General features: G+C 50.6%; 4 protein-coding genes across 6 annotated transcripts in view; 2 read left to right on the top strand and 2 right to left on the bottom strand.

Moving 5' to 3' along the window:
• Window positions 1-421: 421 nt before the first annotated feature.
• On the bottom strand, window positions 422-31,264 carry FXR2 (FMR1 autosomal homolog 2). Of its 2 annotated transcripts, XM_081167859.1 has the most exons (18): window positions 30,871-31,264; window positions 19,963-20,015; window positions 17,280-17,373; window positions 17,083-17,154; window positions 16,213-16,361; window positions 14,830-14,923; window positions 13,831-13,947; window positions 12,298-12,468; window positions 11,857-11,935; window positions 10,749-10,858; window positions 10,505-10,576; window positions 10,154-10,240; window positions 8,774-8,990; window positions 6,799-7,011; window positions 5,120-5,320; window positions 3,418-3,513; window positions 3,197-3,303; window positions 422-1,898 (listed from the first exon to the last, which is right to left on the bottom strand). In XM_081167859.1, exons 1-18 carry the CDS (start codon window positions 30,919-30,921, stop codon window positions 1,800-1,802), a joined length of 2,082 nt encoding a protein of 693 aa, XP_081023985.1. In that variant the 5' UTR covers window positions 30,922-31,264; the 3' UTR covers window positions 422-1,799. The 2 variants fall into 2 exon arrangements, with proteins under 2 accessions (XP_081023985.1, XP_081023986.1); XM_081167860.1 differs by lacking the exon at window positions 10,505-10,576 and having other exon boundaries at window positions 30,871-31,253.
• A 14,166-nt stretch (window positions 31,265-45,430) lies between these two features.
• Window positions 45,431-54,110, top strand: LOC308572273 (C-type natriuretic peptide-like). 2 transcript variants are annotated; one of them, XM_081168272.1, is made up of 3 exons: window positions 45,431-45,629; window positions 47,009-47,295; window positions 53,851-54,110. In XM_081168272.1, the coding sequence occupies exons 1-2, from the start codon at window positions 45,558-45,560 to the stop codon at window positions 47,291-47,293; spliced, it is 357 nt and encodes a 118-aa protein (XP_081024398.1). In that variant the 5' UTR covers window positions 45,431-45,557; the 3' UTR covers window positions 47,294-47,295; window positions 53,851-54,110. The 2 variants fall into 2 exon arrangements, with proteins under 2 accessions (XP_081024398.1, XP_081024397.1); XM_081168271.1 differs by lacking the exon at window positions 45,431-45,629 and adding an exon at window positions 46,192-46,780.
• Window positions 54,111-60,910: 6,800 nt separating this feature from the next.
• Window positions 60,911-114,147, bottom strand: EPHB4 (EPH receptor B4). Its single transcript, XM_081167774.1, has 16 exons — window positions 113,354-114,147; window positions 90,737-90,804; window positions 84,840-85,521; window positions 76,245-76,400; window positions 74,790-75,119; window positions 73,166-73,290; window positions 72,871-73,027; window positions 71,221-71,323; window positions 70,857-70,927; window positions 69,827-69,940; window positions 69,344-69,591; window positions 67,247-67,462; window positions 65,533-65,682; window positions 64,611-64,804; window positions 62,919-63,074; window positions 60,911-62,716 (listed from the first exon to the last, which is right to left on the bottom strand). Exons 1-16 carry the CDS (start codon window positions 113,403-113,405, stop codon window positions 62,605-62,607), a joined length of 2,934 nt encoding a protein of 977 aa, XP_081023900.1. The 5' UTR covers window positions 113,406-114,147; the 3' UTR covers window positions 60,911-62,604.
• A 19,023-nt stretch (window positions 114,148-133,170) lies between these two features.
• Window positions 133,171-140,685, top strand: part of PPP1R35 (protein phosphatase 1 regulatory subunit 35) — an 8,906-nt gene continuing 1,391 nt past the window's right edge. The window contains exons 1-4 of the mRNA XM_081168143.1: window positions 133,171-133,330; window positions 135,383-135,600; window positions 137,349-137,781; window positions 138,781-138,911. Of these exons, the coding sequence (XP_081024269.1) occupies window positions 135,397-135,600; window positions 137,349-137,781; window positions 138,781-138,911 (768 nt within the window). The 5' untranslated portion in view covers window positions 133,171-133,330; window positions 135,383-135,396. The remainder of the gene's footprint in view (window positions 133,331-135,382; window positions 135,601-137,348; window positions 137,782-138,780; window positions 138,912-140,685) is intronic.

Genomic DNA, 140,685 nt, shown 5'->3' on the forward strand with positions numbered 1-140,685 from the left:
GACCTGGGAGGTCTGGGTTCGAATTCTGACCCTCAGCCAGGAAGCTCCCAGTGGAGGACTGCCTGCCTCATGCGATTGTTGTCTATATTTCTATGATCCTTTCCAATTCTACAATTTTGAACGTCAGTCATGGGGCCCTCTTTCCCAGACAGCGCTCGTTCCAGAAACCACCAAATTTGGTCCTTCTGCAGGTAAGCTGTTAAGTTAGCCAGATTTCTTGTCCACCTAGCTTGGCGAACAGCCTGTGTCCCTCGCACAAATATCCGCTTGTAAGGAATGCCAGGAGCCGCTGGGTGTGAGCAGGATGAAGGCTGGGGCCGCGACCCCTTCGAAACACAACTCCCCCCTCCCCCCATCTCACCCCCATTTCCCCTCTCTGTGTGCAGAGGCTGCAGACGTCGGACAAAACTGCACCACCAACTTTGGCAAGACTCGTCGCATTTTATTGAAGGCCTGAGCAGCAGGAGTCACCGGCCGAGGGGGGGCTTCGTTCTCCGTAAGCCGCCCCCCACCGGGCAGAGAGAGAATAGAGACAGAGAGAACATGGCAGGCAGGACAGAAAGCAACCTTGGTATTTAGGCGTTGTGGTTTTTTTCAAGAGTTGGGTTTTTTATTCTCTTTTTAAATACTGTACAGTGAAAAATAAATAGTCTCAACCGTCACAGATCAAATCCCCCCTTTTCCCCCACACACAAACACACAAACTCAAGGCAAGCCGCGCCAGGAGCGACGTCGCCATGTCCGCTTGCGCCCTAAAAGCCTGGCGTTTTCCTCTCTTTTTGTTGTTGTCTTCCACAGTGTTTTCAGAATCAAAGGGGGGGAATTAAGAAAAGGATTACTGGTCTGGGGTGGGCCTACAAAGCAGGTGCCTCGCGTCTCCCGTTTCTCCCTAGCAGAGCACCGCCTCGCCCGTCTCCTGGTTTGCAGAAGAGGGTCCGACCTCTCCGTGGCCAAAACCCCCCCTTTGGGGTGGGGAAAGGGGCGCACAGCCCAAAACAACCTCAGGACACCCTCTCTGTGCCCTGGGCGGACGGGCCAGCCTTCCTGCTTCGCTCTCCCGGACGTGACCTCGCCTTTGATTTTTCACTAGTCAAAAGAGGAAAGGGAACCAAAAAACGGACACAAGAGCACTCTTGTGCTCTTGCGGTGTGTGTTGTGTGTGTGTCTGTGTGTGTGTGTGTGTCTGCATCGTCTTCAGAAGGCACAGGTTTCTCTCCCTCCCTCTCCTTTCTCCAGTTTTGAAAAGCCAGTTATTTTTTTATTTTCTCTCTTCACATTTTTGTTTCTAAACAGAAAAAAAACTCTTATAAGTCACCAAAAACAGATGCATGTTAAGTCATAGTAGTTTTTCCCCCCTACACTGTGTGCGCCTCTAAGAAAAGGGAGGGGGGGTTACGAGCTCAGGTAGCGTCAGAGATTCCCCCCCCCCTTTGACATAACAAGAGGGCAGAAAAGAAAAGAGGGGGGTTTCGTTTTGAATTTTTCACTGCCCTGTCTGGCTGCCGCTGCTGAAAACTTAACCAGGATGTGTTAAGAGCTGTGGTAAAGAAGAATATCCCATCTTTGGCAAGCTTTTAACGAGCGCTTAGATCATCATTACCTTGGGATTCGGGTCGATTTGTTTCGCTTTTTTTTTGTTTTTAAATAATGGTTTTGTTCTTAAACAAGAGACTGGTGTGGTGTTTATTTTGTTTTCTCTTTAAGATGTTGCAAGCAGGTGGAAAGTAGGGGTCGCTTTCGTTTCAGAGGAGGGTTCGGCCGGCTGCGACTTGGGGCAGGGGCCCCGCACGCATGCGAGCTTAGGACACGCCGTTCACCAAGGCAGCCACCTCCTCGCTGGCGGCGGCATGCTCGCCGTTCTCCGTAGGGCCGTTGACAACCTTGCTGGTGGTCTCAACCTGGAAGAGAAGCCACAAAAAGCAAACCGGTGACCCCCTTGGCAGGCCCAGCAAACTTGAGAGAGGCATGGCTGCAGCCGGCCTAAATCGGTTTATCATTTCCAGCAAGAAATATAGTGGTACCTCGGGTTACTGACGCTTCAGGTTACAGACTCCCCTAACCCAGAAATAGTACCTCGGGTTAAGAACTTTGCTTCAGGATGAGAACAGAAATCGGGCTCTGGCGGCAGCAGGAGGCCCCATTAGCTAAAGTGGTGCTTCAGGTTAAGAACAGTTTCAGGAACGAATTACCGTATTTTTCGCTCTATAACACGCACTCGACCATAACACACACATAGTTTTTAGAGGAGGACAATCCGTAGGCATGCCACCCGTAGGCATTCCCTCCATAACACGCACAGACATTTCCCCTTACTTTTTAGAAGGAAAAAAGTGAGTGTTATGGTGCAAAAAATACGGTAAGTTCTTAACCTGAGGCACCACTGTAGTATCTTTATATTTCTTTCATGGTAACAATTTTTCTTCAGCTACGGCGTTTATTTCTGGGATGGAAAAAATGTTATTTGAACAGCTGCTGAAATAAAATAATAAAAAAAAGCAAAACGACTTTGTTTTTTTAACACGTTTAAAATAAACTTCCCCCAAAATGGCTATTCTCTCACTTCTCAACCATCTTCTTCTGCACTCCGTATAAAAAGGACATTATCGCACCTGATCAGAACTTCACAAAGGCGTCACGATGGCGCGGCATCAATATGCAAAATGCAGTTTCACCATCACAGGCTTCCCAGTCTGGACTGAGCAGCAGAATCACAGCAGCCTGACCAGCCCAAGGGCAGCTGTGGCAACAAGAATCCTAGAATCCTAGAGTTGGAAGAGACCACAAGGGCCATCGAGTCCAACCCCCTGCCAAGCAGGAAACACCATCAGAGCACTCCTGACATATGGTTGTCAAGCCTCTGCTTAAAGACCTCCAAAGAAGGAGACTCCACCACACTCCTGGGCAGCAAATTCCACTGTCAAACAGCTCTTACTGTCAGGAAGTTCTTCCTAATGTAATATTATATTTAAATACAAGCCTGAATTGGTTTCTCTGGCTCCCCCCACCGCCAGCCTGCACCCCCCCCCCCAAATATTACAAAGAAAAAACTCTTGCTGCTTTTCTCAGAAGCTACCACGTTTTTGTTCCAGGTGCCCCAAATTGTGGAACACGAACGAACGAACGAACACGAACACACACACACACACACACACACACACACACACCAAAACCCTGCCCAAACTCGGCCTTCTCTAACCTTCTGCTTGGGTGTGTTGTCCTCCGAAGACTTCTCTCGGCTCTCTTTGCGCGGTGGGTGCTGACGGCTCTGAGACTCTGCTCGGGAAATGTAATCGGCTACGGTGACTGTTGGCGATGGGGAGGGAAGGGAAGGGGGAAAAGACACAAGGTCACGCACGGAAAAGCCCAAGCAGGTGACGGCGCAGAACCCTCCCCCAAAGGAAGGCCGAACGGCGATACCTTGCTGGCGGTCCCGGCTGATGGAGCCGTCCACACGGTTGCCGCGGTTGCGTCGGCGCCTGCTCCGGTTCCGTCTCTGCGGTTTAGACTCTTCCTCTGGCGGAGAGAAGAGGCAAGGCGGACTCAGGAGGGATAGGAAGGCTGCCTGTCAACCTGAGTGACTCCTCCATGGCTGGCCCTCCAAACCCCTCCCCACGCAGCCTGCCAATGGGCTCACGCTGGCTGCGCATTTGAAGTGCTCCCCATCACAACCCCAAGATCTGCCATTCCTGAACTGCAGGGGTTGGACTAGATGGGAGCCCCTTCCATCGCCACAGTTCTGCTATACTATTACAGTGGTACCTCAGGTTAAGAACTTAAATGCGTTCCAGAGGTCCGTTCTTAACCTGAAACTGTTCTTAACCTGAAGCACCACTTTAGCTAATGGGGCCTCCTGCTGCTGCCGCGCCACCAGAGCACGGTTTCTCATCCTAAAGCAAAGTTCTTAACCTGAAGCACTATTTCTGGGTCAGCGGAGTCTGTAACCTGAAGCGTCTGTAACCGGAAATGTCTATAACCCGAGGTACCACTGTAGAGTGGAACTTTGGTCATCGAGCGCTTCGGCTTTCGAACGCAGACAACCTGGAAGTGAATGCTTCCATTTTCAAACGTGCCTTGGAAGTTGAATGGTTTCCAAGGTACGTTCCTCCATTTTTTCAATGGATTTTGCGCCTTGGTTGTTTATTGTTTCGGAAGCTGAACGGTCTTCTGGAACAGATTACATTTGACAACCAAGGTTCCACTGTACAGTGGTACCTCGGGTTACAGACTCCACTAACCCGGAAATGGTACCTTGGGTTAAGAACTTTGCTTCAGGATGAGAACAGAAACAGCGTGGCGGAAGCGGGAGGCCCCATTAGCTAAAGTGGTACCTCAGGTTAAGAACCGTTTCAGGTTAAGAACGGACCTCCAGAAGGCATTAAGTTCTTAAGCCGAGGTTCCGCTGTATTCTCTTTCCTGGGTAGTCACAGTCAGCTAATGTCCCATCAGCTTACATTAATATTAATGAAATATTATTATTTCGTTAATAATAAAAATAACTCTCCCTTTGCCCTAAGGTGTGTTAGAGCATCGAAACACAGACAATATTAAAAACAGTTTACAAAAACAAGGTGAGTCTTAAAAATATACACCTCAAGTGTCAAAGGTCAGGCTAAAGAGGTGTGTTAAGGATTTATGGCCCCTTTCGTCTCAATGACAATGGCACTCAAGTGGCCAAACGTGAGCAGAATCAGACCCTCAGTTCCAGCCACCACAGGTGCAACTTTAAAAGCAAAGTCGGCACTTTGACGGGCAGCACTGGATTAATTTATTTACAAAGATATTTCTATATTGCTGTGTTGTGAAAATGTGTTTATAGCCATTTATCTCATAAAATTTGTACGCCTCTTGGTTGTAAAAAACAACCACCACCTTATAAGCGGTTTACAAAACAAGATAAAAAAATAATAATTGCAGCCATACTTCAAAACAGGAATGGGAAGGTTTTCAGCAGGTATTTAAAAGCTGGCGGGGAAGGCAGGTAGGGGCGACAAGAACCATGTTAGACTGACCCCCCTCCACCAAGAAAAAGAGCCCATGAGCCCCATCTTCCACATCTCCTAGCTCCTCCTGATCCCCACAACCTACGGCTGGGAACGGGCCTGCCCCACCCTCCACTCACCCAGGCCATTCTCGTTGACAGACATGTTGTCCGACTCCAGGCCTCCGTCCATCATGGTGGCGTCTTCGTCAGTGCGGCGCCGGCGGGACCGACGCCGGCGGTTGCTGACAGGCTGCGACTCGCTGGCGTCCGTGTCCGCGGTCTGGTCGGTTTCGGTGTTGTCCAGCAGGCTGTAAGGGTTGCTGTCGGGGTCTTTCAATACTGCAGAGAGAGGAGGCCGCCCATCAACTGTCTTTGTCGCCACAAGGTGGTGGGGAGGCCAAAAACTGATGCCCTCCGCCTCGGCTCGCCTTCCCAAGGTTAGAGAAGCAAGGCACCAGGCTTAGTGGAAGAGGCGCAAGGCTCTGGGGAAGGGTCCTAGACATAGCTGTCAAGCGTCCCTTATTTGGAGGGACAGTCCCTTATCCCAGCACCATGTCCCGCTGCTGTCCCTTATTGATTGATGTTCCTTAAATTTCCCGGGTTTCAAAGGAAGCAGCTCCTCTCCCTCCCTCCCTCCCTGCCGGCCAGGGAGGAGGGAGGCTCCAGCTGTGTTGCTTGGCTGCCTGGCCCGCCCCCCCTCCGGCCTCCTCTCACAAGCCTCGGCCCCTGGGAGCCCCTCCCCGCCGGGACTGGTGGGAGCCTCGGGCTCTTCCGCCGCCATCCTCCTCACGGCCGCCGAACTGAGCATCTCTGCCTGGGGCCTCCCCTCTGCCCATCACCGCCACTCCCGCTAGGCCGCACTGCGGCTGTGCCGCCGAAGGACCCGAATGAGATGGGCAGCCTGGCATGGTCTATGAATTGATGAGGAGCCTTGATAGGAGAGCGAGGGCAACCATAGAGAAAGCAGTTCAGAGAGAGGAGGAAGAGGAGGCAGAGGCGTGGGCCGGTGTTCCAAGGGCTACAAGGGAAGGACCGCAAACGCTTCTCCCATAGATTTGTAGTGGTAGACTAGCATAGATGGTCTGATCTGCGGGTTTACTTCAGGCGCTATTTCCCCCCCCTTCCTCCCGCCCCACCTGGTGGAATTGAGTGCTGCAGATGGAGTCCGAGAGAAAAGATGCAGAACTGCAGCAGCATCTTCGTAGCTTGGACTTCGTTTTGCGCAAAAAGTGGCTAATGCTTGTAGTTATTTAATTGCAGTGTTTCATCGGCTGGTGTCTTGAGCAGCAACCTCTGGAAACGAAGGGCTAAAACCCGGCACTGCTGGTCCCTTATTTTCAAGGCTGCTGGACCCTTATTTTCAAATCTGTAAGTTGACAGCTATGGTCCTAGAGGCCTCTCATCTCCTTCCCAAAGCTGGGAAAATGCAAAATAGGCTTTGGGCCGGAGGTGGGAGGACTCTAGGACTCTGTCAGAGGGTCCTCATGCTGCCTTCCCAAAGCCTTGCTCACCTGGCTTTGTGGGGGGCAGTGTTAGGGTGTCGGATGTTCCAAAAAAAAAGAGGCCTCGAAGGCTACCACATGTTAGACCACCCTGTCCTAGGCCTTTGTCCTAGGAAATCCAGAGCTCAACAGCCACTGATGGGAGGGGAGGTGTCTTTAGGCTGTTCCCCCACCAAGTCACAGCAACGCTTGAATCCAGCTGGCCGCCACCCAGCCCAGGAACATCCTGCTCAGGGTTTGGGACACGAGAGTGATGGAGCGCGCCCCCGCTTTCTGGCTGCGGGGAACCCAAAAAGGCTTCCGCTTCTTTCATACCTGAACTGATGGAGGAGCTGTTGTACTTGCTGACGCCTCCTCCACTGCTGCTACTTCCGCGAGGCGCCGGAGCAGGTCCCCGCCCCCGCCCCATCCCTGGCCGTCTGCGGTTGTCCTCCGGGCGGGGGTCACGGTCGCTGAGCGGCGGGCACTCGTAGTCCTCTCTCTTTTCCGACTCCGTTTCCGAAGCGTTGGACACGTCCGAGTTGGTAGCTAGGGAGACGAGGCGAGGAAAGAGGGGGAACTTAAGTGGCTGGGCTTAGAGCAGGGGCTCGTGGCAAGCTGCTCTCAGCAGACGCCCCACCCATTTTAGAGTCTGGATGCTGAAGGTGAACCTGTGCAGCGGGGGAAAAGACTGCTGGCAGCCTCAATTGGTTTACCATTTCCAGCAAGAAATACAGTGGTACCTCAGGTTACAGACGCTTCAGGAGACTGCTTGCCTCCAGGCAGGAGGTCGCACTCACCGTTTCATTATCAAAACCTCTAAGCAAGCCTCTCTCAACCTGTGGGTCCCCAGATGTTGTTGAACTACAACTCCCATCACCCCTAGCTAGCAAGGCCAGAGCTCAGGGATGATGGGAGTTGTAGTCCAACAACATCTGGGGACCCACAGGTCGAGAAAGGCTGCTTTAACTGCTTTACAAGACTCTAAAAGTATTAAATGTCAAAATATCCTAAATACCGTAAAATTTCCACAAATGGAGATCAACACGCAGCAAATTTGCCACAGCAAGCAGGATAAATGCTCCTAATCTTCAACATAGGCAAATGAGTTTTTAAAAGTAAAGGTAAAGGACCCCTGACAGTTAAGTCCAGGTGCAAACGACTCTGGGGTTGCAGCACTCATCTCGCTTTACTGGCCGAGGGAGCAGACGTTTGTCCGCAGACAGTTTTTCTGGGTCATGCGGCCAGCAGGACTAAGCCGCTTCTGACGAACCAGAGCAGCGCACGGAAACGCCGTTTACCTTCTTGCCGGAGTGGTATCTATTTATCTACTTGCACTTTGACGTGCTTTCGAACTGCTAGGTTGGCAGGAGCAGGGACTGAGCAACGGGAGCTCACCCCGTTGCGGGGATTTGAACCGCCGACCTTCCGATCGGCAAGCCTAGGCTCAGTAGTTTAGACCACAGTGCCATCCGTGTCCCAAATGAGTTTTTAAGAGATGCTTAAAACTTCCAACAGATGGAGTTTCCTGAATCTCTTACGGCCGTGAAGGTGTCCCATAATCGAATGGTTGTAACCAAAAAGGCTCGCTTCCATGAAGTTTCCAGGTGGCAAGCACACTAGCTGAGGCAATGCTTGCACAACCACGTTTCACACAGAGCAATGAACTTGGTTGTCAACAGAACCTCCCCACCCCAGGTAGAAGATATTCATTCCCAATCCAGACAGGGGCACCCCTAAACACACTCACAGGTTGTTCGCTATCCTGATCCAACAGCCAGCACTGGGCACAGGAGCCTTCTTCCCAAACTGCTAACGTTCTGCCCTCCAGTTGTTCTGGAGAGAGGAGAGTGGACCGGTTCCCACTCGCCATTCCTGCTTACAGTGCTAAACAGCTGATTTGGAGGGATGCTAAACAACTGATTGATGTTAAACGGCTGATTTGGAGGGATGCGAAGCAACTGATTGATGTTAAACGGCTGATTTGGAGGGATGCGAAGCAACTGATTTGATGTTAAACGGCTGATTTGGTGGGATGCGAAAGAACTGATTTGGTGGGATGTTAAACGGCTGATTTGGTGGGATGCTAAACAGCTAATTTGATGTTCGGCTGATTTGGTGGGATGCGAAAAAACTGATTTATGTTAAACGGCTGATTTGGAGGGATGCTAAACAACTGATTTGATGTTAAACGGCTGATTTGGGGGATGTTAGCAATGTGATACAAAGAGCTCTTCCATGTGTGCAAACTCCAGATATTCTGGGCGCAGTCCTTTGCCACCAGGAACACAGCAGGCCTCACCCAACTCACCATAACCAGAGTTGGGTCCCCTGCGCCCACGGCCGCCGCGCCCGCCGTAGCTGCCCCCATAGGTCCGCGTGCCGTGCAGGGAGGAGGAGGTGCTCTCATCCGTGGTGTAGCCGCCCCGCTCCTTATCCGACCGGTTGGAGAGGGGGCGGAAGCCCAGGCCGATCTGGCGCAGCTGCTCATCGATCTGCAGCCGCTCCAGGCGCAGCTGCTCCACCTCCTAGCAGGGCGAAGGGGGAAAGGGTTGAGAACAAGGCCCCAGGCCGCCGCCACCCCCAGTCGGGGAGGAGCCAAGGGCCTCGCGGAGAAGGAGGGAAGAGTGTCTGCTTCAAGAGCGCCGTAGAATTTACGCCGGCCGTCTCTCAGCAGCGTTTGGAAAAAAGCTGGGGGAAAGTCGGGCAGGAAGGACACAAACGGTCAAGACTCTTCCAAGGCCAGGAAAGGCCCCCCCCAAAAAAAAGAACTGTGCAAAAGCATTCGGGGGGCACCCCAGCTACATCTTCTGGACTTCACTCTGGACTTCTGGACTTCACCGCTTTCTATACCCCCCCCCAAAAAACTGCACACTCAAAGAAAACAGGAATGCAATTCAAAACCAAACAGTGCAAAATGAAATTTTATAACAATAGTAAGTATAGTAAAGGTAAAGGTAAAGGGACCCCTGACCATTAGGTCCAGTCGTGGCCGATTTTGGGGTTGCGCCGCTCATCTCGCTTTATTGGCCGAGGGAGCCGGCGTACAGCTTCCGGGTCATGTGGCCAGCATGACGAAGCCGCTTCTGGCGAACTAGAGCAGCGCACGGAAACGCCTTTTACCTTCCTATTCATCTACTTTCACTTTGACGTGCTTTCGAACTGCTAGGTTGGCAGGAGCAGGGACCGAGCAACGGGAGCTCACCCCGTCGCGGGGATTCGAACCGCTGACCTTCTGATCAGCAAGTCCTAGGCTCTGTGGTTTAACCCACAGCGCCACCCACGTCCCCAGTAAGTACAGTAACATACCCAAAAAAAAACCAACCCCAAAAATTCAGTGCTGTAAGCAATATCCAGCACCCAACAGCAAAAATAAAAAAGGAGATTGACAGTTTCCCCTTGGTCCTGGAAACACCTGCCCTGTGATCTTGCAGCAGATTCCAAGGGGAAGGAGGAAGGGTAGCTAGAAAGCTGCCCTCCCATGATGCTGATCTTTAAACATCAACGTCAGCACCTGAGAGGGGGGGCAGAGGTCCTCAGAACCGGGCGGCAGTTCCGACATTCTGCACCCGTGTCCCGAAATGGAGGGGTCTGGCGAAGATGCTCTGGCCCCATGGCGATGGAAGCAGGCTTGCCCCGTGGCCCGATCCTCCCTCGCCACAGCCCAGGAGAACCACACCAGCGGCCTTACCTGAAGGTAGGAGAGATGGTACTCCAGCAGAGCCTGCGCATTGCTGATGTTCTCCCGCGTTCCCACAAAGATGAAAGGGACCATCCCCTGGGGAAAGGAGACAGGGAGGTTGGCAAAGAGCAGGCACCGTTTACCCAGGCAGAAGACGGAGAGGTTACCAGGGCTGCCGGCTTTAAAGCCAATTAGTCAACGTTCCCCGCAGAGGCATCCCAGTTAAACCAAAGGGGTGACCTTTTGTGCTCTGGGAAAGCAGAGTTTTGACCAGAGCAGGACAGATGGCAGGCCCGTGTGAGTTTTCGAGAGGGAAAGATTATCGGGGTCCAAGAAAGCAAGAAAGAGTCAGAGACATACATTTGGTTCTTGTCCAATGTCTGTGTCTTGGACAGCTTTAGCCAGGGGACAAACTGGACCAGCCAGCAAGGACTGAAAGCAGACAAACGCAGATGTGATGATTTGATGGGGCGTGGCGCGTGGGCAAACGTGGGACACTGTGGCTTTGAGAAGAGACGGAAACCTGGGGCTTGGGAACTGGGGCAGGGGACCCACACAGGAAGAAGCTGCTGCGGTGGCTTCTCCGCTCTGCAGCCCAATTTACCTCCTCCCTGGGGTTCTTCTTGTCGTTGTCACCTTCCACCCGAACTCGGACCACGCCGGATTTGTCCACAATCTCCTGGATGACTTTGCCATTCTTGCCTATCACTTTCCCTGCAGGAGGCAAATGAAGACAGGGAGTTGGAGGGTGTGCGTAAATCAAGCGCGCACAGGCTGCCAGCACGTTGCTCTGCCGCCTTAACTCTATGTCCCCAGCGCCAAGTCACTTGCAAATTGGCACCATAGTGCCTTGGAGGGGGACAGGTCAATGGATGAGGAAACCCACTAGTAAACAACACCTCCATACAAAAAAGAACCCCTTTTTTGCACACACACACCCTTGTACATTTGCACTCGTTGCCAATGACAGGGAAGGAAAATCATTGACGCCCTTCTGTTGCTTGAGGAAAATCTATGCAACAAATCTTTGCTTGAGAAACAGCTCTGCCGACCAGGTGCCTTGGACTGAAACCTTCCCCTGCCTGTCTTGAGCAACTAAATCCTGGGTTTTCTCAAGCAGAATTGCTGCAACTCAACTCCCAAGCAAACTCGAAGGTAGCACTGGCTTCCGAATCTGGTTTCACAAACATACCGTATTTTTCGCCCCATAGGACGCACCTAGTTTTTTGGGGGGGAAATAAAGGGGGGGGAATTATTTCCCCCCCAGGTGCGGGGCTGGGGCGGGGGAAGCCCGAACTTCCACAGCCCCCAGAACAGGCTGCTATCCGCTAGCCGTGGGAGAGCCGCGCGACTAGCGGAGCGCTGCGCCAAGACCGAAGCTTGGAGCATGCTGAGCTCAGTGCGCCCCAAGTTTCTGGGTGCCGGCAAGCTCTCCGCTAGCCGTGGGAGAGCTGCATCTCCCACGGCTAGCGGATAGCTTCCTGAAGCCTGGAGAGCGAGAGGGGTCGGTGCGCACCGACCCCCTTCGCTCTCCAGGCTTCAGTGAAAGCCTGCATTCACCCCATAGGACGCACACACATTTCCCCTTCATTTTTGGAGGGGAAAAAGTGCGTCCTATAGGGCGAAAAATACGGTAGGTTTTTGTGAAGGGAGAGAAAGAAGGGGATGCTCCATCAGGTTTCGTCCTGGAGCTAGAAAACTGTCTCACTCACCGACTAGGTTCCGAGGGACTTGAACAGAGTCTTCGGAGAATTCGAGGAAGCTCCTGGCCTGCTTGCAGGCTTCCGGGGTCTGCGGAGGAGCAGAAGGGAACAGCATGCCAAGCAGCTCAACACACTGTGCTGTTGGCTTGCAAGGTTTTAGGCTACCAAGGCTGCTCAGGCCTGACATACTGCTTGCAGATCCTCCCACTGCACAGCCACACGCCGGGCCTTTCTCCCTCCAGGCCAAAAGACCCCAAAGTTCGTTCCTTCTCAGTTAAAGCCGCCTTGCTTACCAAGCCCCACAGCCAGGGTTTCCGGCCTCACTCACAGGATTCATTTATCAGGTGGGTCTTTGTTCCTTTTCTCTACACACCAGCACCAGGCAAAACGAAAGCAGCCCGGCCCACCCCTTCTCCTCCCAGAAGTCTAGAAGCAGCCCCCGGCCCCTACCTCCCCGTAGATGCGGAAGGTGCAGGTCTCCTCGTCCAGCTCAATGGCAGTGACGCCCTGCACTTTCCGGGCCTGCTGGATGTTGGCCCCGTGGGTTCCGATGGCCAGCCCCATCAGGTCCTCCCGGACCGTGAACTCCTCCTGGAATGCCGACGCCAGCTGCTTACTCGTCTGGGGGGAGAGGCAGAGGCATGATGGGAAACAGGTCTCAGAAGTCGCGTGAGCCCCACCTCTCTTTTCAAGCCTGGGCCCTCACCCCCCACAAAAGGCCCAGCATTCAGGCCAGGCAGCCACACTTGGGGACAGAGCAGGCCTTATAAGACTGGATCAACTAAGGTTGGCATGTGGGTCCTGAATGGGGCAACTGTGCCACTGAAGGACCAGGTGCGCAGCCTGGGAGTTATTTTGGACTCACAGCTGTCCATGGAGGCGCAGGTCAAATCTGTGTCCAGGGCAGCTGTCTACCAGCTCCACCTGGTACGCAGGATGAGACCCTACCTGCCCGCAGACTGTCCCACCAGAGTGGTGCATGCTCTGGTTATCTCCCATTTGTTCTACTGCCATGCGCTCTACGTGGGGCTACCTTTGAAGGTGACTCGGAAACTACAATTAATCCAGAATGCGGCAGCCAGACTGGTGACTGGGAGCGGCTGCCGAGACCACATAACACCGGTCCTGAAAGACCTACATTGGCTCCCAGGATGTTTCCGAGCACAATTCAAAGTGTTGGTGCTGACCTTGAAAGCCCTAAATGGCCTCAAAGGCCCAGGATACCCGAAGGAGCGTCTCCACCCCCATCTTTCAGCCGGACACTGAGGTCCAGCTCCGAAGGCCTTCTGGCAGTTTCCTCCCTGCAAGAAGCAAAGCTACAGGGAACCAGGCAGAGGGCCTTCTCGGTGGTGGCGCCCGCCCTGTGGAACGCCCCCCCACCAGATGTGAAGGAAATAAGCAGCTATCTTCTATTTAAAAGACATCTGAAGGCAGCCCTGTTTAGGGAAGCTTATAATATTTAATGCTGTATTGTTTTTAACACTCGACTGGGAGCCACCCAGAGCGGCTGGGGAAACACAGCCAGATGGGCAGGGTATAATATATTATTATTATATTATGTCAAGCTTGTGACTTTCACAGAACGCTGCGTCCACAGCTGGAGGCAGAAGCATGCTTTCCAAATACCAGCTGCTGGAAACCGCAGGAGGGGAGAGCTGCTCTTTTGGCGGGGGTCCTGCTTGCAGGTTTCCCATAAGAGGTACCCGGCTGACCACTGGGAGAATAGAGCGCTGGACCAGTTGGGCCTCTGGCCATCTTCTGGCATCTATATCTGGCAAGGAGTTCTCCCAAACTGAAATGCTGCATTCTCCAGCACTGCTTCGCATTTTAGAAAGGTACCCTCCGGCCTCCCCGCTTGGCACCTCTGTCCTTCGGGCCCAGGATGGCAGCTACTGTCAGCTGGTCCTGAGCCAGAGACGTTCCCCGCTCCTGCACCCAGGGGGCGCTGTGGCACTCGGAGGGTCCTCTCTCTCTCTCTCTCACCTCCAAGTGTTTGTTGGCCTCCTCATTCCGGGACATGAGCATCAGCTTCGTCCGGATGCTGCGCAAGTGCATGTCGCCCAGCAGAGACGCCCTCTTGACGGTGGACTCGTTTGTGGACTGCAGGGAGAGAGAGAGAGAGAGAAAGTTAATTAGGCTGCCGTGTGCTGGCAAACCAAGAACACCGGTGAGCCTACGAGACAGAATCGCCCCACCAGGTTTTAAGGTGTTTAGTCTAACAAGAATTCAAGCTGTCAGTTATCCTTTTCAACTCTGGCCCCGGCCTGGTGGAACTCTCTGCCTCATGAGACCAGGGCCCTGCAGGATCTGATTTCTTTCCGCAGGGCCTGTAAGACAGAGTTGTTCTGCCTGGCCTTTGGCTTGGAGCCAATTTGATTCCCTCCCTCTCTTTCTTCTTTCTTTTCCTTTCTCCTCCTGCGGTGAAGCTACATTTTAATATTTCAATATTTTAATGTTGTTCTTAAGTTGTATTCATTCCGCTTGTTTTTATTATTGCTTGTTAGCCGCTCTGAGCCCGGCCTTGGCTGGGGAGGGTGGGGTATAAATAAAAATAATAATAATAATAATAATAATAATAATAATAATAATTATTATTATTATTATTATTATTATTATTATCCACCCAGTTAAAATTAAAGGAAATTTAACACGGAAACCACAGGTCCTGGAGAGGATCATTTCCTCTGAAGCAAGAGAACTCCCCCACCCCACCCCATCCTGAGAAGACGCCCTTTATCATGTCCCAAGTGCAAAACGAGAAATCCATCACAGGTCTGGACGAGAAATATGCAAGAGCTGCACCAAGCAGATGTAGAAGTTGCAGTTGCGCATTTAGTGGTCATCTGCAGTTCCTGCCACTAGAGGGGAGTGAAGAGCCACACAGGTTCCGGCTCTGAGTACAAGTCCCAGGCATTTTCCTCCCCACTTGGTTCAGCTAAGCAGGCAGACGCCACCCCCGGAACAGAGGAGGAAGACCCTTACGAGGATGACGAGCTCACTGCTAGTGGAACTGAGGAAGATGCAGTTCGCGCTCACGGCTTTCTTGAACTCCTTGTGCACGTTTTCGTTTGAGCAGCTGCGAAGGGGAAACAGAAACGGTAAGAAGCTTCGGAAAAAGTGTGGACGCCAACCTGAGCTGCTAAAAGTTCAGGCTTCCACATGCGGTGGACCTGTGAATCTCTACATGGAGACAGGTTTTACAAGAGATCTCTGAGACTGCAGGCAGCCCAGGGAGTCTCAATGCCAGGCTACGTTTACGATCAACATTTGAGGACGACAGTGCAGAGCTAGTTTGTAAAACTCTTACTATATATTTGTGGGCTGAGACAAGAATGACTACTGCCCAAGGATGGAGAAATGCCCTTCACATTTGGTTTAAGAAGGCCTTAAAGGTAAAATATAAAGGGGACCCCTGACCATTAGGTCCAGTCGTGGCCGATTCGGGTTGCAGCACTCATCTCGCTTTACTGGCCGAGGGAGCCGGCGTACAGCTTCCGGGTCATGTGGCCAGCATGACTAAGCCACTTCTGGCGAACCAGAGCAGCGCACAGAAACGCCGTTTACCTTCCCGCCGGAGTGGTACCTATTTATCTACTTGCACTTTGACATGCTTTCGAACTGCTAGGTGGGCAGGAGCAGGGACCGAGACATGGCAGCTCACCCCGTCGCAGAGATTCGAACCGCCAACCTTCTGATCTTGGCAAGTCCTAGGCTCTGGGGTTTAACCCACAGCACCTTACATATTGCTTATTCAGAAAAGTTGACTCATTCAATAGCGCACCTCCTGAAACCGACTTCCCTTTTGTTAAGAAGCTCTTAGGCTTCTTTCCCTTCAGATGGAGCAAATGTCTGCACAGCGCAAGCAAAATCAATCCCAGGCAGACGTGGGCTGATGGAGATTTGAATCGGAAAGAATGTGGATTTAGCAGACAAGCTCCCCCTCTCCCACACAATTGTTGTTGCTGTTGTTAATACCCCACTCATATGGCTGGGTATCCCCAGCCACTCTGGCGGATTACAGAATATATAACATAATAAAGCATCAAACATTAAAAACTTCCCTAAACAGGGCTGCCTTCAGATGTCTCCTAAAAGTTGTGCAGTTCTTTATCTCCTTGACATCTGGTGGGAGGGCGTTCCACTGGGAGGGTGCCACTACAGAGAAGGCCCTCTGCCTGGTTCCCTGTAGCTTCGCTTCTCACACAGAGGGAACCGCCAGAAGGCCCTCCCTCGGAGCTGGACCTCAGTGTCTGGGCTGAGCAATGGGGGTGGAGACGCTCCTTTGGGTATACTGGGTTGGGGCCATTTAGGGCTTTAAAGGTCAGCACCAGCAATTTGAATAATTGTGTTTATGTTAACACTCACGCTTCCTTGAGATCCTCCGGTACCGCAATGGTGACTTTGAAAAAGCTGCACTTGGTGGCCACTTTGCTGGGATTGACAGGCCGCAGCCGCTCCAACGTGACGATTTCATTGTAGATGGCATCACAAGCGGCGTATTCTATGACGTAGAACTGCAAGAGGAGGATGAGATCAGAGGGAGCCACAAAGAAGAGCCCCTTCACTGACACGGCAAAGGAAGAGCCCAAAAGAGCTGCAGTTACGTTCTGCCTTTAGAGTTGTTAAGCCGAAGTAAACTCAAACAGGAGGGGGAAAGTGAATTCTAACTGCACACTGGGAAGAAAAAAACCCTGGAAAACTCTTCCATGGGGTTAGGGTCACAGTCCCACCCCCCCTCAACTGCAGGTCCCCCTCCTCTCTCTGGATGTAACAGTCTTTCTTGGAAATGCAGAACCAGTTATGTTCACACTAAGAAACCCACTGAACGCTGCTGCTTGAGGGAAGTGGAAACTTTCACGCCTGCAAATTCAGGCTGGCTTACGACCCTGGAAATTTACTTGCTTTCATTATTTTTATTTACTTGAAAAAAATTATACTCTACCTGTTCCCACTGAGTGAACTAAGGCAGATTACGACAACCTCATAACAACACGTCACAGAAGCATCGTAAGAACATCTGCATTGCGGCACCGTCACTATTCCGCATTGTGGCCCATGACGCCCAGATGTTCTGTGAGCATTTGCTGTGCACATGGAGAGCTCCTACCATGTGCCAGGGAGGCGGAAGGGGCTCAGCTCATTAAATGTGTTAGTGGTGAGAGGGACGGGCCGCACTGCCCCCTCACTGAATGCCTGGGAATATTTCAAGGGGGATACATTTTGTTCGATACTTACGTCTCCTTTCATCATTCGAACCCTGGCCAGCCACCAGCCACAAGGCTCATGCTCATTGGCTCGGGAATAAACCTGAGGGGACAGGGAAATTCAAGTTAGGGGGACACCCCCCACGCCCAGCAGCTTCCTGCTCACCCCGCTGCTCCACCCCCCACCTCCAGAAGGGTGCGGAAAGCCTCTCGGCAGCCTTCACTCACCTCCACCTCATCCCCTTCCAAAATCTCCTTGCTGTAGTCTGCAGGTGGGGGCAGCCGAACGTCGCCGAAGGGGATTTGCCTTTCGGGCTGCCAGCTGCAAAGAGACAGAGTGTTATTCCAGGTGACAGTAAGGGGAGACCAGCTACCCATCAACACACAATGTTTCTTCACAAGCTATGGGAGGTGCTTGGGGCTAAACAATGCCAAGAGCCGAATTTTGCGCAGGTGAAAGCAGCAGGGACTCTGGATCAACACTGGCACCCCCACCAATTCGGAATGGCTGCTTCGTAGAAGCACACTCCAAATATCCCCCTCCACTGCTAACAAGCTATTCTCTTCTCTAATGACTCAGCAGCATGCATCGGACAACGGCAGCCGGCCTGAACTCCCCCCACCCCTGCTACTAGCAACATGCTTTTCCAACCACAACTGCACATGCCAGAAAAAATTCCAGACCCCTGGCTGCACACGCACCTAGGAAATCAAATGTATCACCTTGTGGCTTTAATTCCACCCCCCCTTTCCACCAGAGCTATGGAATGCTGGCTCTTACATATTCAACGCTGGCTCCTAGGAACCACAACTATTTGGCGACGCCGCTGGTTAGACATAAAGGCCACAGTACCATTACCTGATGGGGGTCAAAATAGTTTAGAGGCAAGGAAGCCTGCTAAGAGCATGCAAGCGTTCTTGGGGGGGGGGACCGAGGCAAGATGAAAGAAATGAGGGGAGGAGAACGCAAGGACAAATCCCCCACTCAGGAAACATCACAAGGAGGGCTGGAGACTGGGGCCGGCAGAGAGACACTCGGTGGGTATTTATAGCCTGCCCTGCCTCTCGCAGGGAGATCGTGCTGCGGCTGTGTTCCGGCCCTGTCAGAGCACAATCCTGGGAACTGGCCGCGGTGCTGCAAGGCTGCCTCGTTAACTGCAGCGGAATTAGGCAGCATTTGCATACCGCCGCCATGCCCACACCACCCTAGGTGGGGAGACGGAGGCGGCCAGACCCAGCTGCTGGCAGGCTGCCAGCCTCCCTCTGCTCACTAGTCCCTTACTGGCTGACAACCAGAGCCGCAAACTCGGGCGGCCTGTCAGCGAGAGCCCCAGCAAACCCAGCACCTGCTCTTCGCAGAGAGCAGGGCCGGCGTTGAACCTCCGCCCACAAAGCTTTTTATTTTTTCCGGGTGGGGTGGGGGGAAGCAGACGGTTGCTTGACTGCAGCGCCTAGAGGCCAGGGTGGCTCCCCTCCTTACAGCTGTTGCGGAGACACGTGTCTCCCTGACGCTTCAGCTGCCGAGGAAGGACCTTTGCGAGAGGCTCAAACCTCCCTCCTCCGGCAGACGCTTCTGGCTTTCTGCTGAGTCAGGAATTTCAGGCACTTTCGCCTCCCCACCCCTCCAATAAGCAGCATTTAAAAGCAAACAAAATAACCCACCCCGTTGCTTGCGAGCGCCAAGGTATTTGCTGTGCAATAAGCTTCCAGAGAGGACGCAGAGATCTTTACAAGGGTGGGGGCTGGGGTACAGCCCCCCTGTTCCGTAACTGCTGGGGGATCGGGGCCACCACCAATGCTGTGCAGTGCCTACACAGGTGGGCGACAAAGTCCTCTGGGCAGGTATCCCCGCAACCTCCTGTCTCCAGAGTCTGGGAGAACAGGGTTAGGGGTGTCTGGCTCAAGGGAAACGAAGATGAAGATGGAGCCCAGATTGAGGAGGAAGGAACCACCTTCCCCACTTCCCTGAGGTGACCAAACAACTGTGTGTGCTCTGAGAGGTGGGGAGTTCCTGACGTCATCTCCTGAAGGGACCCCAAGCCAGCGTGAGAGGTTTGTTGCGCTGCTGTATTCGGTAGCCCGGGGGTGCCTAGTTTGATAGAGCAGCTGGTAGACAGGCAGTGAACTCTTGGTGGGGAGAGCAATCTAGCCACCAGCAGGAGTTGCTACAAAGCAAGAACAGAGCTCCAGGAGGAAAGGCCCTGTTTCTTCCCCTCGGCCCAGCTGCCACCAGAGTGCAAAGCAGGGATGGGAATGGCCAGCGTTTCCTGGGCGAGGTTAAATAAGTTGGAGTTCTTGTTATTCAATATACCAAGAAAAAAGCACACCGAGAAATCTGGCCAATATAAGTTTCAAAAGTGGGAGCGGTCCCTACTTGCAAATCAAGAGTCAATTGTAAGAAAAACTAACCCATTCATATACATATCCTTATGAGTTTGAGTTTGTAATCCTTGTCAGAATACATACTTCTGAATGGATTAGTTTTTGTTACAACTGACTATTGATTTGCGAATAGGGACCACTCCCACTTTTGAAACTTATATTGGCCAGAGTTCTTGGTGTGCTTGTTTCCTGGGTGAGAGCAAGGGACATGGGTTGGGGGCCAGCGACTGTCTGCCAGAATATTATTTCAATTTCCTAGGAGCCAGCATGGAGCTATAGGCACCAGCCCCACACAGCGTTCATATTACACAAGGTGCCAGCTTCGTATGTCTAGGCAAACAAGCCCAGGTCAGTGGGGTTTCATTGCCAGAGATCGCTCAGAGCTGGTATGCCAGGGTTGCACCCTCATCATACAATGGACCTCAAGAACACTGGGGCAGCCACTACTGGAAAAGGACGGGCCGATCTTGGCCTGCCGGCTCTCTGACAAAAGAGCAGAGTAGGGTGCCTGCCTCTTGCGGACACTCACTTGTTCTCGAAGGATATCGTGACCGAGTCTTCGTGGACATCTTTAACAAAACCCTGGAAGGGAAGGAAGAGACAAGAGACACCGCGTTAGCACCACGGCCGGCAAGTCCCCAAAGCTCACTGCGAAAGGGGCAGCGCTGGCTGAGCAAAAAAGGAGCCCCGCAGAAGGAGCCACCACCGCCACCAAGCCGCTGTGTCCCTCGACTAGGACCAGCGGACCCAAGATGCCAAACAGCCAACGCAAAGCAGCAGCGTGGAAAGGGAGACTTGGCAAGAGAAGACAAGCTCTGCGGAAGCAAAGGTCGCAGCTTGGCGACATCCCCCAAAGATGTGATCCTCCGTGTCACTGGCCCCTAAGGGGCAAATAAGGGGGCCTAGATGAATCTGTCTAAACCTCTTTTAAGGCATCTATGTTAGTGGCCATCGCTGCCTCCAGTGGCAGGGAGTTCCATAGTTTTAACTATGCGCTCCATGAAATACTTCCTTTTACATGTCCTGTTCAGGAAGACATGAACTTCTCTCCCCCTCTCTCTCATAGACATCCCACCCTGTCTCATTTCTTAAATACAATACAAAATCAATGCAACCCAGGTGGTTAAGAAAGCCCAACACAGACTTCATCTCCTCAGAGTATTGTGAAAGAATGATGTCAATCAACATTTGGCGATCTCCTTCTACCGGTCCACAATAGAAAGTGTCCTTTCATACTGCATCACAGTGCGGTACGCTGGTTTGACATCAACTGATAGGAAGTGCCTACAGAGGGTGGTGAATACAGCACAATATATTATGGGCTGTCCCGTGAATCTGCTGGATGAAATAGCAGAAGAACGTTGCCTGTGAGGAACATTCTCAGGGATGATTCACACCCTGGTTGGCACTTTCTTGATCTCCTGCCCTCGGGCAGAAGATATATAGAAGCATGATTAGTCGCACCAACAGGGTAAAGAACAGCTTCTATCTGTGGGCTGTTAGGCTGCTGAATGAAAAGATAACAACAGGGCAACTGACTTTCGGGTTTGGTGGGTGTGCGTCAGTAAATGAGGGGAATTAAGACTAAGAGAGCTGAGTGGCGGGTGCTCGTGTAATCTCACTGTATACAAGTTGCACAAGTGACAATAAAGTAAATGGCCTCGGTCCAGTATATCTGAAGGAGCATCTCCACCCCCATAGTTCTACTGAGGTCCAGCGCCGAGGGCCTTCTAGCGGTTCCCTCAGTGCAAGAAGCCAAGTTACAGGGAACCAGGCAGAAGGCCTTCTCGGTGGTGGCACCCGCCCTCCCACCAGATGTCAAAGAGAACAACAACTACCAGACTTTTAGAAGACATCTGAAGGCAGCCCTGTTTAGGGAAACTTGTAATGTTTGATGCATTACTGTATTTTAATATTTTGTTGAAAGCTGCCCAGAGTGGCTGGGGAAGCCCAGCCAGATGGGCGGGGTATAAATAATAAATTATTATTATTTTTTCAATTTACTCCTCCTAAAGCACATTCCCTGCCAGACTAGCCAACACCAGGCAGCTAGCTCATGACTCCTCCTTCAAAGAACACACGGCAGCTTCCTTTCAGCGCTCCGGAGCTCATATGCTGCCAGGCCTCTGGGTCAGATTGCGTTTCTGCAGAAGAGCTCCACTCTTAGCCAACCCCAACCTGCCCACCCATTTTTTAATCCCAAAGCAATGCAGGGCTGCTTAGGATCAGGGAAATGTGCTCAGTGGGACAGCCGCTTGGGAGGAAATGCCCAAGTCCCTGGGTGCAACCCTATATTCACTTACAGTGCTACCTCGGGTTAAGCACCGTATTTTTCGCTCTATAAGACGCACCAGACCACAAGACGCACCTAGTTTTTGGAGGAGGAAAACAAGAAAAAAAAACATTCTGAATCTCAGAAGCCAGAACAGCAAGAGGGATCGCTGCGCAGTGAAAGCAGCAATCCCTCTTGCTGTTCTGGCTTCTGGGATAGTGGCGCAGCCTGTATTCGCTCCATAAGACGCACACACATTTCCCCTTACTTTTTAGGAGGGAAAAAGTGAGTCTTATAGAGCAAAAAATACAGTACTTAATTCGTTCCAGAGGTCCGTTCTTAACCTGAAACTGTTCTGAACCTGAAGCACCACTTTAGCTAATGGGGCCTCCTGCTGCCGCAGGAGCACGATTTCTGTTCTCATCCTGAAGCAAAGTTCTTAACCTGAAGCACTATTTCTGAGCTAGCGGACTCTGTAACCTGGAGCGTATGTAACCAGAGGTACCACTGTACTTATTTACAAGATGCATAACCCGCTTTTCCTCAAAAACCCAAGACAGTTTCAAGATTAAAACCCGAACGGCCTGGCTTCCACCAGGATTGATGTTTGGGACATTTGGTAACACTTGTAAGTGAATGTTTTCTGGAGTTGCTAGGAAAAAAAGGGTCCAACAGGTAAATGGTTAGCCTGGTTAACGGACACAGACGGATAAACATGTGGGGGATGACATTTTTGAAGGGGAAAACCACGCTTGGATTAGTTTTCTGATTTAGGGAGGCCAACTCCACCCCTGAATACAGGCTAAAGTATTCCACAAACAACCTCTCCGCGTGGTGGCCATTCTCCGCCACAGCCTTATTCCTCCAGGCGTGTGGCTTTTAGAAGACAGGGGGCAGCCATGACCCTGCCTCTCTTCATCTCCTGCCGCCCGCAACACGGGACATCTGGCACTGCCAGGGTGGGGAAGGGCGGGCAGCCGCAGGGCCGCAATCAAGGGAGAGAGGCCTGAACATGTTCTGAGTTTGGAGCGTGATGAGGGCAGGGCGAAATGTCCTGCATGTCTACAGAGTGATGGGAGGAACAGGTGTTCCTGGGGACAGATGTCTTCTCCGCCAGCTGCTCTGCTACGAGCAAACAGCCACACGCCTCCTTCCCAGCTCCAGAGGAAGCCGGCTTTAAGCGGAGTTCATTGCCCAGTAAAGCAGTGCCACTATTCCAGCACGCACAACTCACTGGGACAGAGAAAATCTAAGTTGGGAATCTCACCACTCAGCCAGCATCTATTGGAGACAGCAGAAAGGAGTTACCTCTGGTTGGAAGAGGTGGCCTGCATATATCCTTGACTACATGGCTGCCTCCCAAGACTCCTTTCCTCAACAGCATGCTAAAAATCTCTCTCCTCCTCGTCCCAGGACCTGGTGACCTCTTTAGCAAGTCTGGATGCTACCCGCAATTTGATCGCCCAAGCAAAATACTCCTGCAGGCCCACATGGAGGGCGTGATAAAAGCCCGCTGGATCAGGCCAAAGGCCCATCTCAGCCAGCACCCTGTTCTTCCAGAGACCCACCAGTTGCCCTCTCCCTTCTTCCCAGTAACTGCGGAGGCAGAGCATAGCTTTCATGGCTAGCAGCCATCGACAACTCTCTCTCTTCTCTAGGAAAGTGTCTAATCCTCTTTGAAAGCCACCTGGCTTGACGGACATCCGTAGCTCCTGTGGGAGTGAGTTCCACAGGTCAACTATGAGTTGCATGAAGAAATACTTTCATTCATGTGTCCTGAATCTTCCAACACTCAGCTTCAGTGGATGTACACGGCAAGAGGGAGGGAGAATAACTCCCCCCCCCCCTTTGCTCCCTGTCTATCAGTCTAGTGGGTGCATCCTGAGGCCTTGGATCGGAGGCCTTAGACACAGTCAGCAGTTAGCCTGGCCATTCAGAGAGCGGCACCATCCAACAAGGAGCCGCAACCGTGATGTGGGCAGGATCAAAGATTCTGGAGTCTTTGTGAACTACTCCATGCCTGCCCTCTCCCACAGCCTGCCGAGCTCCAAGAATCCCCTTTAAAGCCCTGCTGCGCCTGAGGCTATATACGTCTCCAGGCCAGCGGAGAGAATCTCATTTATCATTCATTCAGCACAGATGGATCAGCCCTCTTCATTCCATGAGGCCAGCACACAGGAACATTTATATCTCCCACGTTCCACACCTCAAGCCTGGTCTACCTGCCCTCTGGCTTTACGCTGCTAGGGCTAAATTAAAATTGCAGTGTACAACCTTTGCAATGCTTGGGACACCAAGTCAAAGAGTTTCAAGGAAACCCCCCTTTAAAGTTTCAAGCCCTCCACGGACACAAACCGCTTCCATTCATGAGCAACTCTACAACTTGAGAACCCCTGAATTTGCAGAGGATAATTTTACTCTTTGGTGGAGCGCTGTACAGCAGCCGGACACTAAAAATTCTCGTTGCTGCTGCTGCAAGCCATATAGCCACTGTCCGCTAGGCCGTCTGTGCACAACTTATTTGACATGCAGCGATATTCCACAAGCATTCTCTCCTGCGGGGAACATGTATGCAAAGCTGCTTGCATAAAGTATTTTCGGCCCCAAATAGGGTAAAATACTTGAAATCTCAAGTACCAGCATAAAATTCCAGGCACCCCGCTCAGCCAGGACTCTCCCAGATCTAGCACAAGATATCCAATACAGCCACATCTGACTCTGAAAGAGGAAACACCTTGAAAAATATGGGATTGTTAAAAGTAAAGGAAATCAGCCCTGAGTGCTCACTGGAAGGACAGATCGTGAAGCTGAGGCCCCAAGACTTTGGCCACCTCATGAGAAGAGAAGACACCCTGGAAAAGACCCTGGTGTTGGGAAAGATGGAGGGCACAAGGAGAAGGGGACGACAGAGGACGAGATGGTGGGATGGTGTTCTTGAAGCTACCAGCATGAGTTTGACCAAAGTGCGGGTGCCAGTGGAAGACAGGAGGACCTGGTGTGCTCTGGTCCAGGGGGCCACGAAGAGGCGGACACGGCTAAACAACAACAACAAAAGCAAAGTTGAAGAGGGAAGTGAAGAGGGTCACAGCTCTCTAGAAGGCGTGGAGGTTGATCTGAGCCACACGTAAGAGAAGCTCAGCCACAATGCAGAATGTAGATCAAGAAAGGTCCCACCAGGGGCAAGAAGAAGCCAGCATGGCTAAGAAGCAGCACCGAAGACTGAAGCCTTGTCTAAGTGAACACAAACTCTGGCAAGAAATGCAAGCAGACAATAAGGGATGCTTGAAGAAGAAGAACTGAGGAGCACATCACTAAACACATTAAGACCAACAATAAACAGTTATTCAAAAACATTAGAAATACGTAGGAAACCAGCTAGGGAGATCGTGGGTCCTTTGGACGACAAGCAAGTCAAAGGAGGAAAAGGAGATCATAGAATCATAGAGTTGGAAGAGACCACAAGGGCCATCGAGTCCAACCCCCTGCCAAGCATTAGAGTCCATTCTGTCCAGGTCCCTGTGCCTAAACTAACTTTCGCAGGAAAGAAATCTGAGGAACTGAGGTGAAGAGGGGTCACAAGAGCTGAGGTTGTAGGACTTAATGACAAATTAAAAGCTGAGAAATCACCAGGTCCAGATGGCAGCCGCTCAAGAATTCTTAAAAGAACTGAAACGTGAACCTACCAACCTGCTACAAAAAAAATATGCAACTTATCCCCAAGTTCAGCCTTGACACCTGACGACAGGAAAGTGGCTGCTGTAAGACAAATTTTTTAAAAAGGGATCTAGGGAAATTACAAGCTGGATAGCTTAAGAACTGTGAAAAGCTGGTGGTAAACATGTTCTTTGAGAGTGTCAACAAGCACACGGATTTTCAAAAAGCTACCGCTAAAAGCCCCCACCCCAAACGCCTCATTAAACTCAGCAGTCATGGGATAAGAGCAGAGGGACCCTTTGGTTACAGAAGAGGAAACAGAAGAGGGACCCTAGCTGGTTACAGAAGAGGAAACTGAGAGTAGGAATAAACTGATTGCTCTCCTCATGGGATGTAGAAAGTGGGGCTCCCAAGTTTGGGACCTGTGCTTTCTTCAGTTGCTCATAAATGGTCAGGAGTTAGTGGTGAGCCGTGAGGCGGCCAAGTCTGCTGAAGACACCATTTTTTGTGGAATTGCGAGGAACTACAAATGATCCGGCAGGGCCCTTCTTTCTGTTCTTAGGCATGAGACCTTGGGGCTAGAAATGTCAATCCTGCATTCAGCAGCTGTGAAAAAGGCAAATTCCACATTAGGGGTCATTAGGAAAGGGACTGAAAATATAACTGCCAATATTGTAACAAATGATATGCAAATGAATGGTAACCGTACTTGGAATACCATGTACAGAAAAGTGCAGTATGTATGTTGTAGAGCTGGACACGGTTCAGAAAAGGACACACAAAATGATCAAGGCGATTGAGAAACTCCTCTATGACAAAATGTTATACTTGGGTTTTTCAGTTAATAAAAAAGTGAGAATTGGGGGTGGGGAGTGATGATAGAAACTTGTACAATTATGTATGGTGAGAAAGGAGGTAGAAAAATGGTTTCCTCCCTCTCATAAGACTAGAACTCGTGGACATCCGATGAATCGGATTGTTGGAAATCTCAAAACAGCAAAGGAAAGTACTTTTTCAAACAGTGCATAGTTGGAGCCAGTGTGGTGTTGTGGTTAAGAGTGGTAGTCTCGTAATCTCGGCAACCGGGTTCATGTCTCTGCTCCTCCACATGCAGCTGATGGGTGACCTTGGGCCAGTCATACTTCTTTGAAGCCTCTTAGTCTCTCACAGAGTGTTTGTTGTGGGGAGGAAGGGAAAGGAGAATGTTAGCTGCTTTGAGACTCCTTCGGGTAGTGATAAAGCGAGATATCAAATCCAAACTCTTAAAACTTTGGAATTCACTCCAACAAAGGGATGGCCATGAACTTGGGGAGGTTTTAGAAGAGAATTAGACAAAAGGCTATCAATGGCCACTAACGAGGAGGGCTACATTTTACCTCCAGTATCAGAGGCAGCAGGCCTCTTGACTACCAGTTGCTGAGAATCACAAATTCTGTTGCACTCAGCATCTGGTAGGCCACTGTGAGAACAGGACAGTGACTCAGCTGAGCTCTTATGTTCTTAGATCAACTATTACTAGCGGTAGTTAAAAGTTAACAGGATGTAGTCAACTACCAGTGGCAAGGCAATACCGCCATGTGTATTACTGCCTACAATTGATATTCTGTCAACATGCAAACTCTGTTGAAAAGGGGGAAAAAGGCCAGCCCATTAACCTTACTCTTATGCTTCAGGTAGAGTTACAACCCTGTTGTTTTACTCTAGCCCGAAACAGCAACGCTAGAGATGTTCTACAAAGGACCACCAGCAGTGACTGGCGGGCAAAAGCTCACCTTTCAAATTCTAAGAAATAAGGTCTTCCATGAAAACCTTTGGGAAGCCCAGGAACACACAAAAGAATTGATTTGTGGCTCGTGCATTTGAAAGCAAAGATGGAGTTACAGTAGCCAAGGAGCTGCAGAAATCTTTGAAGAAGAAGCTGCTGAAGTCAAAAGATGGAAAAGAATATGGGCAAATCGTATACTTCAGCTTGGAAGTTAGTTAGCATACCCTCCCTCTATGGATGCAATTCTATAAATGGGGTGTGGTGAAGAATATGCCACTGTCAGGAGGAACGTGCAGTCTTTAAAATCCTGTTCAGAAGCCCAGCACCTTTCCACAGAACGACACAACGCTTGGCTCGAGTAGAGCGTTCCCACTTTCTCCTCATTCAGCTTTCTCGCAAGTCCGCTGGGGCACAGACAGCTTCCGGCAGCAGCCCCCACTTAAGCAGTTGCAAGGAAGGGGAATGCAAACAAGCACTGCTGGAAGGAAGGATCTAGACAGCAAGGATTCCTCAATGAGAGACACGAGATGAAATGCTGCACAGATGCTCGTTGTACACTTGCTCCCCAAGCCATTTGAGCCAGTTACTTAAGAGTGGACGTTTGCAGAAACTGGCATCACCTGAGTCCCTAGGAAACACAGACTGCCTTTTACCAGGAGACACTATTTGGTTTGCAAAGCCCAGTATACTGTCTACTCTTACTGGCCCCAGGGCCTAAATGTATTTTCTGTCACCTGCGGCCTGATTCTTTTAAACGGAGGCATCAGGGATTGAGCTCAGGATCTCCTGCATACGAAAACAGGTGCACTACCAATGGAGCTACGGTTTAAGAACCCCACGTCTCCTGCAGCCCCAGTTTCTCAGGCTGAGTCTTTTGAGGACATGTAACATGATTTCCTGGTGGCAAAAATGTTATGCGATAAGGTAGGGTTATGAGTTTAAAAATAAATTACTTGATAAGGAATCTATGGAGATGCCACAGCAAAGAGCACGCAAACAGGCTAAAAATAACCCACTCCATTACGGGAGACGAGGATTAGCCCCTCAAATATTCCTATGTCTTTTATTATTCTTATTACTGTTACTGATTAAATTTGTATACCGCCCTTCATCTGAAGATCACAAGGGCGGTACACAACATGAAAATACAAAATGAGAACACAAAATACATAATAAAACAAAAACATACCAGAAACCCCCCCCTTCCACAAACACATTTAAAAGGCTATAGAATGCTAACCAGCCAAAGGCCTGGTTATAGAGAAAGGTTTTTGCCTGGTGTCTAAAGATAAGTAATGAAGGCGCCAGGCAAACCTTCACGATTCATGGCCATCTACTGGTTGTGACTCCATTCTGAAGTGGGGAGTCTAAAATTAGCAATAGACAATACAGTGAGCCCCCACCTCGCAACCTTGTGCTTCGGTTACAAAATTCCCCGAGGCCTTTCTAAACAAGCCATCGCTTCTCACTACAGAATAGGGACCAGAGATTCCGCTGAAACAAAACATCACTCCTCCGCACAGGCCCAGTAGCGCTTGGCAGAATACAGAATATCTCATACCCTAGATATCTTGGGCTTCCTCCTTATCTATGTTTGGCCCTTCATGTTGGGCAAAGCAGCATTCTTGACAACTAGGTTCAGTGACGATGAAAGCCTCAACTTCTAGAGAGACTGGCATTCCTGTTACCACGCTAAAGGGAGAAAAAGCCCTTTTCCAATATGAAAAAAAGGTGTGGATCAGGAACTGAGGAGCCCATAGGAGCCTGGGAACAGCTTGTTGGTCCTAATTTAGAGACACTGAAAGTTACTTGGGAAACTCAGGTCTTGCTACGATGAACTGCTTTTAGTCTACTAAAGGTAATTCCACTGAACATGACTGGATGCTCAAAAGCAGTAAACTGCAAAGAGCAGGCCTCGAATCTGGAAGGCAGGCTGAGATCTCAGCTGGATCCAGCCTTGTGCAAGCCGGATGGACGATTAATTTCCCATCGGAACTAATCAGGGAAATGAATATAAAGTAACTCAGCATTTTATTATAGCAAGACAGGGTGACAATAATCCCACTGATGGGAGAGACCCATCACTCCACTTGCCTCGTAACATATTTCAAAGCACAAACAAATGAAGTTGTCTCCTATTGCGCCAAACCACAGCCCTGTATGGTCCATTATGAGACGCAGCAAGGACCAGGCAGAGGTCTTTCCTTCGCTGTCCTACCTGAGGCCCTTTTAGCTGGAGATGTCAGGCATGGAACGTGGAACTTAATACTCCCACCACTGAACAGTGGTACTTTCCAAGGTGAGTTTATTTCCTCCCTATTTTAACAGCACCTGCTTCATAAAGATACATACAGAGTCATTCCCTACAAGGCAGGAAGTTACTTCAAGGAGCACCTTCCTTATAAATACATTTACTTGCAGCACCTGGGCGGAAGCAGCACTTTGGGAGAGAAGAGCGGCAAGTCAGAAGGAACATGTGTCAGTGCCAATCAAGCAGCAAACAGATACAGTTACAAGATCTCCCATCCTTATTTCCTTACACAATAAAGGAGCACTAAACTCGACTGCAGTGTGATATAAATATATTTCTGCCTGCTGGATGGCTGCTGACTAATACGCTCATGGCATTTCAAGGTACTCTCTTTTGGAGGGAGTACCTTACCAGGAAAGGCAGGCTTTAGAATGTAGGGAAGGGACTCCAAAGATGTGCCTGATAGAGGAAACTAAAATAAAAATAGCAGGTAAGTGCAACATGAGGCTCAAGTGACACAAGAGACCCCTCCTTCCCAGCCTGCCCATGAGATCAGGCCTTTGGAAGGGAGCAGAGGCCTCTGTTAAACTGATCCCCGGCATTGCAAAGCCATGACATGAGCGCTGCACTGGACTCAACCCTTCTAGGCCATAGATACTGACCTGGCGACCACTTGCAGCCAACCCCAAGCTACACTCCCAATCCACCCAGTCCCATGATCTGCAACACACGCCCAAACCATGGCCCTTCCTCTTAAGCCTGGAGGCCCACAGCTCCCCCCCCCGCCCCATAACAGGCCCTCTGACCCCTTCAACCCCACGCCCGGGGGGGGGGGGAGTCTCCTTTGCAGAACCCCGAGCAGCCCTTGCTTCCCCCTTTGTAGGGGCTTCACTTTCCAGAACCCCCAACCCCACCTTCCTCTTAAGCCCCCCAAAGATGCCCTCCTCCCCCATGCTCGCTTTTGCAAAAGCCACCAGACAGAAGAGGAGTCTCCCCCCCCCCATATTTCAGCCCCGCCCCACAACGGGCCCTCTGACCCCTTCAACCCCACGCCCGGGGGGGGGGGGAGTCTCCTTTGCAGAACCCCGAGCAGCCCTTGCTTCCCCCTTTGTAGGGGCTTCACTTCACCCCAACCCCACTTTCCTCTTAAGGGCACCCCCCCAAGATGCCCTCTTCCTCTCCCCCTTTTGCATGGCCCCTAGAAAAGCCACCCGACAGAAGAGGAGTTCCCCCATATTTCAACCCAGGGGGCCACAAAACGTACCAGATTTTTTTTGGGGGGGTTGGAGTTGAAACAGACACCCCCCTGCCTTTGCGCTCCCCACCCCTCACCCTGGGGGAAGGCCCGGGCGCCCAGCGTGGCCACCGCCCCCCCACCCGCCCGCCTCGAAGCCCCTCTCGCCCTCCCCGGGGTCTCCATGGCAACCCCTGGGGCCCCGCCCACCCCCACCCGGTCTCCACGGCAACGCCTGTCCCCGCACCCCGGCCTCCTCACCTTGTAGAAGGCCCCGTTGGAGCCCCGCACCTCCACGGGCAGGCCTTCCATGGGCCCCGCGGGGGACGAGGGGGAGGGAGGGGCGGCCGCCGCCAAGGAGGGGGAAGGGGACGGGGAAGCGCCGCCCCGGACACCGCCGCCGCCCCCCCGCGGTTGTGGTGCCGCCGCCGCCGCCGGTGGGGGGATGGGGGCGGGGCGGGGCCCGGCCTCCTCCGGCTCCGCCACCGTGACCGGCCCCCAGCCGCGGCCTGGCGCGGCCCGGACTCCGCTCTCGGCCTTCCGCCGCCGCCGCTCCTCCTCCTCCGGCCTCCTCCTCCTCCTCCGGCTTCCCCGGCGCCGCCGAGAGCGAGAGAGGGAGAGAGAAGGAAGGAGCGGGAGCGCGCGCGCGCGCCTCTGAGGGAGGGAGGGAGGGAGAGCGAGGAGACCTCCCCTCACAGAGAGAGAGCGAGCGAGGAGAAGGAGCGCGCGCGCTGCGCTCCGCCCCCTCCCTTTCGCCGTGCGTGCCTCTGCGTACGCTGCGCCGGAGGAGGAGGAGCCCTAGGACCACGCCCACCGCGCCCCAGAGGCTCCAATCCCCGGGCGCCTCCGCTGCCTTTGGCCAATCGCTGGCGAGCGCTCGCGCCGTAGGGCGGGGAAAACAGGAGGGAGGAGCCTGCTTGTGACTCTTTCTATGTCTCTCTCTCTCTGCGCCGCCGCCGCCACTCAAACAACTTCTCTTGTTTCTCCTCCCGCCCGCCTCCCCTCCCTCCTCTCTCCCAAGCAAGCAATCGAAAAGGGAAGGGCGGGGTTTGCCGAGACGCCAATCACAGCGCCAAGGCGCAGGCGCGGCAGGCTTTCCGAGCGTTGGCCAACCCCGGGGCAGAACTCGAGCGGGTCCCGCCTCTGCTGGCCAATCATATCCCCCCCGCTCCGGAATAAGCCCCGCCCCGCTTTTTAACAGTATTCTCGAACTCGCGGGCGTCTTCCCCTCGAGGGTCGCTCAGCGTCCTGCGCTGTGGGGGGCCCGCCCCTCTTCCTTGGAAGTGCCTATCACATGCAGGGTCCCGCCCACAAATCAGGCTCTCCCTTTCCTTGATTGGATTTCTCTTCATGTCAAATCGACAGGGCGGTAATGTGAGCGGAGAGGGAGCCCTTCCCCGCAACTCGGCCTTTGGCCACGCCTACATTCTTCAGCAGACCAATAAAATTAGACACCCGCCTCCTTGGTCTAAGCTTCTCGAATGTTAGTCACGAGAGGCAGGTGCTGCTATCCCGCCCCTTTCCTCAGAGCTGCGGGTTCGCGCCCCTCGCGGCGCTCATTGGAGTTGGAGGGAAATAATTATTATTACTATTAATAATAATACTAATAATAATTATTATTACTATCATTGAAGAAATAAACTTAGTATATTTTACCTAAACGCAATAAAGACTCTTAGGGTACCCCAGTATGTATTCACCCACTCAGAACTCAATATTAAATTATTGGGACTCCTTAATAGTCAGAAAGGTCTCTAAGTCAGTGTTTCCCAACCGGTGTTCCGCGGCACACTAGTGTGCCGTGAGACATCGGCTGGTGTGCCGTGGGAGGGAGGCGGGCGAGTCGGGCGGTGAGAGGCGGCGGCGGCGGCGAGGATCCGCGTCGAGCCGGGGGCGGCTCCGCGGTGGTGGTGCCGAGCGGCGGGGCAGCGCGTGCAAAAGGGAGGAGCGCGAGACAGAGGAGGAGGAGGAGGCCAGCATGTCCGGGCAGCAGCAGCAACAACAGCAACTCCCGGCGACGGCTCCTCAAGCCCCGCCGCTGCCCCCTCCTCCGCCCGCTATCGCCGCCACCACCACAACAGCCGCCGCCGCCTCAGTTGCCGCCGTCCCTCAGTCCCTCGCTCTGCTGCCTCCTCCCACCCCCAAAGCTTGGAGGTTCCCCGGCAAGGGGGAGGGAAAAAACTTTCACTTTTGTGCGTCCCTCCCGGCGTGACGCTGCGCGCTGACGTCACGGGGCTGTAATGGTGGTGTGCCGCGAGATTTTTTTCATTAAACAGGTGTGCCGTTGCCCAAAAAAGTTTGGGAAACACTGCTCTAATAAAACGAAAATAAATCCAAACAGCACTGTTGTCGACTGTGGGATAAGGCCACATCAAAATGTCTCCCGGGACCTGGGAGAAGAGACAGTGGAAGAGGACTGGAAAAAGTTCAAGGACTACTTGCAAAAGCATTGTAAATTGTATGAAGATAATGCAGGATAGGAAATAATCTGGCATTAGTAATTTAGTGGAAAGTTGCATGAAAACAAGTGAACTATAAGAACAAAATCGAAGCCTTGATTAATATTATGTCAAATTTAAATTTCTAATTATTTGATAATAAAGTTCAAAATGGGAGACATCATATTTGAAAGCTACAGAATAGGATTTGAAAGAAGGCGAAGAACTGCTGAATATAACTCCATAGATGGGAACGCAGGAAAGGGAGATGCGAGGAAGTCCCAAAGAAAAGTTATGGAAATTTGGTCTTATGGAAATTTAATTAAGTTATTTGTTTTGTGTCTATTTTTCTTTTTGTATGTTGGTGATGGTGTTTTATGTGTTTGGTGATGTATTGTTTAAAACCTTTAATAAATATTATTTTTTTTAAAAAAGGCCACATCAAAATGATGTGAAGCCAAAGGTGTTAAATTAATTTTGTATGCCACAACTCGAATTTTATTAACTAAGAATTGGAAAAGACAAGAACTACCAATAGTGGAAGATTGGCAGATAAAGATGATGGACCTGACTGGAAGAGCCCGTGACCAGAAGGAGGAGGATTACCAGGAAAAATGGACGAAATTTAAAGACTATTTAGTTAAATATGTTAAGTTAAATTAATTGGAGACGCTTGCAAATAACAGATAGCTTAGGATTTAAATAGGTGATGTGGTGAATTAATATGTTTAATACTGAACTGGAAAAGGGGGGGGGGAGATTAAGTGCTTAAGTTAATTTTATAAGAATATTGGTTTTGGAAAACCGTTAAAATGATATACACGGAAATTCAACCAGGGGGATGCGAGGAAGTCCCTTAACAATGTTACTAAGTTTGGTTTCAATACGGTTGAGATTTATGTTTGCTTGTGTGTTTGTTTGTTTGTTTAAAAAACATTTTGGAAAATCAATTTAAAAAATAGAAAAAAAAATATGATGTGAAGCCAAAACACAAATGGCCGTTTCGCAAGGCAACTTTGCCAAAAGACCACTTATTTCATAGCAAGGAAGTCCCAAATAGCCATGATGTCTCTGGTAACATTTGGGATTTACCTCACACAAAATGGCAGCCGTGGACATATATGTGCCCCCCCAAAATGGATCTCCATTATGGTTTTGATTTATGGGCTATTATTAAAACGAGGCTGCATTTTAAATTGCATTTTTAACCTGTATTTTAAATTGTTCCCCCCCCCCATTATGTTTTTATTATAATTTTACTGGTGTTAGCAGCCCTGAGCCCAGCTCTGGCCGGGGAGGGCAGGGTATAAATAAAATTTTATTTATATTATTATTATTTATGTGTGATTGCACAGGAGGGAGTGAGCCAGACCCATGCCAGACATTGCTGAAGGACGTCTTCAGGCAGGGCTTTTGTCCACAACCAAGATTTAAAAAAATGAAAAATAAACGTGCAAAATGCCACAAAACCTTCGCTACGTCGTCCATATTTTCTCTTCAGAACATCCAATTTTGGTGCTTTCATTTTTAGAAGCCTAACAGCAGAAATCTTGCTGTTTCGATGGGATTCAAAAGTCCTCCGCGCAGCGGGAGAAAAACGACAGACAGACACGGACGCAAAATGGCAGCCGCATGGAGATTTCTGGAATTTGGGCCCTTTGACGTCATTCTTCTCAGGCGGTTTGATGAATACGTTGACCATTGCCTTTCACAATATGGCGGCCACCTGCTGGCGATCCCATCACCGACAAGACGTTGCCTCACACCAAAAAGATGTGATTTACCCGTCGTAATCCTGAGAAGCTTTTGGTCAAAGTCTCTACCGAGTCAACCTGGTGAGGGGCGAAAAGTAAGGCTGAGGTGACCAGCCCTGACAGGTGAAATATACCCGGAGTCCAGTGTGGATTTCATGCTCTTTATTCAGCTCATAGGAGTGAGGAATGAAAGTTCCCCCCAAATATCTGCTTTATATACATTATTTACACAATGGGCCCCACGTGATTGGCTAATTCGGGGATTCTCCTGTAGGCCAATCAGGTTGCAGATTCACTTCCACCTGGAGCTGGATTGGGGGACTCCTGCAGACCAATCATACTGCTGCATTGTTCTAGGACCAATCAGACTGCTGCATTCTGGACCCTATTGTTCTAGGACCAATCAGACTGCTGCATTCCGGACCCTATTGTTCTAGGACCAATCAGACTGCTGCATTCTGGACCCTATTGTTCTAGGACCAATCAGACTGCTGCATTCTGGACCCTATTGTTCTAGGACCAATCAGACTGCTGCATTCTGGACCCTATTGTTCTAGGACCAATCAGACTGCTGCCTTTTGGATCCTATTCAACTCAGTACATAACAACAGGGAACGAAAGACTAGAAAACCAATCCAGTTGGGCTCCTCTCCCAAGATCCCCAGGAACTGTCGCTTTGTGCTCTTCCGCATTAGAGATCCCTTACCAAACTAGAGTTTCCTGCTTTGAAACAAAGTTTAGATAATGTTGTGTTTCGTGCACTCTAGGTTTCATCCATCCATCCAGTCCCTGTAAAGAAAGAAAGAAATAATAATAATAATAATAATAATAATAATAATAATAATAATAATCAGCGTCTGCTCCCAACTGCTTTGTTAATTAAGCGCTTTCACCAGGGTTCTCCCAAATTCTAGACCGGGGTCAGCAAACTTTTTCTGCAGGGGGCCGGTCCACTGTCCCTCAGACCTTGTGGGGGGCCGGACTATATTTTGAAGAAGAAAAAATGAACGAATTCCTATGCCCCACAAATAACCCTGAGATGCATTTTAAATAAAAGGACACTTTCTACTGCTTCCCGGACCGTCCGTGGACCGGATTGAGAAGGCGATTGGGCTGGATCCGGCCCCCCAGGCCTTAGGTTGCCTACCCATGTTCTAGAAGAAGAAGAGGAGGAGGAGAAAGAGAGAAAAAGAGAGAGAGAGAGAGGAAGGAAGGAAGGAAGGAAGGAAGGAAGGAAGGAAGGAAGGAAGGAAGGAAGGGAGAGAGAGAGAGAGAGAGAGACTGACTGACTTCAGGTCAAAACTTCTGACCCAGATGCTCGTTGTGATTAGCTGCAGCATATAAGTTGTCACTTTGCATGTACTCAGGATCCAGGCCATTGAAAACAGTCATGGGAACCACCTCTGGTCATATACAAAAACAAATCTCACTGGCCTCCTTCCCAAAGGCTAGAGCTCCATCTAGTGCCCATCGCTTCACACGGTGAGCTCTCTCTGGCTACTTTGGTGTATAAAGTTCCAGTGATGTCCAAACTTTTTTCAAAGAAGGCCAGATTTGATGAAGTGAAGGGCCGTGGGGGCTGACCATAGGGCCAGCCAAAGTTGTTGACTTTTTTAAAGGATTTTACCCCAGGAAGTAAACTGCCACAGGAGCCAGATGAGGCCCCTGGAATAGACATGCAAAACAGTGAGAGCAACCTGGGCCAGATTCAGCTAAGGACTGAAGATGTCAAGGAAATAAACAACTACAGTATCTGACTTTTAGAAGACATCTGAAGGCAGCCCTGTTTAGGGAAGTTTTTAATGTTTGATGTTTTATTGTGTTTTTAATATTCTGTTGGGAGCTGCCCAGAGTGGCTGAGGAAACCCAGTCAGACAGATGAGTGGGGTATAAATAAAATATTATTATTATTATTATTATTATTATTATTATTATTATTATACCGTAAGAAAAGCTTGCTGGATCAGGCCAATGGTCCAGAAGACCATTATGGTAAATGAAATATATTCGGAGTTGTGTAGTGCTTTCATGCTTTTTATTGCAGCTCGTAAGACAGTGAATGAATTGCCCCCCTTCCACCCGGCCAAACCTCTGGCTTTATATACATTATTTACGCAATGGGTCCCGTCTGATTGGCTGATTCTGCTTCCATCCTGGAGCCTGATTGGGCTGCTCCTGCAGGCCAATCAGTTGTTGCATTCTAGGATCCTACCTGCCTATTGTTCTAAGATCCAAGCTTGGTAGAACAAAAGGTAAAGTTAAAGGACCCCTGACAGTTAAGTCCAGTCGCGAATGACACTGGGGTTGCGGCGCTCATCTCGCTTTACTGGCCAAGGGAGCCAACATTTGTCCACAGACAGTTTTTCCGGGTCACGTGGCCAGCATGACTAAGCCGCTTCTGGCAAACCAGAGCAGCGCACGGAAACGCCGTTTACCTTCCCGCCGGAGTGGTACCTATTTATCTACTTGCACTTTGACGTGCTTTCAGACTGTTAGGTGGGCAGGAGCAGGGACCGAGCAACGGGAGCTCACCCTGTCACAGGGATTTGAACTGCTGACCACCTGATCAGCAAGCCCTAGGCTCTGTGGTTTAGACCACAGCGCCACCCGCGTCCCTGCAAGCTTAGTACATAACAGTAAACCTGCAAGCAGGACTTACGCAGGATCCTCAAGCCAAAGAGATAAGTCACTATACAACCTTTAGGAGACATCTGAAGGTGGCCCTCTATAGGGAAGTTTTTAATGTTTAGTGTTTTATATGTTGGAGACCACCCAGAGTGGCTGGGGCAACCCAGTCAAAGGGGTGGGATATAAATAATAACATTATTATTATTCCTATTATTATTATTATTACTGTTATTATTGAGTAAAGGTAAAGGGATCCCTGACCATTAGGTCCAGTTGTGGCCGATTCTGGGGTTGCGGCGCTCATCTCACTTTATGGGCCGAGGGAGCTGGTCTACAGCTTCCGGGTCATGTGGCCAGCAGGACTAAGCCGCTTCTGGCGCACCAGAGCAGCGCACGGAAACGCCGTTTACCTTCCCGCCGGAGTGGTACCTATTGATCTACTTGCACTGGTGTGCTTTCGAATTGCTAGGTTGGCAGGAGCTGGGACCGAGGAATGGGAGCTCACCCCGTCGCGGGGATTCGAACCAGCGACCTTCTGATCGGCAAGTCCCAGGCTCTGTGGTTTAACCCACAGCGCCACCCACGTCCCATATTATTGAATAGGATGTCCCTATGTTGGATGGTATGCTGTGAGTGTTGGCAGTATTTTGCTGGATAGACCAAAGGACAGCTTCTTATGTTCCTCTTCCAAACTGTTGCTTCACATGTGGCATGAATGACATTGCTGTCGCTGAGAACAGGGAGGCAATAAGACAAGTGAAGATGCGCTTTGTATCAGGTGAGTTTTGGTGACTAGAGCAAGCAAGCTTGGGGGGCAGGGAGGAGTGGGCAGCATGGAGGTGTCTGATAAAGCTTTCCACTAGGGATAGGGGCTGATATTCCGCTCTCCTAGGTTCTCCAGAAAAAAAGCTGATTTGATGAGGATGATTGCGCCACCTTACTTGCAAATTTTAACCAGACTGCGGGAGGCAGTGGAAGACAGGAGTGCCTGGCCTGCTCTGGTCCATGGCATCACGAAGAGTCGGACTGATTAATTGACTGAACAACAACAACAGCATGCAAATTGTTTTGCAAAGTACAAAGCAGCAGGTCTCTGCCCCGAGGGACTTGCAATCACAGGGGAGCCCACGTTTCTGTCCCAGCCACTTAGAGGAGGATAAGCTGTAGCTTATTCTCAACAATTGGCACAGGATGTGTTACTATGGGGTGTTAATGCCTGCCCCCAACTTGGGCAAGATATTTTCCCCAGTGGGAAAAGGATGTTGCCCCTATATCCCATTTCTCAAGCCCTTTAGGAGTTTGAGGAATTTCAGGACCCAAAATCCCAGGGGGTGCTGGGAATGGCCGTTGTCACTTTTCCCAGATTGGAAGAAGTAGTTAAAACACGCAGTGGAGATTTTGCTCATAGTATTCGTAGGCCTTGCTTTGTTGTCGCCCTCAGTGCAGCTGCAACTTGCTGAAATGCGAAGAATTAATGCCTTTCCCAAAAAAACCTACGAGCCAGTGCCACTTATGACGTCCTCCAGTCAAGAACCTCTTCGGTTCGCCCTACACTGTCCCTGCCAGTGAGATCAGAGAATGCAGTTGCAGCGAGGGAGGAAATCAGAGGTTGGGTTTCTGGGCTCAGGGCTGAGGGGAAGTGGGGCGTTCTGCAACAGATGAGGGAAGAAAGGGTCAGAACTGCAGGGATTTCTGAGAGGAGAATGGCATGCACAAGGGGTTATGGGAGCCAGGAATTCTGCCTGTCTTCAGCCTTTTGCAGGATGCAAGCTTTACTTCACGATCACGGGGCTCCCCATCTGAGCCAGACACACCCCAAAGCCCGGTGCCCTATCCTACCACCTCTCTCTACAAGGCCGGGTCTCCGAGGCAGGTTGGCAGAGAGTCACACCAGCTGGCATGTAAGCCCAGGCACCTCCCCTTGACCTTCTCTTTGGCTGATCGCTTGCGCCTTTTTTTTGTCCCTTCTTACTGTAAAAACTCTTTACGGCTTTCCCCTAAACGCTGCCCGTAAATCAGGTGGTATTTTAGGGAGCCAGGCAGAGTGCCAGGGCGGGGCAAGAAAGAGCAAGAATGTGGCATCTTCCATGTCACCCCCCTCCTTGCCCCTGGGATTTCTGGTTTTTAAGCAACCTTTATTTCCCCCCTCTTTTTTTTTAAGCCCTTTGCACTTGATTCATTGCTGCTCGTCAGAGGATTCGTCACAAACTGTGAGCTTGCCATAGGGATCGGGTTGGCCATTGTGGAAACAGGATGCTAAGCTAGTTCATAAGCCTGCGGTGTGATCTAGCAGGTCTCTTCATAGGTTCACATGTCAGAACGTAAGAAGAGCCCTGGTGGATCAGGCCCACGGCCCCTTCTAGTCCAGCATCCTGTTCTCACAGTGGCCAACCGGATGCCCGTCATGGGAAAACCTGCAAGCACATTCAAACACAAGAGCTACACTCTCCCCTCTTGCAGTTTGCAGCAGCTGCTATCCAGAAGCATGTGGAGCCTGTGGAGGCAGGCTATAGCTATTGAGAGCCCTGTCTGCCATGAATTTGTCTGATCCCATGTAATAATTTGTTGTTGTTGTTTAGTTGTTTGGTCGTGTCCGACTCTTCGTGACCCCCTGGACCAGAGCACGCCAGGCCCTCCTGTCTTCCACTGCCTCCCGCAGTTTGGTCAAACTCATGCTGGCAGCTTCGAGAACACTGTCCCACCATCTCGTCCTCCGTCGTCCCCTTCTCCTTGCGCCCTCCATCTTTCCAAATATCAGGGTCTTTTCCAGGGAGTCTTCTCTTCTCCTGAGGTGGCCAAAGTCTTGGAGCCTCAGCTTCAGGATCTGTCCTTCCAGTGAGCACTCAGGGCTGATTTCCTTCAGAATGGAGAGGTTGGATCTTCTTGCAGTCCATGCGCGGCAGCAGCAGGAGGCCCCATTAGCTAAAGTGGTGCTTCAGGTTAAGAACAGTTTCAGGTTAAGTACGGACCTCCAGAACGAATTAAGAACTTAACACGAGGTACCACTGTATTATTATTGCTTCTGCCACCTCATCGCCTTGCTGCGTCTTCCACAAACAGGAAACGATATCGCTGTGCGCAACCGTGCGGCCACAACCAGCCACACTACGTCGTGGCGTTACGTGACACCAGGCACTCGTGTCCAAATATTAAAACAAGCCTGTCGGAGTGATGGAGGTTGCTTTCCCCCCTCGGTGGGTCCCACGAACCCAGACCTCTCTGTTCTCCATCAGGCAGGAAGGGAAGAAAAATGGGGACGGGGGACAGAGCGATGGGATCAATGAGGCCTTTCACCCCCAAACTCCCATTTAGGCAGAAGCCTCCTATGACGCCAACCCAGTGAAGCCTGAATGCCTTGGTTGGCAGGGGAACCACCAGGTCTGGGCCAGGAATGCCCCCTGATGCCCCCTTCTGCAAGGATCCCCATTCACCGCCACAGAGGTTGTGAAGATGCGGGGGTCAAAGTATTTATTTTTAGCCTTCAAGCGGCCACAGAGAGCTGGGGGTGGAGGCAGGGAGATGAGTTGTGTCCTCGAGACACCCTTCTGGTGCAGACCACGTCATACGCAGCCTTTCCTTTGTCTCTCCCCCCCTCTCCCCCCCCCGGTGTGACTGGAAAGTGTTTGAAATCCCAAAGGACCCTTGTTCCCAAGCCCCTTCCATGCAAGCCCACCCCCAAGCCCTGCTTGGGATATTTTGTTTTTGTTGTTGTTGTTGTTGAGTCGTTTAGTGGTGTCCGCCTCTTCGTGATCCCTGGACCAGAGCACGCCAGGCACTCCTGTCTTCCACTGCCTCCCGCAGTTTGGTCAAACTCATGCTGGTAGCTTCGAGAACACTGTCCCACCATCTCGTCCTCCGATGTCCCCTTCTCCTTGTGCCCTCCATCAGGGTCTTTTCCAGGGAGTCTTCTCTTCTCATGAGGTGGCCAAAGTCTTGGAGCCTCAGCTTCAGGATCTGCCCTTCCAGTGAGCACTCAGGGCTGATTTCCTTCAGAATGGAGAGGTTGGATCTTCCTGCAGTCCATGGGACTCTCAAGAGTCTCCTCCAGCACCAGAATTCAAAAGCATCCATTCTTCGGCGATCAGCCTTCTTTAGGGTCCAGCTCTCACTTCCATACATCACTACTGGGAAAACCAGAGCTTGAACTATACGGACCTTTGTTGGCAAGGTGGTGTCTCTGCTTTTGAAGACGCTGTCTAGGTTTGCTATCGCCTTTCTCCCAAGGAGGAGGCATCTCTTAATTTCGTGGCTGCTGTCACCATCTGCAGTGATCATGGAGCCCAAGAAAGTAAAATCTCTCACTGCCTCCATTTCTTCCCCTTCTATTTGCCAGGAGGTGATGGGCCCAGTGGGATATTACTCTGTAAAATTCACCTGTGGAACTGGCTGCCACTAGACAAGGTCAGGGCCACGGGCTTGGCAACACCCTGGGAACAGCTCTGACCAGCCGACTGAATGGAGGGTACCTGATGGGTCGCAAAGCCTTGGGGAGCTGGGGACTTCTTCCACATGGAACATGGTGGACTCTCTTTTAAACAGAGGTTGGGCAGCCATCTGTCAGAGGATTCTTCAACTGCAATTCCTGCACTGCAGGGGATTGGACTGGATGACCTTTGGAGAGTCTCTTCCAACTCTGCAATTCCATGATCTCAGAAGGTGGCGTCCTCTCCTTCATTGGAGGTGTTGTAAAGGAAAATCTGCCTTCTTCTCTTATGGGGAACACAAGAGCCCTTCTAGAGTCCTTTGCAGGTTCTCCATTAGTCAGAGAAAAGAACAGAGGCCAAGCAGAGAATATTGAGAAGCAAAGCAGCTAGTAAGCCTGATCTTTATTGATCTGTTGCAACAGGGTGCTCCCCTCACACGCAGGAGGACGGAGGAGGACCCAGAACCAAGGTGTGCCTGCCCTTATATAGACATTTTAAATTCCCTGCCCTGGAGCTCAAGACCACTCCTCCATACATGATGCACACATCACAGAAGGGGTGTAGCCCAAGACCACCCCCCACAAACATCATACCTACATCACAGAAAAGGCGGTCTACAACAGAAATCCGAGTGCCTTGTTTTTACCCTGTCTGCTAGGTTATCTGATAATGCCTTATCTGATTGCCTTTCCTGGTAGTCAGCCCATTCCTTTGAGACGGCGATTTCCCAATTCCTGAGACAATGGGAAGGTTCCCTCACCCCCTCCCTCCTTGCAGAGAAAACATTTGGTCAGTTTGGGAGTCAAAATGGTTTCAGGGCGGTCTTCCTGTGCTGCTCCAGACATGTGGTCCACATATCTATGTACGTGCTTGGTTGGTACATTTATGAACATTTATTATATATAAAAGACCTTAATTTTTTTATTTCAGAGGTTTTCAAACAGGTTAGGGTGGCCGTCGGACAGGGATTATTCAGCTGTGATTCCTCCTTTGCAGGGGGTCCCCTCCAACCCCACAGTTCTTCCATTCTGTGGGTCTTCTCCCGCAGAACCGTTGGTGAAATGTGTGAGAGCATGTGGGGCGGCGAGAGGCTGGGGGGGGGCGCGAAGAAGCTGCACCCACAGAATTCCCTCTGGGTACATGGGGTGCATGGGATGCAGATGGCGCTGTGGGTTAAACCACAGAGCCTAGGACTTGTCGATCAGAAGGTCGGCGGTTCGAATCCCTGCGACGGGGTGAGCTCCCGTTGCTCAGTCCCTGCTCCTGCCAACCTAGCAGTTCAAAAGCACACCAGTGCAAGTAGGTAAATAGGTACCGCTCCGGCGGGAAGGTAAACGCTGTTTCCATGTGCTGCTCTGGCTCGCCATAAGCGGCTTAGTCCTGCTGGCCACATGACCCGGAAGCTGTACGCCGGCTCCCTCGGCCGATAAAGTGAGATGAGCGCCGCAACCCCAGAGTCGGTCACGACTGGACCTAATGGTCAGGGGTCCCTTTACCTTTACATGGGGTGCAGGAGGCCTTTGGCGAGGGCAGTGATGCTAGCTGGGCTCACTGCTGTCCCTTGCGCGACACCCGTTGCTGGGGCACCCATCTCGTCTCCCTCAGGAATGCCCACCTGCTCAGCTAAGCCCCGATCCTAAAGTGGGGAAGCCCCCTCTTTGGCGGGGCTGAGGGGTGGCGATGTGGGCCCTGCCTCTACTGTTGCGCATGACGGCCGGACAAAGCCCCGCGTCCAAGACAGGCCCACAGCGCGCATTAACAAGCATTAAGCCTCCTTTTAATTAGCTGCCTGGGCCGCTTAATCCTGGCTGATGCGGGGCCATTAATTAAAAGGCACAATGGTAGGGGAGGAGCGCCATTCTCCCCAGCGACGTCCCGGGTGTGCGGGCTCCCGCCTCGACCCTGCGGAAAAACCTCCACTTCCCGGCTAATTGAAAACCCCACGGCTGCCGTCTTCGCAGCCGCCACTCTCTTCTTCGGAGGAGAAAGCTTGAGGCATTCAAATTTGCAAGCACTCAGGTCTACTTGTAGCTGGTTGAATGTCTGAACCCAGGACACGCTTGCCATCCTGGTAAAAAGAGGCAGGTTTGTTGCTGCAGGATCCTGTCCCGGGCCTGTTGCTGTTCAACAGCTTTATAAACAAACTTGGATGGATGAATTCATAAATAATAATAATAATTTATTATTTATACCCCAACCATCTGGCTGAGTTTCCCCAGCCACTCTGGGCGGCTTCCAATCAAGTGTTAAAAACAATACAGCATTAAATATTATAAGCTTCCCTAAACAGGGCTGCCTTCAGATGTCTTTTAAAGAGAAGATAGCTGCTTATTTCCTTCACATCTGAAGGGAGGGCGTTCCACAGGGCGGGTGCCACCACCGAGAAGGCCCTCTGCCTGGTTCCCTGTAACCTCACTTCTCGCAGGGAGGGAACCACCAGAAGGCCCTCGGAGCTGGACCTCAGTCTCCGGGCTGGACAAAGGGGGTGGAGACGCTCCTTCAGGTCTACTGGGCCTTTGAGGCCATTTAGGGCTTTCAAGGTCAGCACCAACACTTTGAATTGTGCTCGGAAACGTCCTGGGAGCCAATGCAGATCTCTCAGGACCGGTGTTATGTGGTCCCAGTCACCAGTCCAGCTGCCGCATTCTGAATTAATTGCATTTTCCGGGTCACCTTCAAAGGTAGCCCCATGTAGAGCGCATTGCAGTAGTCCAAGTGGGAGATAACCAGAGCATGTGCCACTCTGGCCAGACAGTTTGTTATTGAATGATTTTATGTTACAAAAAAACATTACAACCATACTACCACTAAATATAATTGAGAAATAAAAATTACACACATCAATATTTAGTTTATTTGTTATTTACCATCTTATTTCCTCCCAAACATTCCATGCAAAAACACACATTCCAATGCAAAATAAAATTCCAAAAACAAAATGCAGTGCAAAACAAAATTCCAAAAACACACATTCCATGCAAAAACACATATGTACAGACACACACACACAAAATGATAACAATGAAAGTAAATACTTTCCCCCCTTTGATCTTACAAAATATTTTCTTCAATTTTGACTTCCTGTCAAGTCCCTTTGCATACATTTTATCTTACAATCAAATGCGCTCAAAACAATAAACCTTTCTCTATAAAATTTCCAATACGTTCTTCGACTGCATAGGCCTTTGCAGGGGTTCAACAGCTGTGGAGGAATTCGCGGCCGCCTTTCCGTTTGCGGCTTGTTGCCTGCCTGAAAATCCTGCAAAAATCGCACCTGCTCCTCTGCTCAATTTGCGCCCCCTACAGGGGAAAGACCCCCTACCCAGATCCCCGTCTCCCTTCACCTCCCCACCCTACCTCCTGTCCTCCATCCCAGAATAACTCGAAGGAGGAGAATGGCAGGGCCCCTGGGTGACTTTTGCCGGTCTCTGGGGAAACCTCCCTGGAGAGCAGCAAGAATCAGCCAGGCCTTTTCTCAAACCCCTGGGAGGCAGAGGGGAGAGGGAGAGGGAGGAGGAGGTTTCCTTGGCAACCCCAGGTTTCCCCTTGGGATGATGGATTTCGCGGGAAGGGGGGGCTTACGGGATGACGGAGGTGTTGGGAAGAGGCTGTGGTGGGGGGGGGGGGAGAGCAAGCTGTTGGTTGGGGGTGTAGTGAGAACCTCCAGGCCTTCATAAGCCGAACTGTTGGCAGATTCGGAACAGATGAAAGAAAGCCCTTCCAGCGCATTTTCGACCTGTGGAACTCCCTCCCACAAGATGGTCAAACCCCTAAAGGTAAAGGGACCCTGTGACAGGGTGAGCTCCCGTTGCTCGGTCCCTGCTCCTGCCAACCTAGCAGTCCGAAAGCACCTCAAAGTGCAAGTAGATAAATAGGTACCGCTCTGGCGGGAAGGTAAACGGCGTTTCCATGCGCTGCTCTGGTTCACCAGAAGCGGCTTAGTCCTGCTGGTCACATGACATGGAAGCTGTACGCCGGCTCCCTCGGCCAATAAAGCGAGATGAGCACCGCACGGAAACACCGTTTACCTTCCTGCCGGAGCGGTACCTATTTATCTACTTGCACTTTGACGTGCTTTCGAACTGCTAGGTTGGCAGGAGCAGGGGCTCACCCCGTCGCGGGGATTCGAACCGCCGACCTTCTGATCAGCAAGTCCTAGGCTCTCTGGTTTAACCCACAGCGCCACCCGCATCCCTGTTATCGGTCTATATTCCTTTACAAATATTGTTCAACAATAGTCCTAATATACATTTTTAATTCATTTTGATGTTGTTATCCAATAAATTTCTTGTGTTTTTCCGTTATGGGGTTTATTTCCTCTTCTGTGTTTCCAGACAACCCTGTCTCACAGGGGGTTGGGCTGGATGACCTCTGGGGTGCCTTCGACCCTTCCATGATTCTAACCCTTTGCTGCTTCTCTACCCATCCAGGCCGCCCTTCCTTCCTTCCTTCCTTCCTTCCTTCCTTCCTTCCTTCCTTCCTTCCTTCCTTCCTTCCTTCCCACCAGCCAGCCAGCCAGCCCCCACTCCCTGCCCTTTCTCCACCTCCCCCCCTTCCCGTAACCCGTCCCCTGGGCAACACATGCCTTTCACTGGGGGACAAAAGCCCCCCTCCAGTCCCCATCCCAGGAGGACACCCCCCTGGCTCCCTCGGCCTTGCCAGCAGGGGGTGGCCCCTGTTGCCCGGGGAGATGGGGTGGGTGGTCCGAGCACCCCTATAAGAACAGCAGCCGGGGAGACAGGCAAGCCAGACGCACCCAAACCATCCTTCCGCTCGCCCCTGGGGGGTCAAGGCAGCCCACCCGTCCGACATCCCAAAGGAGAAACTCGCTGGCTTGTTTTGGGGGGGAAGGATGAAGCTCTTGCCTGCCTCCCTCTTCCTCTTCCTCCTGCCCCTGGCCTCCCAGACCCCTGTCCACTCAACCCAGGTAAGTAGAGGACCCCAGGAGAACCCCACTTCTGTCTCAGACCCCCCCTTCTCTGTTGAAGACCCCACATCTTCGAAAGCATTCCAATGCACCAATTTTTTTGCAGAGATCTGAATTGCTGGTGGGTACGAATTTTGGGAGCGGGGCACAGGCTCCTACTTATGGGGTGAGTGTTTTTTTTGGGGGGGGGGGTTAAATTTCTCCCCTCTTGTCTCCTTCCCTCTTCAGTCCTTGCTGGAGATACTTGGGGAAGACCTGGCCACCTTGCTGTCGGCCAACGAAGGGGACCACCACCCGCCGCCGCTCTCCCAGCTCCTACGCGGCCAGCACCCCCTCCACGATGCCCCCGGCCCCCCAGCCCCCTCCTCAGGGGAGCGCGCCTTTGTCCACTTCCTGAAAGACTTTGTGAGCACCCAGAAGAAGTTCCGGGGGCGAGCCAAGAAGCTGGCCCAGCAAGGGTGCTTTGGCGTCAAGCTCGACCGGATCGGGACCCTCAGCGGCCTTGGGTGTTAACGGTAAGCCTGGGCGTGGAGTCGTTGAGGAAAGGGGGTTGGGGAGAGGCAATGGGCAGGGTCTGCATCTCAGAAGCCCCCTCTCTCGGCACCTCCAGGTGTTGGACTGGGGTTAACATGCCTACACAAGTGAGGGCAACCAAAATGGTCCAAGGCCTGGAAACGATGCCTTATGAGGAAGGGCTAAGGGAGCTGGGCATGTTTAGCCTGGAGAAGAGGAGGTTAAGGGGTGATATGATAGCCATGTTCAAATATATAAAAGGATGTCACATAGAGGAGGGAGAAAGGTTGTTTTCTGCTGCTCCAGAGAAGCGGACACGGAGCAATGGATCCAAACTACAAGAAAGAAGATTCCACCTAAACATTAGGAAGAACTTCCTGACAGTAAGAGCTGTTCGACAGTGGGATTTGCTGCCAAGGAGTGTGGTGGAGTCTCCTACTTTGGAGGTCTTTAAGCAGAGGCTTGACAACCATATGTCAGGAGTGCTCTGATGGTGTTTCCTGCTTGGCAGGGGGTTGGACTCGATGGCCCTTGGGGTCTCTTCCAACTCTATGATTCTAGTCCCTGTGAGGTTGTCCACCAGATGTCAAAGAGAAAAACGACGACCAGAATTTTAGAAGACATCTGAAGGCAGCCCTGGTTAGGGAAGCTTTTAATGTTTAATAGACTATTGTATTTTAATATTCTGCTGGAAGCTGCCCAGAGTGGCTGGGGAGATCTAGCCAGATGGGCGGGGTATAAATAAATTATTATTGTTGTTGTTGTTATTATTATTATTATTATTATTATTATTATTATTATTATTATTATCCTGCGCTGATCATGTTCAAAGCAGCAGGATCTGCTGAGCCTTCCCTGGGCACCCAGGAGGCGTTGGAAGAAGAATCCCTTTTGGATCGATTCCAAATTTTCATGGAATCCAGGCACAGAATCATGGATTTGTTGAGTGGGAAGGGAGCCCAAGGGTCATCTAGTCCAACCCACAGCAAAGCAGGAATCCTGCCCATGCGAAGCACATTGCTTCCTCCAAATCAGTGGTTCTCAACCCATGGGTCCCCAGATGTTGTTGGACTACAACTCCCATCACCCCTGAGCTCTGGCCTTGCTAGCTAGAGGTGATGGGAGTTGTAGTCCAACAACATCTGGGGACCCACAGGTTGAGAACCGCTGCTCCAAATAATCCTGGCAATGGTAGTTTTGCCCCTTGCAAGCTACAACTCCTAGCACCCCTAACAAACTACAGCTCCCAGCGTGGTGTAGTGGTTGAGAGCGGTGGACTCGTAATCTGGGGAACCGGGTTCGCGTCTCCGCTCCTCCCAGTGGTGTAGCGTGGGGGGTGCAGGGGGGGCCGGCCGCACCGGGCGCAACACCTGGGGGTTAGGGTTAGGGGGCGCAAATCCACGGGTTAGGGGGCGCAAATTACTTGCCTTGCCCTGGGTGCTGACAACCCACGCTACGCCACTGGCTCCTCCACATGCAGCTGCTGGGTGACCTTGGGCCAGTCACACTTCTCTGAAGTCTCTCAGCCCCACTCACCTTGCAGGGTGTTTGTTGTGGGGGAGGAAGGGAAAGGAGAATGTCAGCCGCTTTGAGACTCCTTCGGGTAGTGATAAAACGGGATATCAAACCCAAACTCCTCTTCTTCTTCGTCTTCTTCTTCTTCCCAGGATTCTTGCATTGGGGAGCGGAATGTGTTTTAGATAAGGTTAATCTTCTTCTTCTTATTATTAATAATAATAAGACTTGGCTTTAAGAACCAAGCACAACAATACAAGCACAACATGTAGGCTAATAGTTAGTAGAGAATATATAATAGAATGATGATATCATTCAAATTACAGTGGTACCTCGGGTTAAGTACTTAATTCGTTCCGGAAGCCCGTTCTTAACCTGAAGCACCACTTTAGCTAATGGGGCCTCCTGCTGCTGCGCCGCCGCCGGAGGACGATTTCTGTTCTCGTCCTGAAGCAAAGTTCTTAACCTGAAGCACTATTTCTGGGTTAGCGGAGTCTGTAACCTGAAGCGTATGTAACCTGAAGCGTATGTAACCCGAGGTACCACTGTATAGGAATAAGCCAATCCAAGTTCATATGTACAGTGTAACAGAGTGGTGGAGACTGATGAAGACTATTACGAAACAGTGGCGTCATTCTGGAGACACTGTCCTTTTGAGGTTTTTGAGGTGTCTTCCGTTGAAACTTTTGAAAGACTATTGAGAGACTTTACTTTGGAAGCTTTTTAGACGACTTCTGCTGGAACTATTGTAAGACTGTCCTTAGATATCTAACTCTGTTATGTTGTACATATGAACTTTGATTGGCTTATTCCTAGTGTTGTGTTTGTATTGCTGTGATTAAATATGCTTTAAACAGAATCCTATTGCTGACCATGTCTCTGGACAGCCGACGAACAGAATTATTTGCCTCTGGTAAAGGTAAAGGGACCCCTGACCATTAGGTCCATCCAGTCATGACCGACTCTGGCGTTGTGGCGCTCATCTCGCTTTACTGGCCGAGGGAGCCGGCGTACAGCTTCTGGGTCATGTGGCCCAGCAGGACTAAGCAGTTTCTGGTGAACCAGAGCAGCGCACGGAAACGCTGTTCACCTTCCCACCGGAGTGGTACCTATTTATCTACTTGCACTTTGCCGTGCTTTCGAACTGCTAGGTTGGCAGGAGCAGGGACTGAGCAACGGGAGCTCACCCCGTCGTGGGGATTCGAACCGCCAACCTTCTGATCGGCAAGCCCTAGGCTCTGTGGTTTAACCCACAGCGTCCCCTTCTTTGTCTCTGAACAGCCGACAAATACCCTTTCCCCACCACATGTCCCCCTCTGGCAACTGTTACCTACAGGTAGACTGCCTCTGGGCTTGGAGGTAAAATTTAGCTACAATCTGTAGACCTTTCACACCTCCTCCTCCTCCATAAATTTATCAAATGCCCTTTTAACGCCTTGAGAGTTTGAGACTGTGGGTTCCTTACATTAACTATGTCACATAGGAATATGCACTTCCTTTTCGACAACTGTTGCTTGTCCCCATCCAATTCAGGAAGGTGATTCAACAGGATGCGTGTCTGGCAGGTGGCATTCCTTCACCTGGGACCACTCCTGCCTTCAGATCTCCCATCCGCAGTCAGTCTTTGCCTTTAGCTGCAACACAGGGGGTTGGACTGGATGACCCTTGGGGTCCCTTCCAACTCTATGACTCAATAATAATAATAATAATAAGGCAGAAATGACTGGCAGAATCCGAGACCAGGGAGAAGAAATGGTGGAGGAAGACTGGAAGAAATTTAAAGACTATCTGCAGAAATACTGTAAAATTAATGAATGTTAAAATGATGTTGGACTGAAAAGAAGTGGTTTTGGTAATAAGGTTAATAAGAATAGGTAAATATAGATAGTTATACGGATGAAAATGTATAGTTATAATAGGTTAAGTATAGAGCAAAGTCAAATGAAAGAGGGTAAGGATTTGCTGAAAAGACTTGGAAAACGGGAATACAAAAGGGGAGGTGTGAGGAGGTCAAGGAAATAAGCAAATGAGATCAAAGATGCTGAAAAATGGATTTATCCTTTTTTAAAAAAATAATTCTTCTTTTTCCTATTTTCTTTTTTCCTTCTTTCTAGGTTGCCTTTTTGTCAACTTTCTTGTTAGCTTGTGTTTGTTAGTTTTTGTTAGTTTTTTCTTTATGTGTAATTTTTTGTATAATCTCAATAAATATTCTTTAAAGTAATAATAATAATAATAATAATAATAATAATAATAATAATAATAATAAATTTTATTTATAGCCCACCCTTCCCAGTTCAAAAACCGGGCTCAGGGCAGCTAGCAACAAATTTAAAACACTTAATTATAAAAGCAGCATAAAATACAGTATAAAAACATGAATAACAATAAAATTCAAAAATCAATTTAGGGGAAATAGCTGGCTGAATTGGTCCTCTTTGGGCCAGCGAGGCGGCCAGGGGAGAATTAGCTGTGGGGTCTCAGAGTGGGTGATCTTCATAAAAAGGGGAGGGAAGAGAAGGGAAAATAAAAGATCAGGCTGAATTCAAATTAAAGACCAGGTGGAATAGCTCTGCCTTACAGGCCCTGCGGAAGGAGGTTAAATCCTGCAGGGCCCTGGTCTCCTGGGACAGAGCATTCCACCAGGTCGGAGCCACCACTGAGAAGGCCCTGGTGGAGGATAGTCTGGCTTCCTTAGGGCCCGGGACCTCTAAACTATGGTTATTCATGGACCTTAAGGTCCTCTGCGGGGCAGACCAGGGGAGGCGGTCCCGTAGATACAAGGGTTTTGGCAATGGGAACTTGCCAGGGAAAAGGCAGGGGTCTGAGGGTTCGGGAATGGAGGATCACAGGTGGACAGAACTTTCCAGATGTATGTCAAATTTGGAAAGGCTAGAAATTATGGCGGCAGCTGTTTCCAGCTCCTTTCCTAGCATAGAATTCGCATTTTTCACAGCTGCTGCACACTGGGTTGACATCTTAAAAGGGCTATCCACTAGGACTCCCAGGTCTCGTTCCTGGTTCACCTCCAGTTCAGACCCCACGAGCCTATATTTGAAATCTGCATCACTTTACTCTTGTTTAGGTTGGATTGCACCTGTCAGGGAATAAGAGGGGAGGTCCTCTTACTGCGGGACTTGACATCTTTCTGCAGGGCCTGCAAGACAGAGCTGTTCCGCCTGGCCTTTGGCTTGGACTCGCTCTGACCCTTATGTTTCCCTCCCCTTATGGTCTTGATCTATGGGCTGCTTTTAAAATGAGGCTGCATTTTAAATTGTATTTTAACCCAGTATTTTAAATTGGCTTTTTCCCCTTTCCCTTTCCTCCCCCTATTATGTTTTTATTGTAAATTTACTGGTGTTAGCCGCCCTGCGCCCGGCTCTGGCCGGGGAGGGCGGGGTATAAATAAAAATATTTATTATTATTATTATTATTATTATTATTATTATTATTATTATTATTAAACCAGTTGCTGGTTAAAGAGCAGGAAACAGAGTAGGGATAAATAAATGTCCCAGAAGAACCCTGTTGGATCAGGCATGTGATTTAAAAGATGGGATATGCTCCCCTGAGCTGTACTGAGTGCCACCACGTCGGGTAGTTCGTAAAAATTCGACAAATCCATTGACGAGGAGGCTATCCAGAATGCGGCAGCCAGACTGGTGACTGGGAGCGGCCGCTGGGACCACATAACACTGGTCCTGAAAGACCTAGACTGGCTCCCAGGACGTTTCCGAGCACAATTCAAAGGGTTGGTGCTGACCTTGAAAGCCCTAAATGGCCACAAAGGCCCAGTATATCTGAAGGAGCATCTCCACCCCCATTGTTCAGCCCAGACACTGAGGTCCAGCGCCGAGGGCCTTCTGGCGGTTCCCTCCCTGCGAGAAGCAAAGCTACAGGGAACCAGGCACAGGGCCTTCTTGGTGGTGGCTCCCGCCCTGTGGAACGCCCTCCCACCAGATGTCAAAGAGAACAATTACCACCAGACTTTTAGAAGACATCTGAAGGCAGCCCTGTTTAGGGAAGCTTTTAATGTTTAATAGGTTATTGAATTTTAGTGTTCTGTTGGAAGCTGCCCAGACTGGCTGGGAAAACCCAGCCAGCTGGGCGGGGTATAAATAAATTATTATTATTATTATTATTATTATTATTATTATTATTATTATTATCATCATCATTATCATTATCATCATCATCATCATCATCATCTTCATCATCAGCTGCTATATGCTCTTTCCAGGGCTAGAAGCAGCAGACCTGCTGTTAAACTACGGAACTCCCTGCCACAGGAGGCTTTAAAAGAGAATTGGGGAAATTCTTGGAGGAGAGGGTTGCAGTTGGCTACTAGCCATGCCTTCATGGTCAGAGGCAGAGCAATGGGTAGATTTACAGAGAGGGCTATTGATGGCTGCTAACCATGACATAACGCTTCTGAATGCCAATTGCTGGAAACCAGGGAGTAGGGGGAGAGCTGCTCTCGCACTCGGACCCTGCTTGTGGGTTTGGCTTTGGGCCACCTGTTTGGGCATGGCAAGAACCAGGATCCAAACGCTGACAGAATATACCGAATTAGACGGTCTATCGGGAAAAAATAAAGAATGAATAAAACCAGGAATTTGCTTCAAAATGGGAGTTTTTCAAAGAATATCTGAAATATAAATATAGTAGTTCAAAGTCTGCTGCAGCATTCGAGGAACTTCAGTAATAGTTGCAAGGCAGATCTAAGAATTAAGATATATTAAGAAAAAGTTACGATAAAAGCGTGCATTGACAATAAGTAATATGATATCGAAATATGGAATAGACGGGAAGTTGGGTCTGTAGTGTGAAGACCAATTTATGTTTTATTGTTTGTTAAGAAAATTCTGTACCTATAGTTATCCCTGTGTATAATTTGGTATTTGTGTTTTCTCTTTTTTTGCTGTATCAATAATTTTTTTTAAAAAAAGAGAGAGAACCAGGATTTTGATGGGCCAAGATGGGTCACGATTGCCTTGATCCAGCGAGCCTCTTCTGATGGCCTCATTCTGCTTCTTCTCTTGCAGGTGCCACCCCTCTGACGAAGCCCCCCAGGGGCCGAAGGACTCTGCACAGACAAAAGCGCCCGCCGGGTGCTTGCAAATAAATCTCCGTACCTGCACCCCCTCCAGGCGATCTGCCCCGCTTCAGACCAAAAAAGACAAAAGCCCCTCCCCTCCCCTGACCCCCACGGACTTACTCCAAACACCAAGCGTCTCAACGTGCCATTTGTAACTGATTGGAACCTGTCTTAAATTTTTGCAAAAATAAAATTGTTTCTGTTTGACTCCCCCACCCCACCCCACCCAACCTCGCTGCAAAATTCATCCGGGTTTGCGGAACGTCGAGCCGTGCAAAGCGTATTTTCGATTTGGGTAGAGAAAAAAGACGCCTCTCTGCGTGTAAGGAGCATGTTGTCCTTGCCACTTGGTGAGCCAAGGCAGCTCTGGGATCAGGAGGGAAGAGCTAACAAATGTTTTTTTGCAAGGCAGGCCCGTCAGCGCTCACTTTCAGGGCAGGTAGCAGGAAATCCTTCTTCAGTTCACCTGCGGAACTCCCTGCCACTGGAGGCAGTGATTGCTTCCGTCTCGGATGGCTTTAAAAGAGGATGGGACAGACCAGGTGGAGGTGAGGGCTATTGAGGGCCGCGAGCCATGTTGGCTACGCCCTGCTGGAAATCACAACAGTGGCTCTTGCGCTCTTGTCCTGCTTACGGGTTTCCCATCTGGCCTGCAGGGGGTGAGAATACGTACACACAGCCTTGGAAGTAGTGTTTCAGAGACGGGAGGCTGGCGTGAGAAACAGGTTTCTGGGTCTGAGGCCTGAGAGCCCTGAGTGCAAATTAAGCCATGGCATGATAGGTTAAGGCATGGGTAGGCAAACTAAGGCCCGGGGGCCGGATCCGGCCCAATTGCCTTCTCAATCCGGCCCATGGACGGTCCAGGAATCAGCATGTTTTTACATGAGTAGAATGTGCTTTTATTTAAAATGCATCTCTGGGTTATTCGTGGGGCATAGGAATTAGTTCATTCGGCCCCCCACAAGATCTGAGGGACAGTGGACCGGCCCCCTGCTGAAAAAGCTTGCTGACCCCTGGGTTAAGGTCTCCAGCGAACATGTATTAACGGCAAGCACTTTCCACACGGGACGCGGGTGGTGCTGTGGGTTAAACCACAGAGCCTAGGGCTTGCTGATCAGAAGGTCTGCGGTTCGAATCCCCGCGACGGGGTGAGCTCCCATTGCTCGGTCCCTGCTCCTGCCAATCTAGCAGTTCGAAAGCACATCAAAGTGCAAGTAGATAAATAGGCACCACTCCGGCGGGAAGGTAAACAGCATTTCCGTGCGCTGCTCTGGTTCGCCAGAAGCGGCTTAGTCCTGCTGGCCACATGACCCGGAAGCTGTACGCCGGCTCCCTCGGCCAGTAAAGCGAAATGAGCGCCGCAACCCCAGAGTCAGCCACGACTGGACCTAACGGTCAGGGATCCCTTTACCTTTACTTTCCACAAAGGTTTACAGATTTCCAGGGGCGGCACAGCTCAGCGAGGCCACACGGGGTCGCTGTTCCTCTGCGAAACCTGTGGCCTCGCTTCTCTTGACCTGGGTTTTGTGGAGGGTTGCAGTTTGTTTTTCCTACGACAGTAGAGAGGGGGAAACAACAGCACACCCTCTCTACCCAGCTGCCTCTTTGCAAAACACTTCAGAAAGGAGTCTGAAGGTTACCCCAAACTGCATGTGTGAAAGGAGCCCTGTGCGCAACGCGGACACTTCTACTCAGCAAGGGGCACCATATCGAACCCAGGAGAAATTTGCACTGGGTGGACCGGTTTTTGTGGCAGCTGCATTCTGCGTGGGCCTTTGAGAAGAACCGGGAGTCTTCGCAAAATGAGCCATGCGATAATATAGTCATGATTGCCAGAGCCAAATGGATGATCCCAGGAAGTTCCACTTGGGGATTAATTTGAATGGAAAGCATAACAGAAATGCGATTGATAGCTTTCATTCCTGCACTGCAGGAGATTGGACTAGATGCCCCTTTGCGTCTCTTCCAATGCCACAATTCTTGTTTAGTCGTTTAGTGTGTCCGACTCTTCGTGACCCCCTGGACCAGAGCACGCCAGGCACTCCTGTCTTCCACTGCCTCCCGCAGTTTGGTCAAACTCATGCTGGTCGCTTTGAGAACACTGTCCCACCATCTCGTCCTCTGTCGTCTCCTTCTCCTTGTGCCCTCCATCTTTCCCAACATCAGGGTCTTTTCCAGAGAGTCTTCTCTTCTCATGAGGTGGCCAAAGTCTTGGAGCCTCAGCTTCAGGATCTGTCCTTCCAGTGAGCACTCAGGGCTGATTTCCTTCAGAATGGAGAGGTTTGATCTTCTTGCAGTCCATGGGACTCTCCAGAGTCTCCTCCAGCACCAGAATTCAAAAGCATCCATTCTTCGGCCACAATTCTAGGATTCCATAAATCTGCAGAGCCACACACAGTCCCTGCTCCTGCCTTGCAAGTTATCGTAAGGATTGGAAGTAAATTATAGACGGGAAGTGCTTGGCCGTGTTGTCCTAGACGCCAGCAAATCATAGACAAGTGGTAGGGACCCCAAGGGTCATCCAGCCCAACTCGCTGCAATGCCAAAATCTTTCGCCCAATGTGGAGCTTGAATCCACAACCCTGAGATTCTCGTGCTCTACTGATTGAAATTAGGTAAAAGGGACCCCTGACCATTAGGTCCAGTCATGGCCGACTCTGGGGTTGCGGCGCTCATCTCGCTTTACTGGCCGAGGGAGCCGGCGTACAGCTGCAAGGTCATGTGGCCAGCAGAACTAAGCCACTTCTGGCAAACCAGAGCAGCGCACGGAAACGCCGTTTACCTTCCCGCCAGAGCGGTACCTATTTATCTACTTGCACTTTGACGTGCTTTCGCACTGCTAGGTTGGCAGGAGCAGGGACCGAGCAACGGGAGCTCACCCCGGGATTCGAACTGCCAACCTTCTGATCAGCAAGCCCTAGGCTCTGTGGTTTAACCCTCAGTGCCACCCGCGTCCCCCACTGTACTTAGCTGGCCAGTGAAGTACCTTCATTTACATGTCCAAAGAGCAGGCTCTGCTGTAATAGAGACAAATGGATAGGCCTTTCCCTGCCTCTCCTGGCCATATCGTCCTAGGATGGAGAGCAACAGGGCAAATGGATGCTGTGTGTGTGCCACTTTTGGCTGACTCAGCTGGAAACACAGAGGGTTTGTCTGGAGACACAGAGAGTTTAGGGCTGCCCTGGGAACCTAACAGGGAGGCAAGGTCTATTGGGGTGTTAAATGCTGTGAGTCGCTCCATCCTATGATCAGGTTGTAAAGATAAAGGGACCCCTGACCATTAGGTCCAGTGGCGGACGACTCTGGGGTTGCGGCACTCGTCTCGCTTTACTGCCCGAGGGAGCCGGCGTACAGCTTCTGGGTCACGTGGCCAGCATGACTAAGCTGCTTCTGGCGAACCAGAGCAGCGCACGGAAACGCCGTTTACCTTCCCGCCAGAGTGGTGCCTATTTATCTACTTGCACTTTGACGTGCTTTCAAACTGCTAGGTTGGCAGGAGCAGGAACTGAGCAACGGGAGCTCACCCCGTCGCGGGGATTCGAACCGCCGACCTTCTGATTGGCAAGTTCTAGGCTCTGTGGTTTAACCCACAGTGCCACCCACGTCCCTGAAATTACTCGGAAGCAAATGCTTAAGTTCAGAAGGGTTTGCCTTTAGGGTAACCGGATAGAGGATCACTGCCTTAAAGCGCAGGTAGGCAAACAAAGGCCCGGGGGGCAAATCCGGCCCAATCGCCTTCTAAATTGTGTTTTCACATGAGTAGAATGTGTCCTTTTATTTAAAATGCATCTCTGGGTTATTCGTGGGCCATAGGAATTCGTTCATCCCCCCCAAAAAATATCATCTGGCCCCCCCACAAGGTCTGAGGGACAGTGGACCGGCCCCTTGCTGAAAAAAATTGCTGACCCCTGCCTTAAAATCTCATTGTTATTGCTGGCTGCCCCACGCCCCTATTTAAGAGACCTCTGGGAACTGTAGTTTTGTGAACCTGCTGGTAACCTGTGCTCCCAACCCCAGCAAAAAAAGGCAAAAAACCCGGGTGCAAGGTTTTCAAATCCATTTGCAGAATGCACATTCTGGCTTAAACTGGGTTGGGCTGCAGGCATAGGCCTTAGTGGACGCTAAAACCTTCCAATATTATTTTTAAAGGGTCCCTCTGGACTACATTTTCCAGAAGGAATGTGGCCGCATTTGGATTCGGAGTTCCCGAATTTGCACAAGCCTCACGTCTCTGCCACATTTCAGATCTGCCTCCCTCTTGGGTTCGGCTTCCGGGACACCCCCCTAGCCCCCCAAAAAAGCAGTTTTAGGTCCTTCCAGTGAGAGCCAGCTGCATGGGATCAACATGGGCTTGGCCGGCGGAACGCCGATAAATCAAGAGAGCCATTAACCCCCATTGTGTCTCTGCACAAGGAATCTGACCTGTGGCTTCCCTTCCCTGGAAAAAAGGAGTCTTCTCAATGGATTTCTGCCCAGTCAGTTTCCTTCCATGCTTCCTGCTATTTTGGGTGGGGAACATTCTCCCTTTTCCTTTACTTTGCTCTCTCCCTGCTCTGGAGCGGTGCGAAGGATCCAGGAACTCTGGGTCCAGCTTGGACAGAGAGTTCCAAAAATCGTAGAACTGGAGGGGTCCCTGAGGGTCATCTAGACCAACCCCGCACAAGGCCGCAATCTCAACTACTAGGCTGAGACCCTCCCTGCCCGCAGACTGTCTTGCCAGAGTGGCGCATGCTCTAGTTGTCTCCCGCTTGGACTACTGCCATGCGCTCTACATGGGGCTACCTTTGAAGGTGACTCGGAAACTACAACTAATCCAGAATGCGGCAGCTAGACTGGTGACTGGGAGCGGCCGCCAAGACCACATAACACCGGTCCTGAAAGACCTACATTGGTTCCCAGTACGTTTCCAAACACAATTCAAAGTGTTGGTGCTGACCTTTAAAGCCCAAAACGGCCTCAAAGGCCCAGTAGACCTGAAGGAGCGTCGCCACCCCCATCACTCAACTGAGGTCAGCTCCGAGGGCCTTCTGGCGGTTCCCTCCCTGCGAGAAGCCAAGTTACAGGGAACCAGGCAGAGGGCCTTCTTGGTAGTGGCGCCTGCCCAGTGGAACGCCCTCCCACCAGATGTCAAAGAGATAAACAACTACCTGACGTTCAGAAGACATCTTAAGGCAGCCCTGTTTAGGGAAGCTTTTAAAATTACCGCTGTATTGTTTTTAACACTTTAAACTATACGGACCTTTGTTGGGAAGGTGATGTCTCTGCTTTTTAAGATGCTGTCTAGGTTTGCCATCGCCTTTCTCCCAAGAAGCAGGCGTCTTTTAATTTCGTGACTGCTGTCACCTGGAGCAGGAACCGGCAAGCCACTCCAGTATCCCTGCCAAGAAAACTCCATGGACAAAGGCAACAGGCTATAGAAGAGGTCTAGACAAATCCACGGAGGAGGAGAGGCCTAGCGATGGCTCCACGGTCAGAGGTAACAATGCTTCAGGGTAACAATTTCCAGAAACCACAGGAGGGGAGACGGTCACTCTCGCACTCAGATCCCGCTTGTGGGATTCCCTATTATTTTTGTGTTTTCAGATTATACACCATCCTGTGGTGCCTGGGTGAAGGGAGGTATAGAAATCAAATAATATGTATCTCTCTATATGAGTGAGAGATTTTACTTTCTTGGGCTCCATGATCACTGCAGATGGTGACAGCAAAAATGAAATTAAAAGACGCCTGCTTCTTGGGAGAAAAGCAATGACAAACCTAGACAGCATCCTAAAAAGCAGAGACATCACCTTGCCAACAAAGGTCCGTATAGTTAAAGCTCTGGTTTTCCCAGTAGTGATGTATGGAAGTGAGAGCTGGACCATCAAGAAGGCTGATCGCCGAAGAATGGATGCTTTTGAATTCTGGTGCTGGAGGAGACTCTTGAGAGTCCCATGGACTGCAATAAGATCAAACCACTCCATTCTGAAGGAAATCAGCCCTGAGTGCTCACTGGAAGGACAGATCCTGAAGCTGAGGCTCCAAGACTTTGGCCACCTCATGAGAAGAGAAGACTCCCTGGAAAAGACCCTGATGTTGGGAAAGATGGAGGGCACAAGGAGAAGGAGGGGAGGACGGAGGACAAGATGGTGGGACAGTGTTCTCGAAGCTATGAACATGAGCTGGACCAAACTGGAGGAGGCAGTGGAAGACAGGAGTGCCTGGTGTGCTCTGGTCCAGGGGGTCATGAAGAGGCGGACACGACTAAACAACAAAAATCTCTATATAACTCTGCTTGGCCACTGTGAAAGGCAGGCTTTTGCTAGGTTCCAGCAGATATTCAGATAGACTGCCCTTCCACATGGCAGTTCGATTTAGCCAGTCTTCCCCAACCTGGTGCCCTGTGGACTCCCAACGCCCCAAACCAGAACTAATAATGTGTCGCTTCCATGGGGTGGCTTGGGATGAGACTTTTCTCTTTCTGACGATCATAACGAGGGTTGAGGATCGGATCCAGCCCCATAACCTGGGCAGACCGCGAAGGGCTTTTAAAGCCTTGCCAGCCTGTCTTAGCTGCCAAAAGAGGTCTAGACCAGGCATAGGCAAACTCGGCCCTCCAGATGTTTTGGGACTACAACTCCCATCATCCCTGACCACCGGTCCTGTTAGCTAGGGATGATGGGAGTTGTAGTCCCAAAACATCTGGGGGGCCGAGTTTACCTATGCCTGGACTAAGACAATTTTGTGTAGGATAAATATGGCTGTCACGGGCTACTAGCCACTTTTCCTGCTGGGAGACAAAAAGAAAGTTTGCGATTCTAGGTAGACGTGGGAACGGAAATCCCAACTGCTGTGGAATCTGGAACCCAATGCTTTAAATTAGGCACCCTGGGACCCTGGAACCTTTTGACACTTTCTGGTCCAGAAAATAAGGGAGTATAATTGCAGCATCAAATTCTGCCCCCCCCATGACAATTCCCGTCCCCTGTTCCACTCCACACACACACACCCAACCCAGGCAGCAATATTCCCCTCGGTTTCATATACTTTTTTTGTTTTTTTAATAAAAAGCAAATCACCACCTTCAATATGAAGGTTAACAAAATGATACAAAAGAGAAGCGCTTTGTAATGACATCACAGGCCTGTTCCCGTGACATCACCTCTCAGCGCCCACACTTTATCTGGAGGCACTTTGTTTCGATGTCATCAAGAGAGCGAAACCAAACATCTCGTTCCACCGGCTTTGGCGTCGGCCGCCGGTTCTCCCGACATCCGCAGTCACACGGAGATGATGTCACAGAGAGAACGGTCTTGCTCTCGCACCGCGATGACATCATAGTCCAGTGCCCGGGACATCCTTAACAGTCTCTATGGTATTATTGGTCTCGAGTGGCGAAAGCCATAAAAAGGCAGCTTGAGATATCCCAGAGCAAAAGCTTTGCTTTTCCCTCCTGTGACATCATCACAGTGACATCATCAGAAAGTGCAGAGTCTTTTGATTGTCATATGGTTATTTCAACGCAGCGGTTTAACCCTTCTCTGTGGCGTGCACGTCCTTGAAAGTTCATAGACTCGGCAGGCAGAGGTGACATCATTCCTGCTCCTGATGATATCACTACACAGCTGCCGTTTCCCTCCAGCTTTACGTGGATGTGGCGACAAGTTGCACTCTGGCGAATGCGGCACTGCCCGCGGCATGCAAATGACAGTCCCTCTTTGGCATTCGGGACGTGGAGAGTCAGGGGCTGCACGTCAAAGTGTGCAGAAACCTTGACCCCCGTCCCTTTATTATAATGGAAAATGTCCATTTAGATTCAAGTAAGGCTCCCCATTTCCAGAAATCGGTAGACAACGGGCAGCCACCCTCCCTGTCACCCCAAAAGGACGGACGACAAATTGTATAAGGCCTCTGGTGATCATCCCACACAAATCCTCCATACAGCACCATGGTGAGCCAAAGTTTTTAAAACACACCTCAAAATGGCAGAAAGACAGTGATCCAACAGCCTCCATTTTGAAAACGTTGCCACCAAGCAGAGGGGGTGGCCATCTTGAAGGCCAGGTGGCAAAGGAATTTCATTTCCCTCAGTGGCCACCTCATTCCTCCCACTAGGCGGCCACCTTGCAACCTCCAACAAACAGGCCAGCCGCTCCGGAAGACAGCGGGAGGGCGGCCATTTTGCGGCGCGAACCGCGGTCTGGGAAACTTGGCCGGCAGGAGGCCATCTTTGGCTTTTCCAACGTTCAGAAGTTTCGGAGCCACGGAAGGTCACGCGAAGGTGCCGAGGCCCACGGAACGGCAGGGACGGAAGACGCTGGGGGTTCGTCGGCCATCTTTGTTGGCGCTGCGTTCGGCCATCTTGAAAAGTGGCCCGGCGGGTACCGAAAGCGACTCCTCGACCCGGGAGCGGCCATTCGTGGCGACTCGACTGGCAAAAAAAGGACTACCCTCATCGCGCTTGAACAGTTAAATCATCTTTCCATCCCTTTCCGTGCCAAAGGATGAGAGGATACGCGGCGGGGGAGAGAGAAAGCCGAATTATTCCCCACGGAATACGCTGTTCCAAAACTGAAAAATAAGTGAAAAATAAGAGAGACGAGCAGGAAGGAGGGAGGCAGCTGATGTCCCAAGTCAAGAGGCCACAATCGTCACCGTCTGATTGAGGATGGGGAAGAGCGGTCAAAACGCAATAATTTTGGAGCGTTTCCTTCCTCTGTGGTCAGTAGGGTCCCAAAGAGGAGCCGGACTTGCTCTGAACACGCATGTTCTGAATGCTAGACAATATTTTCTTCTGATGTCCAGCCAACGTCACGCCGATCCGGAGGAGGTCTCTGGAGAGGGAAAGCCAAGAGAGGAGGAGAGAGGAGTCACCACAGTTGGAAGGGGCCCCATGCGGTCATCTAGTCCAACCCCGCCGTGCGGGAACCACAGACGCGATTTCAGTGCGGCGTTACCGCCCCACCTCGAACTCGCTGCCCCGTCTCCCCACCCCCAAGGGTCTTGGGACCCTCCTTGCCCCGAAGGCTCACTTACTCGGTGGAGAGTTGGCTGACCAGCTCGAAGGAGGTGAACCCGGCACCGGCGAAGTTCTCTTCGTAGCGCCCCATCTTGATGGCGCGGAGCCAGTCGCCGATGGACGCGAAGGAGGAGTAATGGGGCAGGCGTTGGTCCAGGAGGGGGTGGGATGGCCTGAGATTATGGGGGGCGGAAGGAGAGAGAGAGAGAGGAGAGCAGCCGTTTCAGTGGGGTTACGGTGGTGAAGGTGAGGGAGACAGAAGCCACAGAATCACGGAAGCCAGCCTTTAAATCCGTATTAAATTTGCGCTGATTTGCACTACGATTTGTTAAAAATGATGGGAAACCGCTAAAAAAAGAATTGGCTGAAAAACAAGCAATCAGGGAACTCTCCCATTTACACGGGGGTTACGTTCCGAGGCACGTGAAATCGCGTGGATTGGGAACGCCGTGGGAATAGCCTCCAAGCACCCTCTGAAAACCCTCAAAAAATCCTTTGGAAAACCTCAAATGCTGGTGGGATTGCTAGATGCCATTTTTGTCCCTTTCTGTGCCCGTTCTGGGTTCGAGGCGATGGATGTTTCCGAGCACAATTCAAAGTGTTGGTGCTGACCTTGAAAGCCCTAAACAGCCTCAAAGGACCAGTAGACCTGAAGGAGCGTCTCCACCCCGGACACCTGGGTCCAGCACTGAGGGCCTTCTGGGGGTTCCCTCCCTGCAAGAAGCCAAGTTACAGGGAGCCAGGCAGAGGGCCTTCTCGGTGGTGGCGCCTGCCCTGTGGAACGCCCTCCCTTCAGATGTCAAGGCAATAAACAACTATGGTCATACCTCGTGATAAATACGCTTCAGGTTGAGCGCTTTTGTGTTGTGCTCCATGGAGACCCGGAGGTAACGGAGCGCGTTACTTCCGGGTTTCTCCGCTCGCGCATGCACGGAAGCGGCAAAACACGACCCGCGCATGTGTGCTGTCGCGTGTTACATTCTGTTCAGGATGTGAACGGGGCTCCAGAACGGATCCCGTTCGCATCCCGAGGTACCACTGTATTTTACTCTTAACAGACACCTGAAGGTGGCCCTGTTTACGGAGGTTTTTAATGTCTGATGCTGTATTGTTTTTAATATTTGGTTGGACGCCGCCCAGAGTGGCTGGGGAAACCCAGCCAGATGGGCGGGGTATAAATAATAAATTATTATTATTATGCCTTGACCTCGTGTAAATGGGGAGCTGCCTGTACCTTCCAACTCTATGATTCTGCAATGGTCAATTATCCCGGGGCGGCCATCTCTGAAATCTGACCGTGTCCGCAAGTCCCCAGATATGGGTCCCTCAAACCCTCATTCAGTCCTAGAGAAGGGCTGCGGCTTAATGGCAGAGCCTTTGCCTCATGAGCGGAAGGTCCCGGGTTCAATCCTCAATGGCATCTCCTGGTTGGAAGCTATTTCCTTGGGGAGGCAGCGGTGGTGTAGTGGTTAGAGCATTGGACCCGGGACAGCGGGGGTCAAATCACTTGCCCAGGGGAGTCAGTCACTTGCCCATGGTCTAGCCTACCTCAAAGGGGCGTTGTGAGAATCAAAGTGGGGGTGGAAGAGAACTACATATCCTTGGAGGAGAGGAAGGTTGCAACTGCAATGCAGAATAATCAGCAAGCGCAGTAATTTCTGAGGCCAGATCTCCCCGGGGAGGAGGGCAGGGGCCTCATCCGGACTCACCCTCCGTTCCCCCGCGAGACGATCTTGAGGCTGGCCGGGTTCCGGATCAGCTTGTCCAAGGAGTTGACGATCTGGGCGAATCGGGGCCGGGTGTTGCGGTCTTTCTGCCAGCAGTCGAGCATCAGCTGGTGCAGCGAAGTGGGGCAGTCCGTAGGGGGCGGGAGCCGGTAGTCCTGCTCGATGGCGTTTATCACCTGGGGGGCAGAATCACAGAATCATGGGAGGGGCCCCTGAAGGACATCTAGTCCAACCCCATTGCCACGCATGAACCTCAGCTTAAAAAAAACAACAACAGAGGGCCATCCGACAAGAGGATCATCAGAAAATAAAATGGGGGGTGGCGGGCTGAGAAAAAAATGTGGGAGAGGTCGCTTATCTGTAAGCCGATAAGAGGTTTCAAAAGCAGGGACTACAACTCCCATCAGGCTCCAAACAGCCGCAGCCCAAAATGGCAGCCCTGGCTGGGGGCTGATGGGAGCTGTAGGCCAAAATGGCTGCTCTGCCCAGGGGCTGATGGGAGCTGTAGGCCAAAATGGCTGCTCTGCCCAGGGGCTGATGGGAGCTGTAGGCCAAAATGGCTGCTCTGCCCAGGGGTTGATGGGAGCTGTAGGCCAAAATGGCCACACTGGCCTGGGGCTGATGGGAGCTGTAGGCCAAAATGGCTGCTCTGCCCAGGGGCTGATGGGAGCTGTAGGCCAAAAGGGCCACACTGGCCTGGGGGCTGATGGGAGCTGTAGGCCAAAATGGCTGCCCTGGCTGGGGGCTGATGGGAGCTGTAGGCCAAAATGGCCCCGCTGGCCTGGGGGCTGATGGGAGGTGTAGGCCAAAATGGCCCCGCTGGCCTGGGGGCTGATGGGAGCTGTAGGCCAAAACATCTGAAAGGCCTGAGGGGAGGCTGGATGAGGGCAGGGAAGGCACTCACATCTTGGTTTGACATGTCCCAATATGGCCTCTCGCCGAACGACATGACTTCCCACATGACGATCCCGTAGCTCCAGACGTCGCTGGCGGAGGTGAATTTGCGGAAGGCGATGGCTTCCGGGGCCGTCCACCGGATCGGGATCTTCCCACCCTGAGGAGAGAGATCAGGAGGATCGACCAATGAAAGAAGAGGAGCACGGCAGAGGCTTCTGACACACAGACACCCCAGGCGCTGGCCCTCATCTCGTTCCCAGGATGCCTGGGTTCCTCGTGAGATGCAGGGCTTAAGTGGTGGACCAGGACATGAGAGAGACCCGGGTTTGAATTCTCGCTCGGCCCTGTAGCTCACTGCGCTGGACCAAAGCCGTTCCGAATTCAAGGTGTAACTACTATTATGCAAAGCCCTTAAGAACTTGGGACCAGTTCACCTACAAGGCTACCTGATCCCACATGCGCCCCTTTGACTGCTGAGATCCGGGGAACCAGCACTGCTAAAATTGCCACCTGATAACTCATCAACATCTGTAAGAACTCAATCTTTGGAACTCCTTGCCTAATGACATTGGACAGGTGCCCTGTTTTGTTTCTGACGCCTGCCAAAGGCATTCTCATTTAGGCAGCCCTAGGGATGCAGGTGGCGCTGTGGGTTAAACCACAGAGCCTGGGACTTGCCGATCAAAAGGTTGGCGGTTTGAATCCCCATGACGGGGTGAGCTCCTGTTGCTCAGTCCCTGCTCCTGCCCACCTAGCAGTTCGAAAGCACAAAGTGCAAGTAGATAAATAGGGAACGGCGTTTCCGTGCGCTGCTCTGGTTGGCCAGAAGCGGCTTAGTCCTGCTGGCCACATGACCCAGAAGCTGTACGCCGGCTCCCTCAGCCAATAAAGCGAGATGAGCGCTGCAACCCTAGAGTCGGCCGCGACTGGACCTAACGGTCAGGGGTCTCTTTACCTTTTTACCCAGAAGTTCAGAAAGCCTGTGTTTAAATTTGGTTTGCTCTGTTCTACTGCGGTGTTAACTTTCTGCATTTTTCTTTTTTAAAAAAAAAGTTTCCATTTTTGCATTTTACAATATTTCAACAACAAAAATTGAATCTAAACAAATTCAACCTGCTTTTTCTTTGACTCCCCCCCCCAGCGGTTCCTTATTTTATATCGCAGTCTTGCCGCGTAACCAATTCAAACCTATTTACCAATTTAACCTTTTTACTCCCTTTCATTCCTACTGCTCGTGTTTACGTCAACTCTGCTGATGTTTAACTTTTTGCATGTTTTAAATGACGGTTGTACATCTTTTAATAATAATAATAAATTTTATTTATATCCCGCCCTCCCCAGCCGAAGCCGGGCTCAGGGCGGCTAACAAAAATAAAACAGTACAAAAGTACAGCATAAAACACATTCTAAAATCATTCATTATAAAATTAATTAATTCAAGCCACTGGCAACCATTGGGCCAGAGCTCCACGAAGATTGCCGAGGGAGGGAGTCAGGCTGTGCCCTGGCCAAAGGCCTGGTGGAACAGCTCTGGCGGAAAGATGTCAAGTCCCGCATAGCGATAGTTTTGTCCTTTTTTGGTAAACCGCTTTGAGGTTTCCTTCTGCAATCAAGCGGTATATACATTTTATGAAACAAATAAAGAACAGACGAATAGAATAGAATAGAATAGAATAGAATAGTATTGAGAGCGGGGAAAACACAAAACCAATTTTCCGTACCAGCGAACTGGTGTAGGTGGGGTCGGACGAATTCTCCTCGAGAAAGCGAGAGAGGCCGAAATCGGAGACTTTGCAGACCAAGTTGCTGTTGACCAGGATGTTGCGGGCGGCTAAATCCCGGTGGACGTAGCTCATGTCAGAGAGGTAGCGCATACCGGACGCGATCCCCCGCAACATGCCCACCAGCTGGATTGGGGTGAACTGCCCGTCGTTCAGCTGCGGAAAAGAAAGACAGGGAAGGAGCCTTAGGAACAGTTACCCCACGGTCTGCCCCACGGAGGACCTTGAGGTCCATAAATAGCAACACCCTAGAGGTCCCGGGCCCTAAGGAAGTCAGATTAGCCTCAACCAGAGCCAGGGCCTTTTCAACACTGGCCCCGGCCTGGTGGAACGCTCTGCCTCATGAGACCAGGGCCCTGCGGGATCTGATTTCTTTCCGCAGGGCCTGTAAGACAGAGTTGTTCCACCTGGCCTTTGGCTTGGAATCAACTTGATCCCCTTCCCCTCTTTCTTTTTTCCCTTCTCCTCCTGTGATGGAATTCCTATTTGGCGACTTCCCTGGCTTTTTCTGGTCCACGTAGGACCAGTCTGGATAGTTGGCCTTGGTGAAGACTTGACGTTTTCATCCCCTCCCAAAAGTTTTTGATATGAGTTTCCATTGACATGAGGCTATATTTTAATGTTTTAATGTTGCATTTTAATCTTGTTTTTAAGTTGCATTTCAATCAATTTGCTTTATATCGGGTCCAGAGCCCGGTCTTGGCTTGGGAGGGTGGGGTATAAATAAAATTTATTATTATTATTATTATTCCAGGCAGCATTTCTCAGCTGTGGGACGTTGGTGGACTACAATGCCCATCATCCCTAGTGAGCGTGGCCAGTGGATGATGGGAATTGTAGTCCCGACATCTGGGGACCCCTCCAGATTGAGAAAGGCCGTGTTAGGGGAGCCAGCCCGCCCAGTGGAAACTTAACCCTTCGTCGACTCAAGGCCCTCCCCATATGTTTTCGACAACCCACCCGCCAAAACATCAAGCTGCGTATGAAGCAAAAATAATTATATATATTATATATGCTTTCCTTGTCTATGTGTGTTCATGTATGCTTCCCATGTCTGCATGTGTTTCGTAAAGATATTGTCAGTTGCTCGGAGTCAATGCAGCCAAAAGAAGTGACAAATTGGGGAATTCGGGAGAAAAAGCCTCCATTGAGATTACAGTAATAATAATAATAATTATTATTTATTATTTATACCCCGCTCATCTGGCTGGGCTTTCCCAGCCACTCCGGGCGGCTTCCAACAAAATATTAAAATACCGTAATGCATCAAACATTAAAAGCTTCCCTAAACAGGGCTGGGACGCGGGTGGCGCTGTGGGTTAAACCACAGAGCCTAGGACTTGCCGATCAGAAGGTCGGTGGTTCGAATCCCCGCGACGGGGTGAGCTCCCGTTGCTTGGTCCCAGCTCCTGCCAACCTAGCAGTTCGAAAGCACACCAGTGCAAGTAGATCAATAGGTACCGCTCCGGTGGGAAGGTAAATGGCGTTTCCGTGTGCTGCTCTGGTTCACCAGAAGCGGCTTAGTCATGCTGGCCACATGACCCAGAAGCTGTAGACCAGCTCCCAGAGTCGGCCACGACTGGACCTAATGGTCAGGGATCCCTTTACCTTTACCTTTAAACAGGGCTGTTTTCAGGTGTTAAGGCCGAGGGCCTTCTGGCAGTTCCCTCATTGCGAGAAGTGAGGTTACAGGGAACCAGGCAGAGGGCCTTCTCGGTGGTGGCGCCCACCCTGTGGAACGCCCTCCCTTCAGATGTCAAGGAAATAAGCAGCTATCCTATCTTTAAAAGACATCTGAAGGCAGCCCTGTTCAGGGAAGTTTTTAATATTTGATGCTGTATTGTGTTTAACACTTGATTGGAAGCCACCCAGAGTGGCTGGGGAAACTCAGCCAGATGGGCGGGGTATACATAATAAATTATTATTATTAAGGTGAGGTTGGGCAAAAGCCTCCTGAGCTTTTCTTATTACAAGTATCGGGGGACCCCTACCCCCTCTGGCCTGCACCCCCCAGCCCTCTCTTGCCTCCGGCCTTACCCGGAGGAAGGAGTCGAGGGCTCCGTTCTCCATGAACTCGGTGACGATCATGACGGGGACACTGTTTGTGATGACCCCGTCCAGGCGGATGATGTTTGGGTGTTCAAACTGGCCCATGATGCTGGCCTCGCTGAGGAACTCCCGCCGCTGCTTCTCGGTGTAGCCGCCTTTCAGGGTCTTGATGGCCACGTAGATTTCCTTCTTCCCGGGCACTTTCAGGAGACCGCGGCAAACCTCCCCAAACTCGCCTGCGGGAAGAGAGACTCAGGGGAGGGAGCAGGGAGATCGGGATCCGTTCAGGCGGGGATCCCCCGCCGGGCTTTCGCGGGGAAGCGGGGAGGAAACCTGGCCCCGATGCAAGAGCCAGACTCAGGCAGGTGAAGGTCAAAACTACGATCGCCTGTGACTTGGAATCATAGAAGGGTCGGGACACCCAAAGGTCATCCAGCCCAACCCGCTGCAACCTAAGGTGTCGGTCCTTACCTGCGCCAATGACCTCCTCGATTTTGACGTACGAGACGTCGATCTCTTTGGCAAACTCGCGCACAGCCTCATTTGGGTCTTCGTAGGTGAAAGGGTCGATGTAGACTTTGGTGCCTGGAGAGGAGAGGAACCATAAACATAATAATGATAATAATGATAATAATAATAATTTATTTACATCCTGCCCTCCCCAGTCGATGCCAGGCTCACAGCAGCTAACAACAATAAAATTAACACAGCATTCTAAAATCAGTTCATTCTAAAATCAATTCTGAATCAAATTGATGGCAACCGTTGGGCTAGAGTTCTGTGAGGATTACCGAAGGAAGGGGTCAGGCTGTGCCTTGGCCAAAGGCCTGGTGGAACAGCTCTGTCTTGCAGAAAGATGTCAAGTCCCGCAGGGCCCTAGTCTCTTGGGACAGAGCGTTCCACCAGAACGGGGCCACAGCCGAAAAGGCCCTGGCTCTGGTTGAGGCCAGCCTAACCTCCCTGTGGCCCGGGACCTCCAAGATGTTTTTGTTTGAAGACCATAAGGTCCTCCGTGGGACATACCAGGAGAGGCGGTCCCGTGGATACAAGGGTCCTAGGCTGTATAGGGCTTTTAAAAAATACCCCTTTCGTAGGGTTGCCATATTTCCTGACGTCCACAGAGTCATTGAGCATTTTTTGGGGGGGACAAACCCAAATTGTTGAGCTTTTTAAAAGTGATTTTTAGATTTGGGAGTTGTTTCTGCTGCTTTTCCCATCGTGTTGCCATCCATCCGAGTTTCCCAACATTCAGCAAATTCAGCAAAACTCAGCAAATTCAGCTAATTCAGCAAAACATTCAGCTAATTCAGCAAAACTCCCCCCCCCCCCCGATGCCATTTTTACATCCGAAAACCAGGGCACGTCAGGAATTTTCGCTTTTGGAGCTGGCAATGGACTAACCCAAACATGCCACCCCATGTGGGCCTTTCTGCCTTAGCTCCTCCCACCACCCAGGCTCCTCCCACCGACATCACCACGGTGCCCGCCTCCGCTCACTCACCGTGTCCAATCAGGTACTGCCCAGGCTTGTCGGAGTATTCTTGCTCCCGTGACCTGGACGACCCCTGGCGGCTGCCCGAGGGAAGAAACAAGATGGCGTCAAGGCCAACTTGGTGGCTCCGCCCACTATCCCTCTCTTTAGCTCCTCCCCCACAACCGCGTTCCAAAGGGAGGCGTCAATCACTGTCTGAATTTCCTTTGCGCTCTGCCCCTCCAGCGCCTGACTGCAGCTCCCATCCTCCCTGCCCAGGTAATTTTGGAGTACGGCTCCCATCAGCCCTCCAGCTGGCTCCTCCCACTGTCCATTTAGCCCCTCCCACAACCTCCGGTTAATCACATCCCCTCGGCCAGCTCTGGCACCTTACCGGAAGCAGACGATGGCCACAATGATCACGGCCAGTACCAGGAGCGCCCCCAACGCCGCTGTTCCCACAATCAGGGCCAGCTTCTCTGTGCTGCTTCCCGACTCTACGGGGTTGGAAGAGCAGAGAGAAATTTATCAGAATTATGATGATCTACTGAGCACCCAGGGCACGTTACATCATTAAAATGCAACATGAGAAACCATTTTGATGCCTTTTGACATCATTTAATTCTTCTGTTTTCCAGCTCCTTATGATTTGACTTAAATTTGATTTGATTTAAAGCTCTGGTTTTCCCAGTAGTGATGTATGGAAGTGAGAGCTGGACCATCAAGAAGGCTGATTGCCGAAGAATGGATGCTTTTGAATTCTGGTGCTGGCGGAGACTCTTGAGAGTCCCATGGACTGCAAGAAGATCCAACCTCTCCATTCTGAAGGAAACCAGCCCTGAGTGCTCCCTGGAAGGACAGATCCTGAAGCTGAGGCTCCAAGACTTTGGCCTCCTCATGAGAAGAGAAGACTCCCTGGAAAAGACCCTGATGTTGGGAAAGATGGAGGGCACAAGGAGAAGGGGATGACGGAGGACGAGATGGTGGGACAGTGTTCTCGAAGCTACAAACATGAGTTTGACCAAACTGCGGGAGGCAGTGGAAGACAGGAGGGCCTGGCGTGCTCTGGTCCAGGGGGCCACGAAGAGGCGGACACGACTAAACGACTAAATAACAATAAGGATTTGACTGTATGGTTTTTTATGTTTTTATACCGTCATTCCCTCTGTGAGACGCTCTCCCTGGGGAGGCCCGCCTGATACCTTCGCCAAACGCTTTTACATTATCACATATCTTTAGGTGCCAGGCAGAAACACTTCTCTAGAGTCAGGACTTTGGCAGAGTGAGCCACGTGGCCTTTTAAACTGGGCCTGGGGACATGACTGGTCTGCCTGCTGTTACGTAAGGAATATTGGAGTACCGTTCCGATCCGCTCCAACCATCCCACAGCCATTTTGGACAGAAATTCCCACCAGCCCCTAGTCAGATATGCACCCCACCATGTGCCTGATTTATCCTTTTTTCCCTTCCATGGTAAATCTTTATTAAGGGACGCAGGTGGTGCTGTGGATTAAACCACAGAGCCTAGGACTTGCCGATCAGAAGGTCGGTGGTTCGAATCCCCGCGACGGGGTGAGCTCCCGTTGCTCGGTCCCTGCTCCTGCCAACCTAGCAGTTCGAAAGCACCTCAAAGTGCAAGTAGATAAATAGGTACCACTCTAGCGGGAAGGTAAACGGCGTTTCGTGCGCTGCTCTGGTTTGCCAGAAGTGGCTTAGTCCTGCTGGCCACATGACCCGGAAGCTGGACGCCGGCTCCCTCGGCCAGTAAAGCGAGATGAGCGCCACAACCCCAGAGTCGGTCACGACTGGACCTAATGGTCAGGGGTCTGTTTACCTTTACCTTTTTAAAATCTTTATTGGTTTAAAATACAGACGTAAATGATCATTTACAACGAAGGTAAGTACAGAAAAATTCAATACGGAAGAAAAAACATCACAATATAAGAGTAAGAAAAAAGTTAAAAAGATGAAAAAGAAAAGGAAGAAGTATTGATTTATCCAAATGGGAAAGAAACATAGGCTAATATTAAGAGCTCTTACTCACCTAGTCCCTGGGTCTGGAAGGCCTTCTCGGGCCCAAACGTTCCGTACCCGGCCTCCGAGCGGGCACGGACTTGAACCCCGTACATCGCCCCTCGCCGCAAGCCGCTGAGGGTCACCTGGTTCTCTGACGTCTTCACAAACATGGTGCCCCCGCCGCTCTGCATGGGAGGGAAAGGGGTGGTGAAAGGGCACCGGAAAACTGCTCCTCTTCCAACACCCCACTCCCCACCGCAGGGGGTTGGGCTGGATGGCCCCTGGAGGTCCCTTCCGACGTCTCTCCCCCCTCTTCTGCTCACCTTCTCATAATACTTGACTTCGTAGTCCAGGATGCTCCCGGTGGGAGGCTGGACGGGAGGCCAGGTCAAAGTGACGGTGCTGGAGCTGGCAGATGTTTGCTGGATTTCGGAGACGGGCTGGGGGACTGTGGGGAGAGAAAATAGGGGGCCGCGTGAGCCACGGGCGATGAGGCAGCCCCTAGGAGGCTTCCTGCGGTCTCTCTCGCACGTAGCGCTGGAACCCAAAGCTACAGCTCCCATCCGTCTTGGGTCCAGCAACAGAAGCCTTTGACACCATTGACCACAACATCCTTCTGGACCGTCTAGAGGGGCTGGGAGCTGGGGGCACTGTCATACAGTGGTTCCGCTCCTTCCTCCTGGGCCGTGTCCAGAAAGTGGGGGGGGGGGATGAGTGTTCAGACCCCTGGGCTCCCACTTGTGGGGTGCCTCAGGGTTCTGTCCTCTCCCCCATGCTTTTCAACATCTACATGCAGCCGCTGGGAGAGATCATCAGGGGTTTGGGCTGGGTGTTCATCAGTATGCGGATGATACCCAGCTCTACCTCTCTTTCAAATCAGAACCAGTGAAGGTGGTGAAGGTCCTGTGTGAGTGTCTGGAAGCGGTTAGAGGATGGATGGCGGCTAACAGATTGAGGCTGAGTCCTAACAAGACAGAAGTATTGTTTTTGGGGGACAGGAGGCGGGCAGGTGTGGAGGACTCCCTGGTCCTGAATGGGGCAACTGTGTCCCTGAAGGACCAGGTGCGCAGCCTGGGAGTCATTCTGGACTCACAGCTGTCCATGGAGGCGCAGGTCAGTTCTGTGTCCAGGACAGCTGTCTACCAGCTCCATCTGGTACGCAGGATGAGACCCTCTCTGCCCACGGACTGTCTGGCCAAAGTGGAGCATGCTCTGGTTATCTCCTGCTTGGACTAATGTCATGCGGTCTACGTGGGGCTGCCTTTGAAGGTGACCCAGAAACTATAACTAATCCAGAATGCGGCTGCTAGAGCGGGGACTGGGAGCGGCTGCCGAGACCATATAACACCGGTCCTGAGAGATCTACATTGGCTCCCAGGACGTTTCCAAGAACAATTCAAAGTACAGTGGTACCTCGGGTTACATACGCTTCAGGTTACATACGCTTCAGGTTACAGACTCCGCTAACCCAGGAATAGTGCTTCAGATTAAGAACTTTGCTTCAGGATAAGAACAGAAATTAGGCTCCGGCGGCAGCAGGAGGCCCCATTAGCTAAAGCGGTGTTTCAGGTTAAGAATGGACCTCCGGAACGAATTAAGTACTTAACCAGAGGTACCACTGTATTGGTGCTGACCTTGAAAGCCCTAAACGGCCTCAAAGGCCCAGTAGACCTGAAGAAGCGTCTCCACCCCCATCTTTCAGCCCAGACACTGAGGTCTAGCTCCGAGGGCCTTCTGGCAGTTCCCTCCCTGTGAGAAGTGAGGTTACAGGGAACCAGGCAGAGGGGCTTCTCGGTGGTGGCCCCCGCCCTGTGGAACGCCCTCCCAGCAGATGTCAAGGAAATAAACAACTATCTGACTTTTGGAAGACACGGGAAACCCTGCCAGATGGGTGGGGTATAAATAATAAAGCATTCCTTCGCCGCTCCGGCTGCGGGAGCGACTGACCGTCCTTGTTGGTGGTCACGTTGATGGACTCCGAGGCCGGCGGGTTGTGGCTCATCTCGGAGACACCGTTGACGGCTTGGATCCGGAAGAGGTAGTTGATGTACGGCTGTAGCCCCTCCACGGTGACCGAGCGCTCCCACAGGCCCCTGGACCGGGGGGCGTAAGCCAGGCGGGAGCAGGGCCGGCACGGCTGCTTCTCGGGGCACTCGGAGCAGGTGACGTGGTAGGCCACGTCGTCGCGGCCGCCGTTCTCGAGGGGCTCGCTCCACTTCAGGACGGCCACCGAGCCGTTGATCTTGGCCTCGGGGCTGCGGGGCTTGGACGGGCCTTCTGCGGGGAAGGGAGGGAGGGAAAGAGGCAACGGTCAGGATGGGGGGACTCCGACCTACCCCAGGGCAGCCCTGCTCCAAACAAAGCAAACTTGAACCCTCTGCGTTGCAGGCGGGTTGGGCTAGATGACCCCTGGGTGTCCCTTTCTGACGGCAAGAGCTGTTTGGCAGCGGAATGGACTCCCTTCCTTGGAGGTTTTCAAGCAGAGGTCAGGTGTCCATCTGCCAGGGGTGATCTAGCTGAGATTCCTGCAATGCAGGGGGTTCGTCTGGATGACCTTTGGGGATCCCATCCAACTCTTCTATCAACCTGCTGCCCTCCAGCTGCTTTCGATTGTTTCATTTTTTATTAAGTTCATTTGTCTTTTTCCCCCTTTCCCCCCAAAAAAGTAACTTTCAACAAAGAAGCAAAGCACATTAAAACCAACGTTAGGACCAAAAAGAAAGAGGAAAACACCCAAAATTTCAATACCCCTTGTTTGGTTTTCTGTTTTAAAGCCCGAGAGACAGCAAAACGATAAGTTATACGGAAAAGGAACTCCTAAAACCGTTTGAAAGATGAGAAACAGCAATAAACTACAGACAAAACATCCAGTGCCATTCTACATGGCTGCTTTTAGCAGGCGCCAAAAAGAGTTCCACACTAAAATATCTATTTCTTCCAGAGGCAGGACACGCAGTTGGCCGCACCTGTAGCAGCGCCAGTTCTGCAGAACGAAGCGGTCGAGTGCGAGTACATGGCGCATGCCGAGAAATCCTATTTTTGAAAGGCAGGATAAAGACGTCCTACTCACAGATCACTAAAAGCCCAAAGTCCAGTTGGAAAAAGAACCTCTGCCTGGCACCTAAAGATGGTGCCAGGGCATCATTCCTGGGGAGAGCAGCGCAAAAGCGGGGAGCCACCACCGAAAAGGCCCCGTCCTCGTGCTGCCACCCTCCAGACCTCCCATGGTGGGAGCACACAAAGATCACAGGATCCAGGTTGGTTCACGTAGGGGGAGCCAACCTGTGAGGTGCTGGGGTCCCGAGTCACCGAAAGCTCCGTAGGTCAAATACTAGCCCCCGGAACCAGAACCCGGCTCCCGCCGAACCGCTCTCCCCCGCCACCGCCTTTGACATCACTTACTAGCACACGGCTTCGTCACGGGGTCCTTCTCCGTCCGGTAGAATCCGTTGCGGCAAGGGCATCCGCTGGATCCCGGGGCGTTTGATTGGCTGAAGGCCGGGCAGCTCTGGCAAAAGCCCTCGCCCTGAGAGGGTTTGAACATCCCTGCCGGGCAGGCTGCGGGGCGAGAGGGAGAGACAAGAGGATGTGAGAAGGATCCTTGCTGGTCGGATGGCCGCTGCGATCCGGGATTCTTCCGCTGCGATCCCCGCACTGCTGCAGCGGGTTGGGCTGGATGATCTCTGAGGGGCCCTGTCATCCCTAGAACTCTATAACCTTAAGAGGGTGGCGGTGGGATCGCCTTCATTGGAAGCTTTTAAACAGAGGTCGGACGGCTGTCTGTCAGGGATTCTTTAGCTACAATTCCTACATTGCATGGGGTTGGGCTGGATGACCCCTGGGGGTCCCTTTCAACCCTCTATAACCACTGGAGGTTTTTAAAAGGAAGTGGCTGTCTGTCAGGGATTCGTGCTTTGCTGCAGGGGGTTAGATCAGGGGCCAGCAAACTTTTTCAGCAGGGGGCCAGTCCGCTGTCCCTCAGACCTTGTGGGGGGCCGGACTATATTTTTTTTGGGGGGGGAAATGAACGAATTCCTATGCGCCACAAATAACCCAGAGATGCATTTTAAATAAAAGCACGCATTCTACTAATGTAAAAACACGTTGATTCCCGGACCATCCGCGGGCTGGACTGAGAAGGCGATTGGGCTGGATCCGGCCCCCGGGCCTTAGCTTGCCTACGCCTGGGTTAGATCAGGCACCCCCAAACTCTGCCCTCCAGATGTTTTTGGGACTACAACTCCCACCATCTCTAGCTAACAGGACCAGTGGGATGATGGGAATTGTAGTCCCAAAACAGCTGGAGGGCAGAGTTTGGAGACGCCTGGTTAGATGGCCACATAGAGATTTCAGTGAGGACAGATAAAAGGAAGTCGTTTTTCGTAACATTGCACAGTTACACTTTGGAACTCCCTGCTACAGGAGGCCGGGGTCGCCAACGACTTGGACGGCATTCAAAGAGGACTGGGCGAATACAGGGAGGGCTATGGATACACAGAGGAATTATACCAGAAAGATATGGATGTCTCGTACACCCCAGGTAGTGTGGTTGCTAACCTTGAGCCAGACATCCTGGAGAGTGAAGTCAAATGGGCCTTAGAAAGCACAGCAAATAACAAGGGCCAGTGGAAGTGATGGTATTCCAGCTGAACTATTTAAAATTTTAAACGATGATGCTGTTAAGGTGCTACACTCAAGTTTGGAAAACTCAGCAGTGGCCAGAGGATTGGAGAAGATCAGTCTACATCCCAATCCCAAAGAAGGGCAGTGCCAAAGAATGCTCCAACTACCGCACAATTGCACTCATTTCACACGCTAGCAAGGTTATGCTTAAAATTCTACAAGGCAGGCTCAAGCAGTATGTGGACCGAGAACTCCCAGAAGTGCAAGCTGGATTTCGAAGAGGCAGAGGAACCAGAGACCAAACTGCAAACATGCGCTGGATTATGGAGAAAGCTGGAGAGTTCCAGAAAGACATCTACTTCTGCTTCATTGACTATGCAAAAGCCTTTGACTGTGTCGACCACAGCAAACTATGGCAAGTTCTTAAAGAACATGTCCATTCTGAAGGAAATGTATGGAAGTGAGAGCTGGACCATAAAGAAGGCTGATGGCCGAAGAATGGATGCTTTTGAATTCTGGTGCTGGAGGAGACTCTTGAGAGTCCCATGGACTGCAAGGAGATCCAACGTCTCCATCCTGAAGGAAATCAGCCCTGAGTGCTCACTGGAAGGACAGATCCTGAAGCTGAGGCTCCAAGACTTTGGCCACCTCATGAGAAGAGAAGACTCCCTGGAAAAGACCCTGATGCTGGGAAAGATGGAGGGCACAAGGAGAAGGGGACGACGGAGGACGAGATGGTGGGACAGTGTTGTCGAAGCTACCAGCGTGAGTTTGACCAAACTGCGGGAGGCAGTGGAAGACGGGACGGCCTGGCGTGCTCTGGTCCAGGGGGTCACGAAGAGGCGGACACGAATAAAGAACATGGGCCCGATCCTGCAGGATCCTTTTACGCGCTTGGAAAGGACAGCCAAAGCCCAAAGAGATGCGCCACGGGAAATGATTGATGGAAATTTAAGGACTATTTGAATAAATATTGTAATGGAGAAAATTAGAAATGACTTGAAAGAAGCAAATAGGCCTAGGATGAAACTAAGTTACAATTAAATAAATGGGATTTAGAATGTTAAGAAAAGTGAATAAGATGGACTATAATTGTAAATTGTTTGAGTTTAATCATGATATTGGAAAGCTGTTATTTTTAATTACAAGGAAACTCAGAAGGGAGGGATTTGAGGAAGTCAATCAAGATGTTTAAAAGGTTGGATTTGTGAAGAATTACGTTTGTTATTGTTTATCTGTTTATTGTTCCTTCCCCCCCCCCCTCTTTCTTTTTCTGTTTTTGTGTATCATTCTGCTTTGTGGTTTGTGTTATCATTGTGGAAAATCTAATAATTTTTTTAAAAAGAAAATGATTGATTAATGAAATGGAATAAACAAGCAAATTAAAAGCCACTAAAGGCATCTGCCCAGGACGGACACTAGCTAAACCCAGCAAAAGTGTATTTCGAACAGCAGGAATGTTATCGACTCCCCACTAAACAAATGTAGAGGATAACCCTTGCTATCCCTGGGAGATAGGAGACTTTCGCCCTTTTCCCCCCCTCCGCAGAAGAAAAAAAACGATGTTTCACAATGAAGGCAGCGGTAAACAATGGCTGAAACAGTCCCGGCAGCTTTCTTGTCAGCTGCCCCCTAAGTCCGCCCCACTCCCAGAGGCCTTGTTGAGGACTCTCTCCCTCCCCACCCCACTCCAGCCGCCTGCCGGAGTTAGTTACCCTTGACCCCACAGATATTTGGAATTCCTGGGGGCTTGCAAGCCCCCGTCCAGCCGCCCCAGAGTTCAAAGACCCGTCCTTCCTGACCCAGAGGAGACAGAACGAGGCGAGAGAGAAAGCAACTGCAAGGCTGGGGGTACCAGAGGGGTCCCTTGAAGCAGTGGTGGGCTTCCTGGGGGAGCAAGGGGGCTGGCGAAGGGGTCTTTGGGGAAAGACCCCTTTGCTGCATTCGAACTGCACCAGGGACCGCAGAGGAAAGGATCAAAAAATAAAACTGCAAGGCTTTTGCAAAATTCTTTGGCGCATGTTTTCCTGCACCGTTCTGGTCGCCTCGCCTGAAAAAGGATGCCGAAAGAGCTGGGGAAGTTTCGGATAAGGGCCATCAAATCGATCGAGGGGCCGGGGCGACGCCAGGTCGCAGCGTTTGGGGGCTTTTGGGTTCAGAGAAAAGGGAACGGGAGTGGCAGCAGGGCGGAAATTTGCAAAACGGGGCATGGAAGGGGCTAGAGAAAGTTTTTCCCCTCTAAGATTCACAATGCTAGAAGTCCTGGGTATCCGAGCAAGCTGAATGTTGGGAGATTCAGGACTGTGGAACTCCCTGCCACTGTAGGCAGGAGTGGCCATGGACCTGGATGGCCTTAAAAGAGGATTAGGCAAATTCATGGAGGAGGAGAGGGCTATTGATGGCTAATTGTCAATATACCGTATTTTTTGCTCTGTAAGACTCACTTTTTCCCTCCTAAAAAGTAAGGGGAAATGTGTGTGCGTCTTATGGAGCGAATGCAGGCTGCGCAGCTATCCCAGAAGCCAGAACGGCAAGAGGGATTGCTGCTTTCGCTGTGCAGCGACCCCTCTTGCTGTCCTGGCTTCTGGGATTCAGAATATTTTTTCTCTTTTTTTCCTCCTCCAAAAACTAGGTGCGTCTTGTGGTCTGGTGCGTCTTATAGAGCGAAAAACACGGGGTACCTTTGCTCTGCAACTTCTACAGTCGCAGAAAGCAATGCGTCCGAATGCCAGTTGCCTGAAACCACTGGAAGGGAGAGTGCCGGTCTTGTGTTCAAATCCTGCTTGTGGATTTTCTGGGAACAGTAGCTCCACAAGTGGGAAAACTACAGTTCCCAGATGCTTTCAGGAGAAGTCTTGTGCTTTCAAAGCATCGCACAGAGGGGAACCTTAGGGCGTCAAAGGACAGAGTGTGGGAGAAGCTGTGATGATGATGTTAATAATAATAATAATTTTATTATGTATACCCCGCCCATCTGGCTGGGTTGCCAGACAAAAGACTCCGAGAGGAGGGAATCTGTCTTGAGTCCCTGAAAGCGAGCACAGCGATCGCGGCCAACAGACACACATCCCTCTCTGACTGAGACGTGGCTCCCTCCCTGCAAACTGTTTACGTTTCCTGGTGCCTGATCCGCCGCCCTGGTTTTCTACGAAGCGAGGAATGATGGAATGCGGCCTCTCTTCCTCGCAAGAAGGCGCAGGGCTGGGGGCCTCTTCCACATGCTAAAGCTTCGGTGGCCCCTTTTGGCACCCTGCCCGCAGATCTGGTCTCTTCTTCTCAAAAAGGATATCGTAGCTTAAGAACGCAAGGAGAGCGCTGATGGGAAGGCCCCACCGAACTGGGAATCGGAAGAATCGCTGGGAGGCAGACCAGAACCACCCATGGCTAGTAGCCATCGCTAGCCCTCGCCTCCTCCATGCCTTTGCCAAATCCTCTTTTGAAGCCATCCAAGTTGGTTTCCTGTGGCAGGGAGTTCCACAGTTTAACTCTGATCTGCGCTGTGAAGGATTTTTCTTTTGCCTGCCCTGAATCTCCCAGCATTCAGCTCCCACAAGTTATGGTGTCATGAGAGTGTAAGAAAAACTTTCTTCTACCCACTGTTCTTTCGTAAGCTTCCATCAAGCCGCCTCTTCCGAGCACAATTCAAAGTGTTGGTGCTGACCTTGAAAGCCCTAAACGGCCTCAAAGGCCCAGTAGACCTGAAGGAGCGTCTCCACCCCCATCGTTCTGCCCGGACACTGAGGTCCAGCTCCGAGGGCCTTCTGGCAGTTCCCTCCCTGTGAGAAGTGAGGTTACAGGGAACCAGGCACAGGGCCTTCTCGGTGGTGGCGCCTGCCCTGTGGAACGCCCTCCCAGCAGATGTCAAAGAGAACAACAACTACTAGACCTTTAGACGACATCTGAAGGCAGCCCTGTTTAGGGAAGCTTTTAATGTTTAACAGACCACTGTATTTTAATACATTGTTGGAAGCCGCCCAGGGTGGCTGGGGAGACCCAGCCAGATGGGAGGGGTATAAATAATAAATTATTATTATATTATTATTCCTCGCCTTTTCTCCAAACTAAAAGTCCCCAAACACTGTATTGAGTCGCTCCATATCCCCTTGATCATGTGGGCTGTGCTTTTCTGAATTTTTTCCAGCTCTACGATATCCCTTTTGAGGCGAGGCAGCCATAACTGAACACAAATGTTCCCAATGCGGCCGCGCCACAGATTTGTACCTCTCTTCCAAAGAGGTCGAGGCAGCGTACTTTGTTCTCCCCCTGCTCTCTGCTTTATCCTCACAACAGCCCTGTGTGGCTGGAGGATGGATGGCGGCTAACAGATTGAGGTTGAATCCTGACAAGACAGAAGGACTGTTTTGGGGGACAGGACTTGGGCGTGTGGGGGGGCCTCCCTGGTCCTGAATGGGGCAACTGTGTCCCTGAAGGACCAGGTGCGCAGCCTGGGAGTCATTCTGGACTCACAGCTGTCCATGGAGGCGCAGGTCAATTCTGTATCCAGGGCAGCTGTCTACCAGCTCCATCTGGTACACAGGATGAGACCCTTCCTGCCCGCAGACTGTCTGAGTGGTGCATGCTCTGGTTATCTCCCGCTTGGACCGCTGCCATGCGCTCTATGTGGGGCTACCTTTGAAGGTGACCCGGAAACTGCAACTAATCCAGCTAGACTGGGGACAGGGAGTGGTCACTGAGACCACATAACACCGGTCTTGAAAGACCTACACTGGCTCCCAGCACGTTTCCGAGCACAATTCAAAGTGTTGGTGCTGATCTTGAAAACCCTAAATGTCCTCAAAGGCCCAGTATACCTGAAGGAGCGTCTCCACCCCGGACACAAGGGTCCAGCTCCGAGGGCCTTCTGGCGGTTCCCTCCCTGCAAGAAGTTACAGGGAACCAGGCAGAGGGCCTTTTCGGTAGTGGCACCCGCCCTGTGGAACACCCTCCCACCAGATGTCAAAAAGATAAACAACTACCTGAGATTTAGAAGACGTCTGAAGGCAGCCCTGTTTAGGGAAGTTTTTAAGGTGTGACATTTTAATGTATTTTTAATCTTTGTTGGAAGCCGCCCAGAGTGGCTGGGGAAGCCCAGCCAGATGGGTGGGGTACAAATAATAAATTATTATTATTATGTGAAGTAGGTCAAGCCAAGAGGCCCTGACTGACCCCTCAAGATCCCCTCTTTCACAGCTGAGTGAGGATTCGAACCCGTGCTGGCCTACCCTTCAGGGTTGTTGTTGTGAGGGCAGAACCACTACCTGAGAACTTCTTCGATGAAAAGCAGGAGCGAAATTCAGTTCATAACCAGCGACGGGAGATTTAGAGAATGATGTTTATAGCGTGGCACTGATAACACCAAGTTTTCAGGTTCGATACCCGTATGGGACAGCTACACATTCCCGCGTTGCAGCGGGTTGGTCTAGATGACCGTTGGGGTCCCTTCCAACTCTACAATTCTATGACTCATGGCCTGGAGGGAGAAGAGTATTCTCCCTTGGTCTCACAATAGTCTTTTTCATCCATTTGAAGTCAACAGTCAGTAGATTTAGGTCAGACCCCCCCACAAAAACCCCCCTAAAGGCTTGAGGGAAGTCCTTGGTTATAGAATCAATAATTAACTTCACAAAGTTGTCTGCCAGAAGATCCCGTGATGGCAAGTCCTGGATGGGAGCCAGGGTGCGTCCTATAATGTTTTCGTAAGTGCTGGAAGCCACACAGAGCGGCTGGGTCAACACAGCAAGACAGGCAAGACATAGATAAAATAAATAAAATCCTCATCATCTTTGAACAGCGTCAGCACCGAGAGCTCAGAGTCTCGGCTACCCCTTTGCACCTTTCTGGCTTCCCACTTACTCGCCTCCTTTATTTATTTATTGCCATCTGTGTGTTTTTATGTTGTGAGCTGCCCCGACATCTGCAGACAAAGGGCAGTACAGTGGCACCTCGGTTTAAGAACAGTCCAGTTTAAGAACGATTTGGTTTAAAAACCCCACAAAAACGGAAATAGTGTCTTGGTTTGAGAACTTCGCCTCGGTCTAAGAACGGAATCCGAATGGTGGAAGGGCACCGGCGGTGGGAGGTCTCATTAGGGAAAGCGTGCCTCGGTTTAAGAACGGTTTTGGTTTAAGAATGGACATCCGGAATGGATTAAGTTTGTAAACCAACGTACCACTGTATACAGATTGAATAAACAACATTTTCCCTCCTGGGGAAAAAACTGCTCTTTAGTGCTCAATCAGAGCAAACAGGAATCTGGGTTTCCCCCATTTGTTCTGGGTTTTCCCTTGGAAAGGAGAGCAGGTCAAGGGGGAAACTCATTGGACCCATGCTTAGAAAGCGTGGGTCAAGCGTGGAACTGTCAGGACTTTTGCTTTCTAGGCACAGCACATGGGCAAGTGTGGAGGAGCCCTGTAGGTAGGTAGGTAGGTAGGCAGGCAGGCAGGCAGATAGATAGATAGATAGATAGATAGATAGATGATAGATAGATGATAGATAGCAGAGGGCCTTCTCAGTGGTGGCCCCCACCCTGTGGAACGCCCTCCCACCAGATGTCAAAGAGAACAACAACTACCAGACTTTTAGAAGACATCTGATGGCAGCCCTGTTTAGAAAAGCTTTTAGTGTTTGATGCATTACTGTATTTTAATATTTTATTGGAAACTGCCCAGAGTGGCTGGGGAAGCCCAGCCAGATGTGCTGGGTATAAATAAATTATTATTATTATTATTATTATTATTATTATTATTATTATTATTATTATTGATAGATGTATATAACTGAGATTAATGACGAAATACAGTCCTGCCTCGGCTTACGTTACCCTCGAGTAACGTAAACTTTGGGTTGCGAAAGCAGCAAACACAGAAGTATCGGGTTTCGGCGCTTGCGCATGCATAGAATCAACACCTCCAGTTGCGGGGGATCCAGCCGGAGCTCCGGAACGGATCCCATCCACAACCGGAGGTAAAGGTAAAGGGACCCCTGACCATTAGGTCCAGTAGTGACCGACTCTGGGGTTGCGGTGCTCATCTCGCTTTATTGGCCGAGGGAGCCAGCGTACAGCTTCCGGGTCATGTGGCCAGCATGACTAAGCTGCTTCTGGCGAACCAGAGCAGTACACGGAAACGCCGTTTACCTTCCCACCAGAGCAGTACCTATTTATCTACTTGCACTGGTGTGCTTTCGAACTGCTAGGTTGGCAGGAGCAGGGACTGAGCAATGGGAACTCACCCCGTCACGGGGATTCGAACCGCCAACCTTCTGATCGGCAAGCCCTAGGCTCTGTGGTTTAACCCACAGCGCCACCGGCATCCCCAACTGGAGGGACCACTGTAATAATCATAACGATGCTCCTCCTCTGCGGGGCATTCTCACCTCGGCACTTGGTGTTCTCCTCGGACGGCTCGTGTCCGGCCGCGCAGGTGCAGTCGGTGACGGTCTGTTCGGCCCACTCTCCGTCCTCGCGGCAGTACATGCTGAGCGGCCGGGCGCTGACCTTGACGGCGTTGGGCACGCACCGGCCGGCCACGGGCATGACCAGCTCGCGGGGCACCGTCTCCTGGAAGTGGGTGAAGTTGACGGTGACGGCGGGACACTTCTTGTAGAAGAGTCGGACGGAGAGCACGGCCATGCAAGCTCCCTGGTCCTGGAAGGCCAGGTAGAAGCCGGCCTTGGAGAGCGGTCCGATCTTGAGGGTCTTGACGTTGACCTTGCCGGAGGCCTCCATACCCGCTCGCTTGCGCGTCAGGTGCTCGGCTGCCACTGTGTCGACCTTGACGTAGGGGTTCTCCATCCAGGGCGGGAAGGACTCGGTGGCCAGGTCGCGGTCGGCCTCGTAGAAGAAGACGTTGAAGGTCTCCTTGCAGGAGCGCGTGACCTGCGGGATGGAGAAGCACTCCACCACCGTGAAGCGCAGCTCAGCGTAGACATGCGTGGCCCCCGAGCGAGGGACGAAGGTGGTGCGCAGCCAGTTGTTCTGGTTCGGGGAGCGGACGCCGCACACCTCGAAGGTGCGGACGCTGTTCTGCTCCTCGTCCAGGCCGCTCAGCTCCTCCCACTGCCACAAAGAGAGAGAGAGAGAGAGAGAGAGAGAGAGAGGACATTTTGAAAGTTTGTTGGGTGTTCAGAGCAACCCAAGCCGGTGGCCTTCTCGATGTTTTGGGCCACGGATCCAATTAGCCCCGTCAGCACGGCCATTTTGGGAAAAAGCTCCCGTCAGCCCCGGTCAGCATAGTCATTTTGGAAAACAGTTCCCATCAGTCCCTGTGAGCACAGCCATTTGGGGCCACACTTCCCATCAGACCCTGTCAGCAAGGCCATTGGGGCCACACTTTCTCATCAGCCCTGTCAGCACGGCCAGTGGGGCCACACTTCCCATCAGCCCTGTCAGCACGGCCAGTGGGGCCACACTTCCCATCAGCCCTGTCAGCACGGCCAGTGGGGCCACACTTCCCATCAGCCCCTGTCACGGCCATTGGGGCCACACTTCCCATCAGCCCCTGTCAGCAAGGCCATTGGGGCCACACTTCCCATCAGCCCCTGCCACCACAGCCATTTTGGAAAACAGTTCCCATCAGCCCCTGCCAGTACAGCCATTTTGGAAAACAGTTCCCATCAGCCCCTGTCAGCAAAGCCATTTGGGGCCACATTTCCCATCAGCCCCTGTCAGCACGGCCAGCGAGGCCACACTTCCCATCAGCCCTGTCAGCACGGCCAGTGAGGCCACACTTCCCATCAGCCCTGTCAGCACGGCCATTGGGGCCACACTTCCCATCAGCCCCTGTCACGGCCATTGGGGCCACACTTCCCATCAGCCCCTGTCACGGCCTTTGGGGCCACACTTCCCATCAGCCCCTGCCACCACAGCCATTTTGGAAAACAGTTCCCATCAGCCTCTGCCAGCACGGCTGTATGATGCAAAGGCCCATGGGAGTTGTAGTCCAAACCTACTGGAGGGCGCCATGTTCATGAAGCTCTTCTCAGGGTGCCAAAAAACTCCATTTTTCTTCTCGTTTCCTGGGCTGCTCAGAGTTAACTCCCGGACCGATCTAAGTCTGGAGCGCTATTTCTTTTGTTCTGAGATTTGAGCTGCTTCTTTTGTTCTGAGATTTGAGCTGCTTCTTTTGTTCTGAGATTTGAGCTGCTGTTTTTAATAATCTGGCTTCGTCTTTAAACTGAGTTTTTAACCGTTCAGTGATCTGAAAGCCTAATGAACACACCCTGCAATAAACGACCACCAATTCGGATGGCTTTAAAAGAGGATTTTATGTTCAGCTTCATTGGCTGACAAGTCCTGCTTGTGGGCTTCCTATAATGGGCATCTGTTTGTCCCAAACGCACTCTGCATACCCCCAGAGGCACTCCTGTTCATCCCGCTTCCGCTTCCGGTCCCAAATGCACTCTGCATACCCCCAGAGGCACTCCTGTTCACCCTGCTTCCGCTTCCGGTCCCAAATGCACTCTGCATACCCCCAGAGGCACTCCTGTTCACCCTGCTTCCGCTTCCGGTCCCAAATGCACTCTGCATACCCCCAGAGGCACTCCTGTTCACCCTGCTTCCACTTCCGGTCCCAAACCCACTCTGTATACCCCCAGAGGCACTCCTGTTTACTCTGCTTCCGCTTCCGGTCCCAAACCCACTCTGTATACCCCCAGAGGCACTCCTGTTCATCCCGCTTCCGCTTCCGGTCCCAAACGCACTCTGTATACCCCCAGAGGCACTCCTGTTTACTCCGCTTCCCATTCCGGCCCCAAATGCACTCTGTATACACCCAGAGGCACTCCTGTTTACTCCGCTTCCCATTCCGGCCCCAAACGCACTCTGTATGCACCCAGAGGCACTCCTGTTTACCCCGCTTCCCATTCCGGCCCCAAACGCACTCTGTATACACCCAGAGGCACTCCTGTTTACCCCGCTTCCCATTCCGGCCCCAAACGCACTCTGTATACACCCAGAGGCACTCCTGTTTACCCCGCTTCCCATTCCGGCCCCAAACGCACTCTGTATACACCCAGAGGCACTCCTGCTTACCCCGCTTCCCATTCCGGCCTCAAACGCACTCTGTATGCACCCAGAGGCACTCCTGTTTACCCCGCTTCCCATTCCGGCCTCAAACGCAGTCTCTATACACCCAGAGGCACTCCTGTTTACCCCGCTTCCCATTCCGGCCCCAAACGCACTCTGTATACACCCAGAGGCACTCCTGCTTACCCCGCTTCCCATTCCGGCCTCAAACGCACTCTGTATGCACCCAGAGGCACTCCTGTTTACCCCGCTTCCCATTCCGGCCTCAAACGCACTCTGTATGCACCCAGAGGCACTCCTGTTTACCCCGCTTCCCATTCCGGCCCCAAACGCACTCTGTATACACCCAGAGGCACTCCTGCTTACCCCACTTCCAATCCCAAACGCACTCTGTATACATCCAGAGGCACTCCTGTTTACCCCGCTTCCGCTTCCGGTCCCAAATGCACTCTGCATACCCCCAGAGGCACTCCTGTTCACCCTGCTTCCGCTTCCGGTCCCAAATGCACTCTGTATACCCCCAGAGGCACTCCTGTTTACTCTGCTTCCGCTTCCGGTCCCAAATGCACTCTGTATACACCCAGAGGCACTCCTGTTTACTCCGCTTCCCATTCCGGCCCCAAACGCACTCTGTATACACCCAGAGGCACTCCTGCTTACCCCGCTTCCCATTCCGGTCCCAAATGCACTCTGTATACACCCAGAGGCACTCCTGTTTACTCCGCTTCCCATTCCGGCCTCAAACGCACTCTGTATACACCCAGAGGCACTCCTGCTTACCCCGCTTCCCATTCCGGCCTCAAACGCACTCTGTATACACCCAGAGGCACTCCTGTTTACCCCGCTTCCCATTCCGGCCCCAAACGCACTCTGTATACACCCAGAGGCACTCCTGTTTACCCCGCTTCCCATTCCGGCCCCAAACGCACTCTGTATACACCCAGAGGCACTCCTGTTTACTCCGCTTCCCATTCCGGCCTCAAACGCACTCTGTATGCACCCAGAGGCACTCCTGTTTACCCCGCTTCCCATTCCGGCCCCAAACGCACTCTGTATACACCCAGAGGCACTCCTGTTTACTCCGCTTCCCATTCCGGCCCCAAACGCACTCTGTATGCACCCAGAGGCACTCCTGCTTACCCCGCTTCCCATTCCGGCCTCAAACGCACTCTGTATGCACCCAGAGGCACTCCTGCTTACCCCGCTTCCCATTCCGGTCCCAAATGCACTCTGTATACACCCAGAGGCACTCCTGTTTACTCCGCTTCCCATTCCGGCCTCAAACGCACTCTGTATACACCCAGAGGCACTCCTGCTTACCCCGCTTCCCATTCCGGCCTCAAACGCACTCTGTATACACCCAGAGGCACTCCTGCTTACCCCGCTTCCCATTCCGGCCTCAAACGCACTCTGTATGCACCCAGAGGCACTCCTGTTTACCCCGCTTCCCATTCCGGCCCCAAACGCACTCTGTATACACCCAGAGGCACTCCTGTTTACCCCGCTTCCCATTCCGGCCCCAAACGCACTCTGTATACACCCAGAGGCACTCCTGTTTACCCCGCTTCCCATTCCGGCCCCAAACGCACTCTGTATACACCCAGAGGCACTCCTGTTTACCCCGCTTCCCATTCCGGCCCCAAACGCACTCTGTATGCACCCAGAGGCACTCATGTTTACCCCGCTTCCCATTCTGGCCCCAAACGCACTCTGTATACACCCAGAGGCACTCCTGCTTACCCCACTTCCAATCCCAAATGCACTCTGTATACCCCCAGAGGCACTCCTGTTTACCCCGCTTCCAATTCTGGTCCTAAACCTGCTGCCGCACACCACAAACGACGAGAATTACTGTATTTTTCGCTCTATAGGATGCACCCGACCATAGGACGCACCTTGTTTCAGAGGGGGGAGAACAAGAAAAAAAACTCTCCCCCTCTCTGCCCAGCACCCCTTCAGCCAAGCGGCAGGAGGTGCTGCGCAGAGAGGGGGGAAATATTTTTTTCTTGTTTTCCCCCTCTAAAACAAGGTGCCGTTCAAGGTGCGTTCAGTCGCCTTCAGGCGGCTACCTTGGAAGCCTGGAGGAGAGCGAGAGGGGTCGGTGTGCAACGACCCCTCTCGCTCTCCGGGCTTCAGTGAAGGCAACCCGAAGCCTCCGGAGCGCGGTGGGAGTTTCCGCTGCACTCCGGAGGCTTCGGGTTCCTTTCGACCTGCTCTTTGGGGCTGCCAGGGGGAAGCCCACCGCCAGCCCCAAAGAGCAGGTCGGGGAGCAGCGGAAAGGCGCGCAGCCTTCCCGCTGCTCCGCGAGCTTCTTGGGGCTGCCGGGGAAGCCCGGGTTTTGCCCCCCCCCAGCCCCAAAGAGCAAAGAAGCCAAGACAGTGAGCAGGACGCATCCCGCTCGCTGTCTTGGCTTCTGCCATAGCCACGCGCAACCTCTCCAGCCTGCACGCGGCTATGGCTTCTTTAGTCCCGCGCAACCTCTCCGGCAGAGAGAGGCTGCGCGCGGCTATGGCAATACCCCCACCTCCCGCCAAAGCCCACAGGAGCCGCGCACCCTTTAAGGAGCGCACGGCTCCTGCGGGCTTTTCTACGAGGAGGGAGAAGGGACTGACTGGCCACATCAGTCCCTTCTCCCTCCTGAGGAAAAGCTTGCAAGAGCAGCGCGGAGCTTGTGGGGGGCTTTGGGGGGCTTTTCCCGCCTGCCTCCCCCCTGCACTCGCTCCACAGGACGCACACACATTTCCCCTTCATTTTTGGCGGGGGAAAAGTGCGTCCTATAGAGCGAAAAATACGGTAACGGCCTCTGGGTTTCTCAACCTGCTTTCCCCACGCTCCCTTTGCAAAAGCTGGGAAGTTTCACATTTATAATAAAAAACTTTCTGCCTCAGGGTTTCTTGCACGGCAGGCGATTGGGCTACGATTATTTCTATTATTTCTTCCCACCCACCTAGCAGACCTTGGCCCCGACTCTCTGAGCTGACGGGAGACATGAGGCAACGTGGACCCGGGAGAGGACAGGGACTTTGATTATCTATTGATTTTTGAATGTTATTGTTATTCATGTTTTCATACTGTATTTTATGCTGCTTTTATAATTAAGTGTTTAAAATTTGTTGTTAGCCACCCTGAGCCCAGTTTTTGAACCGGGAAGGGCTGGGTATAAATAAAATAAAATAATAATTATTATTATTATTATTATTATTATTATTATTATTATTATTATTATCCCACCTTCCCGCTGCCTCACCTGCCCATCCGCAGGATACGTCATCCATCGAAGGTCCACCGTCTCCAACTTGGTGTTCATAAGACTCTCTGAAAAAGAGAGAGAGACAGGATTTGACTGACGTTGGAGTGAGAACGAGTTGAGAAATAAGACTACAAGCACATATTGATATAGGAATGTATTAGATACATACAATAACAAGAGTACATTCATTTATAAAAAAAGGAATATACAACAGGAAAGAAAGGAAGTCTAGTGTGTTGGTGTGTATATGATTTGGGGGGGGGCAAATTGTTTTTGCTTTTTCTCCTTTTTTCGTTTCATCTTCTTTCTAGGTACTGGTATATAAAATTTGTATATAATTTTTGTACACATGTTGGAAATTATAGTAAGCCCTGTAATGGAATAGGACAACATTTAAGGATGTAATATAAGAATGTTAAGAAATAAATAAAATGCAAATTCAAAAAAGAAAGAGAGACAGAAGAGAATTCTGACATTCATTTTTATTTAATTTTGCCGGGATTTGACTTGCACAGAACATTGCGACAGAGAGAACCAGAAGGGGTTAATGATCTACGCAGGAATGCAGTCCCAGGGGCCGAATGCCATTCCCCACCTGGCCCTTGGACGCCTCCCCTAGTAGCCAACACCCTTCACTGGCCCTGCTTTGCATAGAACTTGAATTTATTTGCCGCCAAATCATTTTGCAAGCTTTCGAGTGCCGCAGAACTCTTCGTCGCCTCTTGATGAGGAGTTCTGTGTAACTGGAGAATATGATGAAAACAATGTACAGATGGTATATCTGTCCTCTCCCCCATGCTTTTCAACATTTACATGCAGCCGCTGGGAGAGATCATCAGGGGGTTTGGGCTGGGTGTCCATCAGTATGCGGATGATACCGAGCTCTACATCTCTTTCAAATCAGAACCAGTGAAGGCGGTGAAGGTCCTGTGTGAGTGCCTGGAGGCGGTTGGAGGATGGATGGCAGCAAACAGATTGAGGCTGAGTCCTAACAAGACAGAAGTATTGTTTTTGGGGGACGGAGGGCGGGCAGGTGTGGAGGGCTCCCTGGTCCTGAATGGGGTAACTGTGCCCCTGAAGGACCGGGTACGCAGCCTGGGAGTCATTTTGGACTCATCGCTGTCCATGGAGGCACAGGTCAAATCTGTGTCCAGGGCAGCTGTCTATCGGCTCCATCTGGTACGCAGGATGAGACCCTTCCTGCCCGCAGACTGTCTGGCCAGAGTGGTGCATGCTCTGGTTATCTCCCGCTTGGACTACTGCAATGCGCTCTATGTGGGGCTACCTTTGAAGGTGACCTGGAAACCACAACTAATCCAGAATGCGGCAGCTGGACTGGGGACTGGGAGACCATATAACACTGGTCTTGAAAGACCTACATTGACTCCCAGTACGTTTCTGAGTACAATTCAAAGTGTTGGTGCTGACCTTGAAAGCCCTAAACGGCCTCAAAGGCCCAGCAGACCTGAAGGAGCGTCTCCACCCCCATCGTTCTGCCCGGACATTGAGGTCCAGCGCCGAGGGCCTTCTGGCGGTTCCCTCATTGCGAGAAGCAAAGCTACAAGGAACCAGGCAGAGGGCCTTCTTGGTGGTGGCGCCCGCCCTGTGGAACGCCCTCCCACCAGATGTCAAAGAGAACAAGAACTACCAGACTTTTAGAAGACATCTGAAATCAGCTCTGTTTAGGGAAGCTTTTAACGTTTAATAGATTATTGCATTTTAGTGTTTTGTTGGAAGCCGCCCAGAGTGGCTGGGGAAACCCAGCCAGATGGGCGGGGTATAAATAAATTATTATTATTATTATTATTATTATTATTATTATTATTATTATTATTATTATTATTAGACACCTGTGAAATTAGCTAAAATGTATAAGACAAATAGCAAATGTTGGAAATGTAAAGAAAAAGAAGGAACATTTTATCATATGTGGTGGGAATGTAAAAAAGTAAAGGACTTCTGGGGAATGATATATAGAGAGATGAAAAAGATGTTGAAATATACATTTTTTTAAAAAACCAGAAGCCTTTTTTACTCAGTCAGGATATTAATAGGCAAGATGGTAAATTGATTTTATATGCAACAACAGCGGCAAGAGTGTTGTTAGCCCAGAAATGGAAGCAAGAAGAAATTCCGACAAAGGAAGAATGGCAGACAAAATTAATGGACTACACAGAATTAGGCAAAATGAGAGGAAGAATTCGAAACCTGCTGGACCAGAGATTCACAGAAGAAGTATACGAATTATTTGAAGAGCACTTGTAATCAACAAATTACGCTCGTAGGACTACAAGACGTTTTGTAAGGAAAAACCTATGACACGTTACAAACTGGAAAAGAACAGATATATTAGTCATGAGATTTAAAAGTAATAGGGAAAATAAGAAATGCATATTAAGTGATTAGATTGGAAGATTTTCAGACGAGATTGATGGAAGTCCAAAAATTTGTATACGATGTATAAGTATGTTTACTTAAAATTAATAAAAATATTATGTATAAGAGGAGTTCTGTGTAACTGGGAAGCTTGCGCACTTCCTATAAAGCCACTGCCCTAATGTGGATTTGGGGATTACGGGTCAACAGGCTTTCAGGGTCAAAATGTTATCTTAGTAAAAAACAAGCCATCTAAATCCCTTAAATCTCAACCTTCGGGAAAGTTTGCGTTTCTCGTTAAAAGGGCAAATCGCCGGGACAGAAATGTTGACATTTTGAGGTTCGGCGTTACAAATCAGTCACGGATCTCACTCATTAACGATGAGGGTGATTATTTTATTATTCGCACCCTGCCCATCTAAGTTGCCCCAACAAATATAAAAATATATTTGCTTTCGGCAAACGCTGGAGTCGCCCATCTTCACCCCAAAGGCATTGGTCACCTGAGAATTGTGTGTTTTTCAGGGCCCACGCCAATTCTCAAGACTGCAATTTCTTTTAACGGTTTCTAATTCTGAATTTTAACCTGCCGCATCCCTCCCGGGTACCTGCTGGTGAAGCAACAGACATCATATTACTAACCAATAATAATAATTAATAATAATGGCTGCTGGCGGACTTTCTGTGGTTTATTTAGCAACGCATCCGCACAGATGGCAAATTGCATCCAAAATATGATTTCATCCGGCGATGGTTTTGATTAGGCGAGTTCTAGATCCGCTGTTTAGGCTCTTATCTATCCCGCTAAATATCCCTTTTAACGTTTCTCTTTATATCTTTCATTTCCTGACCCTGTATCCCCGGCCTGTGAGTTTGCCTCCCTTTCGCTGGAATACGTACGCCGTTCGTCTTGTTTTACGTTTAATGAAATTTAACGCTTTAAAAGAGGCTCTTGAATCAGGTCGTGAGCCAAGATATCTCCAACGTTATCGATTCAAACGCCTGCTTGCTTGAGGAAATGCAAGTCAGGAAGGTTTTTTCCTTCGCAGGGGTTTGTGTTTTCTTTATTCTTCGTGTCTTTTAAGACATGTTAAAAGCCTCGCGGTTTATAAATCTGCCTGTCTGCCTGTTGAGTTTGGAAAAAATGGGAGGAGAAAGACCATGGGGAATTTTTTTTGGGGGGGGGGAATCTGTGAATCCAAGACGCCTGGGTCCTCGAAGGAGGAGCAGATCAGAGCTTCATTCCCGTCTCCTCCTCACGAGGAAGCCGCAAGACGTTACCTTAAAAGTGTTCAAAAGCAAGGCATTGCAAAGGAAGATGGGAGTGCACAATGAACGCAGCAAAATTAACAACAGCAATGAAGTATTATTCCTTCCTAGAATCGCAGACCTGGAAGGGACACCGGAGGGTCACCCACATCAACCCCTCTGCAATGCTGCAATCTCAACACACGGTCTCCCATCTAATTTTAAACCGGGCCAGACCCTGCTTAGCTTTGCAAACGCGCCAGCAGGGTCATCGCCCCAGCACTTAAAACAATTTCAAAACAAAACCTTGCTAAAGGAGGTCAGATGCGGAATAGGCATTTAAAACAGGCATTCGGAAGGGAACAAAATTGCATCTTAAACAAGAGAGAGCGTCTCTGCTGCCGTTGCTGCCAAAGGACCCCTTTTAAAAATTGTACCTTCTCACAGAGTGACAGCCGCAGATGTTGGGTGCAATTCATTTTTAAAGGGTGCAAATTCCCTAGAGAATTTGCTTCGTATAATATCTACCTATCTATGCAGATGACACAACCTTGATGGCAGAAAGTGAGGAGGAATTAAAGAACCTTTTAATGAGGGTGAAAGAGGAGAGCGCAAAATATGGTTTGAAGCTCAACATCAAAAAATTGAAGATCATGGCCACTGGTCCCATCACCTCCTGGCAAATAGAAAGGGAAGAAATGGAGGCAGTGAGAGATTTTACTTTCTTGGGCTCCATGATCACTGCAGATGGTGACAGCAGCCACGAAATTAAATGATGCCTGCTTCTTGGGAGAAAAGCAATGACGAACCTAGACAGCATCTTCAAAAGCAGAGACATCACCTTGCCAACAAAGGTCCGTATGGTTAAAGCTCTGGTTTTCCTAGTAGTGATGTATGCAAGTGAGAGCTGGACCCTAAAGAAGGCTGATGGCTGAAGAATTGATGCTTTTGAATTCTGGTGCTGGAGAAGACTCTTGAGAGTCCCATGGACTGCAAGAAGATCCAACCTCTCCATTCTGAAGGAAATCAGCCCTGAGTGCTCACTGGAAGGACAGATCCTGAAGCTGAGGCTCCAAGACTTTGGCCACCTCATGAGAAGAGAAGACTCCCTGGAAAAGACCCCGATGTTCGGAAAGATGGAGTGCGCAAGGAGAAGGGGACGACAGAGGACGAGATGGTGGGACAGTGTTCTCGAAGTGACCAGCATGAGTTTGACCAAACTGCGGGAGGCAGTGTAAGACAGGACGGCCTGGCGTGCTCTGGTCCAGGGGGTCACGAAGAGTCGGACACGACTAAACGACTAAACAACAACAAAAATCTATCTATCTATCTATCTATCTATCTATCTATCTATCTATCTATCTACAACGCCACCCAGGTGGTCCAGAAATCCGGGCCGAAATCCACACCCACCAAAACCCTGCTCTTGTTTTTTCACACAGACCAAAAAGGAAAAAAAAAACGCTGAGCCAATTCCCCGACCCCGTTCCCTCCCCACTCACACAATTGCACGAGGTTCTGGGAACAACGCTGACTCCCAAAGGGTCAAAGGTGGTCACTCGGTGGCGGCATATTTATAAAAAGCCGGACTCGCGTCATTTCCCCAAACAGCCTCTGCGGCTGCCGCCACCGCCCAGGGCTAGGAAGACAACTCCCACCATTTCACGGACACACGTGCCCCCCCTTACATCATTCACATGTGACGCCTCCCCGTCCCCCTTTATCCGCTTTCCGGATTTTTATTTTATTTTAAAAAGTCCTTCTCCGACGCGCCGTTCAACTGCAGAACTCCCTCCCACAGGAAAACCGGGTGGCTTCAGAAGAGGGTCTTTCCTTTTCCCAAGGGGGACGCAATCCCGCCCCCCGGCTTCAGCTTCAATTGTGCAAAGTGAAGCATACAGTTAGCCTGCGGAACTCCCTCCCACTTGAGGCAGCGACTTCCAATAAGAGGACCGTGCAAATTCATTAAGGAGAGGGCTGTCCACAAACTACTAGCCAGGATGGCTATACTACGTCCTGTACAATTGGAGGCAGCAAGGCAACCGAATGCCGGAAACCGCAGGAGGGGAGGGTGGGTCTTGGGTTCGAATCCTGGTTGCGGATTTTAGGGCAGGCAGCTGGTCGGCCACTTTGAGGACAGGATGCTGGACTAGGTGGTCCGGGGACCTGATCCGGCTAAAGTTTCTTATCTTCTTAACAAACCCCCCTTCTCCCCTCAATGTTAACTGGGGGGAGGGGTTGCATCCCCCACCTTACAAAAAAATATCTTGGTGCATGGTGGCAAAGGGATGGATACTTGAAGTGGGTGCTCCGCCTCTGCCAAGATCACCCGAGAAAACAAAAGGGCCCTTTGTTTGAGCAAGCCCCCCGCCCACCCTTTCGCCCCTGTTGGAAGGGGAGGGGGGTCTCAAATGTGTGACTTGAGCAGAGGACCACGGGAGTCAAGATAGGGAAGGATTTTGCAAATGCAAGAAGAGCTCGCTGGATCAGACCCATCTAGGCCAACCGGACACCACAATGGGAAACCCAGAAAGCAGGATTCGAATAATAATAATAATAATAACAGCAACAACAACAATAATAATAATAACAGCAACAACAACAACAATAATAACAGCAACAACAACAATAATAATAACAACAACAACAATAATAATAACAGCAATAATAATAATAACAGCAATAATAATAATAATAATAATAATAATAATAATAATAATAATAATAATAATAATAATAATAATTTATTATTTATACCCCGCCCATCTGGCTGGGCTTCCCCAGCCACTCTGGGCGGCTTCCAACAAAACACTAAAATACAGTAATGCATCAAACATTAAAAGCTTCCCTAAACAGGGCTGCCTTCAGATGTCTTCTAAAAGTCTGGTGGTTGTTTTTCTCTTTGCATCTGTTGGGAGGGCGTTCCACAGGGCAGGTGCCACCACCGAGAAGGCCCTCTGCCTGGTTCCCTGTAACTTGGTTTCTCGCAGGGAGGGAACTGCCAGAAGGCCCTCGGAGCTGGACCTCAGTGTCCGGGCTGGACGATGGGGGTGGAGACGCTCCTTCAGTTCTACTGGGCCTTTGAAGCCGTTTAGGGCTTTCAAGGTCAGCAGGTGCTGTGGTCTAAACCACAGAGCCTAGGGCTTGCTGATCGGAAGGTTGGCAGTTCGAATCCCCGCGCCAGGGTGAGCTCCCATTGCTCTGTCCCTGCTCCTGCCAACCTAGCAGTTCAAAAGCACGTCAAAGTGAAAGTAGATAAATAGGTACCACTCTGGCGGGAAGGTAAACGGCATTTCCATTCGCTGCTCTGGTAGGCCAGAAGCGGCTTCGTCCTGCTGGCCACATGACCCAGAAGCTGTATGCTGGCTCCCTCGGCCAATAAAGCGAGATGAGCGCTGCAACCCCAGAGTCCGCCACGACTGGACCTAATGGTCAGGGGTCCCTTTATCTTTACCACACTTTGGAATTGTGCTCGGAAACGTCCTGGGAGCCAATGCAGATCTCTCAGGACCGGTGTTATGTGGTCTCGGCAGCCGCTCCCAGTCCCCAGTCTAGCTGCCGCATTCTGGATTAATTGCAGTTTCCGAGTCACCTTCAAAGGTAGCCCCACGTAGAGCGCATTGCAGTAGTCCAAGCGGGAGATAACCAGAGCATGCACCACTCTGGCGAGACAATCTGCGGCCAGGGAGGGTCTCATCCTGCGCACCAGATGGAGCTGGTAGACAGCCGCCCTGGACACAGAATTGATCTGCTCCTCCATGGACAGCGGTGAGTCCAAAATGACTCCCAAGCTGCGCACAGTTGCCCCATTCTGGACCAGGGATTACAAGAGCAACACTCTCCCCTCCTGTTATTTCTGGCAACTGGAATCCAGCATTGCCCTCTCCTCTGCGAATTCGTCCTAAGCTAATCTAAAGCCATCTAGGTTGGTGGCTATCCTGCAGCAGGGAGTTCCATAGGTTAACTATGCACCTCCCTTTTATCCGCCCTGAATCTTCCAATGCTCAGCTTCATTGGCTATCCTTAAGTTTGAGTCAAAATAAAATTAAAAACCCTCCTGTCCAAAGGTCCTGGGTTCGAGTCCTGGTTGTTGTCGTTTTGCCACTGACCGGCCACACAGCCCTTTGGCTATTTCACTTCCCTGTTCCCTGTTTTCCCAAACAGGGGAAAGAAAGAGGAAATGAAGAGGGGGGTCTTCCTCGCAGGGGGGTTGTTGAAAGGGCCAAAATGCCACAAAACCAACAAATTGCAATTTTTTAAGAAAAAAATTGCTTAATTAGCTTGTTTTCTGCTGAACCAACAGATTCAAGCTGCGAGAAAGGAGACTGGAATAATTTTCCGATGGGCACGTTCTGTGTCGGACGTGCAAGGTAACAAAAGCAGATATATAACGAGTTGGAAAGAAATGTTTAAAATAACATTTGTGAAAAACCAGAGGCTTTTTTTATAGGTTTTTTTAGGCCCAGAGATTCCGAAAAAGCAGAAAAGATTATTTATGTAGACAGCAGCAAGAATATCACTGGCCCAGAGATGGAAAGAAAATAAGGTTCCAACCAGAGAACGGCTGAAGACGATGGACTATGCCGAAATGGCGAAACTGACCGTGAGAATCAGAGACCTGGACGAGAAGAAATTTACAAAAGAATGGGGGGGGGATTTATAGTCTATTTAAGAGAACGTCGCAAGCAGTAAAAGGATTGGAGTAATACTTGTAAAGGACAAAATATATTGGAGAAATTAATAATAGAGACAACAAATTGGGGGGGGGGGAAATAAAAAAGGGATGGTCAAGGGATTCTGAGAATCCTAAATGTAAAGGTGATTGATATGTTTAAATCTGAGATTCCTGCGTTGCAGAGGGGGTTCAGCTGGATGACCTTTGGGGTACCCCTTCCGGCTCTATGGATCTAGCTAGTTGGTTTTGTTTTTTCCCTCTCTGGGAGCCATTCTGTCTCCACCAGGAGCCCTCAGGTCCTGACATTACACCGCCTGCCCCCCCCCAAATCTCCATTTCCTTCCTCGCCCTCCCCTCCGGCTTACCCAATTCCTCCCCACCTGCCAGAAACTCTCCAGCCTGCCCCCCCTTCCTGGAGGGCTCAGAGTTCGAGAAGATGCAAATTTACACCCCCCAAAAAATAAACCTCCACCCAAAAAAACCAGGCGTCCCCCTGCTCCTCTTGCCCCCGCTCCCAATTCGACAGACCAGGACTAGATACAGAGGAAATTGGAAACAAAAGGAAGATTTTCCTCCTTCCTTCCTGTTTAACTCGCCCGCCCCCCCCCCCGCAATTGCTGACTTTCTCGCCCCCACCCACGAGATAGGCAAATAAGGGTGGGTGCCAGCAAGGAACTCTGGGTAATTACGAGGGCGCCTTCGAGTTGCGACGCCCCAGGGGCCAAGGGAAGCGGGACGGGGGCCAAGTGGAAAATCATTAGGAGGCAGCTGGAGGGCGGAGGCGAAGGATGGGTGTCTGGGGGGTGTTTCCACACTCCAGGCACCCTGCATACTTGGCGTAAGACGGTGGCGGGGGACACCTGTTTGGCATGCAGAAGGCCCTTTCGAAACCAGCCTCATGAGGACTAGGAACCTGGTTTGTTTTATAACAATAATACTATAATAATTTTTATTTATACCCCGCCCTCCCCGGCCAAGGACGAGCTCAGGGAGGCTAACAAGTAATAATAAAAGCAAGTTGAATCAATACAGCTTAAAAACAAGATTAAAACACAACATTAAAATATTGAAACATTACAATGTTAAAATGTAGCCTCATCACAGGAGGAGAAAGGAAGAAAGAAAGAGGGGGAGGGAATCAAACTGGCTCCAAGCCAAAGGCCAGGTGGAACAACTCTGTCTTACAGGCCCTGCGGAAAGAGATCAGATCCTGCAGGGCCCTGGTCTCATGAGGCAGAGAGTTCCACCAGACCGGAGCCAGAGTTGAAAAGGCCCTGGCTCTGGTTGAAGCTAATCTGACTTCCTTAGGGCCCGGGACCTCTAGGGTGTTGCTATATATGGACTTTAAGGTCCTCCGTGGGGCATATCGGGAGAGGCGGTCCTGTAGGTACGAGGGTCCTAGGCCGTGAAGGGCTTTAAAGGTCAAAAGCAGCACATTGAACCTGATCCTGTACTCCACCGGGAGCCAGTGCAGCTGGAAAAGCACTGGGTGAATATGCTCCCATGGCAGAGACCCCGTGAGGAGCCTCGCTGCAGCATTCTGCACCCGCTGGAGTTTCTGGGACAGCTTCAAGGGCAGCCCCGCGTAGAGCGAATTACAGTAGTCAAGCCTGGAGGTGACCGTCACATGGATCACTGTGGCCAGATCAGGGCGGGTCTGGCCTCAGCTCAGGGGCAAGAGAGCCTGCCTTGAGTGCAGAAGGGCCAAGGGGGGGGGGAGTTCAATCCCTGGTGGCGTCTGCGGGTTGGGAGGGGAGGGTTTCGACCGGGCTGGGGGGGGCGGATGACGCACTGCTGCCAGTCCGAGCAGACATTACTGAGCTAGGTAGGGCACAGCGGGTCTGGATCAGTAAAGCCCGCTTCCGAGGGGAAATAAAGACTGCTTGGTAGACCTGTAATAATAATAATAACAACAACAACAATTATTATTATTATTATTATTATTATTATTATTATTATTATTATTATTAATTTATTTATTTATACCCCGCCCATCTGGCTGGGCTTCCCCAGCCACCCTTGGTGGCTTCCAACAAAACACTAAAATACAATAACCTATTAAACATTAAAAGCTTCCCCAAATAGGGCTGCCTTCAGATGTCTTCTAAAAGTTTGGTAGTTGTTTTTCTCTTTGACATCTGGTGGGAGGGCGTTCCACAGGGCGGGCGCCACCACCGAGAAGGCCCTCTGTAGCTTTGCTTCTCGCAGGGAGGGAACCGCCAGAAGGCCCTCGGAGCTGGACCTCAGTGTCCGGGCTGGACGATGGGGGTGGAGACGCTCCTTCAGGTCTACTGGGCCTTTGAGGCCGTTTAGGGCTTTCAAGGTCAGCACCAACCCTTTGAATTGTGCTCGGAAACGTCCTGGGAGCCAATGTAGGTCTTTCAAGACCGGTGTTATGTGGTCTCGGCAGCCGCTCCCAGTCCCCAGTCTGGCTGCCGCATTCTGGATTAATTGTAGTTTCCGAGTCACCTTCAAAGGTAGCCCCACGAAGAGCGCATGGCAGTAGTCCAAGCGGGAGATAACCAGAGCATGCACCACTATGGCCAGACAGTCTGCAGGCAGGGAGGGTCTCATCCTGCATACCAGATGGAGCTGGGAGACAGCTGCCCTGGACACAGAACTGACCTGCGCCTCCATGGACAGCGGTGAGTCCAGAATGACTCCCAGGCTGCGCACCTGGTCCTTCAGGGGCACAGTTACCCCATTCAGGACCAGGGAATCCTCTACACCTGCCCGCCTCCTGTCCCCCAAAAACAGTACTTCTGTCTTGTCAGGATTCAACCACAATCTGTTAGCCACCATCCATCCTCCAACCGCCTCCAAGCACTCACACAGGACCTTCACCGCCTTCACTGGTTCTGATTTGAAAGAGAGGCGGAGCTGTAAGACGAAGGCTGCACCAGCGCTTTCTGAATTGCACGGGGTTGGGCTGGATGACCTTTGGGGTTCCCCTTCTGCCCCTTCACAACTCTACAGCAAAGGATTTTTCTGGGGGGAGCCAGGGCTGTTTTTAAATCCTGCTAGCAACACGCCGACAAGGCCTAACAGCAGATGCGGCAGTGGAAAGTTTCCGTAAATCTCCCCGTGCAACGGACTTTGCACGCCACACACGGCCCCCCACCCCATAGCAGACACCCCCTCCCCGATGCTGAGCGGCTTCGTTGCAGCCCGCCCCCTGCCAAACAACCCCCACCCACCCGCCCCACGCATCAGCCCACACTCATTCCTGCCTAAATCCGTCCCAGATGTGCGAGGATGTGACTATACAAAGGGCGCCCCCCCCCAAACAAGGATTCAGAAAAGAATGGGCCGGGGGGCGGGGGACGACCCACACGTGCCAGGACTCCTGGGTTCCCCGGAAAGCAAATGGGGCCCAGATTTTCTATGCAGGTTGCAGCAGGTTGAACGGCTGGTGTGCCGGCAGCCAGGTCTTTAAATACTTATATTTCATTATTTCATATTTATGTGCTTTCCCCCCCTCTCCGAGCAGCTCAAAAGGGAATCTACGTGGTTCTCTCCTCGGTCCTCACCCAACTCCAACAACAGCAGCCCTGCGAGGAGCTGAGAGGAGCCCCCACGGTCACGCCCAGCGGGCTTCATGGCCGCCGGGTGGCGAGTTCGAATCCTGACCTCTGCAGGCCTGAGTTCTCCGACACTCATTGCACCAAACTGCCTTTCGCACAGACGTCCTCCTTCGCCCCAAAACAAAAGTGCCAATTTTTGTTTTAATCGGAAGGCGAGAGGACTGGCCGTTACTCAGTTGGGTAAGAGCGCCTGCTTGGAATGTAGAAGGGTACCAGGTGCAAATCCCTCCAGCGGCAGGGCGCTGCTGCCAGCCAGTGTAGGCTAGCTGTCTGGGGCTTTCCATCCACGGTTGCAAGTCCCAACTCCCACTGCTCCTGGCCAGCAAAACTCGAATTTGGAAAACGTTTTTCCAAATCTTCTAATTGCATTATGCATTTTCGTATCATTACCAGCTACAGCGGCCTCCGACGAGAGAAGTTTCGATATATTAAAACAAATTAAGTCTTTCTTTCAATCAACAACGGCTCAAGAACGCCTAAACGGTTTAGCAATGATAAATGTAAACCACGATAAGGTGAAGTTGCTTGATTTTTCAAGAATTCACAGAAAAGGAAGCTAGGAAAGCATGCACAAAATACGGTCTGAAGCTCAACATCAAAAAAAAGAAGTTCATGGCCACTGGTCCCATCAACTCCTGGCAAGAAGAAGGGGAAGAAATGGAGGCAGTGAGAGATTTTACTTTCTTGGGCTCCATGATCACTGCAGATGGTGACAGCAGTCACGAAATTAAAAGACGCCTGCTTCTTGGGAGAAAAGCAATGACAAACCTAGACAGCATCTTCAAAAGCAGAGACATCACCTTGCCAACAAAGGTCCGTATAGTAAAAGCTCTGGTTTTCCCAGTAGTGATGTATGGAAGTGAGAGCTGGACCATAAAGAAGGCTGATGGCCGAAGAATGGATGCTTTTGAATTCTGGTGCTGGAGGAGACTCTGGAGAGTCCCATGGACTGCAAGAAGATCAAACCTCTCCATTCTTAAGGAAATCAGCCCTGAGTGCTCACTGGAAGGACACATCCTGAAGCTGAGGCTCCAGTACTTTGGCCACCTCATGAGAAGAGAAGACTCCCTGGAAAAGACCCTGATGTTGGGAAAGATGGAGGGCACAAGGAGAAGGGGGTGACAGAGGACGAGATGGTGGGACGGTGTTCTTGAAGAGACCAGCATGAGTCTGACCAAACTGCGGGAGGCAGTGGAAGACAGGAGTGCCTGGCGTGCTGTGGTCCAGGGGGTCACAAAGAGGCGGACACAACTAAACGACTCAACAACAACAGCTTAAAATAATCCTTTTCCCTATGTGTTTTTAAAAAGCAGTATTGTATTATTTTCCATTTCGTCCTTATACGCAGATACGGTTCAAGCCTTGAAATGAAATTATTTGTCAGCTGTAGACCAGAGACATGAGGCGGAAGGGACCTCGATGTACCGCTGGCCTGACTCGGGAGTATCGCAGCCTAGTATAAAAGGAGAGCGTGCAGGATCACGTCCAAGAAGTTCCATCTAAGTCCGGCCTCCCTCTCCCGCAGTGGCCAAATACCCCTTAGAACTTAGGAATCTAAGATAGACTGGCTCTGGAGCTGGAGGCTCCATTAGGACCTCAGAAGAGCCCGGCTGCAGGATCAGGCCCATGGCCCATCTGGTCCAGCGTCCTATTCTTAAAGGGGCTGCCGAAAAGACGCCCATTGTGGCAGGATCCGAACCCAAGAGCAGAACTCTCCCCTCTCGCCGTCCCCGCCAGCTAACATGCAAAAGCATCGCTGCCTCTGACCGGCGGGCCTGATCCTCCGCGAACTTCTCCGATCCTCCGCCAAAGCCATGCAGTGGCAGGGAGTTCCACAGGCTTAGCTACGCGCTGCATGAAAGTGGAGGGGCAGAGCGTAGCCATTGCAGCTAGTAGCTTTCAACTGCATTTTTCCTCACTTGCCTTTTCCTTAAACTAAAAAAAAAGCGCCACAAGGCAGGGGGATTCGAACCCGCAACCTGGCGCGCTAACCAGTAGGCCGTCCAGCTCGCAGCCGGCTCCTCCAGAGTCGCAAGCAGGGTGGGAGAAAGGGAGAGAAGCCATCGCCACGCCCTGCCCTGCGTGCGTGGAGACTTTTTATTAATTAAATCCAGGGCACGGCTCCCAGCGCACTCGTTAATGCGCTCCTCGCATGGTTTAATTACAGCCGCGTCCTGCCCCCGTGGGCAGAGAGAGGGGGGCCCAGGTGTCTGCGCGCCCCATAAACGCTCCTTTTAATAGCCCCCCTCGGAAAAAGAAAAACGCGTTGTGCCATTCCTTCCCCAGGCCTGGGCAGGTCTGGAAAAGGCAGGGTGTGACGGAGGAACATCACAATCGAACCCACAACAAAAGGTTCGCTTGGCTTAGCTTCTGTGCCAAGGCCAGGCCTCCCACCCACCCCCCAAAAAACCCCCAATTATCTCACCGCCCCCCATTTTGCAAGACGCAACGCAGGGAACCTCCGCCCTCACCCTGCCTGCCTTGGAATCGCAGGCAGTGGTGCCCTTGAATCAGGATTTGAACGCAAGACCCGCTCTCCTCCCTTCCTGCGGTTCGCGGCAACTGCGATTCGGCCCCATCGCTGCCTCCGACCTCAGAGCCATCCACCTGCCCAATCCTCTTTTATTTTCATATAATTTTTTTTATTGATTTTCACAAAATTATAAACAAATAAACAAACATGGACCATAATCTTATTAAAATTACACTTATTAACATTGTTAATTGACTTCCTCGCTTCCCCTTGGTTGAATTTCCATGCGCTTCCTTTGAACGGTTTCCCAAATCAATCCTCTTTTAAAGACGTCCGGTTCGGCGGCCGCCGCTTCCTTCTTGTGGCAAGGAGTTCCGCAGTTTAACGGGGCATAGCTGCCTTTGGGGAGTTAGCAGGAGAGAGGGAAGGGCTCACAGGCTCTCCAGAGGCAGCGGTTGCTGCGCAGGATGTGGCCCTTTCGGTTGCACGCCGTAAGATTTTGCGCAACGTGAATTCTCCAGTGGGAGGTCCACCTGTCCTGGGGAGGACAGAAAGCGAGGAAAGGAAAAGGGACTGTATTTCGCACCCAAGCCCCAATTCTGCGCTGCAAGAAGGAACTTTCGTTTATCTGTTCTGAATCTTGCAACACTCAGCTTTCCGGTCTTACGAGAGAGAAAGACTTTCTTCAATCCTGGATAGTTAACCTTGCTAAAGACTTGACGTTTTCCTCCCCAAAAAAGTTTTCGATTTGAGTTTCTGCTGAAATGAGGCTGCATTTTAATCTTGTTTTTTAAGTTGTATTTCAATCAATTGTTTTTATATCTGGTGTTAGCTGCCCTGAGCCCGGTCTTGGCTGGGGACGGCGGGGTATAAATAAAAATTATTATTATTATTATTATTATTATTATTATTATTATTATTATTATTATTATTATTCAATCCGCTTTCTCCAGGCGGCGCATCATTTTAGGAACTCCTCTCAGCTCGCCTCTTCCTCGCCTTTTTTCCAAAACTCCTAAACCCTGCAACTTTTCTGGAGAACGCATTCTCGCTCCATCCCCTTGCTCTGCTTCTGACCCTTTTTGCAACTCTTCCACATCCGTTCCGAGGCGAGGCGCCCAGAACCCTAGCGTTCCAAAACGCAGTTTGGGTGCAACGGCGCTATGATAACCGGCAGTACTGTTTTTTGATTTTCCGAACCGGTTTGTGTCCCGCCAAGTCAAAGCAGCAAGCGCTTTTATCCGCCGGGAGTTCTGCAGCGGCACCCCCAAACTCGGCCCTCCAGGTGTTTTGGGACTACAATTCCCATCTTCCATGACCGCTGGTCCTGCTAGCTAGGGATGATGGGAATTGTAGTCCCAAAACAGCTGGAGGGCCGAGTTTGGGGAAGCCTGCATTTGTTGTTGTTGTTGAGTCGTTTAGTGGTGTCCGCCTCTTGGTGACCCCCTGGACCAGAGCACGCCAGGCACTCCTGTCTTCCACTGCCTCCCGCAGTTTGGCCAAACTCATGCTGGTAGCTTCGAGAACACTGTCCCACCATCTCCTCCTCCGTCCTCCCCTTCTCCTCGATCTTTCCCAACATCGGGGTCTTTTCCAGGGAGTCTTCTCTTCTCAGGAGGTGGCCAAAGTCTTGGAGCCTCAGCTTCAGGATCTGTCCTTCCAGTGAGCACTCAGGGCTGATTTCCTTCAGAATGGAGAGGTTTGATCTTCTTGCAGTCCATGGGACTCTCAAGAGTCTCCTCCAGCACCAGAATTCAAAAGCATCAATTCTTCGGCCATCAGCTTTCTTTATGGTCCAGCTCTCACTTCCATCCATCACAACTGGGAAAACCAGAGCTTTAACTATACGGACCTTTGTTGGCAAGGTGATGTCTCTGCTTTTTAAGATGCTGTCTAGGTTTGTCATTGCTTTTCTCCCAAGAAGCAGGCGTCTTTTAATTTCGTGACTGCTGTCACCATCTGCAGTGATCATGGAGCCCAAGAAAGTCAAATCTCTCCCTGCCTCCATTTCTTCCCCTTCTATTTGCCAGGAGGTGATGGGACCAGTGGCCATGATCTTCGTTGTTTTTTTGATGTTGAGCTTCAGACCATATTTTGCGCTCTCCTCTTTCACCCTCATTCAAAGGTTCTTTAATTCCTCCTCACTTTCTGCCATCAAGGTTGTGTCATCTGCATATCTGAGGCTGTTGATATTTCTTCCGGCGATCTTAATTCCGGCTTGGGATTCATCCAGCCCAGCTTTTCGCATGATGAATTCTGCATGTAAGTTAAATGGCTGTGCTTTCCCTCCACGGTCAGAGGCAGCGGCAATTCCGAATCCCAGTTTCTGGAAACCTCAGAGTGCTGGTCTTGTGTTCGAATCCTCCTTGGGGCAACTTTTCAGACACTGTGGGAACAAGGCACTGGCTCTTCCTACGATGGAACCTCCAGATTCAGACGCAGTCTACCCCGATTCCCAGGTTTTTCACCAGAACTCTCCCCCTCATCTTGGATGCTTTAGTTGACATTCCTACATTGCGGCGGGTTGGTCTAGATGATTTCTGGGGGTCCCTCTCCCAACTGGATTGGCCCCCTTCTTATGCTCCCCACTTCCAAAGCTGCCCCACTTTTTCGCTTTGCGCTTCAGCGCCAACATCATAGCCCTGTTTCGGGGCCTGCCTGCCCCCCAGCGCCCCCTCCCCGCAAAATACCGATTTTATTCCGTGTATAAGGCTATTTTTTTTAAGTTTAAAATTGGGGGGTCGTCTCACACACAGAGTGTTGCTATTATTTATTTCTTAATTTGGGGCTCAAAAAGAATAGGGGTCACCTGACATGTTGCAATTATTTATTTCTTAATTTGGGGCTCATAAAAAATAGGGGTCACCCGACATGTTGCAATTATTTATTTCTTAATTTGGGGCTCAAAAAGAATAGGGGTCACCTGACATGTTGCAATTATTTATTTCTTAATTTGGGGCTCAAAAAGAATAGGGGTCACCCGATATGTTGCAATTATTTATTTCTTAATTTGGGACTCAAAAAGAATAGGGGTCATCTTACATGTTGCAATTATTTATTTCTTAATTTGGGGCTCAAAAAAAGGGGGGTCGTATTATACATGGGGGCGTCTTATACACGGGGAAATACGCTAGCTCTTTGCTAATGCGGGGGGGGGGGGAGAGCCTCTGCTTGCAACCGTGGGGCGGATCTCGATCTCGCCTCCTTTGATAGCAGAAAAGCAGCGTTACAGGCCCGGGCAGATGCAAGGCAGGGGAATCTGTGCCTTTGATGGCTGAGCCAGGCGCTGAGATTAGAACCCGCCTCCGCCTCTCTGCGGTCAGAGGTGTGTCCGCCAATCCCCGTCCCGGGATGTGGAGGCAGCTCCCCGAATTTCTCGCCGCCCCACACGACCCGGGCGCTGGCACCGTGCCTGGCGAGAGAAAGAAACCTAGTTTCTCACCCCCACGCAGGACAGAGACCTAGGACTCCAGTTTCTAGTCTTTACCCTGCAGAGAGTCGGGCCAAGACCTGGGAGAGACCCGAGTTCGAATCACACCCATTCACCCCAAACTCAGCCACGGGGTGCGAATGTGGGGGGCCAGGAACATCGGGTCTCTGGCGGGAATTTTTCTCAGCTTCTGCCCGCGAGCCATGGGTTCGAATCCCACCTCCCGGAAACCTTCCGTTCAGTCTAGCTGAGCTTCTGCCCGTGAGCTGCGGGTTCGAATCCCACCTCCTGGTACCCGGAAAGCTTCCATTCAGTCTAGCAGAGCTTCTGCCCGCGAGCCACGAGTTCGAATCCCACCTCCTGGTACCTGGAAAGCTTCCGTTCAGTCTAGCTGAGCTTCTGCCCGCGAGCCACGGGTTCGAATCCCACCTCCCAGTACCTGAAAAGCTTCCATTCAGTCCAGCTGAGCTTCTGCCTGCGAGCCACGGGTTCGAATCCCTACTCCCGGTACCCGGAAAGCTTCCATTCAGTCCAGCTGAGCATCTGCCTGCGAGCCACGGGTTCGAATCCCTACTCCCGGTAGCCAGAAAGCTGCCGTTCAGTCTAGCTGAGGTTCCACCCGCGAGCCACAGGTTCGAATCCCACCTCCTGGTACCCGGGTTAGAGCAGCTTCAAACTCTGGGCGTTTTATAAATGTTTGAATAAACGCAATGAAATGCTAACAGCCTCTCTCCCCGTGGTTTGGGGCAGGGGGTTACCTACCTGGTGATGCCAACCTGGGGCGTTCTGCATGCCAAACACCCGCTCTACCCACTGAGTTACGTCCAACCCCTCTTTAAAACAAAGCAAGGTTCTAGTCCACATTGTTCGGAATGAACCGACGCCATCGCGGGCTGAACCCGGGGCATTCTACATGCCAAGCAGGCGCTCCCTGACCACCGAGTTCATCGGTCAGCAGGCAGGGCCCTTGCTTTTCATGCAGAAGTCTCTCAAGCTGGATAAAGTAATCTCAGCTCGACCGAGCAGGAAAGATCCCGGTCCAAAGTCTAACCTCAAAAAAAGTGGACGGCTCTGGACTCAAGTGACCCAATGGTCTGCACTGACATGCAGCGGTTTCGCCAGGACATGCAGAAGCACGGAGGTTAAGCAGGCAAGAAGAGACTGGTGGCTGCTGCACGCCTCAAAAGCTTGGGAGGGACGGACGTAATTTAAGCCCGGCTGCTGATCAGGCCAGCGGCCCGTCCCATCCAACAACCAGAAACCCGCAAGCAGGATTCGAACGCAAGCCCCGCTGGAGATTCCGAGCACATAAAGGTAAAGGGACCCCTGACCATTAGGTCCAGTCGTGACCGACTCTGAGGTTGTGGCGCTCATCTCGCTTTATTGGCCGAGGGAGCCGGCATACAGCTAAGCCGCTTCTGGCAAACCAGAGCAGTGCACGGAAACACCATTTACCTTCCCACCAGAGTGGTGCCTATTTATCTACTTGCACTTTGATGTGCTTTCGAACTGCTAGGTTGGCAGGAGCAGGGACTGAGCAACGGGAGCTCACCCCGTCATTGCGGGGATTCGAACCTCCGACCTTCTGATCAGCAAGTCCAAGGCTCTGTGGTTTAACCCACAGCGCCACCCGCGACCCTTATCGTTTAATCCTGGTCCGAAATCCTGGAAAGCCTCCGTCAACCGGTGTGGAACGTGGTGATCTAGACAGCTGCTATTTCAGGGGGTTGGACTGGATGACCCTCAGGAGCCCACGGTCTGAGGCAGCGATGGTTCTGAACCCCAGCTGCTGGAGAGCGGGTCTTGCACTCGGATCCCGCTTCCTGGTGCCCCACGATGCGCATCTGGCTGGCCACTGCAACAACAGGAAGCTGGGTCGGACGGGCCATTGGCCTGACCCTCATATTCTTCATGCTTCGTAGTTAAACGGCGGAACTCCCTGCCACAGGAGCCAACAACTTGGGCAAATTCACAAAGGAGGAGAGGACAACGGGTGGCTATTCTGTGCCCTCCCCAGTCAAGAGGCAGCAGTGCATCTGAATACCAGTTGCTGGAAACTGCAGGGGTGCCGGCCTTGCGTTCGAATCCTGCCCGTGGCGGGTTTTCCCATAACGGCACCCAGCTGCCATGTCGGGTGTTCTCCTTCACCAGAGATTTTTTTAACAGAGGTCATACATAACCTGTCAGGTTTTTCTTCTGCACCGATTCGGGGTTGGTCTGGATGACCTTTGGGGGACCCTTTCCATCTCTACAATGCTACAATCATGTCCAGATTCCTGCTCCAGAAAGCCGCGCTCTTTTTCTTACTTTCACAACCCCCCCTTTGCAAGCTTTTGAGACACGGAGCGGCGAGCATCGCACCCCCCCCAAAAAAATTCCCATCTTGGTGGGTTGCAAAAGAATGGGGTTTTTTTCTGGAGCCACAATAGAGGATTCAATTAATGCGTTACACGCTCCGCTGCCCCTTCACAGCCTTGGGACAGACCTGACCTCCGAGGAGGAGATCAGGGAAGGAGGCAGAGATAGTGGAAGAAAAGTGGGGGCGATTTTTTGAGTGGGGGGGCGAGATAAGACAAAAAAAAAGAGATTTTACAGTCCTGGGGTGGGTGGGAAAAAGATGGTTCCTTTCTGAGCTTCTTAAGAAAAAGGGGGGTCTTTTTTTTGCAGAAAGGGACCGTGCTTCAAATGCACCCCCCCCCCAATAAAATTCCTTGCTTTCTCTTGGCTTGGGGCTGAAAGCTACGAAGGGGTTTTTTCCCACTTTGGCCTGGATTTTATTCCCTTTTCAATGAGGTTTTAGCTTTTCTGGATGGGAGAAAAGAGGGGGAAATGAAGGGGAAATTAGGTGGTGGGGTGAGCAGGAGGTAGAAGCAGATTCGGGATCTGGGTGTTCAGATTACTGGGGGGGGGTCTTGGCCCTTTGGGGAACCAGGGGGGCGCAGGACTCCTGGGTTCTGGGCTGGCAAGAGATGGCAGGACTCCTGGGTCCTTCTGGGAACCGTTGTGGTGATCCATGTAGTTCAGGGTGCCTATGCTGTGACCATAATAATAAAATTCAATTCTGGCTGGCAGAGGGAGGTTGAAACTCGAGCGTTCTGCATGCCAAGCAGTCGCTCTGCCACCCAGCTGCCATCTCTCCCTGCAGTTTAGCTTAGAACTGTCCACACTGGCCGCCAGCTGAGAGATTCTCAGACCTACTTAGGGCACCTTCTGCACTCAAGGCAGCTGTCCTGCTGTTCAGCAACAATCTCTCCCCTGGCACAGCAGCAATTGTGGTTTTTTTTAAAGAGGCATTTGGGCAGGTAGCTCTCCCAGCCTGGAGATGACACTGGAGGCTGAGTCAGGAACCTTCTGCACTCCCAGCAGCCGCTCCAGCACTAAGCCATGGCTTTTCCCTTAAAACGAAGCCGCTGAGACCCAGGCAAAGCCCTCAAACTTTTCTAACACGTCAAGATGGAAACTTTGATGCCTTTTATACCTCCCACCTCAACAGCCCCTTCTGCAGTCCTGCCACCCCGGCCTTCGCCACCTGGGTGCCCGCTCAGCGCCCCGTTGGCGGAAGCTGCTGCACCCACTAGGCACCGCTCCTCCTCTGCAGCCTAACACAATGCTGGCTGAAAGTGAGAGCTGTTTGACGGTGGAAGGGACTCCCTCCGGAGCTGGCGGGCTCTCTTTCCTTAAGAGATGGATATAAGCAGAGGGCAGGGGTGCGATTCCTGCCCTGCAGCGGGTCAGTCTGGATGACCACTGGGGGTCCCTTCCAACTCGCCAATTCTAAATCCCCCAACTAACTCAGGATTCCAGCCACTTGCCTTCCTCTGGGCTCCAGCCCAGTCGCACCACCTCCTCCCCGCCGTTTCCAAGAGGACCCAGGAGTCCTTACATACATTGCAGAGTTGTAAGGGACACCTGAGGGTCATCCAGCCTGACCCCCGACAATCTGCCCAAAGACTCTTGGTTCTCAGCTTCTATAGGTCCAAGGCGCTGAGCTGCCCCCTCATTTCTCCCCCCTCCCTCCAGGGAACCCAGGAGTCCTGCAAACTCCCCCCCAACACCCCGGGGCACGGCCTTCACCTGCCCCCAGACCCCTCCCTTCTCCACCCAGGGGAGCTCAGGTGTCCGGACTCCCAGAATCCTTCACTCCACAGCAGCCCACCAAGCCCAAATCCGCCCACCCCACCCCCCCAACCCCGGGAAGAGGGAAAAAAGCACTTTATTTTACAACAATGGGAAGGGAAGCCCCACCCCAAGTCCTTTGGGACAACTTGGGTGGGGGGGACACGACAGGCAGCGAAGATTGATGGGCGAGGGAGGAGAGGATCGGAATTTGGAGAGATGAAAGCCTATTGCAAATCGTTGTCCTTTTTTTCCTGGGGGGAGCGCAGAAGGAAGCGCCGATATCAGGGGGGGTGAAAGAGGAAAGAAAAATCTATCGCCTCGCAGAGGCTCATTACCCAAGATCGATGCGGGACTTTAAAAAACACTTTGAACGCGCGCTTCAAAAATAGATCGGGCCTCGAGGAGGGAAAAGGAATGGGGGGCCAGAAGGGGAAAACATCAGAGGGAAGGGAAAATCCGCAAAACCCAAAATCTCTCTCTTAGCGGGGAGAGGACCCAGGAGTCCGGGGCTCCAGCCCAACTTCTGGAAACCCAGGACTCCTGGCGGAACACCCCCAAATGCACTTCTCAATAACAATTGCACTTTTCCCCCGAAGGGACCCAGGAGTCCTGCTGACTCCCAAGTTGGGAGATTTCGTTCCACTTGTGTGTGAGAGCGTGGCGGGTTTTGGGGTCTGGATCGGAACCCGGAACCCGTGTGGTACCTCACCTTCCGCAGCCAGGGCGAAGGGGATCCAGAAGCAGAGAAGCCAGCCAGCCATCGCTCCAGGAAAGCCAGAATGAGTCCAAGCAGGAGGAGGAGGAGGAGGGAATCTCGGGATCCACAGATTCCTGGGGAGGAAGAAATCAAATCCCAGAACCCAGTTTTCAATGGGTCATGAAACAGTGATTCCAAACATGCTTGAGGCGCCTCTAGATTCCTCGCAACGCACACCCCAAAAATTAAATCCTGTTGTGGAATATATGCGCCGCCAAAGATAAAATAAAAATTCCCAACAACACAAAGCACCCACAAATGCAAAATTGAAAAAATTGTTCGGCAAACTCCTGCCTTGGACGAACTTTCGGAGCTCTGTCTGGCTTGCCTCTCCACAAGGTGGTTTTTCGGCCGAGACAATGCGGCGCGGCGCTTTTGTGGGGTGCAGGACCCCTGAAACCGGGGCAGGATTGCACCCCCTAAAAAAAGACCTTCTTTGCAACAATAAGGATCCGTGCAACTTTTCGGACGTTGCGATTGTTCAGGGAAGACGGTGCGCGCAATACTTTTAAGGGGGTAACCACCGGGTCCGTCCCAGGACAAAGGCTCCAATGTTTCCCCAAAATGAAATCCACGATGGGAGCAGCGTTGCTCTTCCAAACCAGAAAGTCCGGAATGGCAGAAAAATCCCAAGCGAAGGACAAAGGAACCCCCCTAAACTGCAGAACAGGAGACTCTGGAAGAAGCAGCCGTTGTGGTGCGGATCTGAAAAAGTCTATGCTGGGTTGGGTGAGAGCCAGGAGACTTTGGAGGGGGGGGCAGAGGCGGGAGGGGGGCGGGATAAGTGGATCCGGGTTAGGAATCTTTAAAAAAAAAAAAAAATCCAATGTAGTGTCACTCTTTTTTTTTTACCAGCTTCTGTGCAGGTCTGAATTCTTGCCCCCACCCCACCAAAAAACCCACAATTTCCCCTTGCACACCCCCAAAAAAATGTGGGAAAGGGAATTTTCACCCAGATTTGCACAGGAAAAGAAACTGTGAAGCAAATCAGGAATAGATTAGAGGCTCTTCACTTTCTTTACGCCCCCCCCCAAAAAAACCACACACACACAAAAGGGGGGGGGACTTTGCTCAGCTCTTTGAACACTTTTTCCAGGCCTTCCCAAAGGTTGTGAAAGGATTTCTGCCTTCTCCCCAAAGCAGGGAAAAGGGGGGGCTCGCCTGGAAAAATATTTGCAAAGGCAGGATAGCAAACTCACCCCCCCCCCGGGAAAAGCTGCGCAGCAAAGGCTTCTCCCTGATATGTTTGCAAAGGGAGGACCCCTCCCCAAAAAAAGACTTGCAAAGGGTTATCTCCTAAATATTTGCAAAACTGAATCCCCCCCCTGAATATTTGCAAAAGCAGAACCTCCCCCCGCCCCCAACATTGCAAAGGTTTCTCTCCGGAATATTTGCAAAAACAGAAACCCCCCCCCCGAATATTTGCAAAAGCAGAAACCCCCCCAACATTGCAAAGGTTTCTCTCCGGAATATTTGCAAAAGCAGAAACCCCCCCCCCCCGAATATTTGCAAAAGCAGAACCCCCCCAACATTGCAAAGGTTTCTCTCCAAAATATTTGCAAAGCAGAACACCCCCCAAAAAATACTTTCAGACCCCACCCCCAAAATACTTGCACTTCTCCCCTAAATATTTGCAGATCCCACGCACACCAGCTTTGAGAGGGGTAGTAAGTCTACAAAAGGAACGCCCCCCCCAAAAAAAATATTTGCAAAGGGGGTAGGAACAATTTTGCTTTTTTTGCAAAGAATTGGGGGAACTGGAAGTGCCAAATTCTACATAAGAATAATTTTAAAAACCTTGCAAAACTACTGGGGAGGGGGGGTCCCCCGAAGGCGCCCCCCCCCGTCTGATGAGAGATGGGGAGGATGAATTGGGGGTCCTGCGACTTGCACCCCGCGCGGGACTCGGCTGCTAGAACGAACTCGTGAGAGGGGCGGGGCCGCCGGGAGGCACGCGCGGAACACGCGGGAAGCCCGCGCACGTGTGAACGCGCCCAAGGGCTCCGTGCACGGAGGTGCAGCAGCAGCAACAACAATAGTTATTGTCCTTGCTTGCTGCTGCTGCTGTTGTAGTTGTTAACAACAATAAAAAAGATGTATGAAATACCGTCGTTATTGTTCCCATAATTTTTTGTTTGTTTGCTAATTTGGACAATACTGAGTAATTGAAAAAGCTCAGATGTAATAGAAGTATGAGATGATCAAAACCCTCCGAACTTGAAGAATGGGAATTCCTATTAAAAAAGTTATAATTTGGCAGAATATTTGGATTATTTGATATGTATAATTTGGAATATCTAATGTGATTGGATTGTTAAAGTGGAAAATTTAATAAAAATGAATTTGAAAAAAAAAAAAAAAGCTCAGATGTATACAGAGCTGGAAAGCCACTGTGGCGAGAATGCCGGCAGAGACACGGGTTCAAATCCTGCTCATGGCTACCAAGCTACCGGTCGCTGCTTCTTGGCCCAACCTGCCTGGCAGGGACGTTGTGGTTGGGATTAAATGATGGGGGGGAGAGGACTATCTATGCCACTTTGAGCTTTGGGGGTGTCTTCCAAGCCTGCGATTGCTTCGCTGAAAGCAGCGGCGGGCACCTCCAGCAGCCTCAAAAGGGGGCCCCGTAAATCAGAATAATACAGTGGTACCTCAAGTTAAGTACTTAATTCGTTCCGGAGGTCCGTTCTTAACCTGAAACTGTTCTTAGCCTGAAGCACCACTTTAGCTAATGGGGCCTCCTGCTGCTGCCGCACGATTTCTGTTCTCATCCTGAAGCAAAGTTCTTAACCTGAAGCACTATCTCTGGGTTAGCAGAGTCTGTAACCTGAAGCGTCTGTAACCCGAGGTACCACTGTACACAGTTTTGTCTGCAAAACGCAGCCTTAGTCCAAAATGATTCCTCAAGGTGCAGCGATCTCGGTTCCTGTTAATTCCGACACGCCCGATGGGTCTCCCCCGGGGCGCCACCCAAGGCCCCAAAAAGCAAAAACGCCTCAAAATCTCACTTCCTCGAGGTGGCCTCATTCTGCACCCCAAGCCACCTGCCCTCTCCAATTCCAGAGGTTTGAGAAGCAGGGCTTTCCAGAGGAGGGAGGTAAAGGTAAAGGGACCCCTGACCATTAGGTCCAGTCGTGACCGACTCTGGGGTTGCGGCGCTCATCTCGCTTTATTGGCCGAGGGAGCCGGCGTCCAGCTTCCGGGTCATGTGGCCAGCAGGACTAAGCCGCTTCTGGAGAACCAGAGCAGCGCACGGAAACGCCGTTTACCTTCCCACCGGAGCGGGACCTATTTATCTACTTGCACTTTGAGGTGCTTTCGAACTGCTAGATTGGCAGGAGCAGGGACCGAGCAACGGGAGCTCACCCCGTCGCGGGGATTCGAACCGCCGACCTTCTGAGCGGCAAGTCCTAGGCTCTGTGGTTTAACCCACAGCGCCACCCGCGTCCCTAGAGGAGGAAGAAGGCACCCCAAAGATGGCAAACTGGGCATCTCGCCCCCCCACCCTCTGCTCAGATTTTTTCTCCTTTTCCCTCCCCCTCCATCTCCTTACTCCCCAGGGCACTTTTCAGAGTACAAAACAGCACCAGATTATCCAATAGGCAGGGCAAGCGCATGTTCAGGGGACCAGGAAAAAAGGTGGATCCCCTCCACCTTTAAATTCTTTTATGATTTATATTCAATTTAACAAAACAAACCCCAAAATGTCACCATGGGGAAAAACACAAAATTTCAGATTTCCTTAACCTCCACGCCACACCCTCCTCCCCTTTTTCCATTCTCGTTTTAAACACGAGACGAGCCTCCTGGATCAGGCCTCTCGAGGCCAGAATCCTGTCCTCACAGGGGCCAACGAGATGCCCGTAATGGGGAACCGGCGAGCAGGACTCGAACCCAGCGCTCTCCCCTCCTAGCAGCCATGAACAGCCTCATCCTCTTAACGCCACCCAAATTGGTGGCTGGAGGTTTAAGGAATTAATCTTAAATGTAGGCAGATTGCTATGTTTGTAAAAAAAAAAAAAAATACTTTTAAGACACTTAGGTTTAGAATACTTTAAAGACACAGGTTTTTGTCTTTTTAGAAACAATGAAATAAAAATGGTTGACATCAGAGGTTCGCCTGTTTGGGGAAAACCCTAGAAAGTGAAAACAGGTTGTTTTTCTTTTAACTGCGCAATTAGGACCCCTTGCTATTTTACTAATAAAATTACGATAGTAAAAAGGTAAACATTGAATTAATTCGCAGAACTCTGCTTTCCACAGTGCCCCCTGTTAGGCTGCGGAACGTAATACTGGGCTGTGTGTGTATCTCTTATATACATTAAAAACGGAAGGCTGTCGTCGTATATTTATTTCATAAATTTTGTATACTGCTTTATTGCAGGGGGAAACCCTCAGAGTGGTTCACAAAACAGAGAAAACAATAGAATGACCGCTCAGTGTTTACAGCCACAAGTTAAAATGTTCGGAGAGCTAAAACCACAACAGAATAGACTGCAAAACTCACAGGCAAACTCGGCCCTCCAGCTGTTTTGGGACTACAACTCCCATCATCCCTAGCTAACAGGACCAGTGGTCAGGGATGATGGGAATTGTAGTCTCAAAACATCAGGAGGGCCAAGTTTGCCTATGCCTGCGCAAGGAAATCTGGTAGATCAGGGGTCAGCAAACTTTTTCAGCAGAGGGCTGGTCCACTGTCCCTCAGACCTTCTGGGGGGCCGGACTATGTTTTTTGGGGGGGGAATGAATGAATTCCTATGCCCCACAAATAACCCAGAGATGCATTTTAAATAAAAGCACATATTCTACTCATGTAAAAACATGCTGATTCCCGGACCGTCCGCGGGCCGGATTGAGAAGGTGATTGGGCCTGATCCGGCCCCCGGGCCTTAGTTTGCCTACCCCTGTGGTAGATCCCTGTCAGCAATCGTGCTGCAGCGTTCTGTACTGACGGCCGATTCTGGATCAGGCACAAGGGATGCCCCAGGGAGAGCCCATTGCAGTAGTCTATCCTTAAAGTAACCAGCGCATGAACTACTGCGGCCAGGCTCTCTCTCAGTGGCAGCCAAACTGACTGCAATATGGGGGGGGGGTAAGGCGCAAACTGTTTAAAGGGGAAGGAGGCACTTCAGAGCCAACTAGCTGGGAACTGATGGGAGTTGTGGTTCAAAATTGGGAAAGGAGTAGGACAAGGCTGTATATTGTCTCCCTGCTTATTTAACTTACATGCAGAATTCATCATGCGAAAGGCTGGGCTGGATGAATCCCAAGCCGGAATTAAGATTGCCGGAAGAAATATCAACAACCTCAGATATGCAGATGACACAACCTTGATGGCAGAAAGTGAGGAGGAATTAAAGAACCTTTTAATGAGGGTGAAAGAGGAGAGCGCAAAATATGGTCTGAAGCTCAACATCAAAAAAACGAAGATCATGGCCACTGGGCCCATCACCTCCTGGGAAATAGAAGGGGAAGAAATGGAGGCAGTGAGAGATTTTACTTTCTTGGGCTCCATGATCACTGCAGATGGTGACAGCAGCCACGAAATTAAAAGACGCCTGCTTCTTGGGAGGAAAGCGATGACAAACCTGGACAGCATCTTTAAAAGTAGAGACATCACCTTGCCAACAAAGGTCCATATAGTTAAAGCTCTGGTTTTCCCAGTAGTGATGTATGGAAGTGAGAGCTGGACCAGAAAGAAGGCTGATCGCCAAAGAATGGATGCTTTTGAATTCTGGTGCTGGAGGAGACTCTGGAGAGTCCCATGGACTGCAAGAAGATCCAACCTCTCCATTCTGAAGGAAATCAGCCCTGAGTGCTCACTGGAAGGACAGATCCTGAAGCTGAGGCTCCAAGACTTTGGCCACCTCATGAGAAGAGAAGACTCCCTGGAAAAGACCCTGATGTTGGGAAAGATGGAGGGCACAAGGAGAAGGGGACTACGGAGGACGAGATGGTGGGACAGTGTTGTGGAAGCTACCAGCATGAGTTTGACCAAACTGCGGGAGGCAGTGGAAGACAGGAGTGCCTGGCGTGCTCTGGTCCAGGGGGTCACGAAGAGGCGGACACCACTAAACGACTCAACAACAACAACCACACCCTGGTGGGTGTCAGGTGCAATATGTGGGTGAGTAGGGAGGCTATTTATGCGCCTTGTGCCATTTCTCTGTGTGGCACCATTCTCCAAAGCCCTGACTCCTAAGGGCGAGTCTACTTGGGTAGAATTTTTAAAAGGAAATAAATTATAATTTCTGCTGCTCTCGTGCATGGGAAAACTTGCACCTCGGAATGAGATTAGGGGAGAAAATTCGTCCTATCGTTTCAGGGACACCGGGAGGGTGGATGCAGAAAGCCTAACTAAAGATGTTGGCACATCAATGTGGGCCAGAAACTTAGGTTCTGCCGAAAGTGCTCGCCTGGGGGATGAAGGTGCCCACAGAAAAAACCAGTGCAAAAGAATGATAATAAACCGCCCTCTTGTTGTTTTTCACTGCCCAGCCTTGCGAAGAGTCACATTTTCGGTTGGCGCAACCAAGGCCCTGCCCTGATAGGGACTTTGGAATTTGCTTGCTGTGCCCATTTCACAGCTCCCCACGACTGAGGCAAGAGAGCGAGGGCGACTGTGTGGGAACCGGCGGCGGAGGCTTGGCTGCGAACCACAAGGCTGGCGCCTTGCCTATCTAAAACTATATCTGTGTACCTGGCAGAGCAGCGTTGCAGCTGACACGCCCGCAGGTTTTGTACGAGGCAAGGGGAGGGACCCTGGGGTCATCTAGTCCAACCCACTGCAATCACACAAATGTTGCTCAGGTACCTATCCAAGAGGTACCCCGTCCGTCCGTCTGTCCCCCCAGAAAGCAGAGATATGGGGACTCCGGGGGGACGGGATGTGTGGGTCAGCAGCAAGGGGGCAGCGGCAGAACTAGGCCTCTGACCCGGGAGAGGCTGGATTTCATCTCGTTTCCTGCTTGGCTCCAGCCATCCTGAATGAAACAATTCCCTGCCCTTTCCTTTCTGGCAGCAGCCGACAGAACTGGGCCAAGAAGATGATGAAGGCGGAAATGCAGTTTTTTTTGGGGGGGGGGGAGAGATTGTGTCTGTGCTGTCAAGGGAGACACGCAGACACAGGAGCTGGAGGGGAGGGGAAAACCAGCCATTCTTTTGGGAGGCAGTGTGGCGCAATGGTTAGAGCACCAGGCAAGGACCTGGGAGGAGAGCCGGGTTCGAAATGTGGGGGGGGGGGGGAGAACCTCGAACGGCACCTTGAAATCATTGGGAGATAAAATTGGTAGGACTGAAAATAGTGTTTGTTTGTGTTGGCTTTTAAATTGGACCGGACGAAGCGAATATTAGTTTCATATAGCGGAGAGATGGAAGAATCAGACGTTATTTGCTTTCTGGATCTGATTTATCTTTTTCTTTTGATAATAATATGTGGTTTCCCCAGCCACTCTGGGAGGCTTCCAACAAAACACTAAAATGCAATAACCTATACAGAGCTGCCTTCAGCTGTCTTCTAAAAGTTTGGTAGTTATTTTTCTCTTTGACATCTGGTGGGAGGGTATTCCACAGGGCGGGCGCCACCACCGAGAAGGCCCTCTGCCTGGTTCCCTGTAACCTCACTTCTCGCAGGGAGGGAACCGCCAGAAGGCCCTTGGAGCTGGACCTCAGTGTCCAGGCTGGACGATGGGGGTGGAGACGCTCCTTCAGGTATTCTGGACCGAGGTCGTTTAGGGCTTTCAAGGTCAACACCAACACTTTGAATTGTGCTTGGAAACGTACTGGGAGCCAATGTAGGTCTTTCAAGACCGGTGTTATGTGGTCTCGGCGGCCGCTCCCAGTCACCAGTCTAGCTGCCGCATTCTGGATTACTTGCAGTTTCTGGAGCGCATTGCAGTAGTCCAAGTGGGAGATAACCAGAGCATGTACCACTCTGGCCAGACAGTCTGCGGGCAGGGAGGGTCTCATCCTGCGTACCAGATGGAGCTGGAAAACAGCTGCCCTGGACACAGAACTGACCTGCACCTCCATGGACAGCGGTGAGTCCAGAATGACTCCCAGGCTGCGCACCTGGTCCTTCAGGGGCACAATCGCCCCATTCAGGACCAGGGAGTCCTCCACACCTGCCCGCCTCCCGTACTTCTGTCTTGTCAGGATTCAACCTCAATCTGTTAGCCGTCATCCATCCTCCAACTGCCTCCAGACACCGTTGTGGCTGCTAGCCCTTGATCTTCTCCATGAATTTGCCTGATCCTCTTCTAAAGCCATCCGAAAATTTGTGGCCAGCAAACATTCAGTTACGAGAGGAGAACTTTCCTCTCTCCACTTTCTCCAGGCCAGGCTTAATTTCATAAACTTCCGCCATTGTGGCCTCATACTCATCCTTCCCCTGAGCTTAAAAGCCCTGAACGCTGCGTCCTTTTCTCAAAGGGGGAGCCTTGACCATTTGCCCTTTCTTAACGCGACAATGAGGGTGAAAGAGGAGAGCGCAAAATATGGTCTGAAGCTCAACATCAAAAAAACAAAGATCATGGCCACTGGTCCCATCACCTCCTGGCAAATAGAAGGGGAAGGAATGGAGGCAGGGAGAGATTTTACTTTCTTGGGCTCCATGATCACTGCAGATGGTGACAGCAGCCACGAAATTAAAAGACGCCTGCTTCTTGGGAGAAAAGCAATGACAAATCTTAAATCTTAAAAAGCAGAGACACCACCTTGCCAACAAAGGTCCATATAGTTAAAGCTATGATTTTCCCAGTAGTGATGTATGGAAGTGAGAGCTGGACCATAAAGAAGGCTGATGGCCGAAGAATGGATGCTTTTGAATTCAGTGCTGGAGGAGACTCTTGAGAGTCCCATGGACTGCAAGAAGATCAAACCTCTCCATTCTGAAGGAAATCAGCCCTGAGTGCTCACTGGAAGGACAGATCCTGAAGCTGAGGCTCCAAGACTTTGGCCACCTCATGAGAAGAGGAGACTCCCTGGAAAAGACCCTGATGTTGGGAAAGATGGAGGGCACAAGGAGAAGGGGATGACAGGGGACGAGATGGTGGAGCAGTGTTCTTGAAGCTACCAGCATGAGTTTGACCAAACTGCCGGAGGCAGTGGAAGACAGGAGTGCCTGGCGTGCTCTGGTCCAGGGGGTCATGAAGAGGCAGACACGACTAAACGACTCAATAACAACAACGCAACAATATCCTTTTTGAGGAGAGGCGACCAGAACAGTTTCCCCCATGCTGAGCTCTGTGCCCTCAAGCCCTCCAGCCAACAAAATAACCTTAGGAGAGCTTTGCAGGATCAGGCCCATCTATTCCAGCATCCTCATTTCCCAGTGCCCAAGAGCATCCCTTAAAACCTGCTATTCTGGATAGAGTGCTCCTAGACCTGGAAGCTCTGTCAGAATATAAGAAGAGACTGGCTGGTGAAACTGGTTCCCGGTTGCTCCAGAATGTAAAGGACCAAGCCAAGGAGCCCAAGTGAGGAGAAAGGAGGATTCGCACTCAGTTCCAGGCGGAATGATCTGCGGAACAGGCTGCCTCAGGAGCTGGTGGTGGACTTCCATAGAAGTGTCCAATCAGAGAGCTGGGGGGCTTCGCCCTATAGCAGTAGGGGCGAGTTGAATTTCTCCCGATTTCGAATTCCCAAAATGAGGGGTTGTAAAAAGGCGTAATGCGAATCGGAAATTCAAAAGGTGTTTTGGTTAAATTAATATGATTTAGTTTTGCTTGGTAGGTAAAAGGTGTGGGAAATTGCATAAAAATCGTTAAAAATGATTGCCAAGTGCTTGCATTTACATTATTATTATTATTATTATTATTATTATTGTTATTCAGCATTATCTGATATTTTCAGAAAGCAAAATTAAAATTCTTTCGTGTTCCAATAGGCATTTATGTGCTTCTTCATCAAACGTGGACCTTCTCCAATCACAAACATCATAGCAGGTTTGAATTCCACACACCCAAAGACCTATTCTTAAGACCTTGCATTGTATAAAATTGCAAAAAAAATAATTATCACCCCCCAAAATGCTCAGCCTTTGAAACTCTTTCTTGTGATGTAACAGGGGAAAAGCAGCTTTCCTCTGAGGATCATGTGCAAAGTTCACACACCTGCCTCCTGCTCCACTAAGCAACCACATCGAGCTTCAGGGAAAGCAATCATTAGCATTTATATAGTATCTCCTATGTGTTATCACACATGTCATCTTGCAATAGACACGTCTCGGTATTCCCAGGCCCTGTTTTTCGGGAATGTCTCACTCCTGTTTGCTCAGACGGAAGCCGGAGTGAGTTCCCAGCAGCAAAGGGAGGAGCGGAAAGAGGCTCACAGCTCACGCTTCTAACCATAAACCGCTGGGTCTCTTATCTATCTCAGTACCGTCTCTACACGGAACAAGATTTTAGTCCTCAAGGCTGCAAACAAATGAACAGGGTTGATGGAAGCTGCCTTGGGAGTCAAACCTACACTGACCGGCAGCAGCGACTGTCCTGGGGATTCGAACCCGGGTCTCCCCCAGACCTACCTGCATCTTCAGGTAGTTCTGGAAGAGACCCTAGTTCGAATTCCCTGGAAAGTCAGGGATTGGACCTGGGACCCTTCTGCAAGCCAAGCAGGTGTTCTGCTACCGAGCCCTTGCCTAAAACAGAAGGTTGCCAAGTTTAGGGAATGGGTGAAATTCACCATATTTTTCGCTCTATAAGACGCACCAGACCACAAGACGCACCTAGTTTTGAGAGGAGGAAAACAAGAAGAAAAATATTCTGAATCTCAGAAGCCAGAACAGCAAGAGGGATCGCTGCGCAGTGAAAGCAGCAATCCCTCTTGCTATTCTGGCTTCTGGGATAGCTGCGCAGCCTGCATTCGCCCCATAAGACGCACACACATTCCCCCTTACTTTTTAGGAGGGGAAAAGTGAGTCTTATAGAGGAAAAAATACGGTAATTAGTACCTCCCCCAATTTTCTCTTTAGGGAAGCTTTTAATGTTTGATGCATGACAGTATTTTAATATTTTGTTGGAAGCCGCCCAGAGTGGCTGGGGAAGAAATAATAAATCATCATCATTATTACTATTATTATTATTATTAATCTAAATTCAGCACCAGTAGGGGAAACCGAGGCTGAGAAGTAGGAAACTCCATTTCCCAAGGCCACATCCTAAGTCTGCGGCAGTTGCGGGACTCGAATCCAAGCCACGAGGTTCCTGGTTCTCAATCCTCCGAGCCGTTTCGGCTCTCGGCTAAGTGAAACTGCTGGCGTGCGCACAAACAAGTCATGGCTTCATTTCTGAAAGGAGAAGTCTCCTCCGATCCCGGCTGTGTGGCCATTCCTCCACGGTGACTGGGCAGCACTCATTGCGCGCTCAGAGGCACTCTTGACTTTACCGGGGCTCCTGAAAATTGGCTCAGTGGCCAACCTGACAGCAAACGAAATTATTTATTTGGCCAGCTTATTCCACATACATCTTGATTCGCTTACGCGGTGGTTAGACTATATTGGACTTTTGTCGAGCGCTTCCGGGGTGTGCTTGCCTCTGCCTGGGAATGCTTAAAAACAAAAAAAATTCTGTGATATTCGAATGGATAGTGCAATTTTTAAATTCGGACACACCGAAAAACCAAAGCGCCAAAGTCGCTTTTGGTTCAAAATGGCGCCTGGCGTTGACGCGCCAACGAAATCTACCCCCTTCAGGAAAACTCGTTGGCGAGGATTTGGAGACGATATCTCAAGAGGCGGCCAAACTTATCCCAAAACAAGGGCCAAGTCACACCCAAGTGACGTTTGTCCACCATCTTGATTCAAAATGGCAGCCGGGCCAAAATACAGGAAATCCGCTGTTCCAAAATATAGAGAAAACTGGATCCAATTTGTTTTGTTGGGCAATTATGTGAGCCTTAATCCCAATTTCCTGTGTGGGGTGTTCACACACAATCCCGTTCACCTCACGAGATATCCAGGAGTGTTATGAGAGAGCGAGAAGAAACTTTTCTCTACGCACTGGACACATTTCCTCCTCATTTCCTGAACAGCAAAAACCCCACACCAATTTCTTTTTTCAAAAAATGAATTTATTTAATCCACTTTAACTGCACACACTAAAAGTTTCTGGCGTGCGCTCAGACCCCTGACGCAAAAAGCGGCCATCCTATATCTCCGTCCCCCCGTTAACCGAATAATGGTGAATTATCCAGCCCGTTGGCCCCACAACCTCATTCAGAGACCCCTCTCTGCCCCACAGAACTTGTCGGGGAAAAATCCAGCCATTATGGAAGGTCAGCAGCCAGAAAAACTGTGGCCGGCTTGGCGGCACTTTGCTCTCCTCCCCGTTGCCCCCTGGGTTATCTGGCCTGGCCAGCTGCAATCAGCCTCCTGTGGGTCAGCCGTGGGTCAGGAAACAGAAGGGGCACTGCTAGCCTACGAAGACCAGACACAAGCCATTTTTGGGGGGGAGAGATATCGCAATTGTTTCATGGGAACCAGAGGTGATTTAAAATAGCCAGCGGGGTGCTTCCTGCTGGAAAACGGCACCGATTTTATAGAATTGTATGGTTGGGAGGGACCCTCAAAGGTCATCCAGCCCAACCCTCCTCTTGCAATGGCAGGAAATTTTTATCCAATGTGATTCTCGAACCCAGGGCCCTGAGATTATTAAGAGCCAAAAGCAAAAATGTTCAGAGATTTGTTGGGTTAGAACAGGCTTCGCCGATCCGGCGCCACCCCAGAGGCTTCGTACTACAACTCCCAACCGAGGGGCGCCAGGTTGGCTAAGCCAGGATTAGAAAGAGGGTCGCATGACTCTGGAGACCGGATTTCCAAAACCCCCTTAGGAAGTGGAGAGGGGGCGCTGCTGCAATGATTTGCCCTGTGAAGGCAAAAGGGGTGCCGGGTTCTGGATTTGAGTCCTACGTAAGTTGCAGGGTGCCCGTTTTAAGAAGACATGTGGGGAAAAGGAGGGGTGTTTTAAGGGAGTTTTTAGGGGACGCAGTCTGATTTCGATCACATTATCTAGAATAGACCCCCCCTCTTCTTCTTCCTCACCCCCCCAAGAGGGGCGGATGGGGGGGGGGGTTGTCCGCACTGACTTTCAGCAGCCCATTCTCTCTCCCCCCCTCGCACCCGGATCCATTTCCCTGCTCTCGAGGGTCTTAAATATCATCCCGGAGAAAAGATAAATGGAGATATTAAAAACACGCAGGGATGCTCGACAGATGAAGACCATCTGGGCCGGTGTGTTTTGGGGGGGGGTGGGCAAACACCCCCCTCCTCTCCATCCGGGATCCATTTCTTTTTCCTGCCCCCAACAAACCACCCCACACTTTCCCATCCCGTCAGCAGGCCTCTTTCCGCCCCCCCCCAAAAACCTCACCCGCAAAGGGGTTCGCTATCGGTACCCTTAAATCTTAATTGGGGGGTCTCCTTCCTCTTTTATCTCATGTCAGGAAGTGGGGTGGGGGTCCAGGATCCCCTCCAAGTACGGATGTGGGGTAGAAATTTATTGGGGTGATGTGGGGCAGAGTGGGGCGTGAGGCCAGCCTAATTCGAAACAGGCTCTGTTTTTATGGAGCGCTCAGAACTAGCCAGTCGGAGGACCGCCGTCTCCCCCCACCCTAAAAAAATTCCCCGAAAAACACTCAAACACCCCCCCACCTCCGCCTTTCCTGGACATCGCTGTCTGGAATCAATTTATGTCTCGAGTTATGAGGCCTACCCCGGTTTTCCCAGCGTATTTAAATAAACGGCAACCCCCCCCCCAAATCTCCCCATTTTTGTGGGTGCCACCGGGATTTAGGGTTGCTAGGCGCTGGACAGCACAGAAACTGACACGGTAGAGCGCGAGGATGAGGGTGGCGAGTTCGAATCCCACGTCGAGCCAAAGATTCCTGGCTTGCAGCGGGTTGGAATGGATGACCTTCGGGGGTCCCGTTCCAACTCGACAGTCCTGTGACGCCAGGAGCTCGGATGGTGGTGGAATCCCCTTCGCTGGAGGTTTTCCGTTTTCAATTTATTTAACGTAATTATTACAAAATACAAGCAAAATACTGCAAATACATACATATGTATTTCAGACAAGCACACACATATAAAAAAGAATAGAAAAGAAAAAAGGAAGAAAAGAAAGAAAGAAAGAAAGAAAGAAAGAAAGAAAGAAAGAAAGAAAGAAAGAATAAGGAGAAAAAAAAGAAGAATTGGAAGAATTTCTTCCAAATTTCCTTTACAAATATCTCAACAATAAAATTTCATTGATTGACTTCCGTCGCTTACACCGCACTCCCTATATACATTCTAAGCAAAATTCTATCTGTTATTCCGTATTTTCCCCAATCTCACACAAATATTCTAATCCAATAAGTTTTCTAAATCTATTCTAAACACAACCAATGCCTTACACTTAACCTTTGCCTACATAAATAACCATTGAAACATTTCCATCGTTTCCGGAGGTTTTTAAGCAGTGGGGTTGGAATAGATGACCGCGGGGTGTCCCTCCCTGAATTTGAGCTCCCCCGCCGCATCTCTTTTCGCCCCGCTGACCCTCTCCAGGAACCCAGGAGGCGCTTGGACCTTGTCTCCATCTTTAACTCGCTGGCTTTCGGCCCCTAAATCCTATTCCCTAACAGATGATCTCCGCAGACAACTGGATCAAGACGGGTCAGGGCTGCCGATTCTCTTAGATTTGTCAGCAGCCTTTGACATGGTCCGTCAAGATCTTCTGAACCACCGCCTCACCGACATGGGGATACTGTGCTCTTTTATCTCTGGTCAGGGACAGAGGGTGGCACTAGGGAGGGAAATGTCGTCGCGCCACTCCTTGGTATGTGGAGTGCCGCAGGGCGCAATCCTCTCCCCGGTGCTTTTTAACATCTTTATGTGATGTATGGAAGTGAGAGCTGGACCATCAAGAAGGCTGATGGCCGAAGAATTGATGCTTTTGAATTCTGGTGCTGGAGGAGACTCTTGAGAGTCCCGTGGACTGCAAGAAGATCCAACCTCTCCATTCTGAAGGAAATCAGCCCTGAGTGCTCACTGGAAGGACAGATCCTGAAGCTGAGGCTCCAAGACTTTGGCCACCTCATAAGAATCCCCATTCTTGTAACTTGAAGCCATGGGTTCGAGTCCTGCTCTCTGGAGTAGCAGAAGATACAAGTCCATCAACCCTTGCTGGCCAAGCAGGTCCCCTACGAAGACTGGAAGCATGAGGGGCAGCCCTCTCCCCACTTGTGATTGGAAAGGGCAAAAAGAGACCTTCGCACGGCGCCTAGTTAGACTGCGGAACTCCCTCCCACAGGAAGACATCAATTTGGATGGCTAGACTATAAGAGAGACAAATTTATGGGATATTGATGGCTACTTGCCACAGCTGCTGTATACAACAACGACATTAATAATAATAATTAATAATTGTATTATTGATACCTCGGCCATCTGGCTGGGTTTCCCCAACCACTCTGGGGGGCTTACAGAATATATGAAACATAATAAAGCGTCAGAGGTGGTATACCTTTGAACACCAGTTACTGGAAATCACAGCTACTGGGGAGAGTGCTGTTCTCGCACTCAGGTCCCAATTTTTGGATTTCCCGTCATGCGCATCTGGTCAGCCACTCTGGACAAGATGGAGCCCCTTGAATAAATATTATAATATTAAAGCTATGTAATCACTTGAAAGGAACAATTAGGCCTAGGATAAAAATGGAATTAAATTTATAAAAAAGAAAATGTATGATAAGGAAAGTTATGTAAGATGATTAGGACTGTGATATGGTCTTTTGAAACACTGATATTGGAAACTGCTACATATAATTACTAAGAAATTCAGATGGAAGAGATATGAAGATGGATGGTACTTAATTTTAATTAATTAAGTGGTAATATGTTGTATGTATTTTTTTCTTTTTCTTTTTTGTGTGTGTCTTTATTATTGTTAATCTTTTCTTTTTTTACTATGTTCATTTTTCATTATGTTTCATTATGTTCTTATTATCATTAACATTTAGCTTTCCTAATAATAATAATAATAATAATAATAATAATAATAATAATAAATTGGATTAAAAACTCAAACCGTCTTCCCAAGAAGTGTTGCCATTTAAACCGCAAGTGCGGAGAAGGAACCCCAACAAAGAAAAGTGAAGGTGTAACCAGCCCTCTGCTCGATGGCTTTCCTCGTCTTCTAATTAATCTATACAAATCTGTTGCCGGCAAATCTTGTTATTGCTTCGTATCACTGGAGCCACACATATCTTACCCGGGAGGCGGGTTATTGCTTTGTTCGTTTTTTTGCTCCTGTTTTTATTCCACATTCTGCGTTTTTATCTCATATTTTTTACGCTGTGAGAACTTGGGACGAAGGGCGCTATGCAGATTTAATAAATAACAATAATAATTGCAGGGGTTGGACTAGATGACCGCTGGGGGTCTCATCTAACTCTGCGAATCTACGATTCTATGAAATATCCCAGCATATTCTAGTCTTTGCTCCTCCTGCTCTGAAAAAGGCCCAGAACTCCACTTCCTCGAATTCAACCCTATGAACGTTTATGGGAAATAAACCCCATAGGAATAAATTGAGGAAAGATGGTTAGGATGAGACGGCAGGGATTTCAGCTCGGGGACAGAATTACCCGGATTTTTTTTGGCAATTTTGGAGAGTCCTGTCGCCCTTCCGCAGGGGACCCAGGAGTCCGGAGACAGGAGACATAACACATACACTCAACCCAAAACAGAATTTTCTATCTCGGCTGCTGGCAGAAAGAGGGGAAGCCCTGCGCTATCATTTCTGACAGTCAGCAAAATCTATTATTTGGCTGCTTCCATTATATATCTCCCCTGCAGACCTCTCCCGTTCCCATCCACCCAGCGCTCAGGAAATTCCTGCACCCGCTGCCAGGCATTCATCCGCGGCGGGTTATTGTTCTGCCACCGACTGCAGCGGAAACCTTTATCACAGAGGAGAGGGCAGATCTATCCGTGCAAAAAAAAAAAAAGGGGGGTTTTTTCCAGAGGCTCTTTGGGCAAAGACTCAGCGCCGCTCGCCGCCGCTCATTGGATCTCCCCGCCTCCTGCGGCTGCGCCCATTTCACAGATGAAGGGGCCGGAAAACTGAGTCAGGCCGGCAGAGGGAACTCCAAGGCTTCAGTCAGAAGGGGTGCTTTGCCAGGGTCCTTGACTCCATGGGCATTGGCTGCGTCTGCCAGCGGTTCTTCAGATCCCAGTCCCTGTGGATGATGGGAGTTGTAGTCCATCACCCTCTGTGGGTTCAAATTTGAGAAAGCCTCCCTTGTGTAGTATTTTTCAAGGGCACCTTTTTCTAACCCGGCCCTGGCCAATCTGGGGAGCTTCCTTTAAAAAAAAATAAAAATATTGATTTTAACATATAAATTATAAAATGTACCACAAAACTTATCACTCATACAGTCTTTTTAGACTTCCATCAGCACCTCTGATGATCCACCGTTTTAACCACTTCTTATGCATTTCTTAACTTTATATTACCTTTAAATAGCTTAACTAACCATCCCCCTTCTCCATTTTTGCAATTCTTCCAATAATACTCCTCACAAAACTTCTTGCAAACCTACAAACGTCGTCTGACCTTCACAAATACTTTTCAAATAGTCCGTAAATTTACTCCAGTCTTCCGTGAATTTCTGGTCCCGCCGGTTTCGAATCCTTCCTGTTAGTTTATCTAGTTCTGCATAGTCCATTAACTTCATCCTCCATTCTTCAATCGTCGGTAATTCTTCTTGCTTCCATTTTTGGGCTAATAATATTCTTGCTGCTGTTATTGCATATAAAAAGAGCTTATATTTCTTTCTATTTATATCACTCCCAACAATGCCCAATAAGAATGCTTCTGGTTTCTTTATAAATGTATATTTCAACATTTTTTTTTCCATCTCATTATATATCATCTCCCAGAATCATTTCACCTTTTTACATTCCCACCACATGTGATAAAATGTTCCCTCTTTTTCTTTACATTTCCAACATTTATTGCTGACTTTATACATTTTCGCTAACTTAACAGGTGTAATATACCATCTATAAATCATTTTCATCACATTTTCTTTTAGGGCATTGCATGCAGTAAATTTTAAACCTTCTTTCCATAATCTTACCCAATCACTCAGCTGTATATTATACCCAAAATCTTTGGCCCAGTGAATCATAACCGACTTAACCTCCTCGTCCTTCAAATGCCAATCTGGGGGGCTTCCAGATGTGTTGGACTACAACTCCCATCAGCCCCTGAAAAGCACTGATGGGAGTTGTAGTCCAACACATCTGGAGGGTGGCAGACTGGCTTCCCCAGGGAGAGAATCTTGCACCAGGCAATAAATTGACAACAAATTTCCTCATGTCATAGCTAAAAGCACAAACCCCTCTTGAATTTTGTTTTGTTTTTCCGTGGCCGGGGAGATTAAAAGGCAAGTGGTTTTCCACCGATAGCCTTATTACAGTTCTTCATTTTTTCCTTCTTAAATTTTTATTGATACAGCAAAAAGAAAAAAGAACACAAATACCAAATTACACACAGGAATAACCATAGACACATAATTTCCTTAACAAATAATAAAACATATATTGGTCTTAACACTAAAGACCCGACCTCCCGTCTATTCCATATTTCAATTTCGTATTATTTGTTGCCAATACACACTTTTATCATAATTAAACTTTTTCTAAATAATATCTAATTTCTTCTATCTGCCTTGCAACTATTACCGAAGTTCCTCGAATGCTGCAACAGAATTTAAACTACTATATCTATTTTTCAAATATTCTTTGAAAACCTCCCGTTTTGAAACAAAACCCTGTTTTGATTTATTCTTTAGTTTTTCTTACTACAGCCTTGTTACAGTTCTTATGCTGCATATAATATATGGCACATATATAAAATCTCACTACAAACGCTCTTGAATAAGGAATGGTTCATACGCGGAAAGGTACAAATATATGCAGGGGTATCTTTAAATCTTGCTGGGCATGTTCCCACCGGCCTCAGTGGTACCTCTGGAAAAAGATGGGGGGGGGGGAAATCAACATTTTTTAAAATAAAAAAACCACTTTCTGATTTGGATGGGGCAGCCTAAAGTCAAATTGGTTTGGTAGGGAGTGGTTAAGTGTCGGGTTTCTGTTTGCTTTTAAAATAAACCTACTGCAGATTCAATAAAATAAAATAAAATAAAATAAAATAAAATAAAATAAAATAAAATAAAAAATAAAAAATAAAAAAATAAAAATTAGAACCACTGAATCATAGAACTTAAAAGTTGCAGTGGATTCAAATGGACACCTAGAACGGTTTCCTGAGCCTCCTGAAATTATTATTAATAATTACTTTTATAATAATAGCTATGAATATTATTAATTATTTGTTATTATTAATATCTATGCCGAGAGCTGGTTTCGAACCCGCGGAGCTGTGTCTTTTTTGGCCGCCATCTTGCATTCAGAAAGAACCTGATGCGCAGGCGCAGCTTCTGCACCACCTTAATTAACCCAGAAGGCCGCTCTTGCCTCCCTCCCTCCCTTTCCCGCCGCTCATTCTCTATATAGAGCGCTCCCAGCTCGGCCGCCATCTTCGATTCACAACGAGGCTACGCGCCAGCCCCCGCTCGGCCCCGCCCACAGCCCCGCCCCTCGGAGGTTACGCTTGCAAAGCCTCCTACCTTTCCATAGAGGGCGGGAGTGTTACGCCGCGGGAATTGCCGGACTGGGCCTTGCTGCGCCGCGCGACTCTATCGTTCTCCATGGGTTTAGATAGAGCGTTTTCAGGACAGGCGCCATCTTGGACCGAAAACGAGGCTGCTCGCTTCCTTTTGCACCGCCCGCTTCAACCGTCCCCAGGTTCTTCCCCGCCGGAGGCAAAGAGTGGAGTTTAGACGAGGGAGAAGCCGAGAAGTGGAGGGGCTTGGAGATAAAAGGGGGTAAGGGGCCGGGTTGGAAACTGGGGGGGGGGAAGGTGGGGTGCAAGGGGGAAAGGGGTGCAATGTGCAATTTGGGCTTTGCAGGAAATGTGCAAAGGCGGGAGGTTGCAAACTGGCAGGATCCTGCAAAATACTCCCCCCCTTAAAACATCAAAAGATCCCTGCGGCATCCGGATTCCACCCAGGGCCGGACTAAGACTTTTGCAAGCACAGCAAAAATTTATGCTGTGAGGCTCCCCGCCCCCTCCCAATATGTAATTCAAAATAAAAACAAAACAAAACACTAAACTTGCGCATGATGAATTCTGCATATCAGTTAAATAAGCAGGGAGACAATATACAGCCTTGTCGTACTCCTTTCCCAATTTTGAATCAATCAGTTGTTCCGTATCCAGTTCAAACTGTAGATTTTTGTCCCACATCCTGCAAAATAAAAGGTAAAGGTCCAGTCGTGGCCGACTCTGGAGTTGCGGCGCTCATCTCGCCTTACTGGCCGAGGGAGCCGGCGTCCAGCTTCCGGGTCATGTGGCCAGCATGACTGAGCCGCTTCTGGCGAACCAGAGCAGCGCACGGAAACGCCGTTTCCCTTCCCGCCGGAGTGGTACCTATTTATCTACTTGCACTGGTGTGCTTTCGAACTGCTAGGTTGGCAGGAGCAGGGACCGAGCAACGGAAGCTCACCCCGTCATTGCGGGGATTCGAACTGCCGACTCTCTGATCCGCAAGTCCTAGGCTCTGCGGTTTAACCCACAGCGCCACCCGCGTCCCCTCCTGCAAAATACTCCCCCCTTAAAACATCAAAAGATCACTGCGGCAGCTGGATTCGACCCAGGGCCGAACTAAGACTTTTGCAAGCACCGAAAAAAATTATGCTGTGAGGCTCCCCGCCCCCTCCCAATATGTAATTCAAAATAAAAACAAAACACTAAAATCAGTGCTGTTTTCCAAAATGGCCCAAGGCTTACATGTATGCTGAAACGGGCATGCATGGATGTCATGCGCAACGCCTGGCTGGATCTGATTTCCTCGTGTTATTTAATGTTAGGACACCGTCCACCCCACCCGCCTCCGGTTTAGGTGGGGATAAGGAATAAAAAGAGAGCAGTAAAATGGGTGTAGAGTGGAGGGCTAGGAAGTTTCTATCTAAATTTTGGTTTTAAACGCAGTGTAAGGTAGTCTCTATGGGAGTAAATTGTATTTAATTATGGTATATCAGAGTTTTTAGGGGGTTAACCAGGCTGGGATAACAGGCTTGTCGGTTTTTGAATGTCTGGTGTAGATTTTTTCAATTTTGTTGTTTTGTATGGGACAATGACAATAAAGATTATCGTATCGTCTAACGAAGTCCTGATTTTCCCCTTGATGAATACTGGGATGCAGTACCAATATCAAATTCGCAGAAATAAAAATCTCATTTTCCTCATGTCCCTGCTTTTCTGGTGCCCTAAACAAGCGACAATCACTACCAGGTGGGCGGGGTAGAAATAATAAATTATTATTATTTATTATGGCAGTGAATTCCATAACTATCCATGAGGGTGGGCTCCTTGCAATAAAAACAGGGGCGCTTATCTCTTCCTCCTGAAGCTCCTCTGCTATGTCCCCCCCCCCAAAAAAAAGCAGAGACCACTTCTCGGGCTTAGTTAGGACAACCTGGTGAAATCCAGATGTTTTGGACTACAACTCCCATCAGCCCCAGAACCTAGTGCAAAACAAGCGGAGAGCACCAGGCGGGGGACTGTCTGCTCAGAGCAGACGTTTGGAAACAGCGCCCTCTGCTGGCGGGTTACTGGAAGTTTGCACTGCTGCCGCTTACATATTGCATCATTGGCTCCCAGAGTGTGCAGCAGCGCCCCCTGGGGGCCGGTGGGATTAATTGTGCATTTAATTGTGTTTTGAAAGTCATTGCGTTACTTCTCTCCCTTAGCTGTTCTGCACAATGCTTTTTTATAGGGTAGGGAGTTTATCGAACCAAGGGGCAGTAGAGTCGGCCCCACCTGGCCTCAAAAATTGGAAACCACTGGTTTGAATACTCTTTTCTCTTATCTGCAGGTTGCATTCGTCCCATGATGGCTGCTGCCCCCACTCTCACCTGCAGCGATGACAGAGACAGCCTCCCTTGCGCTGCACCCGTGCCCCTCCCACCCCCGACTCCCCAAGGCTTGGTCCCCGAGACTGAGATGGTGCTCACCCCCGAGCGAGCTTGTGTGGGGAGGCCGGGGGGCGGGATCCTTCGGCGACCCCAGCAGGGGAAAGCACACCGTAGACAGGTAAGTGGGAGCTGGGAGCATGAGGAGGAAAGTGGAGAGGAGGTGGTTTGAAACTACCAAATCCCTCGCCAGATTTCCCATTAATTGGGAAATCTATGCAGGACGGCGGGACGCGGGTGGCGCTGTGGGTTAAATCACAGAGCCCAGGGCTTGCCGATCAGAAGGTCGGCGGTTTGAATCTCTGCGACGGGGTGAGCTCCCGTTGCTCGGTCCCTTCTCCTGCCAACCTAGCAGTTCAAAAGCACATCAAAGTGCAAGTAGATAAATAGGTACTGCTCCGGCGGGAAAGTAAACGGCGTTTCCGTGCGCTGCTCTGGTTCGCCAGAAGCGGCTTAGTCCTGCTGGCCACATGACCCGGAAACTGTACGCCGGCTCCCTTGGCCAGTAAAGCGAGATGAGCGCTGCAACCCCAGAGTCGGCCACGACTGGACCTAATGGTCAGGGGTCCCTTTACCTTTATGCAGGAAGGCACAGAGGTAGGACTCGCCCACACCCTCTCCAGAGGGCAAGGGATGTAGTTCAGTGGGAGAGCATCTGCCCTGTATCAGAAGGCCCCTCGTTGCACCCCAAAGAGGGCTGGGAGAGGGGCCCTGGAGAGGTGCTGCCAGTCAGTGTCAGCAGTATTGAGGTATATGGACCTCCATGGTTTGGCTTGGCTTTCCTGTCTTCCTGAGGTGTTTGCTGCGCAGAACAGGTTGTTCTGGTGCTTTTAGGGACTTTTTTTCCCCCAAAGAGGGCCAGATTTGATGAAGTGAGCATGTGTGAGGGCCGACCAAAGTTGTTGACCTTTTTTTTAAGGATTGAAGAGTTGTTGAGGTTTCAACAACAAAAGGATTTGGACTCCTTGGCTGGTTTTGAATAAACATCCGCAAATCTATTAGTAGAATATATGACAGTTAATGCAATGATATGTACAATCTTTAACATGCAGAGAATAATATGTGCAAACAAATCAGAGAGGGTAGCTGAGGGAAGTCCTTAGAGGGTGGGAGAAGGAGGGAAAATGTTATTGGTTATTTTGATCGATAATTTGTTTCGTTAAAATGGTTTAATAAAAATATATTTTTTTAAAAAAAATATTTTTATTAGGAATTTAAACAAAGCATATTATCTTAAAACATATAATCCTTAATTCCCCCCTCCCCCCCATAAAACAACCCTCCCTCCCCGCCCGCCCCCTGACTTCCCTCAGTTCCAATCTCTGGTTTCTCTATAGATGCTATTCTCTGCATGTTACAAAATTGTATAAATCCTTCATTTATCTGACTGATTATTATCTATAAAATGTTTGTGAGTGTTTATTCAAAGCCTGCCAAGGAGTCCAGTTCACTTTGCTTCTTTAAATACTTTGCAAAAGGTTCCCATTCATCTTTAAAGTCACAGTTATCCTTGTCCCGCAGTTTATGTGTCAATAATAAAAATATATTTAAAAAAGAAGTTGTTGAGCTTTTTTTTACAATTCCCCCCCCCAAAGCTATTGAGCTTATTGAGTTATGGAGCTTTTTTAAGGATTAGAGTTGTCGACCGCCTTTTAGGATTTTGCCCCAGGAAATAAACAGCCACAGAGGCCGGAATAAACTGACCGGCAGGCCGGATTAGGCCCCCGAAATGGACTTTGGACATGCCTGGTCTTCTGGATTTGCTCCTGGATTTCCCCCTGAGCCTTTTCTTCTGCGGAAGACGTTTCTCGTTTTAGCAAGCTGTTCACAATTCACCTCTTCTTCCCCATCTCGACTGTCCCTTTCCAGGTTCGTTTCAGGCTGGGATCCAAGTCCGATGACATCGGGCCGGTCCCCTCAGATGCCCCGCAGCCTGAAACGGAGGTTGCCGTTCCTGCGAGGCGGGGATCCTGGTCAGACGATGTCCGGACGGTCAGCCTCAACCCCCCCAAGCCCAGAGTGGAGGTGGTCCACAGCAGTGCAGGAGAATCTCCCATCACCATCACGCTGGCGAGAGAGCCCTCCCTGAGTCCGGCAGGGGAGGAGAAGGAGGAGGAGACAGAAGAGGGATCGTGTCCGCCCCACAACCTGCTGGCCGGCCCCGTTCCCCACAGCACTCTTGCCCTGGTGGCAGAAGTCCACGCCGTCCGGGAGCAGGGCTTTAATGCCCGGCAGGCGGCTGAACAACTGGTGCAGCGCTCTTTCGTCGCTCGCTGCGCTGTGGAAGCCCGGGCTGGCGAGGGTGAGTATCGGGAGATGAGCGTTGGGAGGTTAAAAAAGAAAAAGCCCTTCTTTGTGCAGCGCGTGGTTAACCTATGGAACTCCCTGCCTCAGGAGGGTTATCAATGGTCGCTGGCCAGGATTGCCTCCACATCTGGAGGAAGCAAGGCGGCTTAATTCCAGCTGCATAAACAGCCTCGGTCCAGTATACCTGAAGGAGTGTCTCCACCCCCATCGTTCTGCCCGGACACTGAGGTCCAGCTCCGAGGGCCTTCTGGCGGTTCCCTCATTGCAAGAAGCCAAATTACAGGGAACCAGGCAGAGGGCCTTCTCGGTGGTGGCACCTGCCCTATGGAATGCCCTCCCACCAGATGTCAAGGAAATAAACAACCATTTGACTTTTAGAAGACATCTGAAGGCAGCCCTATTTAGGGAAGTTTATAAACTTTTCGATGCACCGTATTTTTCGCTCCATAAGACACACCTAGTTTTTAGAGGGGGAATGCAAGAAAAAAAAAATTCTTTAAAGGGAGCTCTGAGCAGAGTCCCAGGCTTTCTCCCGAGGGGGGAGAAGGGCAGCCCGTCTTTAAAGGGAGCGCGGCTCTTGGGGGCTTTTCCGGGAGGTGGGGGAAGGGACAGAGGGGCTAAGCCAGAAGCTAGAACAGCAAGAGGGATCTCTGCGCAGTGAAAGCAGCGATCTCTCTTGCTGTTCTGGCTTCTGGGATAGCTGCACAGCCTGTATTCGCTCCATAAGACGCACACACATTTCTCCTTACTTTTTAGGAGGGAAAAAGTGCGTCTTATAGAGCGAAAAATACGGCACTTTTAATCTTTGTCGGAAGCCGCCCAGAGTGGCTGGGGTACAAATAATGAATTTTAGTCCGTCTTCGAACATTCAGCTCCAGGGATGGCCCAGGTTAGAGCGACGAGAGGGATGAGAACTTCTCTCTACATCCATTTTCTCCATGCCATTCCTCGTTTTATAAACTCCTCGCCTTTTCTCCCGACACACCTTTTGCAGGTATGAACATCCGTCGGGAGCAACAACTCTATCAAGGCCTCGTCAGCCTGGAAGTGCCAGAAGTTGAATTGCTCAGCTCAGCCGTGCAGGAGAAACTCGCCCTCGTCCGGACCCGACCTGAACCCAGGAAGGTGAGCAGGGGAGGGGGGGTGTGGCCTTGAGGAGTCCCCAGAGCTGGAGGAGACAGGTGACTTTAATTTTTTTTAACCATTTTTATTGATTTTCCAATAAAAAACATCCAGTTAATATATCCAATCATAATACTCCAATTAAAATAAAAAACTAAAATAAAAGAGACCAAATTCTAGTCCAAATTATAATTATTAATTTTTTGGAGCTCGCCATGGTCTGGATCTCTGAAGCATATCTCCACATCTCAGTCCTGCCTCTCCTCGTTGCTTCCATATTTTCCACATATAATAATAATAATTATAATTATTTATACCCCGCCCATCTGGCTGAGTTTCCCCAGCCACTCTGGGCAGCTCCCAATCAAGTGTTAAAAACAGTACAGCGTTAAATATGAAAAAACTTCCCTGAACAGGGCTGCCTTCAGATGTCTTTTAAAGAGAAGATAGCTGCTTATTTCCTTCACCTCTGCTGGGAGGGCGTTCCACAGGGTGGGCGCCACCACCGAGAAGGCCCTGTGCCAGGTTCCCTGTAACCTCACTTCTCGCAGGGAGGGAACTGCCAGAAGGCCCTCGGAGCTGGACCTCAGTGTCCGGGCAGAACGATGTGGGGTGGAGACGCTCCTTCAGGTATACTGGACCGAGGCCGTTTAGGGCTTTCAAGTTCAGCACCAACACTTTGAATTGTGCTCGGAAACATACTGGGAGCCAATGCAGATCTCTCAGGACCAGTGTTATGTGGTCCCAGTGACCAATCTAGCTGCCACATTCTGGATTAATTGCATTTTCCGGGTTACCTTCAAAGGTAGCCCCACATAGAGCGCATGGCAGTAGTCCAAGCGGGAGATAACCAGAGCATGCACCACTCTGGTGAGACAGTCTGCGGGCAGGGAGGGTCTCATCCTGCGTCCCAGATGGAGCTGGTAGACAGCTGCCCTGGACACAGAGTTAACCTGCACCTCCATGGACAGCGGTGAGTCCAGAATGACTCCCAGGCTGTGCACCTGGTCCTTCAGGGGCACAGTTGCCCCATTCAGGACCAGGGAGTCCCCCACACCTGACCGCCCCGTCCTCCCAAAACAGTACTTCTGTCTTGTCAGGATTCAACCTCAATCTGTTAGCCGCCATCCATCCTCCAACCACCTCCAGGCACTATTTTGACGCTTTATAATTCTCCGTCCCTGAGTCCACGATTCTCAATCATGTCAGACATCATATACTTTTTCATCGAGACAGGTGACTTTAACCCCACCCCCCCCAAATTTGGAAATAGCAGGTGGGGTGTCAAGCAACGGTCCAATGGGTTTACACCAGTGTTACGAGCGTCTCTCCAAGCTGTAGGTCCAGCAACGGGGGTGAATGTGCCGAGTGATGTCCTGTGGAAGACGGGAAGGAGCGCCCTTAAGATCATAATAATTTTTTATTTATACCCCGCTCACCTGGCTGGACTTCCCCAGCCACTCTGGGCGGCTTCCAACCAAATATTAAAATACAGTGGTGCCCCGCAAGACGAATGCCTCGCAAGACGGAAAACCAGCTAGACGAAAGGGTTTTCCGTTTTTGAGCTGCTTCGCAAGACGAATTTCCCTATAGGCTTTCTTCGCAAGACGAAAACGTCTTGCAAGTGTTCCGGTTTTTTTCCCGCTTCCCCCCCTTTTTCTAAGCCGCTAATAGCCTTTTAGCCGCTAATCCGCTAAGCCTTTAATAGCCGCTAAACCGCTAATAGCGCTAATCGGGTTGCTTCGCAAGACGAAGAAACCGCTAGACGAAGAGACTC

Source organism: Podarcis bocagei (genome assembly GCF_964188305.1).
Source record: "Podarcis bocagei genome assembly, chromosome: 13".
Lineage (NCBI taxonomy): Eukaryota > Metazoa > Chordata > Lepidosauria > Squamata > Lacertidae > Podarcis > Podarcis bocagei.

What these genes read in the sequence shown, in the direction of transcription:
- FXR2 (XM_081167859.1), bottom strand. Translation starts at nt 30,921, where the DNA reads ATGGAAGGCCTGCCCGTGGAGGTGCGGGGCTCCAACGGGGCCTTCTAC. An exon ending in GGGACCCAACTCTGGTTATG is followed by an intron (nt 7,012 to 8,773) that starts GTGAGTTGGGTG and finishes TCGTCTCCCTAG; the next exon opens with CTACCAACTCGGACGTGTCC. An exon ending in CAGCTCCTCCATCAGTTCAG is followed by an intron (nt 5,321 to 6,798) that starts GTATGAAAGAAG and finishes CTCTCTCTGCAG; the next exon opens with TATTGAAAGACCCCGACAGC.
- EPHB4 (XM_081167774.1), bottom strand. Translation starts at nt 113,405, where the DNA reads ATGGCTGGCTGGCTTCTCTGCTTCTGGATCCCCTTCGCCCTGGCTGCG. An exon ending in CTTCGCCCTGGCTGCGGAAG is followed by an intron (nt 90,805 to 113,353) that starts GTGAGGTACCAC and finishes TCTCTTTTTCAG; the next exon opens with AGAGTCTTATGAACACCAAG. An exon ending in GGAGAACACCAAGTGCCGAG is followed by an intron (nt 76,401 to 84,839) that starts GTGAGAATGCCC and finishes CTCGCCCCGCAG; the next exon opens with CCTGCCCGGCAGGGATGTTC.
- LOC308572273 (XM_081168271.1), top strand. Translation starts at nt 46,706, where the DNA reads ATGAAGCTCTTGCCTGCCTCCCTCTTCCTCTTCCTCCTGCCCCTGGCC. An exon ending in CCCCTGTCCACTCAACCCAG is followed by an intron (nt 46,781 to 47,008) that starts GTAAGTAGAGGA and finishes TTCCCTCTTCAG; the next exon opens with TCCTTGCTGGAGATACTTGG.